This window comes from Syngnathus leptorhynchus, chromosome 9 (assembly GCF_054491065.1).
Source record: "Syngnathus leptorhynchus isolate UIUO chromosome 9, UIUO_Slep, whole genome shotgun sequence".
NCBI classification, from domain to species: domain Eukaryota; kingdom Metazoa; phylum Chordata; class Actinopteri; order Syngnathiformes; family Syngnathidae; genus Syngnathus; species Syngnathus leptorhynchus.
Genome location: NC_141203.1, coordinates 3,440,621 through 3,550,776, shown reverse-complemented (window position 1 = coordinate 3,550,776; position 110,156 = coordinate 3,440,621). Strand labels below are relative to the sequence as shown.

Here is a 110,156-nt window from a genome sequence, read left to right as displayed (position 1 = left end):
TATATATATATATATATATATATATATATATATATATATATATATATATATAACCTGTAAAAAGCTGCTGCAGCTGACACTTTGGAAGAACGACAACAATGATGACCTCGCTGTCTAAAATGGGTGTCGATGCTTTTTCCCCCCCTCTTTTTGTTGAAGCAATATTTCTGTTTTTATTTTTGACTTGCATATGTATTGTGATGAAATGCTGGTTATTAATAATCGGAACACTTTTATTCACCCCCTCTCCTTAGTGGTTTCGGGCTGATGATGTGCTGTCTCCCGAGACTTTAAATGCTCCCCTGGTCTGTTGGTAACTACTGAGAGGGCATATTCACAATTGCTGGGGGTTTGGGGGGTGTGCTAGTTTATAACGGAACAAAAAATTCTAGAGTGAGGGTGTACAGTCGTCATGCATTAGCAGACTAGACCGAGCCACTTTAAAGATTTACAATTATGTTTGTCTTGTACCCGCATTGGATACAAGCTTATGTTTGTTGCAAGATTTTTACTTGCTCTTGAAAGAAAAAAATAACGTGTTTTAAATGAAGACTAGAAGTAAAGCAACAGACAGCATTTTGGCCTCTGATTGTTTGTATCTTTTTATAAATTTTAGATTGAACTTTCTTCTCTCTTTAAGGTGGCTCATTGATGCTTTCAACTCCTGTGCATATTAAAGACAAATATGAGTTGGAAAAAAAAAAAAGTCACGGTGCCTTTTGTTTTTGTCTTTTTGTTGATTCAAAACTAAGAGTCGGTGAAGGTGTGGGAAGGTTCAAGCAAAATGGCTGCTCTCCGTTAATCCTTTACAGTCTTGAACTGAACATGGGTGAATTAATTTAGTGTTGCAAGTTAAAAAATATGCCTTTTCTTTATTTTCTGTAGGTGCAGCGCTCCACACTTTGGAAACCTTTGTAATGGAGTAATTAACACGCCAGATGTTATACCTGTACACACTTTGGTTGCCATGGAGATGCAAACACAGTTTTACATGTTTGCCCCCCCCCCCTCCCACCACCACAAGCCATCTTCGCCACGAAACCTCATTCAGGGGGATTTTTCATAGCATTTCTTCTCATGGCACCCTCAGGACATGACCTGTCTTTCTGATCCGAAGCAAAATAAAAACCTGCTGTTCAAGCCGATGGGTCATTCAGCGCTCGCAAGTGTGGTGATTTGCATGTGAAGGAAAAAATAATAATCAAATTGAGGTAAAGGGTTAAGTACAGTAGATGGTGAAGGGGAAAAGGCATTTTAAGTAGAAATACGAGAATGCAATTGCGTGTGATGGCTGAGAGGCTGAATGAAAAATTGTGGAACGATAATAAATGATGGGAAATTACATACAATGACTGGGAATGAGCTGAACATGGAGTTTGAATGCTTAGAATCTGTCAAAGAATGTAGAGATTCCATACTGAGAATGAGATCATGATTTTTCAGGAGATTTCAAGAAGATTTTTAGGAAGTGATTCGTTCACTCTCGTTCACTGGAAAGATTCGTTCTTTTTAACGAATCCTTCACTCACGAGCCAACACTAACTGTGACGTCCGCAAACAACCACCAAGTCAGCACCAGCGCAGTTGAGCTCGGCGACTGCGGACTAACTGGTGCTTGGCAGCTTCCGGAGGGGGGCGTTGTAAACATTAGCGACCAACGGCCATCGTGGACCCTCGGGTACCATGGTGAAGGCGACAATTAGACCCGTTTCCCGAGAGCCCACGCGCAAATTATCAACAGGTGAGTTTCTCTCGCCAAAAACAAGGTTATGTGATTTTGTTGACTGCAAATCAGATAGCTAGCTAGCTAGCTAGCTAGTTAGCTAGCTTAGCCATCACGTTGGAAACGGATAAATCCAGCAACTACTGGGTCGTCGGCGTCCCCTTTTTTGTGTTCTCTTGCGGTGTCAGCCGGTTTGATGAATAGTGCGTTCGTAACAATAGCCACCAAATTGTCGGCCACGTTTATGTTCAAGATGTGCGTACCAGAGACGTGGGAATCATTGTTTTTCTAATCCCAAACGCAAACAACTTGTGTTTCGCTGCATTTGCTAACTGCGTCCCTTTTTCGAGTCTGCGAATTCCGTTATTCTGCACTCAAATTATTCTATTGTATTATTCTGCACGCATTTTGTCCAACTAATCTACGTGTGACAAATTAAACGAATTACATTTTATTCTTATGGCAATCTTTGAACCAACATACGACTATTTAAACACATGAAGTAGGTCCCAGAACGAATTAAATTCGTATGTAGAGGTTTGACTGTATATCCTTCGTTTGAATGTTTGGCATAAAAGCACACTTTTACCAATTCTAAAAAGTGCTAATTCTGGCAGAGAAAATCATCTGGCCAATTGTTATTATTAAGGATGTTCCTATATCACTATTTCAATATTCAAACTGTATTTGTATAATATCTGCCAGTATTTATATTTTCAAATGATCACTAATACAACATTCTAAGAGAATCACAGTATCCCATTTCTTTTCTCATGGATGCATTCCACACCTGTCCGCCAAATGTGCAATACAGACAGCCCATATGATTTTTTTTTTTAATACAGTGATACCGTGATTACAATTTGTTTTGTATCAAAGCTTATAACTCAATTTAGCTTTATATTAAATACATGTTCCTCATTGAAATACAATAAAATGCCATTAATTTGTTCCAGACCTCCCAAAGCACGGCCACTTTCAGTAAAGAAAAAGGTTATTTCTTAATCTAACAATTAAAAAAAATAGATAATGAGGTGACTCGGTTCTTTTATTCTTGTCCACATTTCATCTGCATGTCTGTGGTCCAATCACATGATAGCTGATCCCCTCCGTGTGGTCGGCGTGTTTGTTTTCATATTCATCTGCGCATGGTTGTTTATTGTAAAAATATTGACACATCTTGCTGTCTGTAGCAAAGGCTGTCTTCAGTGTCTCCACTTTCCACCTGCCGGACCTCCCTCCTTTGGTTTCTGTTTGATGGTTGCACTCCACCCCACCAACTGACCTCAGAGTAACCGACACACAAAATGGTGGACGTCGCAAAGTGGCCCCTCTTCAGTCTGATGGCACCCCAGGAACTGACAAGCGTATGGAAAGCATTTGTTTTTGGAGCATCCGCAAATGAGGCCATCTTCATAACCAGCGACGATGAGGTGACACACTTAATAATTAGCATCGCTAGTCGCTGTTTTGGAACCCTTCAAGCAAACGGGTATTTGAGCACTAAAGGTGGATCAACACTGATGATATAACAATGCTAATAGGCATGTATTTATTCTCTACAGTATCTTACTGAGTCTTAGTATTAGTTGTCATCATCAGCACGTCTGTCTTTTACTGCCTTGTGGTGGCCAAAAAATGAAATTGCCATGCTATATTGTGATGCACACACTGTTCAATTCGTAATATTTTATTTAATTATTGTATTAATATTTTTTACGAGGCTTTTTCACATTTGCTTCTAAAAAAACACAACCAAAAAATTCATGTGGTTTCTTTCAGCTGGAATGGAGTAAGTGGGTTTTCCATTCATTTCAAAGGTAAAAGGTGTTTTAATTAATAAACAAGTATTTTTAGTTACAAACGTGGTCAATAACTTAAACTCGTATCTCAATATTGTTTACACTCCAATAGGCAAGGCAAGTTTATTTGTATGGTACATTTCAACCATAAGTTAATTCAAAGTGCTTTACACAAAACATGAAAGGCATCAAAGAAAAAGAAAGCTTTAAAAGCATCAGGGCACAGTTAAAAACATTAAAAACAATTGACGAGATGCCCCCATAAACAGTCCGCTGCGTCCACTAAGAAAAATAAAAGCTGCATACCCAGTTGACACGTTCTTTTCCCCCTCAGAACAAAACAAGAGGTTCCACTTGGTGGCTTTAAAAATGTTTTATTGATACCACCATGTTGTCGTAATAACACACAAGTTTGGCAGTAGTAGTCAATGAATCTAGCTCTCTGGCTGTTTTCTCACGTAATCAGGATTATTTTATGGGATTTGTTCTGCCCCTTTCAGGTCTTTGTGTTTGGGCTCAACTGCAGCAACTGCCTGGGCACTGGAGACAGCCAGAGCACCATTGTGCCCAAGAAGCTGGACTTCCTGAGTGGCAGGAAGGTAATCAGCATGAGCTACGGCAGCGGTCCGCACGTGCTTCTGGCCACCGAGGGTATTGTCCTGTGAATTGTCGCAATATTGGTATTTTTTATTTTTTTGCTGAATCTTTTGTAATTTCAGATGGCGAGCTGTTCGCCTGGGGACACAATGGCTACAGCCAGCTGGGGAACGGGACCACTAACCAAGGGCTAGCACCAGTGCTGGTGACAACCAACCTGCTCAATAAGAAAGTGACCGAGGTGGCCTGCGGCTCGCACCACTCCATGGCGCTCACTGAATTTGGAGAGGTAGGTGCTTCTCTACTAGCAGCGTAGAAGAAGTATTAACTTATCCATTACTCCCCCTTTATTCTTCATTCTATCGTCAATATATGAAAAATTCTCTCTCATTTTCGCATGTTGTTACCGGAAGCCACATTATAACATTATATACAAAGACATGCCACGAGCCCTGCTGAATGACAGTTGCTGTGACGTCACACCATCTCATCCGACTGCGCAAAATATGAAATCACGAATTGAATTTTATTAATTTGGATAGAGAAGATGAGGACTTTGACGGATTTGCGTATGAATATGGATCAATAATAATGTGAGGACAGTTGAGTACATGGTTAAACTGTAGAATAAAGTACAACCGAAATCACTTTCTTGCTCCCGTGACGTTACTTTTCGTTTACCGTAAATCATGGCATGTATGCGCCCTATGACGCGGTGCTCCCTATGTGTGTGTTAAATACAGTAATGGCACGCCTAACTGAGTTAGGCTTTGGTTGTGAAAATATGGCAAATCTTAATAACAGTCTCCATAGCCCATCAAAACTACAGTAGTTGACCGTTTTGATCGATAGTGAGCATTAATAATTTTGTGAAGGCAGATATTTTTGTTTTATATCTGCAATTGCACCTCATCATGTGACTTTTTTTCCCACGTGTCAGGTGTACGCATGGGGCTACAATAACTGCGGCCAGGTGGGTTCCGGTTCTACAGCCACTCAGCCTCACCCGCGTCGTGTTTCCAGCTGCCTTCAAAACAGGATGGTGGTCGGCATCGTCTGTGGGCAGACTTCGTCCATGGCGGTAGTGGACAATGGCGAGGCAAAGACAAAACATTGTTCTTCGCTCTCTGGTGGAATGTTGCTCAGATTTGACTTGTTTTTCTCTTTGGACAGGTGTTCAGTTGGGGCTACAATGGGAACGGGCAGCTGGGAGTGGGGAATAACGGCAACCAGCTGACTCCTTGTCGAGTCACCGGTTTGCAGGGTCTGTGTGTGCAACAGGTGAGTGATTACACTTCAAGCTATAACCACAATAAGGAACATACCGTATTTTTCGGACTATAAGTCACGTTTTTTTTTCATAGTTTTGGTGAGGGGGCAACTTATACTCAGGAGCGACTTATATGTGAATTTTTTCACAAATTTTTAAAATTCAAAAATCTGCGATGTAGTGAAACCGCGATCAACGAACCGCGATGTAGCAAGGGATTACTGTAATTTGAACTGCAAGTGACGTCAGCGGCGCGGCGGTTGTTCACATAAAGGACAAAGGATTAGATCACGGGATGACGAAGGGCCCCACGTTTGAAGGAGTTAATGATTTGGAGTGACACAAGGTTTGAAAAACCTATTTATGTTATAGTTATTTGATATACAGTGGAGCCACGGATTTAGACCACAATCGCTTCCAGAGAAGCTGACCGTAGTCCATTTCCTGGGCGTCATTAAGAGATTTTGTCTGATTGATACCAAATTTGAAACACAGTTACTTATCGTACGGGAGAATGCAAAATTGTAAAAAGTGTGAATTTTGGTCATTGTGGAGGAGTATTTTCAGTTCAAATTGTTGAACTGTTACAACTACAGTTTGCATCCCTGACGTGTTATTGGCAAATTAATATGTTGCGGTGTGTAATTGTTTTTTATTTCATGGATAATACTTTTTTTGTCCAGTGTATTTTATACAAGATTATTATAATTAAGATTTATTTAAATATTATTTCCCCCAATATTTTATGAAATTTATTTTTCATCAAATGTTTTACGTTTTCATTTCTTTCAATATATTTTACGTAAATTCCTTTTCGTAATTTCTGTAAAATGTATATCTAATTGTTTGCACTCTAGGTCGTGTGTGGGTATGCACATTCATTGGCGCTGACGGATGAAGGCATCCTCTACGCGTGGGGTGCCAACACATACGGGCAACTTGGCACGGGGAACAGGAGCAACCACCTTAGCCCCGTGCAGATTATGAGCGAGAAAGGAAGGTCTGACATTGCAGCAATGCTTTGTGACGCTTTGAACATGCTTGATGTGTGATTTCCAGCTCTTGCGATAATCTATTGTGACCCTAGAAAAATCGGTTTCATTAAGGCTTACAATTTTTAATAACCCTCTTATCCAACAGAACCTACATTGTGTATTGAGTTGGCAGTTCGCAGAAAATATAAAATTAGTTTTGTTCAAGTTTAATGATTGAAGCACGATTTTATTCATTCTATATTAATTGCTTGCAGTAAGAGTTGCAGATCACACAGAAAACAAACAATTCTTTGTTAGCATGCTGGAGCAGATTAACGACATTTCCATTTATTTCAACACGGAAAGATGATTTAATTGTTTTGAGTTTCAAATGTGGTCAAGGAACAAATTAAAATCATGTTTCAAGACACTAGTGTACTTTTTTAAAAAGAGTGCTTAAGACAAAATGTTCCAAGAATGAACGCAAAAAAATATATTTATATCGGTTACGGTGTCGTGTTTTGTTTGCTGTCCAGGATCGTGGAGGTGGCTGCCTGTCACTCTACGCACACGTCGGCCGCCAAAATGCAGAGCGGCCAGGTGTACATGTGGGGCCAATGCAGGGGGCAGTCCATCCTGCTGCCCCACCTCACGCACTTTGTCTGCACTGATGACGTCTTTGCCTGCTTTGCCACACCCTCGGTGATGTGGAGGCTTCTGTCCATGGGTAAGATGTGGATGTAACGGATAAAAGTAAATGTTGTGCTACCCAGACCCACGCTTTTCCAATTATAAGATGGAAAAATGGTCGAATTGCAAATTGTTTCCTTCCCTCAATATTGCATTTTTATACGTTATTAATTTTAATAATTGCATTTTAACAAACTATTAATCAAAACCATCAGATTTATTGTACGTAAATGTATTAGGTATTAGTAAATCAGTCTTATAGGTTAGGCTTTCACTAAAATAAATGTAAATTAATATTTAAGGCAGTCTCCACATCAAAAGTTAACTTTCTAAAAGTTTGGACATGCAGTCTTTTTAAGCGTTCCAAGGCAATGAAATCAGACCAGTGATGGTAGTCTCTGTTAAGTACATTATGAAACAAGTCAGTTCTAAGAACTGGGATCGGATTAACAAGGGGTTCCATTCTCCTTTCAGAGTTTGATGACTTTCTGACGGTGGCTCAGTCACTCAAGAAGGAGTTTGACAACCCAGAAACGTCCGATCTGAAGTTCTGCGTGGATGGCAAATACATTTATGTCCACAAAGCAGTTCTCAAGATCAGGTCAGACTCACTTCATGGTATACATGAAATGTTAGAAGAAGAAAAGAGAAAAGCAAAGTGCAGTAAAGCATATAAGACAGAGGGCAGTGATATTCGAGAGCCAAACTGTTGAAGTAATCACAGTTTTCTCCCATTTGCTTTAGTCTTGCAAAACTTTGCAAACAGTTATCGTTGGCTTCGCAGGCTACAGATTAGTACCCATGCCTATCATGCTAGCAATTTTGTTTATTACATTAAGGTGTGCATGTTCATTTTTGGGGGACTACTGTGTGACTTGCATTTACAGTATGTGGCTTAGTTTGGGAAAATTAAAGAAAACCAGAAAAGAAAGGGAAATAAACATCTCACTCGTACACATCACCTAGTTAGCATAGGCTGTTATTATTATTTTTTTTTTTTTCAGCAAATACTTGAGGACAGGTTCCACATTGAAATACACGATAGAGTTAATTTAGGAATAATTAGGTGGAGAATTACTGTAACATTATTTTCGAAATAATACTCGGAGCAGACAAAAATGGACTCTGTGGCCTGTCAAAGCAAATCGTGCAGACGTCAGGCAAATAGCAACTACAAAACTGCTGTCTGAAATAAAAGAACTGTGAGATTGTTTGTATAGAGAAGGACTGGATTTTGGTAAGATGAAGCATTCTTTATGGTCTATGAAAACCATAAATGACAGACTCTTAGCTCAACCAAAGCAGAAATAAGTGCAAAACCTTTCCGCGCCGTGCTTGGTCAGTCTCAGTTTCCAGGGTGTGTTTTAGCCAAATTGTAGATTTTTTATTTATTTTTTTAAACTCAAATCACACGAGGTCCGACAGTAAGGTCGCATTTGACTTGAAAATGATCTGTGGTCTGGTTTAGGTGTGAACACTTCCGCACCATGTTCCAGTCGCACTGGAATGAAGACATGAAGGAAGTGATTGAAATCGACCAGTTTTCCTTCCCAGTGTATCGCTCCTTCCTGGAATTTCTCTACACCGACAATGTGGAGCTGCCGCCAGAGGACGCCATCGGTCAGACCCTAAATCGCGGATGGAAACTGTCTTCATCTGGCTCTGTGTCCTTTTCTGAGCTGAACTTTTCCATGTGCAGGACTTCTGGACTTGGCCACGTCCTACTGCGAGAATCGGTTGAAGCGTCTGTGCCAGCACATCATCAAGAGCGGCATCACGGTGGAGAACGCCTTCACGCTGCTGTCGGCCGCCGTGCGATACGACGCCGAGGTCCGCCTTTGCCTACCCACGAGAAAAAAAAAGTTCATCATGGCATTATAAGTAATCCTTCAATTGTTGTTAACCAGGATCTGGAGGAGTTCTGCTTCAAGTTTTGCGTCAACCATCTGACTCGAGTGACGCAGACGAATGCCTTCTGTCAGATCGACGGTAATTTACTCAAGGATTTCATACGTCGCGCCAGTTGTTGCGGCGCTTTCAAGAACTGACCTAGAAATGATGCGTTCAGGGACATTTAGTCCAGTCACCTTTTTTTTCTACTTGAAAGACTTGTGGTATTCAACTGACCAAGGAACTTTAAGCACTTTTTCTACTTTTTGTTTTTCCTTTCCATTGATCATCATTTGCACTTGTGGACAGATCCAAATGTTTTTATCAGTAGCACTTACTCGGAAAGCATATATCCTATAGTGCCCTGCAAATAAATGCTCAAAACATTTGATTTTTTTGAGCGTATCAAAAGTCTTGAGTTCATTGACTTGTCAATCTAACTTCTGTAACTAGGATTCTCCACTAATCATCAATTCCCAGCTGAATAACTGCTGTGGATTCCCATCACGGGTAAAGTTAATAATATATACAAACAATATTTATTGTTGAATAATTCTTTATTTCAAACATGTGTGGTATAAAAAAAGTCAAACTAAACAGAACGTTTACAAAGAGTAGGAAGGAGTCAACTTTATTCAGTAAAGCATTCTATCTTTGTCTCTTCTTCCAAATGATCCTGTAGAACTTACCGTAATTTTCGGACTATAAGTCGCTCCGGAGTATAAGTCGCACCAGCCATAAAATGCACAATAAAATGAAAAAAAAAACAACATATATAAGTCGCACCGGAGTATAAGTCGCACTTTTGGGGCAAATTTATTTGTCAAAATCCAACACCAAGAACAGACATGAACGAGCAACAACAAGCTAAACGTTACGGTATGCTAACGTGACATAAACACAAACGAAGACCTGAGAACAGGCCTGACGTAACATTCAGAGTTAAACACATCTGTCACTCCAATTCATTAAATCAATCAATCGTTCTTTATGTAAACAATGCCGCGTATGCGCGCTGCCGGAGTCGTGATTTGCATTTGTAATTATTCCACAGACCCATATAACAATATATAAAGTATATTTCAAATAACTATCATATCTCAACATTATCAAACCATCTGTCACTCCAAATCATTAAATCCATGGATCAAATTCCACGTGTGGGCCCTGACGTCAGCCTCATCGTTATGCCACAGATCTAGTATATAACTATATTGTAGCGTTAACAAAGTACAAGCAAAGACATGGGTTTGGTAAACGGCTCTTTATTTAACAAAACAAAAGTTCAACGAGGCAACAACTACTGAACTTCCAGCCACTGAGGTGGAAGAGAGCTCCATAGAATAGGACCGGGCGTGCGTAAAAGCCATGTCCGAGCCCCATCCAGCGTCCCCGGACAGCCACCTGGCCGAGCGCCGGCCCCCGACTTCCATCCAACGAGGTGAAAGAGAGCTCCGTCGAGTCGGACCGGGTGTGCGTAAAAGTCATAATAGTTTTTCAAAACCTTCTGTGTCACTCCAAATTATTAAATCCTTCAAACTCTTCGTCATCTTCGTCATTCCGTGATCGAATCTTTGTCCTTTATGTAAACAACCACCGCGCTGCTGACGTCACTTGCAGTTCAAATTACAGCAATCCCTTGCTACATCGCGGTTCGTTTATCGCGGTTTCCCCCTTTTTTTTCTTTTGAAAAAAATTCCCATATAAGTCGCTCCTCAGTATAAGTCGCCCCCTCACCCAAACTAAGAAAAAAATTGCGACATAGTTTGAAAATTACGATACTTTATTTGAACATCAGTAGTTGTAGAAAATATCCTTAATCATACATATACACATATATATGCTAATAAAAATAAAAATGATCACTATCAGTAATGTCAGACTGTAAAACAAACTTCCCCACCCTGAACAAATAACCATTCAAAACAACTGTTGATTTTCAAGGCTATATATTTTTATTTTTTCATGCAAAAAAAAAAAAATTCCAATATAATAAAGGTATGTGTGTGGGGGGAGGGGCTGACGTTTACCAGTGGGTTGTGAAAAAAGGTATCCTTTCATTACAATGTTGTGTAATGTCTGATGTTGCTAATTTATAATTTGCTTTTGACAACTCTCCGACGGAACTAATAACCGATTGTGTTTTTGGCACATACTTGTACTGTATATGAATGGACCACCAATATTAATTCAGAGGGAAGCCATCTTTGCTAGCGTATATATATATATATATATATATATATATATATATATATATATATATATATATATAAAATGCTGATAAGAGTGCATGTTTTATACTAAAATCTCTGTATAGTCAAGAGAACTGCTCAAACAATGAATTTAACCGTTACCAATTGCGTTTTTTCCCCCCAGACTTACTGGGACAACCTTAAATGGTGGTATTTTTCAGACCATAATGCAGAGAAATTATTACATTATAAACCTAAATCTGTGGCTAACCACATAAGAGTGGAGAAACAAATTTTTTCACAAACCAGTCTGTTTTTCTGAAGAGCCCAAAGACGTTTGCAGAATTAGCTTTCAAGGTGGCTGTCAGTGATGTAGTTCCGATCTGTAAGCAAGTAAACACAGTGTCAGGTCGCTGCTCTAATAATGCAACTTTTCAATGATGGCCTTTTTCAGCTGAATTATTATCCTTACCACTTTCCTGTTCTGCTTTTCTACTACATCTTTGAATGTTTCAAAATGAAATGTGGGTGATAATGATAGTACATATGCTAATCAAGCGGCGAGGGGAAACTAAAAAGCCCAACATAGTATAAAATGCTTTCAGTGAGAGTGGCGCTGGATACCATGTAGTGAGAAAGTGGCGATCATCTGCTCAGCAAAGACAAGACTTCCTGCATCGCTGCCACTGACTTTTGCACTCCCACTTGTTTCTGCTCCAACTCTATTCAAACCACAAAAGTGACATTTAGATGAATGACGTACATTATAGAAAAAAAGGAACAACACTAGTACATCAAAAGCCTTCCTACAAAAAACAATTTTTACCTGCTAATTTGTAACGAAAAAGTCATTTTGCCAAAAATAATAATTTTACACAAAAAAGTACAATAAGATCAATTGTAATTTTACCGGAAAAGATGGAAAAGTAGTAATAAATGATCTGTGTCGTTCCAGAGTTTGTTTGTGATGGGACAACTTGTTTTAACATCTTTCTCTCAAGATGTTGCATTAAAACAAATTTACTACTGTGCCAAAATCAATAAACCATCAACTCCATCTGGATGAATCATATGACATTCACATTTTTTGGCCATAAGGCAACTGATTTAATTAACATAGTGGCGCAGGGAAACGGCTGATCTGACTAAATCACATCACAAACGAAGAGCATTTTCATTCCGTTTTTGTCATTCACTGAAGGAACAGAAAACAAGACTTCACGTAAACTATGATACATGACTTCAGATTGTTTCCTTGGTCCACTATGTTTGGCAAAAAATGATGTTACATTTAAGCGCTTGAATGTATGTAGCTTGTCATACCTTTTTGCTGTTTGCTCAGCAGCTCTGTCATTTTGCCAGAAGACAACATAACTTTCAACGCCACGTTGAAATCTGCAGACAGCATCACATCTCATAATCTGCCCTGCCGCAGTCGCACCCTTCCCGTTGTCATGTGTCATTCATTCACCTTCCTGGTTGGCCTGACAGTTCTGGATCCTCAGGAAGACATCCTTCATGTCTGTTAAGAAATCACTGAAGATGGCTTCTGTACATCCTGCTGTGTTGCAATGTCCCCAGAAGATAGCAGCGTCCAAGCCAAGCTCTAGCACACGTCACATGTTTTTTTTTTAAACATCAACACTAAAAAGCCATCAGAATTTTTGATTGTAACATTAAGACCTTATCTTGGGGGGTAAACATTTTACAAGTACACATCAACTTTAAGATTGAAAGTTGCCCGCACGCAAGCAGAAGGCAGGTAGTGCCCACACAATTGGAGTACGTACACTTGTGCTGAGGCTCCGTTGAGCAAAGAAAACAAAGATGTGGAGTCATAGTTGGTTCTTTATTTGTTAGATCTTGGGTTGTTTTACGGCAGTCAGTACACGATCCACTTCAGCAGATGAAACAACAACGTCAGACTCCAGATCAGAAGGTTTTATACTGTCCGTAAGCAGGAATACGGAAGGGAGGGGAAAAGGAAAAACATATCCTCATAAGAATGTCTTATCTACTGAATGTTTTGTATCAATGTGTCATGACGTTAATGACTTATGTGTAATGGAAAAGTTACCAAGCTGTGTGTGCTGTGTCAGTGTTCTGATTGAATATATAAATTAATAAGAGCATTTAGACATTGCTGTTGCTCCCTCTTCAGTCCCCCCTTTGACCTCGACAGAGGTCAACCATAAGGCAAGTGTTGTGCCACTCATCCCCAGTTCCTCTTCTGCATACCAAATAAGGGCAAAGACCAATCCACTTCCTCCTCAGCCTGAAACCAGCCTCACCTGTGCTGGCTGCAGTCAGCCCAGCACAGGTGTGGCTCATCTCAATCAAACAAGCTGTTCCAGATCATCTCGTCAGAGGCTGTCTACAAGACCACCTGAGAGACGGTGCTCGACGCTTCGACGTTAACCTTCCGTGGTCAGCGCTGAACTCCACGTCAAACCAGTGTCTCCTCCCTCAAATCCACCTTGGATCACCTTTTCGTGAGAGAAGTAAATATATTATTTTTGCCCTGAAACCTCAGTCTCTGTGTCCTGTCTCCTGGGTCCTCGGCACTTTTGGCTCACCACCCCAGTTGAGCGTAACTGAACGTCGAAGCCATCATGAGCCAAGCCGGGACCCCGGGGCCAGGCAGCCAAAATCATCCGATTTACGTGAGTTGGTTTTTGGTCAAGCTAAAGAGATCTCCTCACTGCAGCAAGAATTAAATAAGGCTTTCCCGACCGTCCTGTATCAAATCACTGCTCTGGAGAGAACGTCTCAAACCACAGTCAGTTCTGTGGCAACACTTTCCAACCAAGTGCAGTCTATCGCAGGAGCTCTATCGGGCATTCAACGGTCCCTGGATGCACTTACAGCCCGTGCCTCGGCCGAAGGAAATCCCGCTCCCATTCATGGCCCTGCCTCTGCTTCCAACCAACAACCTAATGGACATTTCCTTAGCACGCCAGGCAGGAATTCCTTTGGTTCCCTTACATCACTCCCTGTCTCCCAGAGCCATTGATGGTCACTCATTAGGAACCATTTCCTTCTCCACTGAACCTCTCACGCTCTCAGGGAATCATACTGAGCCCATCTGTTTTTTTTGTCCTTCATGCCCCTACAGCTCCCTTGGTGTTGGGGAGACCTTGGTTGGAGAGGCATGAACCTCACACCTCCTGGACCTCTGGTCGGATTTTGGGATGGAGCACAGCCTGTCATGCGACCTGTCTACGCTCAGCCCTTTCACCTCCAAGTAGTCCCAGACCCATGCCCGTAACCCCTGATATCTCTGGAGTTCCAAGTATTTACCATGACCTTGCCTCAGTATTTAGTAAGGATAAAGCCCTTTTACTTCCCCCTCACCGGCCATACGACTGTGCGGTCGACCTCCTTCCCGGGGCGCCCTATCCTAAGGGGCGGCTCTACAACATCTCCCTTCCAGAGAAGGAGGCGATGCGCAATTATGTTGCAGAGTCCCTGCTCTCAGGTTTCATAAGACATCATCATCTCCCTTAGGGGCAGGTTTTTTTTTGTGGCCAGGAGGGATGGCGGCCTGAGACCTTGCATTGACTACCGTGGTCTTAATGACATCACAGTGAAAAATAAGTACCTTTTGCCCCTTATTAGTTCCACTTTTGAGCCTCTGACGCATGCCCGGGTGTTCACCAAGCTAGATCTCCGCAACGCCTACCACTTAGTCCGGATCAGAGAGGGCGACGAATGGAAGACAGCTTTCAACACCCATCTCGGCTATTTTGAGTACCTTGCGATGCCTTTTGGCTTGTCCAACGCACCAGCGGTTTTTCAATGCCTGGTAAATGATGTGTTAAGAGACATGTTGAACATCTTTGTGGTGGTGTACCTGGACGATATCCTCATCTTCTCCTGGTCATTGAAGGAACACCACCAGCATGTGCGTTTGGTTCTCCAGTGGCTGTTGGAGAATCGCCTGTTCATTAAAGCCGAGAAGTGTGTCTTCCACTCTGACTCTGTAACGTACCTGGGAAACATAGTGGAGGCTGGACGGATGTGTCGATCCCTCCAAAGTCAAGGCTGTGGAGGAGTGGCCGCGTCCTACCAACCGGACTCAGCTCAGACGCTTTCTGGGTTTCGCAGGCTTCATACGCCGCCTCATCAAGGGATATAGTCAGATCGCTGCCCCTCTCAATGCCCTGACCTCCATCACACGCCCTTTTTCCTGGACACCCGAAGCCGAGACAGCCTTCACCAGACTCAAGGGTCTGTTCTCTTCAGCTCCAGTGCTCGTCCACCCTGACCCTGAGAGACAAGTCATTGTGGAAGTGGATGCTTCTGATACGGGCGTTGGGGCAGTCCTCTCCCAGCGGTCGGAGGAGGATCAGAAGGTGCATCCGTGCGCTTATTTCTCTAGAAGTTACGACCCAGCGGAGAGGAACTATGATGTGGGAAACAAGGAGCTGCTGGCGGTCCATGATGCCCTGAGGGAGTGGAGACACTGGTTGGAGGGAGCAAAGCAGCCTTTTGTCGTGTGGTCGGATCACAAGAACCTGACCTACTTAAGAACAGCAAAAAGGCTCAACTCCAGGCAAGCCCGCTATATATATTTTACAGAAAAAATATACATATATACCCCCCCCCCCACACACACACACAATGTAAAATCTTTATGCATGCGTGATACGTGAAAAGAGATCGCTTTGATTTAACGTCACTAAACATAAGTTCAAACCACCACCGTGTGATTTGACATTTTTGTGTTTGCATGGGAAAATCAAATAGACGGGGGATTATCAAAATTCATTACTGAAAATAAGAAGCATTTATCCCTATTAGCTAGCGCTGCGTTTTGGGCATGCACTGTAGTGAAATTTAAGTCAGGCTTCTTGTTGAGTAAAGTCTTCTCTTCAGAGAACTCATGGCGTTGAGGGATGGCAAATGTTTTTTCCACCCCGAAACGACTTGATAGTACAACACAAAAACAAAAAAAGACAAATACTATTTGAATTGCTCATTTCTGAGGAAAGACGACAATATGACCAGCGAACAAAAATCAAACCTTTCTGAGGTTGCGCGTTGTGAAGCCTTCTCTTTTGCAATCCTCTCTTCATACAACTCACGGATTCTTCTCGTAGCGGTGTTCCTTGAGGGAGTCTGATACTTATAGTCATTTGTTGCGATTTTCAAAACGTTCAGTGCTACCCTCGCTGTGACATCCCTAACAGCCAAAATAATTTCCTGAATAAGGTCCTGTCGGCTCAGGGAACTGCCCCTCCCAATACTTTTAACTGCAGACACAGTCACTACACACCAAGAAATTACAATTTACAAGTTGCTCCGCCCATTGCACTGCCATTAGGATAGCAGCCAATTCCACAGTGAACACACTTAGATTGTCTGATGTTCTCTTACATGACTGTACATTTAATTTATTTATGTAAAACGCTGCCCCTGTAGCCCCAGTTTCCTGGTCCTTTGAACCATCCGTAAAGGCTAGTATATGGTCAGTGTAGTTCTCCACCACCCGGCATTGAAACTCATGCACCAGATTTGCCTCTTTGTCCCTTGACTTCAAGCAGCTTTAGATCAACCTCTGGGGCCCTCAGCTGCCACAGAGGAGTCACTGGCCACAATACCACTGGGCAGAAATTCATGCCGTAAACAGCCACCTCTTGCACCACTGTCTCCCCAGTCCACCCAAAGCTTTCCCCTCTCCCTGCCCCTCTCTCCCAGCTCGCCTGAAATGCCGACTTAACTGGATGGTCATCCCCTTGGCACCTCAGGCTAACCCAGTAATTAGCCTGGAGCTGCTTCCTTCTAAAACTGAGTGGCATTTCTCCTACCTCCACTTGCAATGAGCACATTGGAGAAGACCTCACAGCCTCTGTGCACACCCTCAATGCTGCCGCTTGAACCACATCCAGCCTAGCTAACTGGGACTTTGACGCAGACCCATAAACCACGCTTCCATATTCTATTCTGGATCTTATCAAGGACACATATATCTGGCTCAAAGATGACTTACTTGCTCCCCACTCTGTTCCAGCCAGACATCTCATTACATTTAAAACTTTCTTAGATTTATCAATCACGTATGTAGCCCGACCAGTGTCGATAAACACGTGCGCCAGAGCTGCATTGACACCAGTTGTCTACGAGGCATTTATATGCATTACCGCCACCTAGCGGTGCCCATTTAAAAGTGGAACACATTTAAAAGTTTGTTAAACACTCATTTAAATAAACATTTAAATGCAGCGGAAATAAAATTCAGTAATCTCTTACTACATTGCGGTTCGTTTAAAGAAATAAAACATTCGAAATAAAACTTTTTTAATTGAGGAATTATGGCACGAAAGTTGCCCGCACGCAAGCAGAAGGCAGGTAGTGCCCACACAATTGGAGTACGTACACTTGTGCCGAGGCTTCGTTGAGCAAAGAAAACAAAGATGTGGAGTCATAGTTGGTTCTTTATTTGCAAGATCTTGGGTTGTTTTACGGCAGTCAGTACATGATGCACTTCAGCAGATGAAACAACAACGTCAGATTCCAGATCAGAAGGTTTTATACTGTCCGTAAGCAGGAATACGGAAGGGAGGGGAAAAGAAGAAAAAACATATCCTCATAAGAATGTCTACTGAATGTTTTGTATTAATGTGTCGTGACGTTAATGAGGTCTGCATTATGTGTAATGGAAAAGTTACCAAGCTGTGTGTGCTGTGTTAGTGTTCTGATTGAATACATAAATTAATAAAAGCATTTAGACATTACTGTTGCTCCCTCTTCAGTCCCCCCTTTGACCTCGACAGAGGTCAACCATAAGGCAAGGCCCAACTAACAAAGTGCGTCATGAACACGGGAATATTGGATCATCTGATAGGCGGCAGGTCAATCTAACTCGTGACTCTCAATTACAGTAGTAATCAGTCAAGAACACAAAGAGCGAAATCAAGGAACACAACATCCGTAAACCATGAAAAAACAAACACAGACGTGCTTATGGGGGGTTGGGGGGATAGTGGCGGCTGTAGGCATGAGAGTATCAATATCTGTGCAGATGTCATTCGAATGGTATCTGGTATAGTCAAGAAGGCTTGCGCGCACACCCGCAACGTGTGGAAACGCGCTCTAGTATCAGGTATTTATAACGTAACGTGGCACAATAGTGTTGGTAAACGGAAAATCACTCACTTTGAATTCCTTGAACAAGTCAGGGTGCCTGTTTTTAAGGTGTGTGACCATGTTGGACGTGTTTCCACTTTTGGCGATTAAAACTCTGAAACATTTTTTGCACGTTGGCTTATTCGAATCAATAATTGCTCCGGTTTCATCCGTCTCGAATGCAAAATATTTCCACACACGACTCTTTGCGTGACCTGGCCTCTCAACTAGCCGACGTGTTGGACTTCCACTCCCACTTGATGAAGCCATTTATTTCTATGAAAGAATGACCGTAAGACTTCAGACTGCTCCGTGCTGCTCGCATGCGTATACTGCCCCCCTCAGTTCGGGCAGCTTTTGTGTGTTAGTACCGAATTGGTACCGGAAGAATCGGTTCTTGTGACAACCCCAAGGTAAACCACGTCAGCCACTTTCACTTTGGGTCGCAAAGGGCACAGAGTATGACTATGTTCATCCATCCATCCATCCATCCATCCATCCATCCATCCATCCATCCATCCATCCATCCATCCATCCATCCATCCATCCATCCATCCATTTTCTATACTGCTTGTCCCCACGGGGGTTGCGGGCGTGCTGGAGCCTATCTCAGCAGTAGGCGGGCGACACCCTAAACCGATTGCAGGGCACACAGAGACGAACAACCATCCACACTCACACCTAGTTTTAGCATTCTTGGTGTTATGTTTTACCGGAATGATGTAGAATCCTTGCAGTAAATACCTGGAGAACTGCAACACAGAACAATATAAAATAGAAATAAAAGATAATCTCATCAAGATCGGTTGAGAATGAACAAGCTAATACTTATTTATACTGTATGGTCGTGTATATATAACTTGCTTGCTCACTTGGTCAATACATTGCCTTTAATGGAAATCTCACCCCTTCCAATATAGCCGCTTGCAATATGAGGGGTTTGTTTTTGATAGCTGTGTATGTGGAAAATGACAGCAACTTGCCTTAAGTAAATGCTATAGAATACTTTAAAGTATTTCAAACCAATGCATTCAACATAACATGAATGTTTTAGGAATGTGGGAGGAAAATTGAATGAAGAGCACTCAAACGCAGTCAGGCCTCAGTCCAGCCAGATTTGAACACTGAACCTCACAACTGAGGGAGAAATACCACGAGGACCGCATGAACTAATTTATTTACACAAAGTCTGATTCATTATTTTTATTTTTGAAATATATTCACAAAAACAACAAAACACAAGTTTATAATCATGAAGTTTTCTTTTTATACATATATATTTAAAAAAAGTCACAGGGCAGTGACATCACCATAAATAATGTATAGCAGCTCCCGTAATAAACATCTTGTGACAGGCATTAATAAACAATATCTACATTCAGAGCATGAAGGGAATAAGTTAGCGCTATACAAGTCACCTCTGATTATGACACTTCTTTTGTAGATTTTAGTGTACATGAAATACACAAATGGAAAAATATTCTAATGACAGAGAAGGACAAACAAATAGTATAAAAATAAGATATTAGAAGATAAAGTGAGTAAAGCAACATTTGTGTTTTTGTTGCATTTCTTACAAATATAGTACAAATACAGCAGCAAAATAAGCTGTTTGTAATTGTCACTTTAAAATGTGCTCTTGCAGTGGAATTACTGTAAAAATCCTATGAATAACACACCCATGCTTAATACCCCACAAGAACCCTTAAAACTTTGTTTTCTCTTGTGTATAATAAATCCCCCCCAGATATGCTGGTATCTTTTATTATCAGGGTGAACCATATTAATGAATATAGTTTCAAAACATACCAATAAAAGTGTAAATGTTTATAAATCCAGGTTTTAAATGATTATTGTCATTCAAGGGAATATAATCTTGATTATGCATTTAAGCAATTTTAGTACGCTATTTTTTTTTCATTTCTCGACATTGCTTTTAAATTTCTTAACTCTGTAACTGCTTTCAAATGTACTTAATTATAGAAAGTAAAGCATATCGAGTTACATTGTGTAAAAAATGTGCTAAAAATCAGATTTTTACAAGCCCTTGGTACTGGCCATTGTACGAGTAAACATTTCAACAATGTTAAAGATTTTCATTGCTTATTAAAGCCTGATTCGAGATTTTTTGTTGTTGTTGCAAAAGACAGGTGCTTTTCACTGGATTTTACAGTAATTCATGTGTGATGTAATTGGGGTGGTCCACTTCCACCAATAGACGCATTAACTGAGATCAGTCCTGCTGGCCCACTTCCATCAATAGATGCATTAACTGAGATCAGTCCTGCTGGCCCGTTACATCTATAACATCATCGTTACATACAGTAATACTGTAACGCCATTAAAATAGACTATGCTCCTCCTGTTTAGGCTGCAGGATGCTTGTATATGGATGAGTGAAAAGATGCTGGTTTTAATGGTACAGCTATCAATGTTAACACATACGAACACTACAGCCACAAGACATTTCAGGAGAGAGGGAGTGGCGTGGGTACACATGAGGGAGGTGCTGGCCAGCTCAGGATTTGATGTCCGTAAAAGGCGTGCAGGTTTCGCTGCAACTGGATGATGTGCTGAGGTGTCCTGATCCACTGCCTTCTGTTTCAACACAGCCACAAAGAAGAGTGAATGATTGTAGGATGTGAAATTTAAAGCTTTGAAAATCATGTACAGTAGATGTGATTGTTGGGCTTTCAGATTTAATGAACACAAAACTAAGGCAGTTACCATTTATGATTTATCCATCCTTCGAATTGGCACCATGCTTGTGCATGTCTACCACTAAACAAAAACATCTTGACTGAATCATTTTTATTCATCATTCATTCATATTTCATTATTCACAGATTTTTACTGTATTGCAGGCCCTATCCCCAGCAATAGCGCTGGTACCTTCCCACCCTTTCTGTCCATTTGTGTTGAGTTACTCGAGTACCTGAGCTGGTGAGTGACTGGCACGACTTGGACTTTGCAATGAGGGTAACCAAATTTGCAGTGGCCATCCAGCCCTCTGTGGAGGTGTTCAGGTTACGTACTAACCTGCAACAAACGCATAGAGATAAGCATTATGTGTGAATTGGATGGACACTTGAAGATGGCAAATCTCACTCACCACTGTCCGTTCTCCCCCTCCTTCACTAACTCCACTATGTCGCCGCTTTTCATCGCTAGCTCTCGGTTGGAACCCTCGTAGTCGCCCATCGCTGTGTATTTACCAGTGCACTGTTTGCAAAGATATACACATCAAAAGTTGATAATACAATCTATAAATCATGCGAAAATGACACATACGTTTTATGAAATCAAATATGGAGGATAAAATGAGAGGTGTGAATCCAGAGAAGGACAGCCCACAATTGTTACCCTTAAAGAGGAAGTCAGACCCAAAATGTCTTCACAATAATTTGTTGTATGCGCTCTAAACACAGCGTCCTGTAATATTGTGTTCGTGGATTATGAGTTAAGCAACAAAATTGACCTGTTTATATCCATCTCAGGGAGTGGCCATTTTGCCACTTGCTCTTGACTGAAAATGACATGACAGTTGTTGGACTAATTTAGCGGTGAAGCCTTGGCCTGCCAGAACTGGGGCCTTATATTTTATGAGTTGAACTCCTTTTCGTTGAACTAAGTTATTCTTATCTAGTTCCAGGGATGTCCTTTGACCCCCAATCAGTTTTAGGTATCCTTCCTGTCCTTCTCTTATCTTTCTGTTTTGTTTTTATAAGAGACCTTCAGTAGCGATGAGCAGAGCTCCTTTGCACAGGCAAAATGTTCTTTTTTAGATCAAAGGAACTTCTTTCCTTTTATTTAAACTGTAACTTTGATTCATAGATTGTTGTTGATCGGAACTGGTTTTCTTTGGTAAGTGTTATAGAAGAGACGTACAGTTTGAAGTAATTGCATATAAGTTATCCCATATTTACTCAATATTTGTTTAAGGAACTGCATACAAGTTACCTCACATTTACTTAATGTGTGTTGAAGTGTTTAGAACTAGTTACTCATTATTATTGTGTGTTGTGTTAGTTTACCAAGAAGATAAACTTAGCAAAGGTTTAGTTGCATTGTTCCACATGAAAGCGGCATTCAACGTGCTTCAAGTTATCTGATCACAGTCGAGGACGAGTCTGCCAACCATGGAGAAGACAGCCGGTTGAGGAAACAGGACAGACTCTGCAATTCCAGTGCTGGGGTCACGCTCCGACAATTAAATGCTGGATCACACCACACTACATTCCTTAGATAGGCAGCGTTGCTACAGTTCCAAACTTGCCCTTTAGTGTAACAAAGCCTCTGTAACCAGGGCAACCAAAACATTAAAAAGAGTACGCACGCAGAGTAAGGACTCAGAATTGATGGAGATTGTAACTGAGCTTCCTTCCTATCCTGGTTGTCTTCACCTTTGTTCCAGCGTGTGGTTTAATGTCTGATGGTACTTAGATCTGACAACAGTTGCCAGGTCTAAAGGTGACAACCAATCACGCCTCAGGTTCAAAAAACTGTTGAATTGGTTGTGACCTGAGAACTGGCAACTGTGATGTCATTTTCAGTCGACAGCAAATGGCAAAATTGCCAACCCCTGAAATGGATAAAACCAGGTCGATTTTTCCTTTTTAATTCATTTCCCACAAACAAAGCATTAATCACAACACTGTCTTTCGACTAGTTGGGCTACACAGAACATATTATCTCAAGGAAGATTTAGGGGTTGACTTCTCCTTTAACTATAACTTCAACCTAATAAACAGTATTCTATTGTAAGCACTCTTTCTGTTCTTTAATGAAGACCATCCGCTCGCCCGTCCAAAAACCCACAGGCTCTGCACTGTGAGGCAGACATGTGCCCCATCGTGCCGCCCGAAAGAAGACTAGGTATGATTAAGCATGGGTGCATATCAACATAACTCACCAGCTTCTTGGGACTCTCGTCCTCTGGGTCAGAGTTGAGAGGATCCTCACCGCTGGAGTAGCCGTCCTGCTCTTCCGACGCACCCATCGAGAGAGAAGACTTGTTCCAGCCTGTGGATAGAGAAGAGGAAGCAGAACACAGGGCGTGTGGTTCAAGAAAAGCGTGACTTGCAGTTAGATAGACATAAAAAAGAAAGAAGCTAACCCAACGAGTTGCAATGCATTTCTATCGTGTGCAGCAGTGTTACTTATTTAAGCCAATTACTACACCAACAGAGAAGATGAAAGGTACGAATAAGTTGGTGCTGTGCACGTGTGCAATGTTTACCAAAGTGACATCATCCACCAGCATCTGACAAAGTGACATATGCACCAATAACGGCGGGTACCTTTAAAGCCAAACGGTGTCGGGTCACTCTGCCGCTTAGTCTTGTGATCCGGGCTGGGCGGGGATCCTAAAACCGTCCCAAAAGCAGTTTGTGTGTCAGAGCAAGAAAGACCTTGGCATTTAAAGTTTACGTGCTAAATAGGGAAGCCCCTAAGCAAGCACAAGTGATGTGATAATTGACTGCAATTTTTCCTACTCTATTTGGTTACAGTGCGAAGCCTAGGTGGGAGCATCCAAGAACGTCACAAGTTTCACTGGGCACAATTGGGATTACAGGGTGTCTTATGTCTAAACCACTATTCAGCAACACACTGGGTGAGAAGAGCTCACGTGTAAATCAATATAGGATAGCCGAATGCTGACGATTGTCTTTCAGTGACAATATTATTATTTTGACATCAACGTGTCACATCTGCGGCGGGAAAAGCACAGAGAACTGCACTGAATGACGCTGCTAATGCTGCTATGTGATACCTGGACACAGCAGAATGGTGATGGGCAAGGTGAAACTTTTATCATCTGTGCTCGGTGGCTCTGTGGAGGCAAGCATGCAGTGTTGGATGGCACAATGATAAACTATGAATAAACTAACTTTCTTTCATTATTTTGCCTCGACGATTTTTATTGCATTTATTGTTAAATATGTGGGGAAAATGTAAAATGCAGTAAATTATTAATGCAGAAACATTTAATCATTTATTTCCAAGGTGATGACTAAATATTAGTCATTTCACAATGTGTTGCGCTTCAACTTGTTAAAGTCGGATCTGGCGCCCTCTGTCGACTTCCTGCGAAGTGTGGCAGCGAGTGTTTTGATTATTTTTTTAACATTTAAAATTTAAATGGTTGTTTAAAGGAGACATGGTCAAAGGAGCTCGAGTTTTTTTGCGGTAAATGTGATAAGTTAATTATTTATTTTGATTTGATCTTTTGTTTATTTATATGATTAATTTAGTTATATTCAAACCCACATATTTATTTTTGTTTGAGTTAAAAAGAAGCCATTGACTGAGAATGAAACAAACTAAGGAGACTAACTAAAATGATTCTCATTTAATTATCAGTTGTTAGATTCTACTATTGGAGTATCCTCAACACGTTCGGTATGACAAAAGGTTTTGGGGTACATTTGATAAAATGTCTACTGAAAGAGTTCTTTGTGATTGAAATTGTGCACACTGTAAAAATAATTATTTAATTTTCGCAAATATGATATTTTGTTACCCTCTGCGTTCCTGCAATGAGGGTAAGAGAGATTCTTTTTTTTTTTTTTTTAATCCAAAAAGCAGTTTTTCTTTTTTTGGACTCAGCAATATTTGTGGAGGACTCAAAATGCCTGTTACTACATTTTGAGTTGCAAATGACTGTTCTCTACAAAAATGCTGGAAAACAACTGACTGTGGTAATAAAAACAAGCAATTCAGTTGCGCTATGATGTTTTGCCTCAATCTAATTCCAGATCTTGTAAAATAAATTACATTGACAATGTAATATTTGTGTGTTCCAGTATATTGCTATCGGAAGTGAAAAGCTTTTTGTGGTGTGGCACCTATCAATAAAATGTGCCATTATTCCTGCAGTGTTCTTTTTTTTTTTAAAGATAATAATTAATAATTAGGTATAAAAGTATTTTTCATAACTTCTTAACATAACTTGCACGACTTGTAAATGAATGTCAAACTTGCCAAAATAGGTGTGAAGTTCTGACATGATGGTACACAATGAACTGCAGTTACCTTTCTGAGCTTTGAGGTTACTGAAGCCCTGTAAAGTAAAGCGCTTTTTAGCCGCGGCGCTTCTGTCTGAGGTAGGACTTGTGGCTCTCTCTTCCGACCCAGAGGGGAATGCAAGAGGAACAGGCAATACAAAAATAGAGGAAAGACGCAAGGTAAGTCAAAAGACACTCAAAGGAAGGAAAGGTGAGGGGAAGACAAGAATGAGACAAAGACAGTGGAAATAGAAGTGCAATTAGCATGCAAGAAACGCTCCCAAAAGGTCACCTTTTCCTGCTGACTTTGGCGAAGGAGTAGAATTAGCATTGAAGCCGCAGTGCTCTGCTTTCCTCTCGTCTCCTTTCTTCAAACTTCTCTGGCCCATCTTGAAAGGACTGCCGCTGAGGAGAAGTCAAGAATTTAGGCCTGGAGAATATCCCTTTTCCGCAAGCTCAAATGAAATATACCTTTGATTCTCTGCTCCTCCTGCCACTGGGGGTCCTTGCATAGCTTGATCTGGCGCCCTCTGCTGACTTGCTTCTGAACAAAATAGAAGAATTAACATTTCTTGTAGAGACCAGTGTGCCGTGAGAGCTCATCAGGGGTGCTGTGGGAATTAGAAAATTTAAGTCAATTGACATTAAGATGGCGGAGGGTACAATATACCCGTATTTATTCGGCTGCTGCTATTTGGAGAACAGCATACAGTGCTTTTCATACAAATATTTACTGTAACTGAGTTTTCTTTTTTTGTTAGCATCGGTTAATTATGTCGAAATCTGGTTCACAGAACTTGAGGACGATTCGCATCAGCGTTTTACTTCAACAATCGTCGCAGATAAAACACAATGGGAGAAAAACCTCCATGAAATTCCCAAGGTTATAATCACTGAACGCTACATTTACCTCTGCATGCTTCTAGTTGAGTTGTCAAAACTTTCCTGATCTCCTTCACCCAGGTTGTTTTCACTTCAGCTGTCGGTGCCTGACATTTCAAGAGCAACAAAAGCTTGAAAATGGGGTACATTTTTCCGTTTTGGTAGTTCTTAGGATGTCATCAAATGTTTCATGCCTGCACAATGTAGACCTCTTCTCTGGAGTTACACCAGATTTCAAACTTCTTGTTATCTCCCTTAGCATTTTCAGTAATCCCCACAGCGTTCATCTGTCAAGTCAAGACAAGCAACCACGAGAAATTTCAAATCAAGCAAATCCAAGAGCGACTGCATCCAAAATCGAGAGGCGCTCACGCTGAGTGACTGCTTGAAGCTGTAGGAAGGAGCCTTCTCGTAACCCTCCCCGCTCTCCTCCCTCCGTTTACAGAAGAGCAGGGCCTTCTCGTGCAGGAAGAAGTGTCTTTGCATGGGCTTGAAGCGGGCCAGGTCCTTGACCTTGGCGTGGCCTTTCTTGTGTTCCGTCCACACACTGAAGGAGCCCTGCATCAGCAGCTTGCCCAACTCACTCAGGTTGCCCTGGTAAAGGAAAGACAGAATGGGAATTTCATTTGACACGAGTCTTCTAAAGCCACGTTTCCATCAAGCGAGTCAGTTTAATTCAGCATGTTGTGCTTAGGAAAATAAATTCTGATGTTTCCACCATAGGGTGTGATGTCTCAATGACTGATATTTCCTGGCCTAATGTCAATAAATAACATTCTCACTTTACAAAAGTCTCCTCTTTGGTAAAATAACAGGTGGTGCCCACTTAGTGGCTACAACAAATACCTTCCCTCTGACATCACATTATTACCAAAACAACTTTGCAATAATGTAAATGTATAATTATTTCTGACTCATTTACATAATCACGATACTGAAAATAATATTTAGACTAAAATAAGATAAAATATGAAAATAATTCATTTATTATCTCTATTTAAATGATATAAAATATCTTGGCAATTGTTTTATTAAATATTTAACAGATTTAAGGGATTAAATGCATTTCAACAAATACTAGCGACTTTCAAAATAAAGGGCCTGTACTTTAAATGATTAAAGTGGAAAACCAACAAAGCAGAGTCGAGCACAAAGAAGACATTGAACAACAGTGAAGGGCAGTCATCATTTTGGGTTCTTACAAGGAAGAGATTTTTTGTGCATGTGCATTGGTCCAATTATCTTGTAGTTGCAGCATGGAATTGACAATTCTATCGAGCAGTTAATGTTAACCTATAGCAGTGTGTCTAGCTTCACCCTATACTGAAGGTACACCGGAGGTTGGTACTGCAACAGGAGGATGCCAACAGTGACTTAATGCCATTTTTTTTTTCTAATCCTTGCTCTTATTAATGATTCTTGGTCTTTGTCTCACTTCATATCCTGTAATGGCGATGAGGTGCATGGAGTCATTGACAGCCTTAAGTATGCCCAAAATTGACGTTAGAGCCTCTTGCAGGTCATCTGTACCCTCACAGCCTTTACTGTACTTCAACATTTCCTGCAGGAAGAAAAAAAAAAATGCAAATCACCTCCCACATTTTTACCACAACAAATCTAGTTTGGGGCTAATAGATGACATGTTACCTTTAACAGTAGTTGGTATTTGGTTATTCTCTGCACAGGCTTAAGCAAATAGGAATCCAAGCCAAGCTTGTGCTCCAGCTTTTTTTGACACTCCTGGTGAAGATTGTGAAATAAAGATGTCAAACACTCAAGCAAAGAATAAACGTAATGCATGTGTTGACAGTACCTGGAAGAAGACGGAGTCGGAACACTGTCTCCAGAGGCTTTCGGAGCGAGGTTTGTTGTGACAGTACTTTTCGTAGATTTGCAGGTCTGTCATCTAAGCGAGGAGAGATAAAGTGTGTTAAAGAAATGTTCAATAAGAACTCAAGTTTTCCACCTTTTGCTCACCCTTTCCAGGAAACATCTCCCAACTAGCTCTGGACAGTCTGCATACAGCTCTAACTCCCTGAGAAACGTTCTGGAAAACAAAATGGATGACTATTGATAGAGTTGTTGATAAATACTCAGTGATCTTCTTTTCACTTAACTCGTATTTTGGAGGACAACGAAAACTCTAAAATCAAATGCCCAGTCTAGCTCAAAAACATGGCCAAATTCAAATTTTCTGTAACTTTGGATTTTCTTGGTTGAACCGCTACACCACAGACTAAACTGGAAAAGAGATTTTGATGATAACCACGGATCCGGAAATGGCACTACATTGACAAAAACAGTTCATTTCAGTACTTATTTGTGTTATTGTGATTATTTCGTTCTACACTAGTATGACTGTTCAGAGCATTAGAATGTGATTTAAGAATTGTTTGTACAGCTTTGCAGTGCAAACGGTGCCACAAGTGAGCCATTAGGTCAGAAGCAAGGGCTTGTCATATTTGAGATTTTATTTCTATATGGTGATTTAGAGTTACCACAGTAACGAGAGATTGCAAGTTAGTGTACTATTATTATAGGGCCATTTAATTTGAATCCCAAATGGCTTATGATTAACAACTAGAGGACGGTTCTTCACCTCTTGTGAAAGTGGTAGATTTCTGGCATGTTGCCAAACAAAACCTCCTTTTTGTTCTGTAAATGTGTGGGGATAAGGTGCGCCATGGCTGCGTTATCCATCTCAGAGGCATAACCCTGCAATAAACAAAAAACTCAGTTAATACCGAGAGCCACAAACAGATGCTGGACACGTGTTATGGGGTGTTTAAATGAATGAACTGAATGAACCTGTAAGACACACAGCAGCTCCTCAACATAAGCCCTCTCCGTTTCCAGCAGCTCGTTCATAACGTGCCTGCAGACAGGGAAGTGACTGTGTAAATTTGAAGCAGCGGCGTGCAAGTGTGGGAAGAGCTCAAGGAGTTCACTAGTTGTTGATTGTAATTAAGGAGTGGCCCCACCCGAGCAATTGAATTGACGCCATCTCGCATAGAAAAAAAAAAAAAAAAAGGCAACCCAGAATTATTGTGTTGGACTGATGGGATGTAAACACTAAGGGTGCCAAAAAAAAAGGCAACCCAGAATTATTGTGTTGGACTGATGGGATGTAAACACTAAGGGTGCCATTTGGGATCGTCCAAGCACCCAAGGTACGCGGGCAGGGGTGCCACCAGGTTTCACAGGAAAGTCAACCTAAGCATTGACAAACTACCATGGCGGGTAAGGAGGAAGAACCCCACCCTCACCGAGAGCCACATTGCAAACACAGGGCAAAGAAAGGATCTCTAATAAATGCCTTGTGGCCAACATTCGTCCATCGTGTCGTCTGGTGACTTACCTCCTGAGCACTGCCAGGTTCTCCTCCTCCTCCGACAAAGAGCCGTGTCTGTGTTTACCCTCTCCATTCAGTAAGTGCCTATCTCCCTTTAGGCAAATACAAATATTAGAGTGACATTAACACGCTTTATTTACACCGATAAAATCATGACTTAACTCACTTTGTCACAGCTTTCATTGTTTCCCTCTGAGTGGCTTCTATCCAGTTTACCTCGGTGTGCTGAGGCAGGAAATGGGGACAGATTCACAACACAAATATGTTGCGGAGGTTTAGAAAAATAACATGAAGTGTTTATTGCTGCCAAAAATACATTGAGACTGACCAGGTGAGCTGAGAGGTGATTTAATAAAGGCTTCAGGTCTGGGAGCGACCGGCTGCACTGGTCTGGTCTGCTTGGCTGCGAGCTTGTTCAGGCTGACCCTCCTCTTGTCAAACATCTCCTGCATTGACGCCTGCTTTTGGAGCACCTTCTCCACTTGTTCCTGTTTATATCGGTGATAAGAGCATCAATGTCCCATTCAAACACCAATTTGGTTCCTAACACCAATGGGTAGGTACCCTGAGCTGCTGGTCAAGCACAGCCTCATAATCCACCCAGATGCTATTCGGATCAGACAGTCTGTCTTGGCCTGCGTCTGTCAGGAACCCCTCCAGCTCCTGCAGAGCTGACTCAGCCCCCTCATGGGACTGACACTTGTCCACAGGCTGAGAGGCCAGCAGGTAAATGCCATCATCGCACCACTTGGAAGCCTGTAGAGGATTGTGAGATGAAAATGAACACATGAAAACGGTCCCTGTGTGTGTGTTTAATTAAGCACACGTGTTACTCACCCTCTCCAAGCAGTGATGCAACTCTCGGACTTTGAGGAGCAGCTCCTTCTTAGCCTTCAAGTTGTCATTCAGCTCCTGACAGAGCGCTCGTAGCTCGTTGCTTTTCGGGAAAATGGAATCCTGAGCGTAGTGATTCCTTTGAATGAGGTCATCACCTTCACCGGCCAAAGCCAAAGCTCTGTCCAATGCCTCCTGTGGACCACAAACAAAGGTCTATCAATAAGAGCACAGGAACCATTGAAATGGAAGGAGAAGAATGTCGTTTCTCCTCATTAATGAGTAAGTGAGGAAATAAGAACATAAACGATAAATAAATAAAACGATAAATAAATAAAGCTACTAATGCTTCTCCCCTCAAGTCCACCCAGGGAAGGGATCACTTTAAAAACAGCTACTGTACAATATGATGTTTAGCTTTCTAAAACAATGTCATGCTTAGCTATTGAAGCATAAAGTTAGCTTTGCTGGTTGATAATATTGTTTATTTATTTATTTTATTTATTTATTTATTTTTCACATGGTAATGTGCCTCATCTGACATCCACCTGTGCCTTGCAGCAGAAAGGCACATATCCCCGAGAGCACAAGAATATCACAAAATATAAAAATATTAAAAGAAAATATCACATTAGTATTTTGTGTTATATTTCTTTCATTTTTTACAAGCTGCCTTTTGTGTCCACTGAGGTCCACTGTTGCTTCCCAGTGGAGAGGCGCAGTCATTCATCGGGTGACTCTTAGATCACTGGACTCTATTGGCCCCGTAGTTCATTTTAGAAGATGCAGTAATTGTTCTGTTTAGCGTCTTTATCACTTACACAGACTCTCTCCTCGTAGATGGTGAGATCACTGAGGATATGGTCAGCGTGGTTGTGGCTGATCCCCACCTCAGAGAAAGCGGCCAGTTTCTCTGACAACTGATCCAGCAGAAGCCTCACCTATGGCACCAAAACACATTCAAAATGAGTAAGAGAAACCCTCAACACTGCCAGTTGATTTGATCAACTAACCTCCTTGTAGTCATCCTCAAAGCGGCGCAGCTGGAGACACTGTTCCAGTTTGGCTCTGTGCTTTGCCCAGAACTCATCAAAAGCTCTTTCTGTCTCGTCCAACTGAGACAGCAGTCTGGTAGAGGGCAGAGAAGGAGGCGGTGGTGGAAAAGTTAGACAACTAAGTTGGAATGCTGAATGGGCGTTTAGAGAGCCTAATGACAGTTGACAGGAGAGTTCGAGTCTTGAGTGTGCCCAGAAAAAAAACAACACACCAGTACCACTTCAGCTTCAACAATGACGAGAGCAAGCAACAAGGTACTACGTCTTTCCTCTTTAATCTCCTTACAAAACTTTGGCTCTCAATGAAAAAACAACTAAGACACTCAATGGGAACACCACAGTACAGTTATGTATGTGTGACTCCCAAAAAATGGATATAAACATTTTTGCCATTACAAAGCAATTTCCCACCTCTGTACAGTTGCCAGGTTTTCCAGTTCTTCCTGATTCATGTTGTGGTCGGGGTTGTGCATCAAAGGTTCATTGATGCTCTCCAACAGCCTGCTGCCTTGGCTGAGAGCCACCAGCAGATCATCCTGGACAAGCACACAACACATTGACAATCAACAACACCACAGACAAAACAAGTTGACCTTAATGACAAATCAAGACTCACCTTCATCTGATCTTTCTTGCAGCTGTGTGCACTGAGGAGGAGAGTGGTGGCCTGGGTCTCATTGGGGAGTTCTGTTTCAGCCAGCTCAGCGCCAAATGACTGCAGGCCCTGGGCCATCTTCTTTACCATCAATGCAAAGCCCTCGATAGCCTGCCACAACAATAAACGAGATCAGTGCCAGAAATCTCGACAGCATGCCAAGACATTTGTGCTCTTTGACGGTCATCTGCTGCCATGAATGTTGAGTGCCATGTCTATAATACTGTACCTCAGATCTAGGTAGAATACTGCTGCCTGTCTTGAGATTGTTGCTCTTGGAAAAGAGACTTTTAATCTTATTTGAACTCATTTCTCCTGTTTAAAAAATTATACAATACATGTAAAATATTTGGCTTCATTTTAAACGGGGGGAAAAAAGACACTGACTGCATTTAACTTACAGTCTATACCAATATATAACATGAAAACCTCTAGTTAATAATTTGTTATATTAGTCTATACTAGATTCATGAAAAATAGAATAAGTCTCATATCTCACATCTCACCTGTCCTATCATATGTGAACACTCCGTTAAGCAAGTATAGACCTCATCCGAAAATGCAATAGAGGTTTGTGTCAATAAGTCAAAAGTACAGATCCAGAATTGCTTCTGGAGCTATGGGAAAATCGTGGAGGTCTGACTCTGCATGCTTCACGAAAAAAAGTCTGTTAATGCATATACTACATACGGTGCGGTGAGCGATCCACTTCTCATGACAGTAGTCCTGAGTTCCCCCGAGGTCCTGGCTCAGCTGTGTGTGGTCAATGTAGGAGTGAAGCTCACTCACTGAGCTCAGCATGATCACCTGAAAACAGAACCACAAAACGTGACCTCTCCACACATAGTGCAAAGGTGAAAAAGGTGAAAGGCAAGCACGTACAGGCACTTTCATTTTAAACTCATCCTTGTTGAACTTGAAGAGGATGTCAGAGAGTGTGCGTTGGAAGAGAGTGGTGGGCCTCAGGACCAGAACCAGCTGGAGGTTTCCAGGGAATGCACCCTGGGTTGATTGAGAGCCAAGAAAAGAGAAAATCTCCCTTGAAAAAGACAATAAGGCTAAATTTCCTAAATTGATTAGATGGCCACCTAGCGAGCATGGCACTTAGTGGAGACCAGACGCAACTGACTTACAACAACCTTCATAATATTAACACCAACATACATCACTTCAGATAGGTCATTATTGATAAGACCGTCACCACCAGCCGTGTGGTGCAGATAAAGCTGATTTAATTCAAAATAAGCAAACATCTTTCATGAGTGTCTTCAGAGGGCAGCGTTGGAGGTAAATAGTCACCCCCTGTTTCATCTAACGAAATTGATTGATTCAACCTGAAATGAAAAGAATGCTATCGGAACATTTTGAACCAGTGAGCGGCGCGATGGCTTTAGCTGGCTGGGATAGTCGGGGTGGGGAATTAAGATAGAAGGGCCAATAAAGCTCTTATTATGAGGATGATGTCACTTTCCGATAACATCGTTCTTTAAAGGCAGAATTCAATTCATCATCTGGTGGTAATAAATCAGAGGAAGTGAAAATGGAAGAAAGCAATACCTAAATAATACCTGAAGGGTTGAAGAAAATCCACCCCAATGCGCTGGTCAACAACTCATACATTTTACAGATCGGTTGAAAAAGGACCCATTTTTTCTCCAGAGAAAACAATAGAAAAGAAATGATCTGTTTCAGGGGTGCGATGAACCCATAATTCTGATGACCAGTGCGAGACACGGTGACAAATGCGAGGGATGATTACTACCTGGAAGGTGAATCACTTCACATAAGGATAAAATACGCTGACTTTTTTACGAGATATGTCGTAATTGCAAGTTCTATGTCTATCATCACATTTTGGTCTTAATCCTTCAGCTGTTTACCGACTTAAAATCTCACAAGACATGCCGAGGTTTTATATGAAATTCCGAATTGTAGCATCACAGCTGCTGCTTTTGTCTCAGACACTTTCACAGCTTGAAAACACAAATACCTTTTTTGCACTGGAAAAGGTAAAAACTGTCCAATAATTAACACTACGGGCTACATTAGTAGACGGCAGCCCAAGGGACACAAATGGACTCCTGCTGGAGCAGTTAGCAGTACAGAGGTAGGGGTGGACATTCACAAAACAAAGAAGCCACCAGCTGAGTCAACTCACCGCAATCCGAAGCAGGGTCCCTTTGACGGCCGCCCATCGGTCCTGCCGACGATCGATGACGAGGATGAAGCCCACGTCCGTTGATGGCAAACTGGCAGACACACAGTGAGGAAAAATCCATTAATAGAGGAAAGCTAACCGCAAAAAATAAAATAAAAATAGTTCTGATGAAAAAGCAACAAGCGCAGTTCTCCTTTGTGAGATAAGTGATGAAGCCACGTTGTGTTATTGTGCGGCTCTTATCTTTTAAGACAGACGCACCTCCCAGTGCCCACCCTCCACCATGGGTGGTCTCTCTGCTGGGTACTTTGTAGTCACTCACATTCTACCAGTATATATTGGAAATAACAGTAACAAAAACTCTAAAGTACATCTGCTCATTGCAGTAAACAAAATGAGCAGCCCCGAAGCTAAACTGATGCAGTAGAACTGAATCAACCGCAAAGGTACTATAGATCCCAGAGTCCAAATAGTTCACATGCTCAGGGTAAGCCCCGCCCCTTCAGCCAAATGCCATCCAGTAGGTGATGGAGGCTGCTAGAACGTGAGCCAAGATTGGTGCAAAGTGATGAGTAGCTCTCATAGGCAGAGGGTGATTCTCAACAAATACGTGAGGGGGAAGGGCGGTCCAAGAAGAGGCTCCAGTAAACAGGGCTTAATGGTTATCCATCCAGCTTTGTACACCCACTGGCCTCAGTCCTGGGTATGTACAAAATATAAAAATAAATAATAATTCTCGCTTCTAATTGACACTAAAAAGATTTGTAAAAATGTTTTGATATTGTAGTGCATTACACTGCATCAGAGCCGTTTCAATAATTTTGCCCACCTCATGTAACTTCACAAGGTAAACAAAAATAGTATGATGCAGAGATGATTTATCATTTATTTAGTTACTGTAGTGGTGAGTATTTAAATGCCAGTAAATACAATGCAACAAAAACTAACAGATTTATTTAAAAAAATAATAAAAGTCAACCCAAAAATGATTGTTATAAATGCAACAGTTGAAACTGTTTTTTTTGTTGTTTTTTTTCTAAATCAACCACATTTATTTGCTGAGTCATGATGTGTACTTGGATATGAAGTACATGACCTTCACCCAAATATAATTCATCAGCTGATCCACTGATCATTCTTTAAACAAGCAAGTCACAATAGACAGTATCACACGACAGCCCCGGAGAAAGATGACATGTGACTGTTCGTTTTTAGAATGGCCTGAAAGCTCGTCACACCCGTGATGAACAGTAACCTTTTAAATCAAACACTCAACGCGAAATAATACAAGACACTGAAATGCAATTAAAGATTAAAATTATTGCATGACACTAGCCTGTAAATGGAGGAATATTTAGGATTATGGTGGTCTCACACATTCTCCCCTCCCCCATGGCACCCTGCGAAAGAGTGATAACCACCCTGGATTGTGACTGATTATTATTATAGGGCTCATGAGCATTTTTTCCTTGTACAGTAGTAAACCCATGCTCTGCAATATAGCATAACTTTCAGACAATGCAAAGAAAAGAGAATGGCCCTTTAGTTACATGTTTTTATCGCTTTACTTTTTCCCAAGGAACAGATTGAATACACTGTATTCCTGTGAGCATTGTCTTATGCTCAGTATATATTGCACTGCATGTGTATAAAAGTAGCTTTTGTTTGGTGTTTTAAAAAAAAAAAAAAAAAAAGAAAGGCTTTTCACTAAACTTCAACTAGAAGTGTTATATAAACAGAATGGAATAATTTATATTTATTTTATAATGTGTGTTTGATTATGTACGTTTGTTAAATAATAAGTTGAAATGTTTGAAATGTTCTCCTTGAATATTCATGGTTTGGCATTTGCAAATTCATCTATTTGTGGATTTTGGGGAATTTATCCCCCCCACCTATTTGTGGAAAAACCAGATCCTGATCATATTTTTTTTTTTTTTTTTGTATTCGATTCTGCACTCGTATGCAGTAAACAGACATTTTCCCCATGGCAAATATAATGTCTGTCAATTATTTGCAAATGTATTTGTGGTCAGTCTGCTGTATGTCTGAGATTCATGCTCATGGTTTCCCACAAAAAGACGCAAGGCATGCTTGTTTTGAACTCCTTATTAGTACATAAAATGAAAGAGTTTCACATATTTAAACACCAAACTCCTACCTAACTACACAGTACCAAATAGTTATTTTTCTTTTCTCTCATTTACACTTCAACTAGTAAAATTTAGTGCTGCCCAACGTGTTGCATAATACAGTAAAGGCACTCGACTATGAAGTTGGACTTGCCTGATGTATGTATATGTGTGTGTGTATATATATATATATATATATATATATATATATATATATATAAAAAACATCAAACATCAGTAAATAATCTTAGTGAGCAAAATTAATGAATGATTAGTGTGATGGCAAGCAAGCTCACCTGGGTACACTTGTCAGGTAGGTGAGCACATTGTGAAATTCTCTGTCGGTGATCTCACTGAAGGCTGGGAATTCTGGGAACACAATGATGGGGCTGCCATTGTCTCCTCTGCCTCCTGAGCAAGAGCAAGATACAGTATATGAAACCGTACATACAAGAGTGTAAATCGCACGGCACACAGACAACCAAGCATTCCTTCTCACAATCACACCTACGGACAATTTGGAGCTGTCAATTAGCCTACGGTGCATGTTTTTGGAATGTGGGAGGAAATTGGAAAACCACACAGGCACATGGACAACATGCAATCAACCCATTAGAAGGCCACAGCCAGAATCAAACCCACAACCTTCACACTGTGAGGTGGACGTGCTAAACAGTCTACCACCGTGCCGCCCCAGAGAATTTATTATATGTAATAATTGCTTGTTTCATGGTTACTGTATCAGTTTCCTTTCTTACAATTTGATGTTCATTATACCAGCTTAATCATAAATATCTACACTGCTGGTGCTATGTGATGACAATGAGCATTTTTTTCTGCAAGATGTCTCACTGCCTGTGTTAAACAGCTGCTCCGTCAGCGCATGTGTCTGGAATATCAATCCACCGGCTTGTCCATTCTTTCTTCCTGTTGCTATGGCAACAGCAAACATGCGGTCATGGTCCTAATCAAGTCTGTAAAATGGTTCCCAACACTGCCTCAAGGTTTCCAAGGGAGCACTGATATCGGAAAAGGCTTGCAGTTATTATATTATATAATCGCATGAGTGTGCATACAACATATATGAACTGTGTTTGTATAGTGATAAAGTAGGAAAAGAGTCATGTCCTGTGCTTTGCTTGGTGCCCAAAAGAGATGAGGAAGAAGACAGTGACATTTGAATGGCAAATAACTGCCAAGCAAAAAAATAGGCCACAGGAAATAGTAAATGCAAAATAAAGCTGATGCATGTCTTGGATGGAAAAGCTGCGTCACTGATGTGCAATGAGAGAAAATGTGTTGAAATATGGGAGCTGGAGAAAATTCAGAAATTATAAAAACTCCACAACCTTAAACATTTAAACTAAAAAAAAATAAAAATCTGTTAATACAGTAAATATTTGAAAAAACAGATTTTTTTTTCAATATCTAAAATAGAGTTTGACTCTGTTTTTTTCCCATGTTTTCCAACGCATGTAAAAAAAATTACTTCTTTTATTTTGCACATGCAGAATCGTTGAGTTGATAATTGTGACTTGTAGATTGCTAACAAGATGTAGATTTTGTCTGTAAGGTAGGCTGGTAATTTGCACCAACAACCCAGGTTAACTATATATTACTTTCTAATTAGACAACGCTTTGGCACCATCTTGTGGTATTTTGCGGAATTTCAGAAAGACCACAAAAAATGCGAATGGGTGAGTTTTTGTGGTTAAAAGAAATCCGATACAGGATGCAGCGCGTCAGTAGATGTGAGCTGTCCAATATTGTGGTGTAACTGTAATTGTTGCCGGCAAGAGGATAAGCAGTTTAGAAAATGGATGGATATCTGTTTCATTGAATTGTAATCTTGGCTATTGTTAGTGGGGCAATACAAAACTAAAGCAATTGAACCATTGAGCCATTGTGAATTGCATTCACAAAAGGAGAAAATGCAAGTTCAAGTACCAGACACACACAAGGAGTCATGAATGAGTCACCTGAAAGAAAAGCAAATTGTCTCCTGAGTTCAGGAGTGATGTCAGCAGCACGAAGAGGGCTGCTGTCCAATTGCATGATGTCATCTGGAAGAAAAAGAAACAAAAATTGCAATTAAAATTAGAAACAATCTTTCTTTATATGACAAAGTCCTAACCTACCACACAAGACCATTAATGTAAAACCTTTTATTTGGTGTTTGTGGGATGAAGACTGAAATTGAGAGATAGCACAGAAGAAGCAAACAGATCGATAGCCTAACGATCTGTGGTCAAACGAGAGGAGCTGGTTGGAAAGGATCCTTTTGAGTGTTGCATCAAGATCAGCCACAAAGTTCTTTTAAAGGACGGTTACATTAGTGACGGGGTTTGTTGACTATGTGTACAAAAAACAACCTTGAGTTGACCCAGTGTTTACTCTGACTGATAATACTTGAGCTGGGAATCATATTTGGTTACTTGAGCGGATGTTAAGAATTCACCCAGCATGTTTGTCATCAGTCAGGATACTATAGGATGATGATAATGTTTTTTTTTTTTTTTTTTTTTTTACATTGAAATATTTACATGCATATTTTAGATATTATACATAAATTAAATATAAACTTGTTTGGAAATTGTTACTCAGAATTATGTTGCATTCGAGCAACCGACAAACAAATCAATCTTATTTACACTTGACTTGTACAACAATGTGGCATTTTTAAGACACTGAAAGGTAAATTTAAGGGTTTTGTTTTGTTTGAAAAATAATTGATACTTCACTTCAAATCACCATATGAAGTAATATAATTATATATTTGGCAAAACGTTATGGGCCACTGATATTTTAATGATGAAGAATGATCAAGAATATGTTTTTATGTCTGACCCACTATGACTTCAGTGGAAGAGCCCACTCCTCAGAATGACACTGCACGTCTGTCATCTTACCTCAACGATCAATCTATTGAATTTAGTTACTGTAGACATTACGAGGCAAACGTTTGGACACAGTTTCTCGTTTAACAGCACGAGAAAGTTTGTCCAGACTTTTGACTATCACGATAACATTGCTAAAACAACGGCACAAGGTGATATTTGCACAGAACTGTACAGTATGTTATTTTCTTTGGCATTGTTCTTTTGGTTCTTGTCATTTGGTAGTGACCACATTAGAAAAAGACGATGAACAAATCTATTAGCATCCTGGAACTGTAAAAGTGCCATTATTAGACTTGACGATGTTTTGTATTTGAGTGCAAGTGGAGTAGCTTGTGTAGTATCGCTCCATTAAACCTTTTCCCGCTGACAGAAGCTGGCATTAGCTCCTCCTGTTCTTATAGAGACCCTTCTGGTGTTTTCGTGCACGTTCGTGAAACAGCTGTCACTCAGCTGTTTTTCTAAAAACCTGGGTTAAGTGATGCTAAAATGTGCATTTATGATGGACTTGGTGACCTCAATATTGACACAGTTTGTTGTTGTCATGTTTCGTCATGAAAAGGACAAGGAATGATATCATCTGCATAGATTTATGTTGCTTCATACTCAAAAGAATTTTGATAAGTGTCTTAGTTGGAGCCCCTCATATGAGACAAATCTACTATTTCAAATATGATACAAAGACACTCACAACAAACCCACAAAGCAATGAAAAAAAAGACGGCAGCAGCTATTCGCAATTAGCACATCAACTATATACTATTAAAATACAAACATTATTGACGAAGACCACTACAGTATTATAAACACCAATAAAGAGCAAATACAAGTGCATCTGTTGCACAAGATAAACACTAATAAATCGCAGTCCAACATGTCTTGATGCAAACATTGTCTGATATGATGATATGCTACCTCAGTAGAAACATTTAAGACACGTTTAAAGACGTATTTCTATGATGTGGCCTTTAACCTCTCCCCGACCCCACTCCCCCACCCCTCCCCGGCTGGGGAGGTGGTTAGGTGACACCCATGCTGACGATGGCTATCTAGATTCTCGTGGACCAATTTCACCATGAGGGAACTGCAGTGGAATACCCTCCTGGAGGACACTGCCAGGACAATCGAAGGCACCTCCGACAGCTCTTGGCTTTGGCCTGGGCATCCACTTTTTGGTTTCCATATGATGTATTTTATGTGCCCTCTTTGCATCCATTGCAGCCTGGTGATCCTGAAAGGGGGATCCTTCCATCTGTGGTCCCTTCTCAAGGTTTCTCATTTTTCCCCTTGTAGGGGTTTTTTGAGTTTTTCCTTGCCCTTTTGGGAGCCTAAGATCAGGGGATGCTTTGAGAATTATTGTCAATTGATTGTCTATGTGAAGCCCTTTGAGACTGCTTGTGATTTAGGGCTATACAAATAAACTTGACTTGACTTGACATGAAAACATGCTTTACATGCTAATAACGTTAGCACTGGTGCTAGTACTAAAACAAAAAAAAAGTGTGTTCGTGCTGGTCCCTCCATATTATAGCCTTCTACAAAGCGTTACTAAGCCAGCAACAGATACAATGCTGAGTTTGGGGTCGGGGGTAGGACACGGTTATTGATAAGGAACAGACATTTTAGGAACAGCTTCTATTTCCTCTTCCCTTATATTGTAACCTCCAGCGAGGGTGTGCACGCAGTGAACAAAGCATCCTAGATGTGGAAATGAGACAAGAAAAACGGCCTTGGCTCTGATGTTTGTAACTTGGTATAAAGCAGGGCTGCCTCATGGATGAACGATAATGGCCGCTTGTTGCCCGAGGTGATGGGACATCTGCAGCTTGCTCATGCACTCAATAAGTCAGACAACCACACCTCAGCCCCAGGTGACTCCCACACATGAAATCCAAACACACGTACGCACGCACACACACACGCACAAACACACACAGCTTTGTCAAAAAAAATCCCTGATTTTAATGTAATTATTTTTTTTTTCATCACATCAGGTTTTTTTAAGAAAATAAAGTAATATACCCAAATTATTATCATAATTTATCAATTTTTATGTTTGTTGGTCAAGTTTGCTAAAAGTATATTACTATCATAACCTTTTACAACTTTATCTTTTTGTACACAATTTAAATTCACTTTCGTTTGTAGATCAAATTAATCCAAATTCTGGTATTACAACAGTATCAGTCATGTGTCTCTTGTGAGAACAGCTCACCGACTTTAAACACTATAAAATAGTGGATCTCACATTGTTATCGAGTTGTGCATTGTGCTTGTACGGCATTCAACATACAAAATTGTCTGATAATGTTGAATTTAATATTTGATAATGACCTAATGTTCAATCTTAGCACATTATCTTTTTTATCTCATACCACGCCCATTTACCACAGTGGCTCTAAAACTCAGTCACACTTAATGGATATGGTTTTGCCTGTAGCAAACCATACGAATCATTTTGTGGCAGTCACTTTAATGTGATATAATTTCAAATGATTTGAACAAAAATTAAAGGCAAAATAAACTACTTTTGAAGGGGGAGGGGTAAAATCTTTTTGAAACAGTACATTTAACAATATAAATAATAGTCCTACATGGAAACTTCAAGGAGGGCGATAAAAATTGCCTATATAAGATTTAAGTGCTTTAAAATATCCTTACAACCTCAAAATATCTTGAATAAATACAGAATAGAGTCAAGTGCCACTTCTTGACCTTTAACACCACTTGCCATTCACACCTATCCTTCAAAAACCCTCTAGCCTCGAAAACGGGAATGAGACGACACAAGAAAACGTTACAAGTGAAACTGCTCCACTATAATGGGAGTGTCAGGTTTCAGACCTCTTTCCTTTCTAACTTTTCTCATCACCAAGTATCAGTGATGTCACAAAGACCTTGTAGGATGCAGCAATTAATTAAATTAATTAACTAGCATTATTATCTTCGTAAGGGCAGGATTCTTATATTAGGGTCTTATTAAGATTATGCAGGTGTAACAAATGTCCAGTCAGTGATTTTCTTTTTTTTTGCAGGTCACAAAGTGCTCCACATAAATCGATATCAAACACAAATCATTATAATTCAAATAACACTGCTAATACATGACAACAATGTGCCATGTCCCAGTCAAATAAGCAACCATTATTTCACACTGCCACTGAACCACTTAACAGCTGCTGCTTGAGGGACTAATGTTCTTTGACGAGCTTAACGGCGAGGATTAGCGTCCTGCTCACGTTTGTTTCGAGACTGACAAGTCAAATGTTAGTGGGTCAAAGTTACACACCTGGACCACTGACACACTTTCAACAGGTGCCGCCGAATTGCATGCAGTAACCTGGTCCTGAGTAGACCAAATCCATTTAAATAAATGAATAAATAAATAAGATGATTAAGACAGGGCCCACTCAATGCTCTCCAATATGTAAGACCTCAAACGGGAAGTGGTGGGGGAGGCAAAAGAAGGAAATTCTGGAATTGGTGTCACGCACATTGAGGGAGAGGTTTGTCAATAAGCCATCAAGGGACACAAATTAGCTTTACATAATATTAGGCACACTTGGTCCAATACAAAATGTGTCCAAAATAATCCTTCTCGGAAAGTTGTCAATGCTCACGTAAAATTTGATTCTGAATTTTACCCATTTTTTTTCACAAAAATGTCTTTAAAGCTAGTAGTTCAAACTGCCATCATGCATCATACCATCATGTGTCAGCGTGAATCAAGATTGAGGTCAGTAGTGTTCTCAATTGAGACACTTATTTAAAAAGAAGGAGCACTCTCTCAATTGGCTAATGTGACTATCAATCATATGAAGACATTAGCTTGTTTTCACACTTGTATGAAAGTTAACAGACTTAAAAACATTGCCAGTACAAATCTTTGGAAATGGATGCAACATGAAAGTTTACCTAATAAAGCGGTCTGTGTGAATTACAGACAACACAGGGAGGAAAATACATCAGACACCTACCACACAACCAGTGGCAGTAACATGAAAATCTGTAGTATTTTTCAACCTCCTCTAGGGAGATGCACACATGATCCCAACTCTCCTCTACAGGCTGCAGACACACAAGCAGTGATCCACTCCAATGCTGGTCGGATCCGGAATCAACCTCGATGTTACTTTCTTCTTTTCTCCTCTGTCGTTTCTCCCCATTAGCACTACGGGTCATTACAAGTCCGTCAAGCGCCCGTCTCTTTGCTAGCTCAACCAAGTTCAATCTCCCCAATCCCACAGTACTCTGCAGTCCCGAATCCACTTTGTTGCAAAAACCAGAATCCAAGTCAAGATCCACAAAGGAGCCTGAATCTGACACCTTCCCTGCTTCCATCCTGCTGCTCCAGGTTTGTTGACTGCACTTTGGCTGCTGCACTTGTTTCAGTCATCACAACAGGTAGCCCCTCATTCAGAGGCCCTCCCCACCCCTCGTCTCCACATTCAAAGTACCAGACTACAACGGTGTGTGCTTCTCAGTCCTACCTCAAGTTACCTTCCCTATAGTAGACAAAAGCTACCTTGTACAGCTTAAACCCTCCCTTCCGCCCAGATAACGAGTATCTGGGTACCTCCTCCTCTAAAATGACAATTAGTTGACCACACCCAGCTGAGTAGATCACTGACAACTCGCACTTACTGGCCACAATATTAGTTACATAATCTAACATGATCTCTCAAGATTTAAGGGGGACTAATGAATGAATGGCCTTGTTAAACACAAATTAAAACCTGGTTTATTGAGTTTTGAGATGCAAGCAAGTTATAATGGAATTTAAACTTTAATTACTTTATATATATATAAAAAGTAAAATCCATTTGACAAACTGATTTTTCTTTCTCATGATGGATCTCTTTACATGATTAGAGCATTTATGTTTTAAATGTTTAGTGTAGTTGGTTAGTACTAGAAAACAAAGTTCTATGTTTAGTGCAGTTGGTTGGCACTAGAAAACAAAGTTCTATTTGTTGGTTTCTGTTATCTTCAAACTGCTCGTGTTTGCTGAAGTAACATGGTCAGGTGGTCAGTGTACACTGTTCCACTTGGCTGCATTATCTCAGGGGATGTGGACCTGAAATTACAAAGCCTCCATTCTGACAGGCTCATTTAAACACAGTTTGAATCCCCCTTTAACCATTCACAGACTCTGACCATTCGAAACCCCCGGCCTTGTTTACACCCCTCAAAAGATTCCATTATCACAAACTCTCTGAGAGTCCTCATTCTAAAGTCACACTCAAAGAAAAGCCCTGTTACTCGACTGCAATGCAACAATTAAAGCTCAGTGACTTGTATAGAAGATACAGTGCACTCCAAAGTCAGCTGGAAAGTTTGAACAAGACTTGTTTATAACATTAAAAATATGTCTCCATGCTTTTGTGTGCGTGTGTGTGCATGTGTGTGTGTTGTCAGGGGTTTGGTTTGCCCAATAAAGCCAGAGCACACATCAGGTTATCAGTGCAATAAACATCGAGTATGTAAACACCAACACGCTAACAGTTGTTCGAAGGCATCGCACGTGAGAATTATAGACTTATCAGTCTATCTTAGAGACATAGAGTTGGTGCGTAGTGCATAAAGCACAGGTTTGTTTGCAAGGGTCGATGATTCATTTGCAACCGCAAAAGAGATAGCCGATAATCATAGGCTGAATTGAATATGATTCTGAGATACATTGTGAAATTGTCACAATTTCTCGCTCCAAAACTGCCATGTAAAAAAATGGCTCACATAATATTAAAGGGGAAGTCAACCCCCCAAAAATTGTTTGCAATATGTTGTATGTGCCCCCCCCCCCCACTAGTCTAAATGAAGCATTCTGAATAATATTAAGTTTGTGAAATATGAGTTAAGCAGAAAAATTACCTTTTTGTTTGTATCTCAGAAGGTGGCCATTTTGCCACTTGCTGTCGACTGAAAATGACATCACGGTTGCTCAGTGCTCAGGTCACAATCAATCACTGCTCAGCTTCAAAAACTGGAGAGCTGTGATTGGTTGTGACGTGAGATCTGGTAAATGCCATGTCATTTAGAGTCGACAGCAAGTGTGAAAATGGCCGCCCGATGAGATGGACAAAAACAGGTGGATTTAAAAATAGTCTTGTGTGATAGACATTTTAGACACATTTACATTTCAGGCTCCAAAACTGCACATTAATGTGAATAATGGACCTCACGTACACAAATAATTTATTGTTAAAAACAGTCTGATGTCATTGACCCAAGAAAAATAAAGTCAATCAGGGGCTTGGAATTGCACCGAGCCGGTAAAAAGTGTAACTTTCTATTCCTTCGGAAAACGGTAATTACAAGAAAAGCGAGTTTTATTCCTGAGAATTGTTTTTCTATCGACAGTCCCAAGATGTCATCATCCCTCACACACACTCACACAGACAAATGTATTTTTCCAAGGAAAGACTAACCTTAAATATTTAAGAATGACCTTGAACAGAAAATAATAGCAATGTATGTTCATTTTTGCACTGGAAATTATAGACCAGTAGCTTACAAAAGTAGCACAAGTAAAATGTCAGCATTTCTTTCACTCACGTCGCTTAAGGGTTACCATTGGAATCGTATTTTCCCATTTAGAAGCATTCTTCTTGGGTTTCCTCACCATTCTTTCCGCCCTCTGTCTCGCATGGACCACAGGAGGTCTCAAAGTGGAAACACTGAGCCCAATAGAACACCAAGCTTTCCCCTTTGCCTTCCAAGCAGCTGCTGTGCTTGCGGTTAAAAAGCAAATGACGGGAATAAGCGCTGTGCAGCCGCTCAGATTTGTATACTGGTAGCGTTTGTTGATGCTCAGCCCTTTCTCCCTCCCTCCCTCCCTCCCTCCCTCCCTCCCTCCCTCCCACACACACACACACACACACACACACACACACACACACACACACACACACACACACACACACACACACGCAAATATATTTTGGGTCTCAAACAGCAGTTTTGCAAAGAACACCTAATGTAATGAATTCAAAATGTATTTGTGCAATACTCAAAGAAGCATATTGCGTTCAAAGTGGACTGTGTTTTGATTAACTAATACATAATACATAAAGCTTTCACACTTTTTCAAGCCCGGCCAAAAAAACCTGCGTCAAAAAAACTGACAAAATCCTTTTTTTTTTTTGACAATGTAAACCTATTCAAAAACAACCTACTAACCAACCGATGGCGATCAAAGTAACACCTCTTGCCTTGCACATTTTTTCTTCATAATCATGCTCACAAATTAAGCTGTGTAATAAGTCAACCAAAAAAATGTCTCATATATTTGCTAAATAAACAAATGAACAATAGCTTTTGGTGTTGGGTCAAGGCAAATCATCTCTTAAGTACTACATCGATAGTGTATTTCGCCATATGGAAAATCCAACTGAATTCTCGCAGCACATTAAAGCAGATATGAGTAGATCAACAAACACACATGCTGTTTTCCTAACAGAAACTAAACTAACCATTTGTACCACCAGTTTTTGCCAGTACCACTAAAGATTACCAGTACACCAAAAACATCCCATCCTCTTACCATCCCACTCTCTCCATGAATTCTTACGACTGGCTGGACTAAAAGGAAAAGAAGAACCCAATCCCGAGATGTCCAAGTTCTGGATCAGAAGACTGAGTCGGTTCATGATCCGGTACGACGCCTCGCCGCCTTCCCGCAAGAACTCGTGCAGAGACATTTGAAGCCAATTGACGGTTTCAAACTCTCGTAAAAACTTTCAGCGCAGGCATGAGAAGGATCCTGGAGGGTTCACTTCTAGGATTGTAGAGGATCAGACAGACATGCATGCATCCTGCGATGGCGAGACCTCCACGGTGCACCCCTCACTCAACCGGCTTCTTCGGCAGATCCACATTGGGGATTTAATGCAAAGCTGGCAGGTTTAAATTGCTGAGTCACTGCACTGCACAATGTCTGCATGCGGTCACGCTACAGGCAAGAATAGATCTTGTGCTGCTGTGCTCTGCACGCTCACTCTAGCGGACTCACAGACCTCATCGCAAGTGTAGCTATTGACAGCCGCATAGGTTTCCCAGCTGGAGGAAGCCGGCAGCCGTTGAGGCACAAATCCCCTTCTGTTGCTTGGGCTAATTATATTCTTCCACCCCTGTACTAATCTGCCTCGGCTTTCCACACACCCTGTCTTACCAGATACTCCAACTTACTTCCAATACTCCACAGCCAAGATCGAGAAACCAGCTTTAAAGTTTAAAAACACTGATGTTTCCCGTGCTTGTGCTGTTGTGTGAACCAATATTTGTCCAGGAAGGGAGGGAGGGAGGGAGTATGCAAAGTTGGACATTATTATGTGTGAATTTGCTGGGTTATGTGCTCAAAGCTGGTGAACTAAATTCAGACAACGATTTGCCATGTTGACAACGGTTACCATGTTCTCATGCAAACTTGGTGGTGATTGTACAACATCATTATGCCTTTTTTGCCAATCTTACTTCTAAAGTGCAGCTGTCTTTATTCAAAATGGTGGCCAAATTCATGAGAGATAGGGCAATGTAAAAAAATTAAAAAAATGATTTGCTTCTTTTTTGTCAAAGCAGCTTGAATAAGGCATGCTGTTGACTAACATACAATACAATAAAAGTTACATCAAAGGAGTCAGATCCTACTTCAGGTATATAATACATAAAAGGTGTCAAAATCAAGGCCTGGGGGCCAAATTTGTCCCAACAGATCATTCTAAGTGGGCCATGAAAGCAAATCATATCTGTCAATTTGCTTATGTCCCAAAATATTTGTCATGTGTAATAAATAAAAATGTGTTTTCCATTTTTACAGTAACTTGAACAATAATTGAACAAAGTGTTATCCTTGAGATCTGATTTCAAAGATAATTGTGTAATATGCAATAGTATAATGTAAGAATTAAACATTCATTTGGTTTCACTGTCTTGAAATGGCCCTCTGAGGGAAGCCGTATCTACAAAGTGGCCTGCGACAAAAACAAGTTTGACACCACTGATATGATTATGTATTACCTTTGGCACAATGGCAATCTAATTTCTCACGAAAACTGAGTTATTTTGGTAGCGTCTTGTCTAACCGGGAAGTAAGATGCACCCTGACCCTAACCCCACCTCTGCTGTACACACACATTTGGAGTTGGACTTGAGATGCTTTCAAAGACCACTCATAAAGTAGGACATCTCAAAGTTACAACATATTGTTTTAAAATTTGAGCAGGGCTGGACATTCCCAACAACCTCACGATACATTGGGTATCACGATATGATACATATCACGTGTACATGGTCCGAAATCAAAACAAAATGCTTTAACCTGGTGTGAAAAGAGTGACAAAATGAGTTTTCCAATGGGGCATGGGTGTGAAAAATATTTGTAAAATGGATGATTGCTCAACCACAAATAAACAGCATATTAATATTGTCTGTGCTTAACTTAAGAATGTTGCCTGTAGCTTTGGCAACAATTTGGCCCTAACTATAATTACTTCATTTGGGAAAACAATTTTCAAGCCGCTAATGCATTTGTACAACATTCTACAAGGTGCAAAGTCTTTCAAAAGAGTGTGTCGGGTTTTAAACTTCTTTACTACTTAAGACATCAATAAATTCTTCTGACTTCCCTGAATCTCTTTGGGCGTACTCTCATGCTAGCTCCTGTCTCGTGAGATCATCGTTAGCTTGTCTTTTGCTCTCGCCATCTAGCCACGCTACAACCTCGTCACCATTGTCTCTAACAACGATTGCATGCGTGTAACCTTAACCCTTGGGCCAACCAGAGAATTCCCTTCAATTCAAAAAGAAAATAAACACCCATGTAGGGGATCTGTTCGAAACACCAAGCTCATCTATTCAACAGAAGCAGTATAGTTGAATTACATCTCTCTAATATCCGCCTACTCACAGCGAGTTGATCAACATATGTGGAGGATGAGGAGGACATCAGGACTTCTCTTTGCTTAACTGATCTCATTAAACATGTGGCTTCATTTAATTATTTCATGCTTGACCTGTTTTAAAACAGGTACTCCTCTTCTGCCCGCATTGGATGTTTCTTGTGTGCTATTCTTCATGGATCAGGTCCAATGTAAGCAGGGAGGAGGAGTCCCAGTATTATGTGTCGCTATCACTTACAGAAAACATCACATTATTCTTGCAAATAGTAATCCTCCATAATTGTGTGCTGGACTTTGTCACGCATTAGAAATTCTATCAGGAGATAAATTCTATTTCCAGCTGGAAATAATGACAGTTATGACCGTGTATTCTATCAATTGAAAGCAAATATTGGCAACAAAAGATACAAAGCCCATATTATAATAATAATCAAATGAGTGTAATAAATGCCATTAGTTATGATATCTTTAGTAAAATAAACAACAACCTACAAATACCAAGAAATACACTAACTTAATGTTATTCCCTCTTAAAAAGCAGCTGGTAATTTGCAAAGGCAGATTTCTTTTTTTTTTTTACGGCTGCTATAATGCACATCATGGCACAGTGCAGGTGTAACCGATGTTGTGAGTGATGGGTGTGTGCAGGCTAGAATCTCTTCGGGTTCATCACCATCTAATTCAATACTTTCCCGCATTGCAGTTGTTAAAATCATTCAAATAGATCTTTGACCACCAAACTGTATTTCAGACTGTATCGACACGTCTTGTCTCTACACAAAGCATTGTTTTCCTTCTACAGGTAATAAAATGTAGGTCATGATGTCATATTGACAAGCGCTGAAAATTACATTTATTGTTACATTTTTAAAATGTTATATTCCTCTTTTTCAGGGTTGAATTTTAAACCAGCAAGAATGACAATGTCCTTGTGTATAAATGGGTGTGTGTAGTTGTGGCCCACCTATACTCCTGGTGACCGTCGTCAGCCTCTCCAGCAGTTCTCCCACGTCCATCTCCTCTGTTTTCATCCACAAGATCATCCTCCAGAGGGGCAGTGGGAGACCAGCAGCCCAGCAAGGAGAGGCTTTCCTGGGAAGAAGAGACAGCTTGCCTGCTTTTACCAGACGGTTCCTCGGAGAGATTGGTGCGGTGATGTTATGGGGTGTGGGGGATGGGGGTGGGAGGGAGAAGGGGATGCAGCGGAATCAGAAGGGTCTAACCCGAGATGTGTATTCCTGGTAGCAGTCTTATATGAAACATGGATGCCGAGGGTGTGTGAGTCTATGTAAAGGGGGATGATGGAGGCCTCCTTGGATGCTTGAACGATGCTGATGCCGCCTAGGCTGCCAGGACACGTTCTCGGCCAGGGGCAGTCGGGAAAGGGAGGATGCCCGAGAAGGTGGGGAGGAGCTGGAGCAGGATGATGATGCAGCCTCGTTCGCATACATCGGTGACTCGCGTGATGCTGCAAACCAGTGCAAACAATGGTTGGGGGAGGAGAAGCAGAGGTCGGGTGCACTCGCATACACAACCAGTGATACAATAGTGACACCTTGTGTACAAAACATAGAGTTGCATCAAGATGTCAAACAAGAGCTCAATCAAGTAGCCTAGTCACCAATGACAATAACGCTGCCAACATAGTACAGACTAATTGAAACAATTGTGTGAGTTTTAGTCAATGTCAATATATAAGCAGCAGTTTAGTACTACCACACATACCTGAGAGGACAACTTGTTCTGACAATATATTTCTGTAGTGTGTGTATTTCTTCTATGTTGTTTTTTACGGTATTCAAACACACTTGACGTTCGAAAAATCGCAATTCGTTGATTGCGTCGCAAACAACGGCAGCTTCAGTCGCGTGTTTCATGACGTCACGGAAAATGCGGGGAATGACTATTAAATTACAGTATATGAAAATACAATGGGGCCGTGTTCTATTTGGGATATATAATTTTGACAAACTGGATTTAGTTAGGTATATGTTGTCAACCTTAATTTGGAGAAAATCTGCAAAACAAAATCCAAATTGTGCCGTATTCAAAATGCTCCTGTTTTATATGGACTATGAAAATGACAGAACAAATGAGAGCAATGAAGTTGGGTTAAAGGGGCTCGAAGTTAATATAACTCGCAGTCTCTCTGGAACAAATAGCCTTGGGGTTCTTACATCAATTTACGTACATTATCCATCTGGAAGATTTCATTTTCAAATAGTGTTAATTAAGTATTGTAGTATGAACTGTATGATGACAGAATGTACAAACACACAAAATGATCTTCCACTCCATTAAATGTCCTTCATCGAATAAATTAAGAATTAGATCTTATCCAGCTATGTATTCTATTTTCTATCGAACCATAAATGCATCCACTATGTAAAAGTCAAGGGATAAAGACTAAGGATACAATTTAGAGCAGGAGTCACGAAACGTTTTGAAGATGGGAGCTACGTTTTGGTTGTTATTAAGTGCAAAGGGTTACAAATTTAATACTCACTTCTGAAATGACAAATTATATACGTTATTAAGAGCGGTGCACATACACAATGGAATAATTAATAGGATATTTAATTTGAATAAGATGTGCTCATGACAGCTCTAGTTATTAATAATTAACGACATTCATCTATGTAAGACACTATAATCATGTGAATGATTTCTCACAATACGAGGGAAAGGGTTAAGTACAATATGCAACACTTTATTTCTATATAGTAAATCTCTACCATTATTTGCATTTTCAAATGATCACTTATACAACATCCTTGGAACATCACAATGCCCCCCCATCAGTGAAAAACAATTTTTGAAATCGGCCCGCAGTCCTTGGGTAGAATTCGACTGAAATTCTTCAAAACTTGTAAATGATAACAACTCCGATTTTTTTAAACGATTTCTTTATTCCAAGCAATATGACAATACAGTGCTTTAAACTCTCGTTTGCTACAGACAGGCTTGCAAAATAGTTAGGAGGAAAAAAAATACCCTTTAAACTTTGTTATAGTAATACAAACAGTGCTGTACGGAAGGTGTGCATATCGCTCAGGAGACCGCACACACACGCGCTAACACACAAGCACACACACACACACACACCCTACTGGCACCTTTATCATGCTCATAGATATCAGCATTTTGAACTCTTGTGCTGATGGACAGAAGAAGCGGCGTTGACATTCGAGAAAAAGGCTGGTGATACAACCATTTGAGCCGGAAGCCAATTTGTTCCAGTTTCAAGTTATTTGGTCACTTCACCTACTACAATGCTCTTAGAAAAATAACTTGTGAGGAAGAGAAGTGTAACAGTATAAATCCCTCTTAGTTGACAGACAACATACCTTCAATTTTAGGCATACACAGATCTGTACCACAAAGTGCTGTGTGTGTACTGATAAATCTCTACTGACCCTTTTGGTAAACTAGACCCCACATTCGAACCCACATTCTTTTCGGGATATGCAAAAAGTAGCAAAGAAAACATGCACAAAACATCCAAATGGACAAAACAACAACACTCCAGAGGTGAAAAGTCACAAAAGAAATCAAATATAGATTACTGTAGATGAAAACAATGTAGCTCACTGGCTATTGGATTTTTTTCTCCTTTTTCATGCTTTCAAATTGACAAGGGAATGAAAACACAATGGGCCTCATTTATTAATAATATATGCAAAATCATCATTGGAATCAGGACATTCATACCAGGCCCAAAAAAAAAACCAACAGCTGAGAGACGTTCATACCTTTCTCAGTTCTATTTTTGAAAGGTTCGTAGCAAACATATAACAACATATAACAATGTCAATTGTGAACTTTAATCTGAGAGTGTAAAGACACATTAAAAAATAAATTATGAGGCAATCAATAAATAAAGATGACACAAGTTGTTGAACACTAGTTATCACGTCCGCCTCACAGTTAGGAGGATGTGGGTTCAATTCCACCTCCGTACCCTCCCTGTGTGGAGTTTGCATGTTCTCCCCATGCCCGCGTGGGTTTTCTCCGGCCACTCCGGTTTCTTCCCACATCCCAAAAACATGCTTGGTAGGCCGATTAAGCACTCCAAATTTCCCAGTGTGAGTGAGAGTGAGGATGGTTGTTTGTTTCTGTGTGCCCTGCGATTGGCTGGCAACCGGTTCAGGGTGTCCCTCGCCTACTGCCCGATGACTGCTGGGATAGGCTCCAGCACGCCCGCGACCCCCGTGGGGACAAGCGGTATAGAAAATGGATGGATGTTGAACTTGATAATAGGGAATAAATATATTTCAGCAAAGAGGGATTTGTATGCCTCCCGGTTGGAGTTACCAAGCCAATGATGGTTGTCGTTAGTTGGACATTAGTAAATGAGGGCCAGTGTGAGTGGAAGTAAAGTGAAAACACAACTATTCCTTAAATGCCAAGAAATAAAGGAAATGCATTGTAAATAGCCAGAATTTATCCCCACTAGACCTTGTTTGGATTTTTTTTTTAAAGCAATTTCAATACACAAATTACTAATTGAAAGCACAATTTAGAGTGTAGCTGGAAGAAAAATGCAAGTGTTGGCCTTTGAATATAAATAAAATAGTGGAAATGGAACCATAATATATCCCCGGACAACATTTTTTGTCAAAAATATCGCTGGTAAACTACAGTTTCACCCACCCTTTGACATCAAAATGTTAGAAACGTATCAAAATTGAGAGAAAAAAAACTTTTTTTGGCACATGTTGCACCTCAAAATGCACTTTTACAAAATAAACCACAAAACGCGAACATGTGGTGGACAAAATGTGCAACTAAATCCTGATGGGGTAAACAACAATCATGAAATATTTAAACAAAGTAGCATGACAAATCCGTCGGGATACAATACGGCAACAGCACAGTGAGTGTCACTGAGGTCAAGATGTTGAGTCCCCAAATCTAAACAAATAGTGTGCGTGTGTGTGTGTGTGTGTGTGTGTGTGTGTGTGTGTGTCTCATCTCGTATCTAATCTGTACAATAAGTACTACCTGTGTGTGAGTGCGTGTGTGTGTGTCTCTCATCTGGTATCTAATCTGTACAATAAGTACTACTTGTGTGTGTGTGTATTAAATCTATGCCTGTTGGTAGATAGTGTTGCATATAAAAATTAAAGTGTGTTCTCGAAAGGAAAAAGAGGTTGATCCGGAATGAGCTACAATCGTCAGCTGGAGATCATGACGGACAAATTGGTTTGACATTCTACTGATTGATTGTGACATCGCCTATTCAAGTCTTCCTGCTGAGTACGACACATCATCACGTGTCAAGTTACATCAGTCATCGATAGTGACTGCCAACAAGACAGGGGAACAAAAGGAACATGTACTGGGCTTTCTTTCAGATGTGACATTAGTTTCTGCAGAACATACAAAGAGCACAAAATCATCTGGAAGTAAAAGACAGTCACTTTTAGAGCACCTGTAACCATCACTCTGCTTGGAAAGAGTATTAAAGCCACAGCAACATGATTTTCTGATAATTCTGTTGGAAATTTCTTTCTTTAAAAGTTGCAATTTTACATAGAAAAAGTCATAAAATGAGACTAATGATGTAATGTTACAAGGAGAATAAATCATAATAAAACAAGAGGGAAGGTGTAGATATAGATTTATGCTCATAATATTACGACATTATTTGGTCAAATGAAAACTTGATGAAACACTCCTAAAAACGGAATATTCTCATTCTGTTGTAAAACAAGAGGCTTCCTCTATTACAACCACCCTCATAAATATTTTGACCTTCGTAATATTGAGGCTTTATTCTTTGCAACTTTTTCCTGGTAATTTTCCATCAATTTTATTCTCCTGAAATTACAATCTTTTCTTATAAAACCATGATTTTGCTCTCATAAATTATGCTGATTTGTAAAACCACAAAATATTTTTGTAAACACACCTTTTTTTGCTTTTATATAATTAAAAATGATATTTGAAAATTGATTTCAGTGAAAATTTTTATTTTTACGGCTGTATATTATTTGACTTTGATCTTGTTACAAATATAACTTGTTCCGTGATTGAAATGAGAATGAAATTTTGGCAAACCATGGTATTGTTTCCTATTGAAACAAATTGACTTCTGCCATTTACGATGATAAAATAACAGTGGGTTTGTGAGCAAACCACTGTGCAGCGTGTTTCGCCGAATGGCTACAGTAACGTTTCTGCTAACTGTAATTACTGCTAGCCCTAAACGGCCATTACCTTAAAAAGGGTAGCACAGCTTATCCGTTAAATTGTTAGCAATATTGTTCATTTGAAAAACTAAAGTTCTACTGAATTTATCAATTCAATTTTACAATTCTATGATTTTATTCTTGTAAAATGATTTTTCTATGTTTTTAGTGTGGCCTTAATACTCCTTAGTGCCATGATGCTACATGGTACACAAAAATAGCCAAAGTACACACATCACCATGCAAAGAGTTGAGACATGCAAGATGGAATAGTGAAAATAAGTGTCCCACTGAAACTACTGTAAGCAGGCATGTATGAATTAAGGCAGGGTGGCGACAATACTGCACATCCCTCTATTTTATTTTTTCCCCCCATTCGAATAGCATGAGGTGTTTGTGTGTGTGAGTGCGGTGTGAGGGGGTTGCTGAGTGTGTGTGTAAGGCTTTGTAAAATACCACTTCCTCTTTTTTTTTTTTTTGAACACCTTTGGCTCCTAGCCTGCTGCTGTGTGTTTTACCTGTAAGGCAAAGGTGTGTCACATAGAAAACATACATACACGCACACCTAAAGGGCTGAGCTTGATTGGCAGCCCTTTCTTGGCCAGACCACATAGTGAACATACAAATTTTGACACAAAATAACAAAGACGTCATTGTACCAACAGGCTGGAGAGTATCTTGCCAATCGAATATGCAGAAGATGTCAGAAAAGCATAAGAATGAGCATGTGGTGTTTGGATGATACTAGGCCAGCCCAAACGGTGAGCTTGTGTGTTGTATAAATTCTCACCCTTGAGATGATGACTCCATTCTGCAAACACTAAAGTTTGAGCTTCAGACAGACGTTTCTGGCCCCGGAGCATAGTAGGCAATCCCCGCCCCGGAAAGGCGGAGCATGCACGGGCTGAGGGAGCGAAAGTCTGCCCTCCCCCCTTCCGCCAAGTGCGCCAAGAGTTTTTGGGGAAGGGGGTCGGAAGCGCGAAGCGACAGCGTCTCCACGGCGCCAAGATGCAACTGAGAGGAGTCGACGCTCGCGCCTTTGAAGGAGCGGCGGGATGGCAGCTTGGCCATGTCATCCCATGACAACTTGTCCCGATCCTACAGAGACAAACGCAGCATAGTCAAAGATTTAAAAAAAGAGCAGATTAGCTCCACACTTGCAAAACAGATGATAATCTTAAATCAAACTGCCCTGAGGTACAATTTGAAAATCAAACAAAGATATACTAAGCATTGCCTGTGACCTGTGCAGTTAAAAGATTTTATGGTGGGGACAGTTTGACCCTGGCACAGAGGTACTAAAAGTTGGACGATTTGGACTTCAACCAAAATATACTCATTTAGAATGTTAAAACTATGGTCAAAAGGCAAGCAGAACTTGGGAATTCAAATCATCATCATGCAAGACATCAATTCTTTGGATTTTTTGGGTGACTTTGGGTGATGCCAAAAATAAATCCAATGTAAAGATTGTCTTCTATGTATACAAAAAAAGTTAAACAACATCTCAGTATGGATCATGTTCATCGTTCGAGATTCAACTATGTTTAAATTATTGTAATATTCAGACAGTTCTTTCCATTAAGATTTGTTCTCAATGCCAAAGTAGTGTTACCAAAATAAATGCAAATACAAATGTATAATAAAACGTTTTCAGTGTCGAAAATCATCATCAGTCAACATGATCAAGCAAATAGTTACACCTGCAAATCCATCATTCAACACCAGATGGCATTACTGTTACTAAAAAGAACACGATTTTGGCTATTAATTTTAATCCATTCCATTTTAGTCCATTTTAAAAAGTTGTTACTGAAAGGAAAAAAAGTGCAATTTTTTTTTTTTGCGTAATATGTTGACATTTTATTACATTTGTACCTATTTCTTATTAAAATAGCAAAATTGATCATTTAAAATGTTATATTCCTATGATTTGACTTTTTTTCTTGTAAATATTACAACTCGTGTATGACTTTTGCTTGATTCTTGTTATTGTCAAATTCAAATGTATTCATATTATTGTCTCAACAGATATGTAAAACTAATCTCAGGCAGGGATGGCGCTACGTCGTAGTTATGGGGGGGCTACAGCCCAATCAGAAATGCGTGTAGCTCAACTAAACCCCTCAAGAATGTAATATTCTCAAATATATTTAGAGATTATTTTCTCACCATGTATCTCTCTCTGCAAAAACATTTTAGCAATCTTAGAGAAAACTACAGGTTTAACACCTTTCCTTTAAATGATGATCATAAAATGAGAAACAGTTTCCTACAATTTGAGTAGGAAACAAGTAACGAGTAAACACATTTTAAAAAGTAATTTGTGCATGTTTAAAAGTTCACCAAAAAACATACTAGCATCATCTAAAACCCCAAAAATAGTGTATCAATAGATGGAAAGCATGCATATAAAAAGTCACCACAAAGGATTCGGAGGAACTTTATATTTAGGTTTCCCAAACTTTGATTTGTTCGTCAATTGTAGAGTGGAAATGAGTAATCTTGTGTGCTATTGATCAGTGATTACCTAGTCTCCTGTGAGAGGGGTATTGTGGAAATGTGTCCAATTTCACTTCATCTCTCAGAAAATTTAGAATAAAAAACACAGGTATGTTCATTGATCCATGCCAATCATATAATGTGAGCGACAGAACAATTAAATGCCCGTAAGATGTCAGAAAGTACAATAAATCGAATGAAATAAAAATTTCTTGCAGTTTGGAAGACAATTAAACAAACCCAGCTTTCACACTGAAATTTGTGATTCAATTGAGAAAAGATCACAATTATTTCTGAATTTTTGGTTTTTGTTTTCTGTAAATGTAAAACGGGCGCCTTGGCTCAGTAAAGGTTTGGAAACACTGCGACAGATCATTAAGTAGTCCATTTCTTGGCAAAGGGCTTTTCTTGTACAATATATAATGTTACCGGGATATATTTTGGTCGTAAGATGAAAATGTTTAGGACCCTACATCATAATAGGCAGGAGAGGAGAACATCTAGCACATTGCAGTTAGATGAAGCCATGTCGGGAGAGAGCGATTAAAACCTGCGTTTTTTTTTCCCCCCTCATGTTATTTCCCAGCATGCATACAGGAGTTGAGGCCTTGAGAGTCACCTGCTCTTCTTGTTCCTCCTTCTTCTGTTTGGCTCAATCAGAAACTCATTCTGCTGGACGACTGAGAAAGCATGAAGATGGTGGAGGGCTCCACAGTAAGGCACGGGCGAGGTGTGGACTGTTGGGTTACCGTGGGTTGTGGGGGGTGGGGGGGTGCGCGGGGTGGCATTGGTGAAGACATGGAGGGAGGAGGACAGTCATGAAATATGCGTCAAAGGGAAGAATGGAAAACCAAACCAGGGTGTCGGGTGGAAATGTGATTATGGTGGTTTGTTAGAGATGAAAAGAAAAAGCAGAAAAGGAAAAAGAATCTGTCAGTGCTTCCATTCATCCCCCGCCCCCAATTCGTGAGCTAGCGTGCTTCAAAGAAGGCTAAACTAGGGTGAGGAATTAGAAAAAGGGACTAACTGAATTTACAGTGTCTCTTTAGAGTTTTGTCAAGAGAATATAATGAGTTCAAAGCAGAATGTCATTGTCCGCAATGCTCAAGGTGTACATTTTTAGGAGCAATATAATGGGGAGGCACTGGGATTTATTAGCAGAAAGTATTTCAAGTGCTCCCAAAAAAAATTCTGCCCATCAAAATATGATGTGGATCCTGGTCCATCCTTTGTCCACAGATGGATTAGTAGAGACTGCAATTTTGTGCTACATTTGCTATTTTCTGAAACAGTGACAGGATCAGCATGCATTTGGAGAGGGTCTCACCTGAACACGCTCTGTAGCTGTAGGGCACATAGCCCTGCAGAGGACCTTCTTAATGACATCAGGAAGCAGGCTGACCGTGATCAGCAGAATGATGCTAAGCCAGGCAGGCCCGCTGGACAGCATTTGCATGAAGACGTAATACATCCTCTGATAGTTAAGGAAGGGCCTATGCACCGGAAAGTGAAAGATGAGGTTCAGTTCTCGCATGATGCACAGATCAATGGCGCTATTAATGGAGCAAGGAAACGATAATCAAACTTTACCAAATGATGCCTCCCCAGAGAAGAGAGAAGATCACATAAAAAAGTAGAGAGCCCCAGATAACAAAATGATTTATCCAGGTCCAGTGGTGTGTGTCCAAGGCGAGCTAAACAAACACAACATAGTATACATGTATTTTAATCACTCGCTAAATTGTGTGTCAAAGGTTTTGCCTGCAGGCTCAACCGTCAAGTGTAGTCCATCATTTCACTTCTCATGTGCAGAACATTTCATGTGAAGCCGGAACAATACCTTAAGTGTCACAGTGAACACCAGCACAGTGAAAACCAGAGTCCCGAAGGTCCAGTTGCCAAACATCTGCGTGGAAAAGAAGGCAGAAGACAATACGTTTTACAATCAAGCACATAAGTCAATCATATTGATTGATTAGTGAAAAGTTTGGGGTTTCTTCCTACATATTAGTGGCAATAATTAGAAGAAGCCTACAAAATGCGCTTGTGTTAGGATTAGATTGATTATTTTCTTACTATATGACATCCATACAGTGGGACTCATCATCCCCAAAGTGGCATAGTTTCCATTTCAGTCTAAATTTTCTGGAAAATGAATTGAGAAAAGTTTGAGGATCAACCATCATCTTGACTAACCAAGTAGATAGATAGATGGTTGATGGATGGATGGATGGATGGATAGAGGGATAGAAGGATGGATGATAGATAGATGGATGCGTGATAGATAGATGGATGGGTGATAGATAGATGGATGGGTGATAGATAGATATATGGAAGTGTGATACATAAATGGATGGGTGATAGATAGACAGACAGACAGATGGATGGGTGATAGATGGAAGTGTGATACATAAATGGATGGGTGATAGATAGACAGACAGACAGACAGACAGACAGACAGACAGACAGACAGATAGATAGATAGATAGATAGATAGATAGATAGATAGATAGATAGATAGATAGATAGATAGATAGATAGATAGATAGATAGATAGATAGATAGATAGATAGATAGATACTTTATTAATCCCCGGGGGGAAATTCAGTTTTCCAGCATCATTCATACCGCAGAGTGGGTATATAAAAGACATTAAAATGGGGTAACAATTGAATTGGAACAAACTGGAAGTCAATGGCTTGTGTTCAACTTTGAGTGGAATTTTTTTTTTTTTTCTAGTGCAGTCTTCATGCCTAAGGAAAGTTTATTTGCGTGACTTAATGGACAAACACACACAGACAAATGAAAACACTTTGGACAAGCCAATGTCGGATCATCATCATCTGAGGTGTTATTCTATTTGCTACCACATCAAAACACAGGAATCATGTGAGAAGAGTTTCATAGAACGATGGAGCACTGGGAAACTACACATTGAAATGAAGATGGAACTGAATGGGAAAATGAAAACTAAAAAGGGCGTGAGCGCAGACAGGGAGGAAGACAGGCTTACCATCTGCGTGTTGGTGGTCATGAGCTGGAGGAGGCAACAGAGGAAGAGGAGCAAAATAAATAAAGGAAGCAGAGAGAGAGAGAGGGGGAAGAAAAGAGAAAATAATCAGGACAAAAACGCCAAATGAATCTCATGATGTTTCAACTAAAAAAAACCAAAAACAAAGGCAATCAAAAAAACAAATACAAATCAATAATACAGAGCGATATGCTATTGTCAATATGAATGGAAATCTTGTGCTGTCTATCTCTTGCTATTTTATGACAAGGCCAACGCAATGTCTAATATTGCACGGGCACAATCTGGTGGCACCTTGGTGCCAGCCAATTATATTGAACTAAGGGGAAGATCTTAATTTAGTCGGTCATAGCTTTGTCCAATGGAAATAAAAGCGCTTTGCCTTTATGTTGTGGCATCGACAGACAATTACAAACCTTTTCGATTAGTCGCCGCTTTTCACGGTTTGTAGCAGTCCATATGCCACACAAATAAAAAGGAGTCACTATATTGTGATAATTTACCTATTTTGATTACAGATGGGTCAGATTGCAGAATAAACGACACACCAGTCATGTCAGTCATAATAAAGGTAATTACGATGTTGTTGTTGTTTTTTTCAAATGGCTCTCAATGATTAGGTCAGGCACAGCATTTATTCAATCAAAGGCCATTTACGCGAGGAAATATGGTATTTCCACCCATTCTGAGGCTCACCTGGCCATTGCTGGTGAAGGTGGTGTTGTCAAACAGGAAGTAGGCACCAAAGAAGAAGACGACTGCGTCAAACACGCCCAAACATGTCCAGTACAAGAAGACTGGCCAGCGGAGGAGGGAGTTCTTGGCAATATCCCTGAGGGAAAAAACGTTGGGGCATCACACTTGCACAATATAATGAGATTTAACACAAGACATTTAAAAAAAAAAAAACTTTCCATAATAGTATTTTAAATTCCCTTTCCTCATCATGTCAAACTCAAGGCCCGGGGGCCAGATACGGCCCGCCACATCATTTAATGTGACACGTAAAGTGTGCATCGACTTCATGTGTCAATACGAAATTCAAAGTTGAGTTCACTTTTAAAAAATAGAGATATTGCTAGCAATTTGATTTTCTACAAATATTTGAACAGTTTTTATGGCTCTCTGATTTCAAAAATAGCTATTCATCAGTTTGTTGTGTAGCCTATAGTGTATACAATAAAAAGCTTTGACAGTCATAACGGCTTTACTAAGGAAACGGCTCGTGAAAAAAATTTGTGCCTTACCTGTACAAGGAGGGCTCCCGTTTAAGCGTGTCCATGGTGACATGCTTCTCCACCAAACTGTAGAGGAGGATGGGCAGTGACGTGAAGCTGATGTTATACAAGGTCAAATAGGCCGTGTCGTACAGAGGCTGCCGAGGGACAAAACACAACACGGTTTAGTGTTGGGTAGGTTCTCATTTTTTCAAATGGGTACACTAGGAGCTTCCGTTTTGAACAGATAAAAATCTGGAACCCAAAGAGCTCTCAGCTAAAGCATGGGGGCATAACATCTGGTCATTACACGATGAGCAAATTGCCAAGGCCATTAAAGACTTATCTGTGGTAGTGCACCACGAACAGAGTTGACTTGACAAGTTAAATACTTACCTGCTGGGAGAATCCGCAGAAAAACTGGTACAGGAACTGCGGGAAGATGAAGCATACATTCTGCAAAGATTTAAAATGCGCAGCTTAAGTACACATGAGGAGCTACATATTTCTATGGTGTCCAAAAAAGTCAACTGAGTGGGAAGTGAAAATGAATTGGCTGGCCAAAAATGACTCAGAGTTTGTGACAGAAACCACCTACGATGATCATCACAGCCAGTTTAAATTCAGGTACCTTGTAGAAGAAGTACTGGACAAGCTCAGCGATGCGTATGTAGTAGTAGTGACCGTGAACCAGCAGCATTTTCTTCAGATGTTTGAACTTGGGGATTGCGTAGTCACTGTTCCTGGCAGCCTGGCGGCCCTCTTTGCCCATTATCCCTGTAAGGACACACAGAAGCTAGTGAATATCCAAATTTCTTCAATTAGACAAAAGAAAAAAAAAGTGTCAAGACATGATTTTTATTGCTAAATATTTTGTATGACAACTTAATGTCTCATAATGTTAGAGAAGCAAAATGAGCTCACCAATGCCCACGTGCGCTTCTAAAATCATGCTGACATCATTGGCTCCATCGCCAACAGCGAGGGTAATTGGGTGCTCCTTGGAGGCCTTGATCAGCTTCACGATCTGAGATAGTGAATAATTCCACTGGCTCAAATACACGGCCTGTCATATGACCCGTAGTGTGTTTAAGTATCTCTTACCTGTGCCTTCTGCAGCGGCGCCATGCGACAGCACAGCACTGCGCTGCAGTTTCGACAAATCTCCAGGAAGATCTCGCGGTAGTTGCCGTGGCCGGCGCTGTCCTGCTTGGGCTTGAGGACGGCCGACAGCGTGGCCCCGTCAATAATCAGCCCGAAATCCAGGCAGTCCACAGACAGCCTGTGGGAACATTTGGATATAAGTCAGAGCTTTAAATTAACTGGCCTCTTTATTCGTATATTCAGACTAAACAAAGGCAGTAAGGCTGAACTTTTAAAAAGGTTTTCATTTAATTATCTATTGTAGTTGTAGGCATTTAGCGACATACAGACAGGTTCCAATCTTTCACACCCTTTTGACTTTGACACAACTGTAATTTTTTTTCCTTTGAAAAAAGGTTTGGGAAAATGTCATTGATTTTGACTGACTGTATGCAACATGCTAATTACACTAATTGAAATAAATAACACGTAAATCATGATGATTTACTCAAATTTACATATTTAAATGTGTAAATGGAAATAGGCGGATACACATATTAATTGTATCTATACTGTCATCTAATGGATAAGCATTTAATTGTTCTGCCTTTCCATATGCTGAACAACGGTCACATAGATACAGTTATGATCAAATAAATACTTTTTACACAAATAATGTGTAATTGGTTATTTTCACACTGCATCTCTGATATCTAACAGCTTAGTGGATTGGAAATCATTATTGGGATGAATGCAGGCATTTTGCTTGTTTGTGGTTCCTCGCAGTCGCTAATTGCAAATCCAATTATCTTTTGTAATTTGCTGAAAAACTTACATATTCAGTCAAAACACTGATTGACATCTTGGTGTCAAGAACTATGTCGTGCTTTGTTGTTATCTTGTGGCAACGATAGGCAATTAGAAAGCTTGCAAACCACAACCACAATACTAAACATGTTATTTGAACAGTGTCAATCAAAGAATTTGTGGCCCTTACCCAGAAATGGATCGCTGTCTGAGAACTGTCCTGTTGAGCTCAAAAAGAACATCATGCAGACTCTGCTCTTCTGTGCGTTTCTTGGTCAGCTCCAGGATCTGAGTGCTCCGGCGAAACAGCTTGCTGGCATAGCAGGTGGCCGCCGCCGTCTCCATTTTGTCCCCAGTCAGCACCCAAACTTTTATTCCTGCCTTGTGCAGTGACTCAATGGTGTCTGCCGCCTTCTCCTGGAGCCTGCGGGTCAATAAGTCAATAAATGCCTCAGCCTGCAGCAGTGGGGAGAGTGTGGGGGGTGGGATGTAGAGGTTAAAGCATTCATCAAAACCTGAATCAATCCATGAACGAGTGGTGATAACTTATCAATGTGCGACTACCCACTGTCCCACAACATCTCCAGTTTATCTATTAGGAAGTCAAACTGTCGGACCACCAATCGATCAGCTCGAGAGCTGCCTGATAATCAATCCCCTCTGTCTTGTAAAAACAAAAAAAACCATACAGGAAGCCAGATCTCCAACGAGGCCAAATAGTTTTCATATTCCCAAAGGCAACCAGCACGCCATGTTTTTCTCATTGAGTCATGATAACGCTATTAACGTCATAATTCATTTCCTTTTCCTCTGCTTGTCCAACCAACCTGTCCTCCACCGCCGTAGCACCCAGGAGCACAAAGTCTCTTTCGATGATGTCATAAGCCTCAGCCAGCCTCTGCTCCCTCTCCTGCAGGGCCAGCTTGGCGTCCGTCAGATGCCGACACGCCTCTTGGTACTCGGACTCCGACAGCCTCTTGTAGGCCACGCACAGGGTTCGCAAGCCCTCCTGTTACCATGGCGACAAATGAATCAGCCATTAGCTGCTCACTGACTTGTTTATGCATTGCCTTCAGAATCATTGAAATTGCACATTCATGATTTCATCTTCAGAAGTGCAGCCTTCAGCTAGACTGTGGTAAAAAAAGAAAATGTATTCATGGCCTTAATTCTTTATAGGGTACTCATTAACATACTTGGGAATTTATCATTTTTAAATACAGTACAGTGGCGGTCAATGTATTTGTTACCTGCGCCTTCAGCTGGGATTTACCTAACTTAACCTCTTAGTACAACTGTTGATACAAATACAAATCATGAATACTCTACAAAAATGTAATATAGTAATAGCATGCAACTATGCCATGTACATCATCAGGGTACTTGGTTGGGATTGGTTAGAGAAACAGTCTCATTGAAAATATGGTTAAGCTACATTGACCAGCACTACTGACATGGGTGAGTTCGATTGACAAGGTAGCATACAGAGGCTATAATGTGATTGGGTAAAAAAAATAATCAAACATCTGCAATGGTGCTCCTTGTGCTGTGACTTTACCATGGTGGATTTGCGTATCCTAATGATCCTAGGAGCTACTAAGTTGTTTGAGGCTTAATGCCCTTGGCACTTACCACAGCATTTTGCTCCACCCGTGCTTTCACCTGTTCCACCTTGCCAGACACCACCAGAGGAAAAATGGCAGAGTCAGCACCCTTGCAGAAGAGCAAGTATTCTCCTAAGAGCACACAAAAATGTAGAAAATTATAGTTACAATAAAGTACTCTTAATAGATTAGCACAGTGACTTCCAACCAGTGTGTACTTGAGTTACATTATTGTGTAATAAAGGTTTATCAGGTGTGCTGCTATAAATCACCCAATTTTAATTCATTGGTCTGAAAATTATTTTTTTACTAAAATAAATCATCTAGCTACCGTATTTTCCGGACTATAAGGCGCACCTAGAAACCTAACATTTTCTCAAAAGCCGGCAGTGCGCCAAATTCCTAAATTTAAACTGGCCCGAAGCATTGTGTCATGAAATCAATCATAAGTGGCCCGCTGAAGACTATGAATCATGAATCAAAAAGACTATGGATCACTATTTTGTGATTATAAAGAAATTTGTTGCGTCTGAAGTTGAAATAAAATAGATAAAATGGAGAATGATCTGATTTGGATTAAAAATCTGACATGATGCATTAATGGTGCGTTTTATAGTCCGGTGCACTTTATATAAGGACAACGTTTTAAAATGGGTCCTTCACTGAAGGTGCGCCTTATAGTCCGGTGCGCCTTATAGTCCAGAAAATACGGGACATTAGGAACGCACAGTCAAGCAGCAAACAGAATACCTAATTGGCAGGAATGGCAGAAAGTACACTTAGCTTAAATTGTGTATCTACTTGCTAATCACAGAAAAACAACAGAGGTTGCTAAACACTGTTAGCATACAAAGTGTTATGTTATACAAACAACAAAATGTCATGAAAGCCTTAGAACCTCAAAAGCATGTCGATGTTTTCCAATGATTGTGATTGTGTGCTTGTGTGACATACCTGAGCTTGTCCTAACAATGACGCTCATTCTCCTCCTCACAGAGTCAAAGTTGAGCACATGAAGAAGCTCAAACCTGAGTGAAAGCAAAAGTTGGCATAAAAACTCTTTCAAGCGATTGATTTGTTGATAATTTAATTCAGTGTCTTTTTTTCTTGAGGAAGGACAATTCATCTTTTTTAGGGCAACTATGCACTTAGGACTAGACACATTCACCTTTGATGAATGCACTTTGTAAAGACTAAAAGGCTCTTCAGTGTGATATGGACTTGATAGAACCAAACAGATGTTCCTGGAGGCTTCTTGTGCATTGTAATTCATAAATTGACTAAAATAGACGGCAGTGTCATCCTGACTTAGTGCTTCTCAATTATTTTTTTGTTATGTCTCCCACCCCCAGGAAGAAGAAAATATTTCACCCCTCACCAACTCTCCTCAGTAACTAAAAAATTAGGATACAAATGTAATAATTACACCTCTGCATAACATTTTATCCTAACTAATATTTCCCTGTGGTCACACATGCTCCCCCTGGCATCGCACGGCACTCATTCAGAGGGTCCTGTGCCACTATTAGTGTGGTATTTTTATAGGTGTTGCATTGGTTAACTGACCATTAAGTTAAAAAAAAATGTGGTCAACATCTTTTTTCAAGCCTTGAATGAGAATTAAAATGGATTACATACATAGCAACTCTCAACTTCTGAACAAATTTGGTAAATGTGAGTGATCCCTCATAAAAATAGTCAGTTATTATTCCGATAGGGGGAGTGTACGTGAGATGACCAACACATTGTACACAAATTAATTTCAGCCAGCCTGTGAGTGGCAGCATTGTGCCAAGGAAGTAGTTATAGAAGTAGAAAAAAACAATTAAAGTTACTAGCTCATCTATGTTAATGCAGCTCCCGATCCCCCAAAATCTTGAAAATAGATGACTTTTGCAGGTCGGCAAATATGGCAGACTGAGACTACTTATTTTATCGACAGCACTGCTCTATTTGATCAAATCAAACAGAAGTATATATTTTTTAAAAGAACTCTTGCGACTTATTTAGCTTGAGCATGATTGCATCATATTCCCATCCCCCATATCTAATCAATGGCACAAGCTTTCCTGCGGTGTAACCACAGCAACCACTTGGCACACCAACCTTTCAATCTCGTCGTCTTTGTTCAAAATTTCCATGTAGTTGTCTTTCAGTCTCAGGTAGGTGTAGCCCAGCCTGGAGACAAGAGATATGGGTAAATTAATGCGTGTATGATTTAACACAAGATTACATTTGTTATTTTTAATGGAAACATGATCACATGTACATGTAACAGTCTATCTTGGAAAGCAACAGACCTTCTGACGCCGCATTCTGGACCATGTTTATGGACCCACTTAAAATAGAGCAGCGTTATATGAGCGTGTTGCTTCGGGTGTACTGACCTCATCATATTAGGTACTTGGTAATTTAGTTTTGAACTGTGGAGGGTTATACAGTTCAAATATCAGGCATATTGCACAGTATTTAGATATGTGAATACTGAATACCAAGAAAAAGTGTAATTATTGTATTGGCAACTATTTTGTTTATTATCTGTGTACATTCTCAGTCATCCAAGTCATTGTAATTTGTAATGGTTGACTCAAAGTAACTGGATTCTTTTTGTTTGTTGAGAATGTTTTGCTTTTATCCATAAGGTTTCTTCCGTTCAGATTTATAGGTGTGGAGTCCATCTATTTAGGCCTTGGTGGATGTGTTGGATCGAGAGGATTGCCCTGTACACCCTTAAAAATGCTGAGTTAAAACAATCCAATTTGGGCTCAAAATTGGATCGATTTGCTCAGGGGTGTCAAACTCATTTTTTTCGCGGGCCGCATTGTAGTCATAGCTTCTTTCGGGGGGCCATTATGACTGTCAACCCAAATAAATGTATGAGGACCTCATATTATATACAGTAAAAGCTACAAAACAAACTGACAAATAACTCGTTTTCAAATAAGACGAGTAAAAACTGGTCAAAAAGATATTAAAAGTGAAGACAATTTGTAATTCTTGTATGACACACGAATTTGATCCACAATTTGTCTTCGCGGGCAACAGAAAATGATGTGGCGGGCCGTATCTGGCCCCCGGGCCTTGAGTTTGACACCTGTGGTTTAGCTAATTTTTTGTACAAACCAACCCAACAAATTGGACTGTGTTTTTACAAACCGACCAATTTTTAACTCAGCCATTTTAAGGGTGCGCAGTTGCCAACATCAGGCTGTCGATGCATTAACTAATTTGGTTTTGATGAGCTTGGATGATGCTAAGGAAAATTGCTGCTTAAACATGCAATGATTTCTTTTCTTGTCTAAATGTTTTTAGCTTGTCCTCTTTAAACTAATTTAATGTGTTTGCAGGTCTTGATGCTGGATTTGGGGTTGGAATAGCATTTTTTTTGGTCACATGACTCACTAAATGCCACTTCAGTCAACACTGCGGTGATGTCACTCACAAGTTACATCGTGTGTATGAAAGTACAGTATATGACTCATCTTTTAATTCTCACTGACCTTTTCATTCCCTCCACTAAAGCGACCTCATCCGGGGAGGAGGAGATGTAAAAAGACGTGGGTCGGCCCTGATGGATGCCCTTCTTGATACCGTCCACCGTCTCCTCCTCTTTCACTTGCACCGTGTGACACAGACACAATGCTCGGAAAAACAGGTCCTCATGCTCCTGCGGCCGCAGAATTTAATGGATACATGTAAAGTAAATGCAAGAGAGGAAAAGGTGAAATTAACAAGTTTTCTTAACGCTATGTTTTACTCAAAATCTATGAGGTAATAAAATATGACATACATTTTACGTACTTTTACACACATTTCGTTGCTTGAACTGTTTGGCAGGCTTGTGTTATATGATGGATACTGCTGACAAACTATTTTCTAAATGTGAATACGGTTGCCAGAAAAAGTGTGCCATTACTTTTATGTGCACTCGGGGACGTTTCTTCAAAAACCAACAATGAGGATTTACAATGACAGAATGAAGTGCGGATTAATACTCATGTTATAATTGCGATACCGTGAACTTGATTGTAACTTGATTTTTGTAACATTGATACATTTTCTTCTTTTTTTTTTAAATGAATCCTTTACACTTTTTTCTCCAGCAAACTACACCTTAGATAATTTCCATCTAAAGAAATCAAACAGAAACGTTACACTTTCATAAAGAGTGTACTGATCAGTTTTGAAATATTAATTTAACAAAATGCTTATTATTAGAGTTTGAGTAAAAGGCCACGATATTATACTGGGAGCTGGTACACATTTTTGGGTTACAAGTACAATTAAGAAATTCTGGTAAGTTTTAATTTTAGTTGCAGTTGATAACTCCAGTTTTTACGATTGGACAAGTTGACTATTACTTGGCTCTGACATTTAAAGTTTGAAATTGATGACTCGCCAAGACTCGGTGTTATTCAATTACAACCCAGAAACAAGGGTCGAGTGGCCCAGGCTGCAGTACGGCCTGGGTATCTCGGTTCCCAAGAGTTAAAAAATTCTAACAGTGTTTGATACAGTGAATGCAACACTGCTGTAGCCTACCCACATTGCTGACGGTGCTGTTTTGAAGTGTAGCTAACGGTGCTAAAAATAGGAGTAGTGGCAAGACACTGGGGGGGGGACATGTCCGTTTCAACTTTGAAACATAAAATTGACAATGAAAACCGTGGATTCAACCCTTGTATGGACTGCCAAAAGTTGTTTTACCATCAAACGCTAAACCCATGTGATTAATGTGCCATGAGTGCGTTGGAATACTAAAAGATTTCAATATCCGGAGGCACAACATCGAGAAACAAAAAATTTGTTTTTACATCTGTATTGGTTTGAAATTGTTCATTAACAGCTGTTTACTGGGCGCCTAATGTGTATGGAACCGGATACATTTCAACTGAATTTGTAAATGAATAGTCATGCTATAAGTTGTATTTGTGCGAGAACAATATTAAAAAGAAAGAGGTTGTAATATTAAAAGAATAAAATTGTATTTCTATCAGAATAAATATATAAGAAAAGGACAAGAAAGGTCACAATTTCAAAACAATATAGTTGTAATATTACGAGAAAAAGTCAGAATATTACGATTTTTTTTCTTGAGTTGTAACACTCGACTTATTATTGTAAAATTACCATCAACATTTTGTTTTCACAATGATTAATGATTGCATTGTGGGATTTGCGCACATCAAATGGAAACAAGTCATGTCTTCGTTTTGTTTACTGCAGAGTGCCCTTTACAGTGCACACACACTTACTCTGCGGTATCCACCAGGTGAGGAATCTATCATGTCTATGCTGGAGGCAGCGCTGAGAATTTGACCGTTACAGATGGCGTGCGGAATGTAAACGTTCCCATCTACGCAGCATTCGATGAACTCCATGTTGTTCTCTGTCAGAGTGCCCGTCTTATCAGTAAAAACATATTCCACCTGGAAAGAAAGAAAGATGAATGGGGATGTGCCGGGAGAAAAGAAATGCTTACAAATAGGAAAAGGATTGCGGGTACCTGACCCAGTTCCTCATTGAGGTCAGAGGTGTTGACTTGGGCCCCCTCTCCCAACTCCTCATCAAACATCTCCTCATCCCACGTGATGAAGTAAGAACCCAGGAATTTTTGCATCTCCACCGTGACGTACATAGACACGGGGATGATGTAATTGAACAACACGGTGAAGGCCAGGAAATCGGTGAAAGCTCGAACCACCTTCGGGAAATGAGACGTCTTAGAAGAATTATGGGAACATAAGATAGGACTGGAAGATGGACCATTACTGGCACACACAATCAAATCATAAAATAAAAAAATAAAAATAAGGTTGAAATGTTAAAAAAAAATCATTTAATGAGAATAAGTTTGTATTAATATGTTAAAAAATAAAGTCTAAATTTGTAATGTTTACATAAAACAAATGTGCATTACTTTAAGGAAAAAAATAAATAAACTAAAAACTATGACTGACACAATCAAATAATAAAATAAAATAATAAAAATAAGGTTGAAATGTTAAAAAAAAGTCATTTAATGAGAATAAGTTTGTATTATCATGTTAAAAAATAAAGTCTAAATTTGTAATGTTTACAAAAACAAATGTGCATTACTTTAAGGAAAAAAATAAATAAACTAAAAACTATGACTGACAGAATCAAATAATAAAATAAAATAATAAAAATAAGGTTGAAATCTTAAAAAAAAAGTCATTTAATGAGAATAAGTTTGTATTATTATGTTAAAAAATAAAGTCTAAATTTGTAATGTTTACAAAAACAAATGTGCATTACTTGAAGGAAAAAAATGAATAAACTAAAAACTATGACTGACACAATCAAATAATAAAATAAAATAATAAAAATAAGGTTGAAATGTTAAAAAAAAAGTAATTTAATGAAAATAAGTTTGTATTATTATGTTAAAAAATAAAGTCTAAATTTGTAATGTTTAGGAGAAAATAAACTAAAAACTATGACTGTGAAAACGTCCCTGAACGCACCACGTGTCGCTGTCGCTCGTTCTCAGTTCTACGGTTGTACCAGGGCTCATCGCGATCTGGAGACCACTGCCAGGCATATTTGAGAACAGTATTGATGGCTGCTTTACTGATCAGGATGCACAGATAGACAATCAGAAAGGCATTCATGGACCTGTGGGAGAGAGAAAGAAGTCAGGTGAGAGTGTTTCCCCCTAACATATTTGGATGCGGTCAGGCAAGATCTTACTTTTCTACGGCGGAGCGCTTCTGCGATTTCGACTGGTAATTGAGCGCCATCTTGGTCTCCATGCCGGTATAGATGGCAACGGCTGAGGAAAGAGGTGACAGAGAAATGGGTTACCACGGGAACGAGCCTCATTATGAAGAGACTTTAATAAGAATAAATGATTACCATAAATATGTTGTGTGTTTTTTAGTGTTGCACCTCTGAGTAGTAAGTTCTCAGCACCAAGTGGTCTTAAGCAGAAAAAGAAAGAAGTAAAAAGAAAGAACCAAAACTGAATTTATTACGAGAATAAAGGCAGACATTCCCAAAACTGAAGCTATGATAGTATCAAACACGAGTGAAGTAAGTGATGACCATGAAAATGTATCATTTTCTAAAACTTAAAACAAGTGAATGACGTGTATTAAACCAAACTGCATCACGTAAGTCTGTTAGCCTAATGCTAGCACACAATGCAAAACACCATCAATGGAGTAACATCACTAGCGCCAATGTTCTAACTCTATAAGTGATGGATATATATACGAGAATACTCACAGGTACATATTCTTTATCCACTGCAAAAAACTAATAATAGTGGACTGAGTCATATAGATGAGTATTATTATTTTGTTTGTATGTCTGTTTTATACTGCTCCCAGGTGGTCAAGGCACACAAAACAGAAGGCGCATGATGTCAATGGTCATTGAAACACGAAATAATGATGCACAAACTGTTCTGGTAAAAAATTGCAGAGCACTATTTTGTAACTAAAAAAAAACACAAAATTTTTGTTGATGTTTTTTGGCGGCTGGAACTGATTAATGGCATCTACATTCATTGTAATAGGAAAATATGATCTGAGATACGAATGTTATGTGTTCCTGGAAAGAATACATAAATGTACTAACCCTAACCTGAAATCATAAACCTGGAAGAGCATCCAAATGAATCAAATGAAAACCAACCTAGCAACGGGCTCGTCTTTCTCCTTGTAAATATTGATACGTCCCACAAATCTGATATAAGCAGAAAGACGGGAAGAGACAAGACAAGCAGCCATTAAGAAAGGTAACCTTGAATATTTACACAAATCTCAAGGTGTCACACTGTCACTCACTTGTAGAGGTCAGGCTGAGGTTGTTCACATTCGATGGTGGCATGAAGGGAATCCACCTCTTGGTCCGTCCTAAAGGCCATGGTATCTGGTATGGCGTAGTAGGTCTGAAGGAGGACAGGCAAAGTAAGTGGAGCATTGCTTGGATGGGAGCTCATCAGGGGGTCCCATTTGAGCAGAGGGTGGGTGGAGTCCTGTACGAGTGTACTCGGTCATGTGTGTTGTTGATATGAGGGGCAAAAATAGTCAAAAAGATATAAAGAATTCTAGCTAGCTTGCATGCTAGCTACGTTTAGCCACTAAATTGAACAATATAATTGTTGATAGTTTAAAACAAAGTATTTTATTCACTGTGCATTGACTACTTAGCAAAATGAACATAAACTGCCTTATGCTTTATAAATTTTGGATGGCAATGTACATATTTATATTTACATTTATATTGTACGTATATTTGTGGCACCTTATGACTGGACTCCCCATCCAAGCTGGTGGTAGTGACATAGCAGGTGCCATCTTGTCGGCTGGATGAGAGCAGGATAAGGTCACATGGGAACGTTTCATCCTCCCTCACCACCACGATGTCGCCCACCTGCCACAGCAACACAACAGCGACATCCATCATAAATGACGGGCCCACATGAACACACTTTTTTTTTGGAAAGGATTGTGAAGTTGCATAACAGATAATGCCAAACGAGCAGCTTACGTGGCACGGATAAAATCCCATCGTCATGGTGACCGTACACATGACACATGCTCTGCGAATCTGCGTGATTAATATATTCATCATTATTCCTGCTGCCGGCTCACGCGCTAATCCGCTCCGTTTGATCCACAAAACACGGCCGCAAAACACAAGAGAGACACTCGTGATGACAGGGAGGAGGGGAATAAAGTGGAGGAGCAGACACAGAATAGAAAATAACACGAACAGAGACACATTACCCTGCACGTGGATGTGGAATTTATTCCGAGTTTTGAAGCCTCATTTTGAGGGGGAATCAAAATATTAGAAACACCTCTGAGTATGATGCAGTGTTGTTCAAAACCAGTGAGGGGATTTTTTATTGTTTTGAAGCCTCATTTTGAGGGGGAATCATTCAAATTTGGAAGAGTTCTTCTCAACTTAGAATATCCGCAGACTTAATGCTAACATACAATGGAAAAGGCCATAGACAATTGCAGAAGACTTACAATTTGCAAATTGCAAACGATTTTGAGTTCTACGCAAGATCATGGAGTAAATTCAACATGATCAAGTCACCACGGTGTATACTGTACATTTTACAACATAATATATACACATTATCTTGGCGGTGTGGAATTGGCAAGAGAGCCACAGACAGGGGAGGAATGTAGACAAAGCAATGTCAGCTTCATGGCCTCAGGTGCCGTTTGCATTTAACAAGCCGGTTCTTACCCTCAGTTTGTGACTTTGCGTCCTCACCGCCTTCCCCCGCTGCACCACGTCCACCGGACATTCGTTGATGGAACAGTCGGCTTTGTGCCGCAGCCAATCCTCGTAGCCCTGAGAGGAGAAGATTGTTAAGGAAGGAGAAGAGGAGGAAGGGGGGTGAGCGCTGGACAGATGATTGCGCAAAAGTAGAACCGGGTGTGATTCATTAGCGTTGCGCACATTGAGCTGGGCGACCTGCTTGCTTGATTTCGAGCCGGCACGTCACACGCTAGATTTATATCCCGCGAAATTTCGCTTCTCTTTAGCCGGCGCGGCCCCATCTATCATTGATAGTAGCGCGGGGGGGAGGCTACATCTCCCCTAGGGGCTCCAGTGATGAACAGAGGAGAGCATTCATTACCATATTTCTCACATCAGCAGACATATTCAATGCGCCCAGAGAGGAATCTGTGTATGTACAGATAATAGAACAGCTGATTGGAGTCCCTCGCTGTAAGGTGTGGGCTCGAAGTCAGTGAGTGAGTGAGTGAGTGAGTGAGTGAGTGAGTGAGTGAGTGAGTGAGTGAGTGAGTGAGTGAGTGAGTGAGTGAGTGAGTGAGTGAGTGAGTGAGTGAGTGAGTCAGTGAGTCAGTGAGTCAGTGAGTCAGTGAGTGTCCGTGCGTGTGTGTTGTATACCTGTTTGATGGCAGTAACAGTGATAACAAAGAAGAGGGGCAGGCCACTGGTGACTGGGCTGGTGGGGGTGTCGATGATGAGCTGGAGGAAAGGACAGGATCAGTCGTTTTTGCTTCATGTTACAAGCAAACTTCAGCTATGCACCAGATATGCCTTTTAAAGATGATTACAGTAATACAGGTAAACACAACCTTTTTCTGTATGAACGTTGGGACTCTTTAAAAGGGAAGAAAATTAACCAATTTATGACCAAGGTCTTATTGCAAACACAACGGTGTGGTCAAAATTTGAGTTGTGTTCATTATTGCTCGATGTTTATCCTATCTGATATCATTGGAAATCTTGCCAAACACAGAAACAAGATAACAATTTGTAATTAAACAGTTGTTGTTTACTATTTCTAATTAATTAGTTAAGTAATGTAATTCCACTCACAGTCACTATGTGGCTCAATAACCATAATTTGAAAACAATCATGGATATAAAGTGGAAATTTTCAACACAAAATAATCCGAATGCCTCCTTTTTGGTAAAGTAATATTATGTAAAATGTAAAGTATAATATAAATGTACAGCAAATATAATGTTATACTATACAGTTTGATGGAATCACATGTATGATGATACTACTCGTTCTCACCTGGACAAGAAATATGACCAAAAAGTAAAAGTTGGCAATTCTTCTGAACTGTTCAAACAAGTTCTTGGGGATGAAGTTCCAGAAGGTGTACTGTCGAAAGTGAAAAACAAAACCACCATTACTCATAAAATAAATAATACTGTATCTCCATTTAATCTTTAAATGCCTCCTGATACAGTAGGTTCCCCTGGCAGTTCTAAATAATCGGTAGGGTCTTCTGACCTTTGAGGACACGATGCGGTTGTCGGGGTAACGCTGAGGGATGTAGGCCTCAGCTCCCGGAGGGGGTTCTTTATGGCCGATGTAGACTGTCCGACTGTCGACCCAGTTCTCCTCCCCCACGCACTGATAGAGAGAGTGAGAGAGAGAAAAGCAGATATAAATAGAAGCACAGGTAAAGACAGAAGTGGGGAATATGGTTGAAAAGTGTATCACGATAAATATTTCATTTTAGTTTATATTGATTTATATTGAATTTTCTTGAACTGTTCAAAATAAGGATTCAGAGAATAAAGGCTGAATTTAGGTCATTTTAGTTAAAAATAGCAACAAAACGATGAAAAAGTCAAATTAAGTGGTCAATTTAATGACTAAATATCTTTTTAAACAAAATGTCCTTAGTGGGGCCGGGTGAATCATAATGTACGTATTTCATTTAAGTCTATTGATAATTATTGATTTTCTTTTACTTATTTCAAATCAGAAAACCAAATAGATATAAACAAATTGATTACAGATTAAAATGAAATAAAACACAGCTATCAAAAGGAAAAACAGCACTGAAAATATCTGATAGTAAAGCCTGTTTTTGCGCTCCAAATTTACTCTCGGGTGCTTGTAATTGTGCCACGAATGGAACATCATGGCACAATTACCTCTGCCAACAGCACGCAGAATGACGTGGTCAGGATTTGCATCCAGATATTTTTTTTAAAATCGATATTGAGTGCAATTTCTATTGATATTGACCAGATGTCTACTGCAATATATATTGATATTCAATTATTGCACAACCCTATTTATGATGAACCTATTACAAGATCCATCCATCCATTATCTGAACCGCTTATCCTTGCTAGGTTGGCAGGCACATCGTTTGGAAAAGTTGATTGGGTCAACGAACAGATCTGTTGGTTAGCAGAGTGCATTTTCCAAGGTGTTCTTCATATTGGACAAGGCTCATAACACATTGGCCCCAATGAAAACATTCGTTGGCAGAGTGACCCGGCTGACACAGCTCAAATGTGCACTGCTGATCATTCATTGAGAAGTTCTGGAACAAGCACTTTATTGTTTTAATGAGCCCTCACAACTTAGGCACAGATGCCACAAATAAATGGGATGTTTTTTGGGTGGGATTTTCATAATTACATGTTAAAGGTAAAATGATGTTCCTCAAAGTTACCGTGATTAATTGCATTTGATGGTTAACAATACGAACCCATTACCGTTCGATTTAATTTTTCATTTTGTTTTATTCACGCAATATCCAAGACATACAACATGATACAACAAACAGTATTACACAGTCGAATGCGTGAAAGGTCACCCCAAGCAAACTATTTAAAGCTTTTAATAGGGGGCCCGGTTTCTCATAAGTATCAGATATTGGCCAGATATCCCTTACATTATGGACAACATACAGATATATAATAGATAATATAATAAATAAACAGCATTTGTGTAAATGGTTGTCATTTGTTTGATTTGTCAAACACACATACAGTGCAACAATCGTGAATCGGCACCCGCTTGATTTTTATAATTTTTTCAGAAATGATTGTGGAAAGGGCGATTCGGTGGGGCACTGGGTAGCACATCCGCCTCACAGTTAGGGGGGTGCGGGTTCGATTCCACCTCCGGCCCTCCCCTGTGTGGAGTTTGCATGTTCTCCCAGTGTCCGTGTGGGTTTTCTCCGGGCACTCCGGTTTCCTCCCACATCCCAAAAGCATGCATGGTATGCCGATTGAAGATTCTAAATTGTCCCTAGGTGCGAGTGCGGATTGTTCTTCGTCTCTGTCTGCCCCGCGATTGGCTGGCAACCGGTTCAGGGTGTCCCCCGCCTACTGCCCGATGACGGCTGGGATAGGCTCCAGCACGCCTGCGACTCCCGTGGGGACAAAGCGGTTTAGAAAATGGATGGATGGATGGTGAAAATTAAAGCACAATTTTTCAGTATTTTTTAAATGTATTTTTCGACAATGCATTTCATTCGGCGTCATTAAAATGTTGTGCAATTTGCTTTAACTGCTCTGGATGTGTGTGAAAAAGTTCATGTCCAGAATGTGGACACCTTTTGACGTAAATTAAAAAAATAAAAAACGACAACATTGGACATTTGTGTTTTTCACAGGACACCAACGTATTAGAATACACACGTCAAACTCAGAACCATTAAAAACAGAATGCGCTTCATCATAAAAGCTTGCACTCGCAATGTAAACAGGAACAACAAGCTTTGAAACTAAAAGAGGATGGAGCAGCGCATCTCTAAGTTAGAGTATACACAGAACAATCAACAGGAGCCAGATGAGTTGAGGGGACAAAAATAGACAAGCTGCCAAGAGTGTTAGCTGGCTTGAGACCCCATCAAAACATTGAGAGGGTGCGTGGAACATGACCCAGAAACATAGACACGAGTGTGAGAGATGAAGAAAAACAAGGCTGTGATACACTAATGAGTATCCGAGCTGGATAAAAAATACCTTTTCAAACAATTTCTCTTTTTCTTTTCTTAAATTGTCACAACAGAAGGGTACTGATGACAACAAAGAGATACTAAAGTGTTGTGATAACAAAGAACAGGACATCAAATTCATTTAGACGTATGTTATGGCTGCCTAGTACATTGTACAATTATCATAATATCGATGTAATGTCTCCCAGGAACATACAATAATCCTTGGACGGGTGGTCCGCGGCTCTCTAGTGGTCCGTGGCGGTATTGCTGGTGGTCCGCAAAATTGGAAATGGAAAATACTTGTAACACTTTTAAAAACGAAATTGGTTTATTATTTAGACTTGATTTATTTTCCAGCTAATTTTGTGAATTATTTACCCATCCAAACGATGTCAAATGTCGCCGAGATTCCCAAAATAGACATACAGACATTCGGTACAAAATAAATTAATATTCCGCCAGAGCAGTGGTCCCTGAGTTGCTTCTTGGTTATCATGGTGGTCCCTTGGACAAAACCAATTGAAAATCCCTGATGTAGTGAAGGGCAAGTACATATAGATGATCATTCTTAGGTTTTAACATACAATGCTTAGGTTAATTTTTTACAATTGCATGGCAGCTTAATTGATAGACATTAAATTATGTCAAATGATGATGAGTTTTATTTTCATATTTTATCATATATTTTATATATTTTCAAATACAATAATTAACCTCTTTTATACTTTCATGACGCTTACTGCTAGGAACGTAGGACAAGGGGTAAATGCCGGATGACTTGACATCCGTCATGAATTGTGGAAGATTTGTAGGTGGAATTTTTTCTCATTCTTGCTTGATGTACAACTTCAGTTGCTCAACAGTCCCGTGGTCTTCGATGCCATATTTTGTTCTTAATTTTCACACATTTTCAATGGGCGACAGGACTTGACGTCCATCAATTCCAATGTCATATTTTGTACTTAATTTTCACACATTTTCAATGGGAGACTTGAAGTCCATCAATTCCAATCATAATTGGAAATGTGAACTCGACAGACCACTTCTCATCTTTGCATCGGTCCATTTCAAATGAGATCGGGTTCAGAGGAACCGATGGCGTTTATGGCTGTAGTTGAATTTGCATGGTGGAGTTTGAATGAGTAATAACAGATGAAGTGACCGACTGTGTGAGCTTTTTCTATTCCGTGCAACCCGAGTGATCGAAGGTTACAGGAATTACTGTTAGTTTTCAAACTTGCTGCTTTCAAGCATAGATTCCTCCAGATTTTCTGAATCTTTTGATGATATTATAGACCAGGAGCTTTACGAAACGGATGATGCTCAACCTTAAAAGTTCCACTGCACTACGAAAAGGCCATTTAAACGTCATCTCCTTAAATCCACATTGTTCCATCCTTCTTTTCCATCATACTGACATGACTAAAGCGCTTTACGGTTTCGGCTATGTGGAGGAAGAGATCAGATTATAGTTTGCACTTATCTCATCATTAATCCTCACTGATCCCAATCAACCTCTGGTTCACTGTTCCATTCCTGTCTCTGCCTTCGCTCTATCACAAAGTGGCCTGGCTACTCAGCACCTGACATGGAATACTTTGTCTTTATTAGCAGCAACACAATGGCGTCAGGCTGGTTTTACTGCAGCAAAGTGCTATTCGCCTTAATCGTAAAAAGGTTCTTGGCCATATCTTTATCTTCACACTTTGAGTCAGACGGTCTCAGGTAGCGCCAATAAGAGAAACCTCTGACCCCAAGCAGTTTCTACAGTGCAGTTTCCAGCAGAGGTGCAATAAAAAGTAACAGACCATTAAGTGGTCTGATTAAATGGTCGTGTCTTGTCCCTCCTCCACGTCGCCGCCACGCAGTGTCGAAGAGATGACTGCCATGTTGAGCTAGCATCCCTCATTAAGCGAGCTCAGATTTGTTTGTTTTTTTTGGATGAACTCATATTTAAACGGGCAAAGACCGGAGCAGCATCCTTTTGCATTATCATTCACTCACCGGCCATTTAGCTCCATTTGCAAGGTCTATACATCAATCAATTTCTTATAGCCTTTCAATTTCGTTAGGGTCTGGGGTGAACAGGAGTCAATCCCAACTGACTTTGGGCGAGAGTCGGGATACACGTCAGCGAGTCAACTTCTGAATGGCTTAAAAAGATAACAATAAAAATCAAGCTTTTGGAGTGGCTTGATCAAAGTCTGGATTTGAATCGGATGGAAATGCCTGGTTATGACCTTAATAAGGATGTTTACGCCCCCCAGTGTTGCTGATTTAAAGCAATTCTGCAAGGGTTTGAGTTGTTTATGCTGAGGGTGGCCCAAACAGTTATTAAGTTTCGAGGGCAAGCACTTTTTCATATGGGATTCAGAAGCTTTGAAATGTTTATGAAGCTTTAATAAATCAAATAATTAAAAAAAACGGCATTTATGTTTGTTTATTTGGGTTATTTTTGTCTAATATTTATTTGTCTGGTGATCTGAAACATTACAGTGGTGAAAACTATACAACGAATAATTTGAGATGAGGAAAAAGCCATTTTCACGCCACTGTAAATATACATTTTTAATTGTCACCCTTGGCCCCTATTCCAAACTACTACAATAAAAGAAATCCCAATTCTTGAGACAACCAGGTCATGTGATCTGAATATAAGCTGTGCCTTCACCTAGAAACCTGCAAATGAGCTTGTGGAGGAGCTAAAAATAGGGTGAAATATATCACCAAATTTGACATGTGATAATCTATTATACATACTGTGGCGTTAGCATACTGATAAAGTAAAGTATGTAAAATACCTTCACATGTGCACCATTAGGTTACATATACAGAGTAAATTTCATTGAAAAAAAATAAATAATGTGAAAAAAAGCCCAAATTTAAAATAAATGTAAGTGTAAACAAAAACATCAACCCATCCATTTTTTGAAGCCCTTCTCCTCACGAGGGTTGCAGGGGTGCTGGACCCTATCCCAGTTGACTTTGGCTTTGGCCATGGTCGTCATAAGAAAAGCTGTACTTGACATTTGTGTGAGACAGATTTTAGCTTTATAGATTTAGAGTGGATTTACAAACCATTTATTAAGAAATGGGAAATGTTTTAAATTGTGAAAAAATACAATGTATGTCTCCTTTATAGACAAGAACACTTGTTCTTTTCAGTTAATAAATTTAAATATCTCTGTATAAAAGCCCTACTAGAGCTGGAAATTCAATATTTGATTTTCAGTTCCCAATTTCGGTTCATTTACAATTTTTTAAAATCACTTTAAAAAAAAATTCCAACCAAAACATGTTTTTATTTTAACATCTGCATTTTGTTTGTGCTATAAAAAATACGTTTTTGTAAGTTAACAAAAAACTTGAAAATGCACTAACAATTTTGCCTGTTTAAGGATTCTTTGTCTTGTTAACAGTTTTGTTTGCAGCAGATACGAGTGAGCGTCTGTGGTTAACATGGCCTTACAAAGCCATTATTTTATTTTTCACATTGATGCAAATTTTAAGCAGTTTTTAAATCGATTTTCGATTAATAGTGACATCCTTAATTAGAAGACAGTATGCTGAACTATCTTCACAGCTGTAACCTTTTTCTCAACTCCCCTCATGATGCAAAAATCCTGCGGCATCGCAGGATTTAAGACAACATAGTCGGATTACTTAAAAAAAAAAAAAAATTCAAAATGTGCACGCTGTTGCTTCATCCCCCGCTCGACACCAACTATGATGTAACTCTTTAATTTGGCAGCGCTACTTCAATTCCCGCCCCCCCCCTTAAACCACCACCATAATCTGCGCCGTCCATGACCCTCTTCCTCCTTTCATCCAAATTCGACACAGGCAACGTGCTAACAACCTGGTAGGAAGCTGTGAAAAGTTATTCCTACGTGCCAGGAGGGCGACATACAGTATAGCCGCGATGAGGGTGAGAGCGTGTAACAGGAAAAGAACAGCCTAAAACGTGAATGTGTCATTTTTATCTTTTAAGTGTAGGCGAGGAGACTGGAGGGGCTGTGACGGTGTGAGGAACCTTTCCAAGGCTCTTCAGCTGTCTGGCACCCACTGGATCAAAGGTGGACATGTTTTATGACCCAGGGTGGCAGTTGGTAAACGCGTTAACACATTTGCAAATGATGAATAGTCGTTAAAATATTTGTCAAGCTTTTGTGTCAATATTTTCAACATTAGTGTTTTCTCTTTCGAGTTTAGTCCCCACAAGAAATTGGAGCGATTTCAAAGAGCACAAACACAGAACGCAGTAAACAAGGTCAACATGCCAACTGCTATCAACATGAGCCACATTGTGATCACAAACATATAATTGTTTAAGAGGCCGAACAAAAACAACATTAGGCAGTGCTACTTTACTGGACCAAAGGCTTGATGCAATACAATAGTGCACATAATAAATATAATAAAATATAATTCAAGAGAATGTAAAGTAACAAACTGGTTTGTTGAGAATTTTAAATTTGTGGATGAAATTACAATGCTTCCAGTCTCTGTCACCAAAATGCACTGGGCACACAGTTGCAGAGCAAGTGGGGGCGGCACCCCCCGAAAAATGCTTCGCCCAACCTGTGCCCAGTGCCAGGCCAGGTAACACACTTCTGTGTGTTTTCCGATTTTGGCTGTAATTTGTAACTCACATTGCCCTCTGCCCCCCAGTAGGAAAACTATAATGAATGTTAATCAGCGTTCTTGAAGATTTTCCTTCTGTGGGGGGGGGGGTCTTACTTTATCTATTCTATTTTCACTTCCAATCTTTGTCGTAAGACACCTTGACCATCAGGCTACGGTGTTATGGTTTAATAAAAGTGATATCGTGCAACATGGAGCCTCAAAACATAACTAGTGATGCTAGGCCATATTATAGTATACTGCTGTGGTATACATTGCACTTTAGCTTCCTGTGTGAAAAAAAAATCCATAACTTTGGACATTCTCTGTCTTTTACTGACGCCTTCATCCTGGCTTGGCACTATAGTGGCAACGTTTTTCTCCACAGACTTGTACATGTGACTCCAGTGAACAGCATGTGTGGAAAAATTATCCCTGTGAAGCTTAGATGCAGAGATTTTGCTTCAGTGTTTTTGGAACAGATATATTTGAGTTATTTGATTGATCGTCGCAGCTCTAGATCAAACTCAAATTTGTTCCCTATACACTATAGTACCTTCACCCTGGAGCTAATTTTAGCAGGAACTTGATAGTGCTCACACCACAGGAACTCTTCTGAAAATAAACTTCTTGGTAATATTTCAGTGGGATCTGCAAAGCCAAACATTTCTAATTGGAATATTATTTGCTGTATCGTGTTTCAACTGCCACGTTAGACACATCTACATCTGTTCTTGTCAATTCAACGGAATTCAAGCCCGTGTAGTCTTTAGTACATACAATGACCTCCACGTACATATGCTCTGATGAACTCACACCACTCTTAGAGTCTCAGAGTCATTGCTGTGCAATAACATCCTGCTCTCCACACCTTTTTGGATTGTCTACACTGTTTGTACTATGTGTCTTCTCTGCACCCATTGCAGCCTGCTCATCCTGGAAGAGGGACCCTCCCATCTGTGGTCTCTTCTCAAGGTTTTTCACTTCCCCTAGTCGGAGATTTGAGTTTTTTCCTTGCCCTCATGGGAGTTTAAGATCAGGGGATGGCTGAGAATATGGTTATTTGTCATTTTCACATGTCCTGAGTGTTGTTTGTCACCTAAATGTTGAACAGAGACTGTGATGTAACGAAGTCAAATTCCTTGTTTGCCACGCTCAAACATGGCGAATAAATTCTTCTTGAATCTTGAATATATAAGCGTCACTGTAATTCAGATCATGACCCTCTCGTGGAGTCTTCACAGGTGGTGCTCGGCTGAAGCATCACACCACAGCTATTATTACCACATGACAAAAGGGCATAAATGAGACAAACGCGTGCACTAACACATCAACATTCACTGATACAGTAAATCTCATTAGCGTCAATGTTGGTTCTAGAACTTGCCGCAGCACATGTACATTTCCTGAATTAGAAAAGATACGATTTAACCTGCATCATCTGAAACATTATCTTTAAAACTAGCATTCAAGCCTGTGAGGAAGTACATTTAAGTATTCGAATTTTTCTTTGTAATAATATGTCAAAACGCAATGTTCTGATTAATGTTTCCTTAGTGGAAAATGAATTAAAACAAACAAAATGCACCTGTTTGACACTTGCCGTCAACTGAATATGCCAGTTGTCAACTAAAAATGACATCCAGGCTGCCAGGTCGGAGGTCACAACCAATCACGGCTCAATAGTTTTCTGAAGCTGAGCCGCGATTTGTTGTGACATGAACAACCGTGACGTTATCTTCAGTCGACAGCAAGTGGCAAAGTGGCCGCCCCCTGAGATGGATAAAAACAGGTGGTTTTTGATGCTTAACTCATATTCCAGAAACGGAAAATTAATCAGAATGCCGTGTTTAAACTAGTGGGGGTACATACAACATATTGTTGTTAAGAAAGATTTGGGGTTGAAAAGCCAGAATCAAGTCAGGGTTTGACTACCAGACAATATTCTGCCATCCAGTAATACAATAACTTCTTTTCGGGATGCAATGTCGTGGATGAATATCAATAATCTGTTATGGCTTTGACACTCCTATTTTGTGGTATGACAAAATGACATCATGCTACGATGATTAAAATGTAAGACTGGCCAGTGCTCGACACCTGAAACGACCGTACTCATTTTAAAAGCAACTGCTAGTACCTAATCAGATAATTCTCTGACTGTGGGATATCATTTATAAAATTGATATCTATGCTGGTGTCTTAAGTAGGGGTTGAACCATTGTCTGCCCGTGTCAGCGAGTACAAAAACAAGATGGCTGTGGTTGAGAATAATAATAATAAAATAAATCTTAGTCGTGCAACTCCTAGTTATAAGGAGACAGTGTGTGGCAACTAAACATTTCAATTCAATAAAGTAAAAAGGAAAACAATAAGCTAATACCAAACAATCCAACTGATGCTGTTGATATGTTCTATGGTGTCATGGTTTTTTTTTTTTTTTTTTTTTTAATTGGTGTTTTCTATGCAAAATATTCATCAAGAAGACTCGATCCATGCTAATCCAGCAGCACACTTAGAGAAGCGTCTGCTGGAAATGATGCCACGGTAATGCTTAACGTTACGGGGCCAAACATACATACATCATCCTTCTCCCTCGAAACTTCCCGTCAATATCTGCATAATTGAATTCATGATTCATTGCCCGTCAACTGTGTAATGTCGCAGCCGGGATGCAAACGGCCAGACGGGTGACAGATGAGGTGAGGGGATGCGTTCAATGACCCACCCGCTCTCCCCCTCTCTCTGCAGTGCCGTACTTGTGGTTGTGACACTATTACGGGCTCTCCTACTGTAGAGCTCGCAATACCAAACATGCTGAACTAAAAATAATCATAGAAAAAAATAATAGCAAGACTGTTATTCTTAAAGCACCTGAGACACTTCAAGGTCAGGTTCAAAGGTTGCGGGTCATGCAGTTGAGTTTAATATGTGTCACAGATACCATGAGACCAGCTGCACCCTTAATGAACACTAACTGCCTTTGTGTTGACTTTATACTGTTGTTTTGTTATTGTTGACTTAAAACAATATTTCTCAGAGGAAATAATAGAGAATAAACAATGACTCAATTCCAGAGTCAAAGTGTGGTCATCATAAAACTATTACTAATCTAGAGGCAATGTCACCAGTGCATGTCTCTTAAAAAATACACCAGTGTTCAAATTAACAGTAACACCATTTATCAGTTCGACAAAGGTGATGAGTTAAACACAAAAATAACATATCTGTGCCGTGTCAAGTGTGATCTACTAACCTTTATTATTAGGGTTGCACTTAAAGATTATTTAAATAATCGATTAATCTGTCAGAATCTGAAAAACACTTCTAATACAGGACAGTATTATAAAACACCGTCCGTAATACGCATTTTTTTCCCCCTACCATAACTACCCAGGGTACCTAACATGATACCTTGATTTGCTGGTTCCCTTTATTATCATCTGGTTGTATTAGTGAATTTGTGAGCTTTTATGTTTTTATAATCAACTCACACACCACTGTTGAACATTTATCTGTAAAATGATGTGTGGGTTAACTGCCATAAAAGGGCAAAAATAAGTTATCTACGGTGAAATGCAAAAACAACAAAACATTTGTTTATGCAGGTGGTCCTAATGTAATGGCCCGAGTGGTGCTAATTTTGTATGCAAGTTGTGGGCTTCCCTTTAGCAACTTCAAAAGTGGGCCAGCCAAGTTGATTTCTATTCTGCACATTCAGCGTGCGGTGTTACATGTGGGGATTTACTGGCATGTTCTCCATTCAGTACAACTCAATGGTCCGAACTCAGAGGCAAACATTTGGGGTTTGTTTTTAGCAGCCTGCAGCTAATTAACCTAAAGCAAATATGCATTTCACACAATGAGGCTTTTAAAGCATGGCTAGCCGTGGTTTCCCTTATTATGGACCAGTTCAATGCTGCAATGCTTGAAATAATATCTGTGCATCCATCCATCCATCCATCCATCTATTTGTTTTCCTCATTGTGGATGAAAGTGGTGGTGGTTGTCTTCAAATAACCTAACCTGCAAAACTCCACAAGAGAAGGTCAAAATTCCGATCCTGAACCTCAGAACTGTGAAGCAGACATATTACCTACTGCCCTATTAAATAATATGATGCATCTATCCACTTTTATTCGGGTCATGGGTGAGCTGGAGCCTATCCCAAATACGTAACTTTGGGTGAAAGCCACTTAATGACTCAGCAGAAATGTTTTACATCAAAATTTAAAATAATTGACGCCCCCCGAACCACACTATATTTTTGGCTATAAATCCCAAAGCAAAGCACTACTTTTCTCTAAATTAAGCCTCTCAACTCCATCATAGTTTCTTGAAACCAAGATGAAACTAGTTGGCAGCAGAGAAATAACCTGAGAGCAAAAACAGACATAGAGAAGATAAGTTGGCCCTACAAAAGTCGCAAAATATGTGAATTTGCTCGGGCCGAACTGCTAATATGTGGGTCATTCCTTGTCGCAAATCCCCAGATGTTTATTCTATCAGTGCCTTATGATGTCGAATGTAAAAATCTGAAGTTTGAGCCTCTAAACTCAAATAATTTTTGTGTTATGACTTGTTGGTTTGAGTGCCACACCCACTTTTGGGATCCAGTAATATTTGGTTGTCTTCAGCTTTTGTTTGAAAGTAGGTACAGACCTGTAAATTATGATATTTATGTAATCTTCCCTGCCCATCATAATTGCCACTTAAAATAGAATAAATGTAATATTAATTGCAATATTATTAACCCTTTCAAAGTGTTTTTTTATAATGATACAATACATTTAACTATTTTGATGGTCCATGTCTTGGAATTTTTTTTGTGTTGGTGGGATTTCCGTCAATTTATTATCATATTTGGGAACTCTACTGCCTTTTGCCTTTGGTGGGGGTACATGTGGGCTCCAAATAGGACTATGGAACAAAATGACCATTCTGAACCCTCTACTTCAGGCCACTAGTTGCCCATGTGGGCACATCCTGATGCAAATGGGCTTTTTTACCCACTCAACAGTGACTTTTCATCAACATTTTGAGATTATCTAACTTCGTTCATTCATCAATATTGATATTGCTGTTATGAAATACATCGCCCAGCCCTATTTTCCAACTTCAGAGTGACATTTTTAACATCTAACAGTAGAACTAATTTTGCACTCCAATTTATTGTGAGCAAAGACAAAAACTCAGAAAATACAGTCAGATTTATATTGCACTTTGTTATTACAATTTGAATCCTGAGTCTGTGAGCCGTTTGTCTCTTATTTTTAAGTTATGCAACGCATATCGGTATCATATTGGTATTGGTTTGAAAAAATGTCATCAAACATCTTATGGGCTATTTTCAAATAACAGTTACTCAAGTGATTTTGGCATGGTGAGCCAGGTCAATTTAATTTAATGTACTGTTGCATGTTCGTGGGAGTGTAGTGTAGTTCGTGTACTGTGGGTCGCTTACGTATCTGCTGATTATGTTCCGGAGCCGGCTGAAATCCATCCTCCACCCGAAAGCGACTACAAGAGGTCTCCGTGGACTCCCGTGTCGGATGCTACCTTTCTCGTATCGCCCCACTTGGGTCCATCATTATCATCATCGTGCACCGCCGCCTTGTCTGTGATCTTACTCAGTGGGCTGTTGTGATTTTCATGGCATCATCCTTCCCACACGCCTCTTCTTCTACCACTGTAATTTCCCACGCTGCTGGACTACATGTCGGGGGAAAATATGGCACCTCGTGCAAAGCGCTGGACAGGACCGAACAGGACCCTTCGATGCGGTCCACTCTCACCTCTGTCTTGGTATAGTATGGCGGTAGTTTATAGTCCGTGCAAGCGCCGGTTCTGCAGCCGTGGCCCTCTTGATGGAGTCTACACTCACAAACACACATACATACACGCAAGAGCGTCAGCCGTCAGACGACTACAACGCGCATGCGTACTAGAGCTCGCCTGTTTTATGCGCGCGCGCACGAACACACATGAAGTAAAGACCTAAACAACAAAAAAATAACAATCATAGAAATCGTGGTTCATATGAATTGCATTAAACCATAAAATGTAGTACATGCATCAATTCAGTACAATAAATACATGAATATTCCAATACATTATCACAAATATAAATAAAATATGCTGTAAATACACATTTTTTGGGGGGAAAAGACTATATATGTGTCCTTGGTTTATTAAATACACAATGTATGCTAGACCTTTGTAGTCTAGGATCATCTATGTGTCATTGTTCTTTAGTTTGTGCTTTAACATTTATTTTCGAACAATGAGTGTAATACAGTGGAGCCTCGGTTTTCGAACGTCCCGGTTCTCGAACAATTCGGGATTTGAACAAAAAGTTCGAGATTTTTTTGCTTCGGATGTCGGAGGAAATTCGGAAGAACCTCGCGAGATGAGCCGAGAGGACCAGCATGCCAACTGACTCCGTTCGTTATTTCATTGTCTTTACTCTGAGAATAGCATCAACTTTAATCATGCCTCCAAATGAAGCAAGTGGGAGCAGTAAAGCCATCCGAAAACACAAAGACGCTCCTCGAGCAATGTGACAGTGAGCGCCCGGCCGGCGCGCTGCGGTTGCGCGTTCGGACAAAATTAAGCTCTCTGCGCACTGAGGTTCATTTAAATTTTGGAAACTACATCAGGACTTTAAAAATATTTTCTAAATTTCAGCGACGGCTCTGTCACAATAATGCGACCAGCGCGGTGCAGTTGAGCGGTCGGTAACGCGCTACGGTTTCGCGTTCGTGGGTGCGCTGCAGTTGCGCGATCGGACAGAAATGCTGTATTGTATTTTATTGATTGTAGAGATCTGGTAAACTATTTGGTTTGGATGGTTCCAAATATTGTATTCCGATATGTTTATAAACAGATGCAATATACTGTATTATATAAATTGGATAAACTTGAATGACTCTTTGCAACAGTATATACATATACTCTACAATTACACAACACACAATATATAATGTCTTCTCATCTGTATTTTACGACAGAATTACATTGGACATTTTTCAGTTGTCGACTTCCCCTTCATGCTAACATTAAATTCCTAAAATGAATTTAAATTTAAATCTTATTTATTGTGCAACTCTGGAAAGTAATATTGGCTAAATCTACAGTATGTTGTGTAACTGAGTCATGTGATATGATGGATGTCCACAACCTTCTAGAATTAGCCCCACCTCCACCTCGGGTGCGGCGAGGAGGGTTCTGAGTTAGTCAGGTGGTCGGATGGGATGTCTGCACCAGCCATTTCATTTGCAGACAGAACATCTTTCAATTAGTGCAGACATGATCAATAATGCATGGTACAGTACTCTGTGACCCACTAATGAATAATGATGCTGTTGTTTACCTTCATGCAGCCCTTAGGGTACATTATAATGATGACTACTCTTCTTGCATGCACAGATGGGGCTGCGAGAATTAAGTGCTTTATGCCATCTTTTCTAATAATGATAGTGATGCATATTTACCAGTCACACACAATGCTACTTGAAAATACATAATGGCTTACGTAATGGCTAGAACGTTTAAATGATGTTCAGTCTTTGAGGATGGAACTTATACTTCTTTATTGAAGTGGCACTTGTACATGTCTCTCTCTCTCTCTATGCATTTTTATTCTTTACATTCAATTTCATTCAATGTATCACTTCATTTCTATATATTTTTATAAAGAACACAATTTCCATGCCCAGCACAAGTCTCAAGCAATACTCAGTCTTAACATGGATGGAATTTTCCTTCTTTTGGTATTTACATAGATGGGCGCAATGAGAAAGGGCTGTTTGCACGGTTGTGAGTGTGAACATGGCCAACTTATTGCCCAGGCAATGTAAGCATTTTCCCTCACCCCCTTTAAATCGAGTGAAGAAGTTGGGGCATATGGTCTCACGCTGAATATATTTCCTCAATAAGTGTATTTATATTTGCAAGATAGCTGATGTAAAAAATGCTGGTCAAGCCCAACAATAAGAGGGTTGATGCAGCTTCAGGTTTGCGCCACGTAATGATGATATTTCAGGCTTCTTTGTAGCTGACTCTGCACTGCACTGTCAGCACTATGGGGAAACTTAATAGGCTCTTAATGTATAGTGCGATATATGTATACATATAAAAAGTGGTGATGTTGTTTCTCAATAAATTGACAGAGTGGCTCCAAGGCTACTTGAAAATGAATTTGAGAAAACATAAATCACTAAAAGCCGTCAAAGCTTAGGAAGTAATATTTTTGTGACTGTTTTATTTATCCATTATTTTTAAACTTCGCAACCCTTGTGACGGTAAGCAGTTTGGATGATAAATGAATGAATTATTTTTAATAATGCATGGTTAATCAGGGTCTGCAAGATTTTAAGAGCTGTAAATTGTGGAACACACTAACATCAGAAATAAAAATCTGTGTGGTTTTATGTCTTATGGGTTTCATGCAATTCAGTATTGATGAATGAATTACAGAATTGTATGGTATGTTCTTGTGAATTGTTTTTTTTATCGTTATGTTTTATTGATAAATTGAGGTATAGTGTATTGTACTTCAATGGTTTGAATGAGTTAAGGTAAATGCATTTTTTCGGGAGGGGCATTATTATTTAATTGTCGAGTATAGCCCTTAAGGTGGCTTGGTGGCAGACTGGCTGGCACGTCCGCCTCACAGTTAGGAGAGTGCCAGTTCGATTCCACCTCTGACCCTTCCTTTGTGCTGTGTGGACTTTGCATGTTCTCCCCGAGCCCGCGTGGGTTTTCTCCGGGCACTCCGGTTTCCTCCCACATCCCAAAAACATGCTTGGTAGGCTAATTGAGAACTCTAAATTGACCCTAGGTGTGAGTACGAGTGCGGGTGGTTGTTCGTCTCTGTGTGCCTTGCGATTGGCTGGTATCGGGTTCAGGGTGTCCCCCGATGACTGCTGGGACAGGCTCCAGCATGCCCGTGACCCCCGTGGGGACAAGCGGTATAGAAAATGGATGAATAGATGAATTCTCATTTTCTTGTCAAATTAGTGTGCAATTCCTATGAAAAAAATGTGAGGTTTATTTAAAAAATCATGTATCCCATGCTGAATGTAATCATTATATGCACCTGGTCCAAAATAGAGTAGGAAGTAAAATTTAAAAGTCCTACCTTTTACCCTTTAAATAAAACTTAACAATCCTGGCATTTTACCATTCCCTAATATTAACGATCCATATTCTTTACATTCTTCATACCACGGCCACATATTTTTACACACCACCATGATAACTTGGCGAACGATTGAACTGATTAATTACAGAATTAAAGATTAACGGCATGTTGTTGTTAATATTAGCAGAGCATTTTTTTATCAAACACTACCATCTAGTGGTCAAGATGCCAAAACACAGCCCAGTGTGTCCTAGCCACAGTAACCAGTGTGTGACTGGTGGAGTGTCTTCAGGTAATTTGGCACTTAATTACTTTGATTGTGTGTAATTGGAGGACCATTAATGTGTCTGTGAGGGGAACGAAATGAGGCGTGTCTTATGATTATTCATGTAAACGACAGCACGTTCACAACTACATGATAAGTGATGATTAGGAGCTTGCTTGACTGACGTAACACGTCTGCACAAGACTGCGTCATTCCGCAAGTGAGCTTCTATACCGTAATGTGACCTCATGTCAAACGTCACCGAGTATGGCGCTGGCAACTTGAGGGACTTTTGGACTGGAAAGCGAGTGAATGCGTGGATGCCAGGTTTAGAGATTGAGGTGGGGGTGTCTCTGTTGGATGTACGTCACATGCCTCCACCTCTGTGGGTGCCAGGAGAGGCTTAAAACCTGCGTCTGGAGATGGGAGCCGAGGAGATCCCAGGGAGCGCATACTTGGCACCGTGAAATAGGATTTGGGTAGGACCAAAGCAATGAAGCGAGAGGAGAAAAAAAGGGAGCCGCTGCCAAGTCCTCGCTGCAGATTTAGTGTACCCCCCCCCATCATACTCCTCCTCATCCCGTCACCCCTTGCAAATACACACACAAGGAAAGGAAGGGGAACAGATGCACGTCAAGAAGAGGTGTTTAGACAACTCAGTTGTCACAGAGCTGACCGGAACATGTGTAACCATCTCAAACAACTTCCTAATCCTGCAGACAATTTACCAGGTGCGCCCTACTTGTGTATGTGCACACTTGTTTGTGTTAACTAGTGGAACCTCTAAAGTCGAAGGCCCAAAATTGTACAATACAGAATTTTATGGGTATATGCCACTGAAAATATGCTTCTTTTGTCACACAAAAAAATGTGAGTTTGAATTGCTAAAGATCCTGGATAAACAAAGAGAAGAATGTTGCTGACCACCCAGACAAAAGTGGAAAATAAGGCCAAGTAAATAAGAAGAGACTTCAAAATGGTGAAAAATCAAACAGTTGTCTCTGCTCCGCACCCAATTGAGTCAATGAGCGCCAGCAATCCGAATAGTTCTTAGTGTTAGCATGTATTTGGGACGCTAATTTCAAATAATGCCTTTTTCTTTCAGGCACATGTGATTCTTGAAATATTTTATTTTTTTGTTTTTAAATTTGATCTAGAAAAGCTTTTGCAACATAGATCTAGCTTTATATTATTTATTAATTATATTATATTATTATATATATTATATATTATATTAATTATAGCTCAGACCTTTCAGAGAAAATGCATGCACCTGTTGATGAACCTACCTATAAATGTCATGGGTGAGCTGCAGTTCATAATTACCAACCAACCAACCAACCAACCAACCAACCAACCAACCAACCAACCAACCAACCAACCAACCAACCAACCAACCAACCAACCAACCAACCAACCAACCAACCATCCATCCATCCATCCATCATTTGAACCACTTATGCTCACGAGGAGGTGGAGCCTATCGGGCAGTACACCCTGAACCGGTTCCCAGCCGATCGATCGCAGGGCACATATAGACAACAAGTCACACTCACATCTCTAGAAAATTTAGTTAACCTTCCACGCAAGTTTTGGGAATGTGGGAGGAAACTGAAAATCCCGGAGAAAACCCACGAAGGCACAGATAGAACATACATTTGAAGCTCACACCTCTGACTTGTGAGGCGGACATGCTAACCCGTGCTAGCCACCCTAGTTACAACCAATCACAATGAATTAAATTGACTTCCAATATTCCTGATGAGAACGTCCAAGAAATTGGATGTTGACCAACATCTCAGAACAGATTTCATTCGACTTTAGAGGTTCCACTCAGTGTGTTTGTGTGTGTGTGTTTTGTCCAAAGCATCTGCAGGTCCGGGAACAGAAAGAGATGGGAAATAAAGAGGCGGGGCTACTCGTAAGGCTGTCAAAGGAGGTGATTGATTTTACAGCCCTTGTTATCGAGGCCGGCAGCCCTGAGGCCCCCCCCCCCCCTCACACACACACACACACACACACACACACACACACACACACACACACACACACACACACACACACACACACACACACACACACACACCTCAGGTCCTCCTGCTCCATGTGATCAGACACATGCACACACTCATGCACACATGTGCCCCCACACACAACAGCCTTTATCACGGGGTGTTTATTCCAGACCCACCCTTAATAGGTGAAAAGCCATGATATGCAAAAAACATAAAAATAATATGACACCCAACATGCTTTTGACGTAACACATACTTACTAGGTAATTTTTTCCACTGCATTTATTGATGTTTAATACAGTTTTATATTATTTTCATTTCCACTGTATTATAAAACAGATTTTTTTGTAAAGTAATCTTGAGTGCAGTCACTTGCCCAGTTCTCCAAATAAGAGGCACGGTGTGCTTGCTTCAAACTATTTCCTTGTCATCTCAGATTATATTTCTTGTCAAACTGACACACCCAAAAGACAACTATTTGAACATTGCACCTATTTTCACTTTTTTTTTATGACTTGTTCCTGTACCAGGTGTATATTTAAAGTTTCTGTACTTTAATTGAATATTTATTTTCGGATCACTTTAATGCACTCTTTTCATTTAAAAACACATAAACTGTTTCCTTACTTTGTCAAAATCATACTTTTATTAACCTGCAGATGATGACAAAAGAAGTACAGGCAACTGTGTTTTATATTTTTTTTGTTAGTCACTTCTCAATGCAATTAAAGCTGAGAAAAGTCTGCATAAAAGTCTGAACCAATGCTAGCCACCTAATTTCACTCCTCAGTGCAAGCATTATGGAAGTTAATCAAAGAGGGAAACAATTTTGAGTGAAAAGTTTCATGTATATTTTTCATCGTTATCAAAACCGGTATTATATATAATTGACAATACTTAATAAAACTGTCGAATCAGTATTTCTACTTGTAGCATAGTATCATTTTTACGTAAGTATCTTTACTTATCAATTTTTCTTGATTATGGCGGCGCCATTTGGACAAAAGCCGTAGTGTTTGTGCCTAAAGTCAACGACATTTCACGGGTGCCAGCGTGCAGTGTCGTGAAATCCCGAGTGTTTTTTTTTTTACCGTCAGTGTAATCATCCGTATCCTGGTCAAGTGCAGTCTGACAATCTTTTTTGTTGTTGTTGCATTTTCCTTCTTTGTTTTCATTCTGATGTTTGTTTCATTCATTCGTGTTCATGAGTATTTCTTAATTGATAAAGGAGAGGTTAAACGTTTTCAATATTTATTATTCCAAAAATGTGCCTCTAAAAGCAATACAGACCCTGTCAGGCCACGACAACGCCATTTAAGTAGTTGTGACTCGATGTGTCATCAGAAGAGGTATAAAAATATTTTACAAAGGTTAAAAGGTTTTCGTAGAGGTACTCTACGTACGGAGTGTGACCACCTCTGGCAAGCGGACAAATTGTCCACCATTACCGTGGTCATATGTGAGTTGCTTCGGAAACAGCGAGTGGCAGAAAAAAAAGCATGGTGCCGTCAAACCTGTTGAATGCTATAAGTGAAGTGTAGTCGACCTCAGTGTTTTTGCTCAAGTGTAAAAGTCGCGGCACAGTGGGAGGATGACAGATATTTCAAGGCTAATTAAGCGAGGCCTTTTCATTGTTCTCCCCTTCACTTTTCGCCCATGTCCTCCCCCATTTCTTCTGGCTCGCCATCTTCCTCTCCTCAATTTTCTTCAATAGACTGGTGCAATTTTGCCATTGCTCATATTATTACCGGTGAAGTCTCGGTGCTGGCTCCTTGGCGGGTAATTGCAAGCTGCAGGTGTGAGAGGGCACATTAGCATAAAACCGAAGCTCGCCCGACGCACCGTTTGGGTCCTAATGGCGGCATGAAAAATACATCCATCACGCTAATGCCAAAAAGATGGATGTGCACCGCAGTTAGCGCCACCAAGACGCGTCGTTAGGAACATGGGATATCCTGCCGCTGGAGTGCTTTCGACTCGTTTCCCAGATAGAGTGCACAGACCTGAAACCTGTAAATAGGGGAAGTCATGGAAAATTGTTATTAAACGGATTCGAAAAGTGGATGTCGCACTCTTGTCGAATTTATGTCAAGCAAACCATGTACTTCTGAGGAATTAGTAGCAATTTCACTTCAGTTTTTTAGAATTTGGAAATATCAAAGATGAAATGTTGAAATGTTACATTTTTACATCTCCAAAATCACAAGTTTTAACCTAAAAAAAACCCCAACAAAATAAAAATCTTTGTCTTGTTCAAGTGGCTCTTACAGCTTTTTATGCTCCGGACGTCTCATGACTGCATTTGTTTACGCTGCCATGTTGGCAGGACAGTAGTCAAGGATTACAGTGATAAAACTAGGATTTATCGATCAATGTTCCGTCCAAGTGAATTTACATCTTACTTTAATAAGAAAGACATACTGGCATACATGTGCTAGTTATGAGCTATATTAACATATGCTGAATTTGGCTGCTGCCATCCAGGTCCCAAGTCATGCCTTTCACTGAGTGGCAGGTACAAAATCAAAACCACCCCCCGCCCAAAAAAAAAATATATATATATGCATTTAGAAGCTTAATGAAGGAAGAAATTCATTTCCGCATCCTCAAGACCTGACACTCAAAGATTTGGGAAATTTTGCGAACACATACTTACGGTTATAGTGTACATTACTTGACGAAAAACAAAAAAACAAAAGAGGAATACTGCTCACCAAGGTGCATATCATTTAATAACAATTCACTATACAATCTTCTCCATCTTGTTCTTGGTCCTTTTAATGGTTACTATCCATTGGCTCTGCCTTTGTTTGTTTGAGAACTTACGAAATGCTCCCTCCTTCTTTTGTCCACTCTTGTAATGGCACCCTGGTACAAAGTAGCTGTCTACCACTGTAAGTGTAGCAGTTCCTCAAATTAGCGACAAGTTTTCAATCGTGCCAAAATGGCGCGCTTTACTTTTGGCGCAATGCATTGTGGGATACGTGATTGCAACTCCTGGAGTGTTGTACAGTTTTGCTATCATATCACATCGTTGCACACCACAAAATCATGTTCAATTGCGTCTTTAATATGAAAAAAACCAACAAACTTACGATGTTAGCATTGATTGAAATAAAAGGATATATCACTGGCAGCCTTTCCATGGCTGACTTAAAAGAGCAAGAAATGAGCAGCCTCCCTGCAGCTAAAGTGCCATTTCTGTCGTTTCTTTCATCAGTTAGCAAGATATGCAAAAACAATGCGTTTCGAGAGGCTTTTTGGACGTCGAATTATTCGTAAGTGGTTATACATTCACCTGAAATCTCCAAAAGTTGGTGGGCCGATTTATCGTAAATCTCACCTCTAAAAAGCCCCTTATATTACCACAGATTCTGTTAATTAGTGCTTACATCAATTAAGTACCAATGTTCAGTCAAGTTTAATGTCCCTTTAACCATGTCATTTGTCTGAATTTGGTTCAAACAAATTGGAGTGTAAGCATTGAACACTATTTTGTTATGTTTTATCATACTATACTGTGATAAAATGAGTATAAGATGATGCTGTTTGGCGATTAGCATGATGCTAAAGATAATTGTGAGTGGTTAGCGGCTATGGTAGCACATACATAACAACACTACTTCATGTAATGTCCATTGTTAGCTTCTACCGTATTGGCCCGAATATAACACGGTGTTTTTTGTATCGAAATAAGACTGAAAAAGTGGGGGTCGTCTTACATTAGGGGTCTAGATATTATACCCATTCACAATGCTAGATGGCGCCAGATATCTTTAAAGCGAATGCTGAACTTAACTCCCCAGGCCAAAGCGAACACCTCACAAAGAATAAAAATAAAAAATAGCGGTAAGAAAGAAAAGAGAAGAAAATAAGAGAAGAGATAACAGAAAATGGAGAAACAGTTGGTTTATTTACATTTCAAAAACTAGAAGCCATTCATTTACAAATGTGATTGCACTTTAGTTTACATATTTAAATGTTCAGATATTAAGATGTGATAGACAGTTTTTGCATGATTTGAATGAGGTAAAATAACATGCTTTTTCTCTCAAATATATTGCTATAATTATTTGTTTCAAATGTACTGTAATTATTTTCTGTATAGAAATTAAATTTGGTGTTCAAAAAGTCTTTTTTCAAACTTGTGTCTTGAAAGAGAGGAGTCTTCTTATAATCAGGGTCGTCTTATATTCGGGCCAATACGGTATTTGTGGAAAATAACTAAGCTAAACTGCTTTCTATCTTAGTTGATTCATGTCAATTACTAAAATACAGAATGTGAAATCTGAATGTAATGATACATTGTAGTTATGATACACGAGAATCTTGACGCTAACTTTCCTTGACGCTCTTTTTGTGGGTCATATTGATGAGTGTTATGTGTCATTAACTTTGATAATTAGTGTAACTGCATTGTGTTCAATTCTTAGTGTAAATATTTAGATTGTTACTGGCACACCAAGTTAGAGCAAGAAGTTTATTCTATCTGCAGCATTTGGTCTTCTGAGAATGTCTTTCATATGAAAGAAAAAATGGCCCTGCATGAAAGGCTTAACTAGGTCGAAAATCCAAGTGAATTGTAGGGTCTAATCAAATCGGGGCCTTGTTATTTTAATTGATTTGAAAATCTGATTCGACACCAAGCCCCGATTACTACTATGAAGAATAAAATACAAATAGGAAAGACGTTCTGCCAGGGCACTGCATCACATCAAATGCAAAATGGCCACTGGTTGAATTGAAATCAAATATGTTCAGCCCCTGCGGCCTTCCTGGCTGCCTCCAGATGGTCCCTGTGGAGTGTTTATCAGGCCCATCTGAGACTGGGAACCTGAGAGCGTTGATGTTGGGTGGGCAGTGTGGTGCCACGCCAAGCCGCCTGTCCCCAGGAGCCCGAATACGATCCCCAGCCTTTACCTGCCCCCCTTGTCTCCTAAACTCCTCCTCCCTCCTCTTGCACCTCACCATCGGCTAGACTTACTCCCACCTCTGCCCTGGGATAGACTTTCTTCCACCTGACAAAGTTTGGACTGAATAACTGGAATACCTGGACAGGTGGGTAAAGGTGTCAAGTTTGGCTACAACAAGCCAGCCCAGTTGCTCGTAGGGAACTCGGTGTATCATTCTGTCTCCAAAGTCCTCTCTAATTATCCCATGAATAAATAAGATGGGTTGAGGCCATGTTAATAAAGTTTTGATTTTCAGCCCCCCCGGTATTCGTACACCGCTGGTCTAATTAGGCCCTGACTTGGGTTTCCTTGTTTTGTGCGATATGAGTCTATCAGAGTTGCCCGTCAGAGTCGCGTAGGTCACGGGACGTCGCGCTCAGATAATCCACACAAAGGCCGAGAAAGCAGCCAAAGCAGCAAATTTTCCAAACTTGTGAAGAGATATGTATTTCCGGAAAAATGAATTCCTAAATAGTAATTGCGGATGGCATATTAAGTACTGTATCTATCTTATTAAGCGCTTTTTTTTTTATAGTTCCAATTGGCTTACATCAAATAGAAGCTCACATTGCATTTTGGCCGACATTATAATCTGGGTCGGTTGTTATTGCACACGTTGGTGTTGCGAAATAGAGATAGATAGACTGTCGATCTAATTATTGTTTTGGTCAAATTTTACATCATATTTACTGATATATATTTGTGTGTGTTTACAGTATGGCTCTAAATATTTCTTTGTATGATTGTATAATTTGCCGCACTACACCCCACTGTGTATAATCTGTCCCTCTCATGTTATCAAATACTTTAGGTTAAACCCAAGAATTAGTGACACACTTCGATATGATGCAGCGTAGGTCTGCAACACATTAATAAACAATACATTAATATCTCTCTGCTGGTTTCAATCAAAACGGACAGTGTTTCTGATACAGCTTTTCATTGTGTATGAAAATTGTATATTTTTCATCAAGTGCAATGATGTGTGCTCTTAATCAGCTGCAAACCTTGCGTATTAATAATGCCTACGTATTGGTGCACCGAGGAAGCCAGCTGTGCAATAGCGGATATCAGGTTTGACAAGAATAACAGTATAGTCAAGATTCACATCACATTCATTCATATTTCCATTTGTATAAAAAGCATATGTATGTGTATCTATGTATAAGCAGTTTATGCAGGGTGCATGTATATACAGTGAGCATATAGTGTAAGATATACACACAATGCACAGCACAATATACACATACAGCTACAGAAGAGAAGTGTCGAACTCATTTTCGTCGTGGGACGCATCGTAGTCATAATTTTCTTCAGAGGGCCATTATGACTGTCAACGCCTTATATTATATAGATATAAGTTACACAACAAACAGATGAATAAGGATTTTGGAATCAGAGACTAGTAAAAACTGTTCAAATAGTTTAAAAAAGATAGAATAGAATAGAATAGATCTTTATTGTCATTGTTACATGTACGAAATTTAAAAGTGCCAACGATCAGTGCAAAAAATAAAAAGATAAAAAATACAATACTATACAAACAAAACCACACAAAAGAACATACACAAACAGGTGACATGTAATTGCACACCCCCATATTTTTGTTAAAAAAGACATCCAATTGCACACTCCCATATTGCAAAAGATGAATGTTAGTAACAATTGCTAGCAATATCTATTTGTAAAAGTGAAGACAATTTGGAATTTTAGTATTGACACATGAAGTTGATGCACAATTTGTCTTCGCGGGCCACATAAAATGATATGACGAGCCATATCTGGCCCCCGGGCCTTGAGTTTGACATCTTTAGGCTAGTGTATGCATACTGTAAATTCATAATGCATTCAGACGACGATTCAGGCATAGCTTCAAAAGTACTTAAGCGATTTATTGATCAACCCTTACCAAATAGTAGGCAGATATCCTTCCCTACCATACCAGGATAGACTTGAAGTGCATTTAAAAGAATTAATTAGCTACTCCACTACTTTTACCGCCTGTTACACAAACATTTGATACAGACAGTTTTCTTCTTTATTTCTCAAAGGCAAAACGTTCTCGTAGAACTTCAGATTGGTTGTGAAACAAAAAGAATTAACAAAGGGTAATTTCAGTGGTCAGTCTATGAACGAAACAAAACCCACCAACCCCCAGCCATGTGCATCAGCACGACACACAAGGAAATTGCTTGACACTTTACATACATGTACATTATTGTTTGGAGGTAGCTTTGCCAGGCCCTAGGTGGCATCATTAACTCACTCTGGAGGTACCCATTTAAATCAGATGGCATTGTTGTACGCCTGACCACGACTGATCGTGTCCGTGATTAATGTCCAGCTGGCTGATTAATTTCACAATGGTGGTTTAATTACACTACAATTGCAAAAAAAATAAAAAAAATGTTTGTGAACCCTTTGGAATTACCTGATTCTGAACTAATACAGTATAAAAAATTATGTTATATTGTTTTTACTGAACATAATATCAAAACGTCACAATGAAGGATATAAAAAGGATGCTCTAATTATTAAATCTTGAGCCTCCGTCAGTGCAATAACCTTGACCGAATGTTTTCTACAGTTGCAAATAAGGCCTGGCCAATAGTCCGAAGAATTTTGGGCCATTCTTTTTTACAAAATTATTCATGGGCTGTCTGGTATATCTAAATGAATAAACCACCACTGGTTGCTTCAGTCACGTTCGACAGGGCTCCTCGGGACAAACAGCATTTTCTTCTGTTGAAGCCTTTCAATTGTTGATTTATTTCTGTCCTTTAGGTCAATTTCTTGATGTACTGTTAAACCAGTTGGTAGACACTTTTAAGTTGTCCTGAAAAAAAAGTCTCAATATTTTGTGTTCAGACCCAGAGGAAGCAAAGAAGTCTCAAACTACTATGCCCAGCAACATCAATTTTAATGACGCACTGACAATACGTCTGTCTGTCGGTCGGTCTGTCGGTCTCTCGGTCTGTTGGTCTCTCGGTCTGTTGGTCTCTCTGCTATCTCTGTTAAAAAGTACAATCTTTTCCACCCCAATATCATGGAACCCTAGCGGTCTCAATGAAAAATAACGAGAGCACCACAATCCATTGGAATTGTGGAAGCAGCAAACAAACACTATCACTCTGCTAATATTTCAAATTGGCTTGTTAACACCCCAAGATCTTACCCCTGAGCTCACCCTTACTCACCTGCCCGGTGCCTCAGGTCTGCAGACCAAACGCTGAAGAGCAGAGGAGTAAGCGAAGCCTCAGAGGGGATCGAGCCTACTCTTTGGAATGACCTCCCCTTGAATGTTAGGCAAACTCCTAATTTGAAGACCCATTTTTATTCTTTGGCTTTTGACTGACTTACTGTTCTGCTACTTTTTATTAATTTGCGTTTCAATTAGCTGTTTTCACTGTCTTTGTGATTGTCCCATATGGAAAATATCCAGCGTTAAGGGGGGGGGGGGGGGGGGGGTTGACCGTATGCTACGAAGACACCTGGGATCTGTTTTAAACTGTAGGGGGAAAAAGTATAACATGTCTCCTTTAATGGAGCAAAATCCGAGACTGCATCATTGAATTCAACCAAGCACTGCCAGGAAAGTGTCAGACATCTGTTATTTGCTGCACTGTGATTGGCCAGTCCATGTTTTGGGGTGTGTGTGTGTGTGTGGGGGGGGGGGGTGTCTTTGTACGCTTTGGTAGCCTTCATAGTCACTAGTGACCTACTGATGTCACTATTCTTTGTCGTACAGTGGCTTCTTCTCTCACGCTGATATCGTCGGTGGTGAAAGAGGCTACAGAAGCCTGTAATTAGCTGCTTGGCCCCCGGGGGATTGGCTTGTGTGACCCGGGCAGCCGATGAGCACTGATGCCGCCTGATCAGATGAGTAATTCTAAGCATGGGGGGGGTGAAAGACATCCACCCGTGCACTTTGTCACCAGCGCTCCCATGAGTCAGGGCGGACCGGATAGGGACTCACAATCCATGCGAAGACACACCGGCGGCCATAAGTCAAGGAAAGTGAATGAAGGTGGGGGGGTAACCTGAGCCAGGTAGGGAGGAGGAGCGGTGTTGGCCCTCGGTCAAGTGCCTCGAATCCAGCAAACGGCTCGTATCTGGTTGCACTCTAACTGAGAAGCTGACCCAGAGGAGAGAATTCAAAGAGAAGCGTTGGAGACAACCTCAACCTCCTGCTCCTCTTCGTCACTTCTGCCATCTTCAGTTAATGGAGATTTTATATCCGTGTGGATTCATTGAAACTCTGAGCACAAACACACACACGCATACACTCGCATGCACACACACACACACACACACACACACACACACACACACACACACACACACACACACACACACACACACACGCACACACACTTATACAGGATTCTATTCAAGTGGCGGTCCAGGTATAATTGTATTTCATGTTACAAAAAGCATTCCCCACCGGGTCAATAATCGCAAAAATGTGTTGCAGGCATGCCTTTATAATTTCCGCCGTGGCTAATTAAAAATATGGGCGAAAAGGGTGTCATCAAGGACGCGCTGGGAGACGCACACCTGAGACGGTTCTCAGCCACTAATGCTTTAGGCACCTCGCCGTGACCCCAACACCTTCGCCGTTTGAAGTTGCGACAAAAAAAAAACAAAAAAAAAAAGAGACAATGGCGGCTGGATGGGAAACTGGTGTTGCCCTTGAGGGAGGGAATCAAGTCTAAGGCAAGAAATAGAGAGGTGATAGCGATAAGCGCAATAGGGTAAACATCTCATGGGTAGGAAGAGTTGATTTCACCCCTTTGCGATATGCACAACAGTGATTTAGTTCTATTGGGACTTTTTTGCACCAAAGGTTGATTATTATTCTGAGCATAAAACCTCGGCAGACATGCGAAACATAAAGTCGGCGTGCTAACCACTGGGTCGTTCTGCTTCAATTTTGGGAAACCTACAAACTAAACAAGGAATGCCATATTTTTCGGCTACTTAAAGCGCTTTGGGAACCCTACGGTGAAGCACTGTGCAAGTGCAGTCCATTTACCATAATGACTTACACACACACGCACACACACGCACAGACACACACACACACACACACACACACACACACACACACACACACACACACACACACACACACACACACAGAAAAGAAATGTTTTGTTTGGCATAGTTTTCCAGAAAATTTCGTTTGAATTCCAAAGTTGGTACCTGTCTGGCATTGGACTCTGATATGTTTGTGTCAAGTAATGTAGAGTTGGAACTTGTTGTTTAGGATACCTGTTTAGGTTTTACCTTCTTTAACTCTCACAAGTCATCATCTCACAAGCTCTTCGCATTATTTTCATGCCTGCTCTTCCGCCTCCTTTTCTTACGCCGTTTTTCTTTGTCCTTTCTCCCGCTGCTCGGAAATCTGCAAGGCTTGCTCATCGGCGCCAGCCTCTGTTAATCCCCTCCCAAAGCACCTTAGCAACGCTCGGAATTTAGAGATGCTAAAAAAAAAAACGAGGGAAAAAAAAAAACACACCACCACGACAACTGTTCTTAACGCTGGGCCTGTATTGGCACGAGTGGCCACATCTTGAGATGTGTGTGTTTTCCATAAGTAGTTGAGAACAATCTGGAAGGCTGTGATAACCAAGGATCTCTCAAGTGCATGTGTGTGTGTGTATGTGTGTATGTGTAATGGGTACGTATGTCTGTGCCATATGATGCCAACAAGCTGGTAATCCCAGCATGTAGTCACCTGAGATGCTTCATTATCTTGTCCCCCAACACCCGTTGAGTAGGCACCCCGACCGGACTCGCCTCTTTTGTACCGTTACAGCGAATCATGAGCGCACCAGTGTAAAACATCACCAGGAGTCATTAAATGTCACATGTCACCATGCAACATATGTATCATAATATTTACTAATATTTAAAAAAAAAAATCTTCATCCCCTATTTTTTGTGGAGAGCGCATATTGAAAGGTTATCAATGTCAATGAATGTCAATTAAATGCAGATTTTCACTCCCCGCCCCAAAGCCAATAATGGGTGTCCACTGCGTTTTAAATCATCTTTCCCCATTGAAATGAAAAGGAAGTTGGTTGATTCATTTCAGCCCTCCTCCAAAAAATTCTCGATTATTTTTTAGAAAGAATTGAAAAGTTCCTGTGAATTGGATTGCAATACCCAATATAACGCAAATTGCTCAGACTTGAGTTTGTGACGTGAAACTGTGAGTCATTATTGAAGTATGTGCCCACAAAACGACTGATGACAACATACAGCGTTGAGGAATAAAATGCGTCAGTTTATTTTGGGAGAATTTGCTATGCGTTTCCAAATCAGGATTACCTTTTGTTATTTTCAAAGATGAGCGCAGGCTGCTGGATGCCTGGCTGTGCTGCTGTAGGACTGGTCAAAGAACACTTATGGCCAATCAAAGCAGCTCCTTTCATTCCTGTTAAATGTGGTATATGGGTTAGGGTTAGACTTTTGGTATTATTTCAATTTGGAGTACATCCACGAAATATTTTTGTAAGTAAACCATTTCTGTGTAATATAAATGAAGATTTTGTATGTTAGCGTTTTGCTAACATGACCTTTTTTTTTCTCAAGTCAACCTTTTGCAGGGAAGAAAATAAGCAAATAATTGGTATACTAATGCAATTTTTGTAAGAAAATGGTCTTGATCACATCAATTTATTGTAAAGGTGTAAATAAACAAAAACATCAAAAGCTTTTTCTGTCATCTACAAAGTGTGCTAAGAATGGATTCCTTGAAATCCTACCAAATTCTCATAAGAACAAACAGCGGCATCATTTTAATCCAAGCCAAATTCTCTATAAAGCAAGGTAAAATTGCAAGTACCAATTATTCTGTCAGACCTTCCATTTGCTGCCTTCTCACATTAGCAGCGGCCCCACGCTACCCTCCTTCTTTTTTCAGTAAATAATTGAGGCCACACTCATGGCCTTGGACTTTATACAGTTGAAGATAGTTAAGAAAAATACTGAAAATATTAAAACGCAAATAGGTCACCCAAGCAATTGTATCATCAAGATTCGCATGTACAGGTATGCTCTGTTAAATTCACACCAAATGCTCTTGAATTTCAAAAAGATTCATATTCTGGCCAAATTTTAAACAAAAATGAATTTCTATTCATTGAGCACGTATCAAAAGAGACAAACAAATGATGATAAAAATATTTGTTCTTAAACGTACCGTAAATTTTCGAACTATAAGTCGCATTTTTTTTCTTAGTTAATTGTTATAAACGTGTTATTTCTGTAATAGTTATTAGAATAACTCTGAATGTTACGTCAGGCCCGTTCTCAGCTCTTCGTTTGTGTTTATGTCACGTTAGCATACCTATCGTTTAGCCTGTTGTTGCTCGTTCATGTCTGTTCTTGGTGTTGGATTTTGACAAATAAATATGCCCCAAAAGTGCGACTTATACTCCAGGGCGACTTATATATGTTTTTTTTCACTTTATTGTGCAATTTATGGCTGGTGCGACTTATACTCCGGAGCGACTTATAGTCCGAAAATTACGGTATACAGCATATAGATGTAGACCCAGAGCCACCTTTTATTTATTTTTTTTTCATAAAAAATATTCCAGTCCCGATCACAAACAAGTAAAAGTAAGACCGACTGTGTTTGATAAAATGGGGAGCATTTTCGTCAGATATGTTGAAACTGTCTATATGACTATTAGACTGACTATAAATACTTATGATCTTTGGAGAAAAAAGTCTGGCAGTATTTTATGCTTCTAACTTTATTGTAATTATTATTTGAAAACACTGTGCCTTGACAAGAATAGCCTTTGTGAGACTGTAGGGAAAGAACGCAGGACCAAAGAGATGTTATCAGTCATTCTCCATGTATACACAGTCGGGTACCTGGCTATACCTGGCAGCCTCACGTAGATTATTGACCTCTAGTTAGCGACAAAAGTGAAAAAGAAGGAATTAGACAGTTATGGATGGATGTTTTTGTGGTGTAGTTGAGAAGCAATTGGTATGAGAGACTCTAGTCCATAATGATGCCAAAGTTGTTAACAGAGAGTGGGGGTTACATTGATGAGGAAGGAATAGTTCTGTAAAGAGGTAGGGGGAAATTTGGGCCCAGTGATGAGGTGTTCGCTTTTATTGCACTTTAGTTTGAGTCAAATTAGTTAATTAATTACTGAGGTGGCCCAGCCTTACGCAAGCGAGCCAGCGAGGCTCATTGAAGCTAATGGTAAGTACGGCTGTTGTTTCCATGACGACAGATGCGAAGCTAGTTGTTAAACACAGCTTCTACTTGTTGAAGAAATGCACAGAGGGTTGGGAAAAAAGAGATCACACAAAAACAAGATTTTCACTCATGGAGGGAGCGCTTCATTCGCTACACATGTACATATGTACAGACGGCTATCGCTAACACCTTTTGGCTTTGGCATGACTGTGTTTCAAACAGTGATGTCTGGGTATGGCTTGAAAGTGGCCAATCTCTGCCCTGACTAGCTGTTAAGTCAATTACCTCATTGTGATCGCACAATTGAGCAAGATCCAGAACCAATTGTTCAAAGACAGTATTTTCCCCCAAAAGCTTAGAACACCTTTCTATGGTTGTTTGATTGAACACTTTTAGTCAGACGCTGCGGATACCCAACTTGTTTGCAAGCAATTAAAGTATCCATCCATCCATCCATCCATCCATCCATCCATCCATCCATCCATCCATCCATCCATCCATCCATCCATCCATCCATCCTTCCGTTCATCCGTCCATCCGTCCATCCGTCCGTCCATCTGTCCGTCCATCCAATCATCCATTCATCCATCCATCTATTTTTAACACCGTTTATCCTGTTCGCTTATCCTGTTCCTGTCGCGGGCGGTGCTAGAGCCCATCCCGGCTGACAGACTTAAACCCTGAACTTTAAGATCTGTGATCAAAAATAGTAGGATGTTTTTTTGTAACACAAGAGAATTCCTTTTTTAAACTGATAAATTAAATAACAAATTCAACTAATCCATTCAGCTCAATTAAATTGGTGTGAAAATGCAAATGGATTCAAATGTCCCAAACGTCTGGAAAGCTTCCTCCTCGGCCATTGTGATGTCGGTCATTGGTCAGACGCTACGACAAGGAATTTCCTACCGAGCACTCCTGTAAACATGAATAACAAAAGCATCTTATTTAGAGTAGTAGGTCAAATTTGCTGTAACAATTGTACAGCACATGTAAACATTTGCTGCGGCAGCAGATGAGTTTGACCTCTGACAAACGCAAGCGGCGGATCTCGCACACGGCTGCTTTGAGCGGGTCAAACGGCTCATGAAACACACTCTGGACTGCGCGAATATTCATTACAGGAATTTTGATGGCGTCTAGAGACGTGGAAATACAGCCAGTTCTTGGAAAACATGCCAAGAGAGGGACTAAGAGTATTAAGACCGAGGAGCTGGCTCCAGTGAAATGAAATGATGGAGGAGGGGGGCGGGGGGATTTTGGAGACACTACTGTTGTTGTTATTTATCATGCTGCATGCTTTTGCGGAGATGAGTGGGAATGAGGATTGTTTGCACCATCAGGTAAGCCAAATGAAATAAATCCAAAATTGGAAAGATGAGAACCACAACTGACATCTTCCCACATCATATCCATGGTCAAACATGTTTGCCATGATGAATGATTTAGACATGGAAAGGGGGATGGTTGTTTTTTGGAGGGTCACAAACAAATTGAGTAAATATAGCGACTCTCTGCTGTTGGCCATTTACAAATTCACTGACTTGATTTTTTAATTATTTTTTTTTTTAGGCAGACTGTATCCTCAGCTATATGACTGAATATTGTGTCAAAGCCCAGCTAATAGGAAAGTAGTAATCGGCTTGGTATATTTAATCAGGCTTGTTAGTGGAAGTTACACACAGTCTTATTTTTATACGTGCATGTGTATACTTCCGTTCCACTTTTAAAATATTCTGTTAGCCAATTATGTTTAAGTGGACTATAAATTTGAAATGTCATTGTTTTGGGGTCACATACTGTAAACTTGCAATTCTAGTCAATACTTATATGAAAAGCATGACTAACAATCCATAACCATTTTTGTACTGTGTGATGACATTTTTACATCATATTTCATTACACAGTGTTCGCAGTCTTGAATACGGTTACTGCCATAAACACCAAGGAACCACTGTAATGACTTCCACTGTGACCACATTGTTATCAAGGTGTTTTTTCATGTACAGTGGATGTAAATATGATCTTTAAAATGACACTGATACATTGATCCCCATCAAGTCAATTGGCAAAAAAAAAAAGAAGTAAAAATAATCTGAGACCATGTGGTTGCACAAATGTGCACATG

General features: G+C 40.1%; 4 protein-coding genes across 4 annotated transcripts; 1 reads left to right on the top strand and 3 right to left on the bottom strand.

Annotated features, from left to right (window-relative positions):
- The first annotated feature begins 1,572 nt into the window (after positions 1-1,572).
- Positions 1,573-9,358, top strand: LOC147050646 (RCC1 and BTB domain-containing protein 1-like). Its single transcript, XM_085921046.1, has 12 exons — positions 1,573-1,741; positions 2,917-3,156; positions 4,026-4,176; positions 4,245-4,411; positions 5,063-5,221; positions 5,296-5,403; positions 6,250-6,392; positions 6,903-7,093; positions 7,531-7,657; positions 8,525-8,676; positions 8,756-8,886; positions 8,964-9,358. The coding sequence occupies exons 2-12, from the start codon at positions 3,031-3,033 to the stop codon at positions 9,102-9,104; spliced, it is 1,596 nt and encodes a 531-aa protein (XP_085777172.1). The 5' UTR covers positions 1,573-1,741; positions 2,917-3,030; the 3' UTR covers positions 9,105-9,358.
- Positions 9,359-10,882: 1,524 nt separating this feature from the next.
- Positions 10,883-16,787, bottom strand: LOC147050645 (uncharacterized). Its single transcript, XM_085921077.1, has 5 exons — positions 16,165-16,787; positions 12,610-12,744; positions 12,462-12,533; positions 11,763-11,860; positions 10,883-11,521 (listed from the first exon to the last, which is right to left on the bottom strand). The coding sequence occupies exons 1-4, from the start codon at positions 16,274-16,276 to the stop codon at positions 11,784-11,786; spliced, it is 396 nt and encodes a 131-aa protein (XP_085777203.1). The 5' UTR covers positions 16,277-16,787; the 3' UTR covers positions 10,883-11,521; positions 11,763-11,783.
- Positions 16,788-19,454: 2,667 nt separating this feature from the next.
- mcf2lb (mcf.2 cell line derived transforming sequence-like b) lies at positions 19,455-43,805 on the bottom strand. Its single transcript, XM_085920163.1, is given in 33 exon segments — positions 19,455-20,864; positions 21,202-21,305; positions 21,379-21,488; positions 23,179-23,288; positions 23,567-23,632; positions 24,040-24,099; positions 25,302-25,391; positions 25,566-25,678; positions 25,745-25,817; positions 26,184-26,262; positions 26,350-26,442; positions 26,528-26,749; positions 27,591-27,716; positions 27,803-27,934; positions 27,936-28,061; positions 28,133-28,202; positions 28,755-28,870; positions 28,964-29,030; positions 29,514-29,599; positions 29,674-29,732; positions 29,836-29,995; positions 30,072-30,263; positions 30,345-30,536; positions 31,163-31,282; positions 31,355-31,469; positions 31,808-31,932; positions 32,013-32,162; positions 32,742-32,858; positions 32,934-33,053; positions 34,210-34,300; positions 36,638-36,752; positions 38,321-38,404; positions 43,216-43,805. Coding segments are annotated over 33 exon segments (3,927 nt in total). The 5' UTR covers positions 43,580-43,805; the 3' UTR covers positions 19,455-20,784.
- Positions 43,806-52,082: 8,277 nt separating this feature from the next.
- LOC147050643 (phospholipid-transporting ATPase IH-like) lies at positions 52,083-89,030 on the bottom strand. Its single transcript, XM_085920079.1, has 30 exons — positions 88,886-89,030; positions 76,341-76,463; positions 76,119-76,208; positions 75,479-75,559; positions 74,807-74,914; positions 73,847-73,975; positions 73,387-73,490; positions 73,235-73,285; positions 72,452-72,516; positions 72,287-72,368; positions 72,061-72,211; positions 71,079-71,276; positions 70,828-71,001; positions 69,073-69,239; positions 67,679-67,750; positions 66,527-66,600; positions 65,601-65,704; positions 64,796-64,977; positions 64,159-64,392; positions 63,183-63,360; positions 63,003-63,105; positions 62,710-62,855; positions 62,475-62,534; positions 62,109-62,236; positions 61,558-61,693; positions 60,844-60,867; positions 59,671-59,736; positions 59,421-59,524; positions 59,158-59,323; positions 52,083-56,426 (listed from the first exon to the last, which is right to left on the bottom strand). Exons 1-30 carry the CDS (start codon positions 88,922-88,924, stop codon positions 56,163-56,165), a joined length of 3,603 nt encoding a protein of 1,200 aa, XP_085776205.1. The 5' UTR covers positions 88,925-89,030; the 3' UTR covers positions 52,083-56,162.
- Positions 89,031-110,156: the final 21,126 nt, after the last annotated feature.

Excerpts from the sequence above, each read along its gene's own strand:
- LOC147050643 (XM_085920079.1), bottom strand. The coding sequence starts at position 88,924 with ATGGATTTCAGCCGGCTCCGGAACATAATCAGCAGATAC. Across the intron at positions 76,209-76,340 it reads ACCGCATCGTGTCCTCAAAG|TACACCTTCTGGAACTTCAT; the intron begins GTCAGAAGACCC and ends CACTTTCGACAG. Across the intron at positions 72,517-73,234 it reads AAAGACGAGCCCGTTGCTAG|ACCACTTGGTGCTGAGAACT; the intron begins GTTGGTTTTCAT and ends TTTCTGCTTAAG.
- LOC147050645 (XM_085921077.1), bottom strand. The coding sequence starts at position 16,276 with ATGACTATAAGTATCAGACTCCCTCAAGGAACACCGCTACGAGAAGAA. Across the intron at positions 12,745-16,164 it reads CAACGCGCAACCTCAGAAAG|AGCTTGGCTTGGACGCTGCT; the intron begins GTTTGATTTTTG and ends GACGTGTGCTAG. Across the intron at positions 12,534-12,609 it reads CTGTCAGGCCAACCAGGAAG|ATTTCAACGTGGCGTTGAAA; the intron begins GTGAATGAATGA and ends TGCTGTCTGCAG.
- LOC147050646 (XM_085921046.1), top strand. The coding sequence starts at position 3,031 with ATGGTGGACGTCGCAAAGTGGCCCCTCTTCAGTCTGATGGCACCCCAG. Across the intron at positions 5,404-6,249 it reads AGGGTCTGTGTGTGCAACAG|GTCGTGTGTGGGTATGCACA; the intron begins GTGAGTGATTAC and ends TTTGCACTCTAG. Across the intron at positions 8,887-8,963 it reads CCGTGCGATACGACGCCGAG|GATCTGGAGGAGTTCTGCTT; the intron begins GTCCGCCTTTGC and ends GTTGTTAACCAG.